At 57.3% G+C, this 120055-nt stretch overlaps 9 protein-coding genes across 15 annotated transcripts in view; 7 read left to right on the plus strand and 2 right to left on the minus strand.

The window, feature by feature from the left end:
* Nucleotides 1-4987: 4987 nt before the first annotated feature.
* On the minus strand, nt 4988-21887 carry LOC128850014 (uncharacterized). Its single transcript, XM_054052819.1, has 5 exons — nt 20834-21887; nt 19327-20668; nt 18093-18350; nt 5632-5884; nt 4988-5351 (listed from the first exon to the last, which is right to left on the minus strand). The coding sequence occupies exons 2-4, from the start codon at nt 20112-20114 to the stop codon at nt 5857-5859; spliced, it is 1074 nt and encodes a 357-aa protein (XP_053908794.1). The 5' UTR covers nt 20115-20668; nt 20834-21887; the 3' UTR covers nt 4988-5351; nt 5632-5856.
* A 2583-nt stretch (nt 21888-24470) lies between these two features.
* Nucleotides 24471-50344, plus strand: LOC104065985 (leucine-rich repeat and fibronectin type III domain-containing protein 1-like protein). 2 transcript variants are annotated; one of them, XM_054052813.1, is made up of 3 exons: nt 24471-24656; nt 39909-41300; nt 49432-50344. In XM_054052813.1, the coding sequence occupies exons 2-3, from the start codon at nt 39928-39930 to the stop codon at nt 49940-49942; spliced, it is 1884 nt and encodes a 627-aa protein (XP_053908788.1). In that variant the 5' UTR covers nt 24471-24656; nt 39909-39927; the 3' UTR covers nt 49943-50344. The 2 variants fall into 2 exon arrangements, with proteins under 2 accessions (XP_053908788.1, XP_053908790.1); XM_054052815.1 differs by having other exon boundaries at nt 24521-24656; nt 49482-49670.
* A 1017-nt stretch (nt 50345-51361) lies between these two features.
* NOP53 (NOP53 ribosome biogenesis factor) lies at nt 51362-58448 on the plus strand. Its single transcript, XM_054052816.1, has 13 exons — nt 51362-51590; nt 52504-52568; nt 52658-52742; nt 52820-53028; nt 53138-53208; nt 53285-53380; nt 53857-53961; nt 55079-55249; nt 55804-55979; nt 57483-57549; nt 57869-57945; nt 58266-58322; nt 58408-58448. Exons 1-13 carry the CDS (start codon nt 51391-51393, stop codon nt 58412-58414), a joined length of 1386 nt encoding a protein of 461 aa, XP_053908791.1. The 5' UTR covers nt 51362-51390; the 3' UTR covers nt 58415-58448.
* A 1162-nt stretch (nt 58449-59610) lies between these two features.
* Nucleotides 59611-62933, minus strand: LOC104066005 (gap junction delta-2 protein-like). 3 transcript variants are annotated; one of them, XM_054052820.1, is made up of 3 exons: nt 62821-62933; nt 61278-61397; nt 59611-60607 (listed from the first exon to the last, which is right to left on the minus strand). In XM_054052820.1, the coding sequence occupies exons 1-3, from the start codon at nt 62889-62891 to the stop codon at nt 59785-59787; spliced, it is 1014 nt and encodes a 337-aa protein (XP_053908795.1). In that variant the 5' UTR covers nt 62892-62933; the 3' UTR covers nt 59611-59784. The 3 variants fall into 3 exon arrangements, with proteins under 3 accessions (XP_053908795.1, XP_053908796.1, XP_053908797.1); XM_054052821.1 differs by having other exon boundaries at nt 59612-60607; nt 61316-61368; nt 62821-62922; XM_054052822.1 differs by lacking the exon at nt 61278-61397 and having other exon boundaries at nt 59613-60607; nt 62821-62931.
* Nucleotides 62934-65168: 2235 nt separating this feature from the next.
* SELENOW (selenoprotein W) lies at nt 65169-68420 on the plus strand. Its single transcript, XM_054052831.1, has 5 exons — nt 65169-65255; nt 66082-66106; nt 66203-66256; nt 66343-66417; nt 67210-68420. The coding sequence occupies exons 1-5, from the start codon at nt 65221-65223 to the stop codon at nt 67282-67284; spliced, it is 264 nt and encodes an 87-aa protein (XP_053908806.1). The 5' UTR covers nt 65169-65220; the 3' UTR covers nt 67285-68420.
* A 1604-nt stretch (nt 68421-70024) lies between these two features.
* Nucleotides 70025-73107, plus strand: LOC104065914 (histone H3.3A). 3 transcript variants are annotated; one of them, XM_054052829.1, is made up of 4 exons: nt 70025-70145; nt 71350-71493; nt 71682-71835; nt 72539-73107. In XM_054052829.1, exons 2-4 carry the CDS (start codon nt 71366-71368, stop codon nt 72665-72667), a joined length of 411 nt encoding a protein of 136 aa, XP_053908804.1. In that variant the 5' UTR covers nt 70025-70145; nt 71350-71365; the 3' UTR covers nt 72668-73107. The 3 variants fall into 3 exon arrangements, with proteins under 3 accessions (XP_053908804.1, XP_053908805.1, XP_053908803.1); XM_054052830.1 differs by having other exon boundaries at nt 70035-70149; XM_054052828.1 differs by having other exon boundaries at nt 70081-70141.
* A 2028-nt stretch (nt 73108-75135) lies between these two features.
* Nucleotides 75136-81734, plus strand: LOC128850015 (homeobox protein otx5-like). Of its 2 annotated transcripts, XM_054052826.1 has the most exons (5): nt 75136-75343; nt 77674-77827; nt 79541-79695; nt 80662-80813; nt 80890-81734. In XM_054052826.1, the coding sequence occupies exons 3-5, from the start codon at nt 79599-79601 to the stop codon at nt 81517-81519; spliced, it is 879 nt and encodes a 292-aa protein (XP_053908801.1). In that variant the 5' UTR covers nt 75136-75343; nt 77674-77827; nt 79541-79598; the 3' UTR covers nt 81520-81734. The 2 variants fall into 2 exon arrangements, with proteins under 2 accessions (XP_053908801.1, XP_053908802.1); XM_054052827.1 differs by lacking the exons at nt 75136-75343; nt 77674-77827 and having other exon boundaries at nt 79464-79700; nt 80634-80813.
* Nucleotides 81735-88692: 6958 nt separating this feature from the next.
* Nucleotides 88693-110324, plus strand: BICRA (BRD4 interacting chromatin remodeling complex associated protein). The gene is made up of 13 exons (XM_054052810.1): nt 88693-88915; nt 96348-96393; nt 96673-96715; nt 97003-97068; nt 97651-99588; nt 102417-102594; nt 103275-103396; nt 104427-104543; nt 104659-104717; nt 104950-105098; nt 106206-106300; nt 106563-106665; nt 107756-110324. Exons 2-13 carry the CDS (start codon nt 96353-96355, stop codon nt 108895-108897), a joined length of 4053 nt encoding a protein of 1350 aa, XP_053908785.1. The 5' UTR covers nt 88693-88915; nt 96348-96352; the 3' UTR covers nt 108898-110324.
* Nucleotides 110325-115733: 5409 nt separating this feature from the next.
* EHD2 (EH domain containing 2) overlaps nt 115734-120055 on the plus strand; it is a 10393-nt gene continuing 6071 nt past the window's right edge. Inside the window, exons 1-2 of the mRNA XM_054052812.1 lie at nt 115734-116807; nt 119977-120055. The exon at nt 119977-120055 is cut by the window's right edge and continues 19 nt beyond it. Coding sequence (XP_053908787.1) covers nt 116410-116807; nt 119977-120055 — 477 coding nt within the window. The 5' untranslated portion in view covers nt 115734-116409. The remainder of the gene's footprint in view (nt 116808-119976) is intronic.

Below are 120055 nucleotides of genomic sequence, written 5' to 3' on the forward strand. Positions count from 1 at the left end.
CCGGACCCGAAGCACTCGCTCATACGCTCAATCCCAAAGAAAAAGGTCTTTTGGGGGTCATCCCGGTCAATCTCTTTGATGGAGGCAACTCGGGGCTTTGTGGCTCCTTTGGTGGAGGTTCTGGAGATGTTTCTCCTCATCCATCAGCAGCACTCGATGGTCCAGGATGGGTTTTTTTGTCCCAGAGCAGCTTTTTTCTTCCTTGAAAACAGTCCCATTCCTTCCGTTCGCCTCTCCGAACGCTCTTAATCCAAATTCATGCTGAGTGTAGACATGTCCTCGGGCTCCAGCCTGTCTTCTCCTCTCGTCCTCGATCATCATCGGGGCGACACTAATGGAACGGGACATCCTTGGGGGGGTTAAAAGCCCCCTTCTCAGGATTGGACTCTCTTCTTGTCGAGTGAATGAAACCATTTGGCGTTGAGGTCCTCCTTTTGCCCCAAATACTCCACGAGGGACTCCAAAACCCCACGTCCGCCCCTTCCAAACTCTTCGTATCTCATCTCCCCTTTAGGAGATGACGGAGATGGAGCTTCGACGCCGAAGAGAAACCGACTGGAGGGACACTGAGGCTTTTTAGCGTCTCGTGGGGGTTAAAGAGCTCCACTAATTGGTTTTTAATGGGGGGATGAATTAGAGGTCACGTCGAGGGTGGAGGTCGTGTCAAGGGTGACGCTTCCTTAACGGAGATAAAAGGACTTTGGGGCCAAGTGGAGATGACGATGACGATGGTTATGGTTGTGGTTACGATGATTACATCCTCTGAAGATCAATTGTGGAATCCTTAAGGGTGGGTTGAGGTGGAAGAGACCTCAAAGCTCCTCCAGTTCCACCATAATGGGGACACCTCCCACGGGCTGAGGGGCTCCGAGCCCCATCCAACCTGGACTTGGACACCTCCCACGGGCTGAGGGGCTCCGAGCCCCATCCAACCTGGACTTGGACACCTCCCACGGGCTGAGGGGCTCCGAGCCCCATCCAACCTGGACTTGGACACCTCCCACGGGCTGAGGGGCTCCGAGCACCATCCAACCTGGACTTGGACATCTCCCACGGGCTGAGGGGCTCCGAGCCCCATCCAACCTGGACTTGGACATCTCCCACGGGCTGAGGGGCTCCGAGCCCCATCCAACCTGGACTTGGACATCTCCCACGGGCTGAGGGGCTCCGAGCCCCATCCAACCTGGACTTGGACACCTCCCACGGGCTGAGGGGCTCCGAGCCCCATCCAACCTGGACTTGGACACCTCCAGGGACGGAGTATCCTTGATTTCTCCGGGCAACCTGGTCCAGGGCCTCCTCACCCTCCCAGGAGAACATTTCTTCTGAAGATCTCGCCTCAATCTCTCCTCTTTCGGCTCAAAACCATTGTCCTCGTCCCATCTCTGCCCTCCCCGATCCAGAGTTCCACCTCAGCTCTCCCGGAGGTCCTTTCCAGCCTGGAAGCTGCTCGAAGGGCTCCACGGAGTCACCTTCATCTCCAGGCTGAGGAAGTCTCTCCCAGCTTGTCCTCCTGCGGGAGGTTCTCCAGCCCTCGGATCACCTCCGTGGCCTCCTCTGGACCCGTTCCAACAGCTCCATCTCCTTCCTGTGCTGAGGACTCCACAAGTGGACGCGGAGCTCCAGGTGGGGTCTCACCAGAGTGGACCAGAGGGGCAGAATCTCCTCCTTCTCCGTGTTGGTCCCACTCTTTGGCTGCAGCCCAGGACACGGGTTGGTTTTTGGGCCGTGAGAGGACATTATCAGCTCCTGTGGACCTTCTCTTCCACCAACACCCCAAGTCTGTCCTCCTACGGGAGGTTCTCAGCCCTCACGTCATCCTCGTGGTCTCCTCTGGACCCGTTCCAACAGCTCCATCTCCTTCTTCTGGTGAGGATTCCAGAACTGGAGACAATCCTCCAGGTTGGGTCTCACCAGAGAGGAGCAGAGGGACAGAATCCCCTCCCGGGACCTACTGGTCCCACTCTTTGGGCTGTGAGTGCTCGTTGATGGCTCCTTCTGAGGTTCTCCTCCCCCAGCGCCCCAAGTCCTCCTCAGGGCTGCTCTCCATCATCCCCAGTCTGGATTGGGACCGGGGATTGCCCCCACCCAGGGGTAGGACCTCACCCTGGGCCTGGTGGAACCTCCTGATGTTCTCCAGCCCCACTTCTCCACAATGTCCAGGTCCCTCTTGGCCTGGTGGAACCTCCTGAGGTTCTCCACCTTCGCCTCATTCTTGTGGTCTCCTCTGGACCCGCTCCAACAGCTCCATCTCCTTTCTGACATTGAGGATTCCAGAAGTGGACATAGGACTCCGGGTGAGGTCTCACCAGAGAGGAGCAGAGGGACAGAATCCCCTTCCGACATCGTGGATCCAATCTCTCGGAGCATCAGAACATCTGCAAGGACTTCCCCTGCAGGAACTTGATGGAAATATCTCAAAAGACTTTTCTCCCTCACCTTCAGACGGATCCCGGAGTCCCTCACAAACCCTTGGAGGATCCTCAGGTGGGTTTAGACGTGAGCTGATACCCTGCATTTTTAATATTGGAGGTAATAAACGACGTCTTTAAGTGGAGTTTTGGGTTCTTCTCTGTCTCCCCTGGTGGGTCACGCCATGATGCTTCCTTTCTGCTCGTTGGTGCCTCCTGGAGGTTTGGAGTCCCCATCCCTGGAGGTTTGGAGTCCCCATCCCTGGAGGTTTGGAGTCCCCATCCCTGGGGGTTTGGAGTCTCCATCCCTGGGGGTTTGGAGTCCCCATCCCTGGAGGTTTGGAGTCCCCATCCCTGGAGGTTTGGAGTCTCCATCTCTGGAGGTTTGGAGTCCCCATCCCTGGGGGTTTGGAGTCCCCATCCCTGGGGGTTTGGAGTCCCCATCTCTGGAGGTTTGGAGTCCCCATCCCTGGAGGTTTGGAGTCCCCATCCCTGGGGGTTTGGAGTCCCCATCCCTGGAGGTTTGGAGTCCCCATCCCTGGAGGTTTGGAGTCCCCATCCCTGGGGGTTTGGAGTCCCCATCCCTGGGGGTTTGGAGTCCCCATCCCTGGAGGTTTGGAGTCCCCATCTCTGGGGGTTTGGAGTCCCCATTCCTGGAGGTTTGGAGTCTCCATCTCTGGAGGTTTGGAGTCCCCATCCCTGGGGGTTTGGAGTCCCCATCCCTGGAGGTTTGGAGTCCCCATCTCTGGAGGTTTGGAGTCCCCATCTCTGGGGGTTTGGAGTCCCCATCTCTGGAGGCATTTAAAGGACCGGTAGATGAGGTCCTCAGGGATGTGGCATGGTTGGAGTGGATGATCTCAGAGGTCTTTTCCAACCCGGTGATTCTATGGTTCTATGAAATTAAGGCGTAAATCGAGGCTGCAGAGGTGGGAGGGGAATAAAGAACCCCTTCGGTCATCACTGAGGAGCAGAAGCGCCGGTGGAACGCAACAGCTCCTTTGATTCCGACCTCTGTTTTCCATATCTAACACGGCGATGTCCCCTCAGCCACCGGAGCTTCCGCTGCAGCAGCTGTGGCCGCGTGTGGAGAGGAAAGTGGGTCAGCGGCACTGGAGGCTCTTCCCGAGAGAAGGAGGAGGGATTGATCCTCCTCTTTGCTTTACACATCGGGAGAAGCCCCAATGCCGCTCCTTCCGAGGCGGACGGGCGCTGATCCGACTCGGAAGGAACTCTCCGGTGCGGATCAACCACCGTTTGGTGCCCCGAGTCATTAAAAAGGATACGATGACGTCTCCAAGAACATCATGGAATGGGTTGGGGTGGAAGGGATCTCAAAGCCCATCCGGTTCCACCCTCTGCCACGGGCAGGGACACCTCCCGCTGGATCAGGGGCTCCAAAGCTCCATCCAACCCGGCCTGGAACCCCTCCAGGGATGGGACAACCACCACTTCCCTGGGAGACCTCTTCCAGGGTCTCCTCGTCCTCACGGTGAAGCAATTCCTCCTCATGTCCAGCCTAAATCCCCCCCTGTCCAGTTCGTCCCCGTTCCCCCTCGTCCCATCACTCCATCCCTTTAGGAACAGCCCCTCCACAGCTTTCCTGGAGCCCCTTCAGGCACCAGAAGGTCATTCTAAGGTCTCCTCAGAGCCTTCTCCACGCTGACCAACCCCAACCCTCTCAGCCTGTCCTCCTATGGGAGGTTCTCAGCCCTCACATCATCCTCGTGGTCTCCTCTGGACCCGTTCCAACAGCTCCATCTCCTTCTTCTGGTGAGGATTCCAGAGCTGGAGACAATCCTCCAGGTTGGGTCTCACCAGAGAGGAGCAGAGGGACAGAATCCCCTCTGGGGACCTTCTGGTCCCACACTTTGGGCTGTGAGCGCTCGTTGACGGCTCCTTTTGAGGTTCTCCTCCCCCAGCGCCCCAAGTCCTTCTCCTCAGGGCTGCTCTCCATCATCCCCAGTCTGGATTGGGACCGGGGATTGCCCTCACCCAGGGGTAGAACCTCGCCCTGGGCCTGGTGGAACCTCAGGAGGTTCTCCAGCCCCACTTCTCCACCTCATCCAGGTCCCTCCTGGCCTGGTGGAACCAGCTCTCCTGGAGTTCCTTTCCATACCTCTAAGGTCTCCACGGATCCTTCTCTTCTCAAAGCTGAACAACCCCAACTCAGCCTCCTACAGGAGGTCCTCCAGCCCTCGGATCATCTCCATGGCCTCCTCCGGCCTCGCTCCAACGGCTCCGCGTCCTTCCTGCCCTGAGGACTCCAGGATTGGACGTAGCGCTCCAGGGGAGGTCCCACCAGCGCCATTTGAAGCTCTTCCAGCTCATTTGAACCTCAACTCAGGCTCTGTCCCGGCTGACAATGATCCTTCCACCCCCATTCCATGTTTTCCAGGACACTCGGAGCCAACCTGTTGCGTTCTCCCACTTTTCCTCTATTTATTCTCCGTCCAAGTGCCGCCTTCTACCTTTGACCCTCAAAAAAACGGCATTTTCTGCACTTTGAGGCAGAAAAAGTGGAAAGAGGACCTGAAAGAGGACACACTTTGAGAGCTGGAATTTATGGTTGGGTTTATCAGAGTGGAAGATGCATCCAGGTGGGAAAAAAGAAAGGAAAGCAAAACCGCGCGGAGAAGGAAAGTCCGGAAGTCCTCGTTAACTTCCGAAGCGTGGGGCGAAAGAGAGGAAGGTCTGATTGTGCAGAGCAAAGGGAGGAGAGGCTGAGGGGTGAAGGTGTCCTTGATGCCATTGGGAAGGCTCCAAGGGAGGATTCCAGGTTGTGATCCGGCGCGGAGCTTCGTACGGGGAGGAAATCCCCATACGGATGATCGGAATGCAAAGAACCCAAAGTGAACTCACTCGATCGGCCCAGAAACGGTCTTCTGGAGTGGCATAAACCCAGCAGGAGCTCAGCAGATACGAGGAGTGAAGCGGCGCAGCCTGTGGGAAGAAACCCCACCCTTAAAATCATGGAATTACGGAATGGTTTGGGTTGGGAGGGACCTCGAAGCCCATCCAGGTCCAGAGAAACACCTCCCACTCCATCAGGTTCCTCCAAACCCCATCCAACCCTTCCTTGAAGATCTCCAAGGACGGAGCAGCCACCGCTTCTCGGGGCAACGTGGACCTCCCCACGCTCCCGGGAGAAGGTTTCTCCCCAAGATCTCACCTCCATCTCCCCTCTTCCAACTCAACCCCCTTCTCCTCGTCCCATTCCTACCCGGATACGGCGTAGGCTCTGCCAAGTCCATCCCCCACCATCGTTGGCCGTCGCTCGGCGTCGGCTGTCGCCGTGGGACCTCCCGCCACGCCGGCGCCGTTCCTCACCGCGGCCGAGGCGGCGAATTCCTGCGCTGCCGCTCTTTGTTCATTCAGCAAAGGCTCCTCGGAAGCGGAGCAGATGGTGCCACCTCCATGCCAAGAGCTGTCCTTCGCGGTGGTGACTTCACGTTTGCTCAGAAGGGAGAGTTTGGCTGAAATTCAGGAGATTTAATCACTTTTTTTTGCAGGATTCTGCCCTAAAATGAACAAAAATGACATTAAACCCCCCCCGGTGAGACTCTTCGCTGGAGGAAATCAGATTGTCCACACGCGATGGGCTTCACTCGGGAATGGAGAAGCTCAAAACCAACGCAAATGAACCTCGTGGTCCTGGAGACGCCTCGGAAACGACGGCTTTGTCCTGGCCGGGTTGTTACGCTCAAAGGGAAGAGGAGGAATCCTGGCTTGGATCGGCCGTGCGGTGGCCAAGCAGGACCAGAAGAAGGATTGTCCCTCTGGATTTGGCGCTGGTGAGGCCACAGCTTCAGTCTTGGGTTCGGTTTGGGGCTCCTCACTCCAAGATGGACCGTGAAGGGTCTGGAGAGCATCCGAAGAAGAGGAACAGAGCTGGGAAGGGTCTGGAGAGCATCGGAAGAAGAGGATCAGAGCTGAGAAGGGTCTGGAGAGCATCAGAAGAAGAGGAACAGAGCTGAGAAGGGTCTGGAGAGCATCGAAAGAAGAGGAACAGAGGTGGGAAGGGTCTGGAGAACATTGGAAGAAGAGGAACAGAGCTGAGAAGGGTCTGGAGAGCATCGGAAGAAGAGGAACAGAGGTGAGAAGGGTCTGGAGAACATTGGAAGAAGAGGAACAGAGCTGAGAAGGGTCTGGAGAACATCGGAAGAAGAGGAGCAGAGGTGGGAAGGGTCTGGAGAGCATCAGAAGAAGAGGAACAGAGCTGAGAAGGGTCTGAAGAACATCTGAAGAAGAGGAACAGAGCCGAGAAGGGTCCGGAGAGCATCGTAAGAAGAGGAGCAGAGGTGGGAAGGGTCTGGAGAGCATCGTAAGAAGAGGAGCAGAGGTGGGAAGGGTCTGGAGAGCATCAGAAGAAGAGGAGCAGAGGTGGGAAGGGTCTGGAGAACGCGGGTTCTGGGAGCGGCTGAGGGATCTGGACCCGTTTATTCTTGAGGAGACACAGACGTCCACCCGATGTCGCCCGCGCAGGGGGTTCGTGACGATTGTTCCTCCTGGTTTGGCCCCGAAGCTCCCGAAGGCGACTCGAGGGACAGAGAGTTCAAAGGCGTGGGGTTTGTTTTGAGTGGAAGTCAGGAGTCACCTCCTCCTCTTGGAGGGGTGAGAGAAGGACTGCGCTGTCGGGTCCTCAAAGCCGGTGAGATCTTTGACGGCCACGAGACCAAAGGCTCAGTGGAGGAGGGGTTTTACGCAGGTTTAGAGGTCTCAGGGCTTTATCTGTTTGCTTTCGGGGAGAAGAAACTGCTTCTTTTGTGTCTATACCACATCCTGGACCTCTTTCCAAAGCCACGTTCTGCTCCGTTGGTTCCTTCCTGCTGTCTCTCTCCACCTGACTGCTCTCGGCCCGCGGCGACGCTTTCATCACGAGCTTCGAGAGAAGAAAAAACAAACCCCAAAACACATTATCCGCGGAAAAATGTCGGTCACGTCGTGGAAAGCCATGAAATGCTCACGTTCTCTGCCTCGAGCTGCAGGTGGACACAACCGCGGAGCTTCAGTGTTCCTCCTCTGCCATCCACGCGATGTTTCTGATCCAAAGCCGTGGGGCTTCTTGGCCGCCCGCGTCCTTCTTGGCTCCCCTTCAACCACCGTTGACCTATGCCTCGAGGTTCTTTTCCAGCTTCTCTTCCCCAAACCTCAGAAGATGCCTGGGATGGTGGTGACCAAAGGGCAGGTGCTTCATAGGATCACAGAGGACCTCAAAGCCCATCCAGACCACCCCAGGCCATGGGCGGGGACGCCTCCCACCGGATCCGGTTGCTCCAAGCCTCATCCAACCCGGCCTTCAACACCTCCAGGGATGGGACAACTGCAATGGGGCTGTGGAAGCTCTTCAATACCTTCTTCAAGCGGTAGAATGACACCTCCAGGGATGGGACAACCACAACGGGGCTGTAGAAGCTCTTCAATACCTTCTTCAAGCGGTAGAATGACACCTCCAGGGATGGGACAATAACACCTCCAGGGATGGGACAACCACAACGGGGCTGTAGATGCTCTTCAATACCTTCTTCAAGCGGTAGAATGACACCTCCAGGGATGGGACAACCACAACGGCTTTGGATCCGAGTGCTTCAGGCTTCATCCGACGTGGTCTTGAAGGAGCTCCCGAGCTTTGAGGAACCCATTCCTGGTTTCAGAGCAGCCACTCCTCATCGACGTCAGCGCTGAGATGTTTGCTTGGAGGAGGAAACGAATCCTCTTTAGTGCAGAGAAGCAGTTGGCGCTGAACCAAGCGGAGCTGCCGGGCACCGCCGCGGCCCCGGAGGAGCCACTGCTCAGCGGCGCGGATCCATCTGCTCTCTGTCAGCCCAAAAGCTGCTCCAGGGGAGATTTTCCTTGGCCGGGAAAGGATTTTTCCCTCCCTCTCGGGCTTCGAGGCAGGGGAGGTGGCTGCGACGGAGTCGTCGCAGGGTGGTGGGTTCCGCTCATCTCCATTTGTTCCTCAGGTGATCAGAAGAGAGGGAACAAAGGAAGAAGGTCCCTTCCAACCCAAATCATTCCGTGTTTCTATGACCTTTAAGGTCCCTTCCAACCCAAACCATTCCATGTTTCTATGACCTTTAAGGTCCTTTCCAACCCAAACCATTCCATGTTTCTATGACCTTTAAGGTCCCTTCCAACCCAAACCATTCCGTGTTTCTATGACCTTTAAGGTCCTTTCCAACCAAACCATTCCATGTTTCTATGACCTTTAAGGTCCTTTCCAACCAAACCATTCCATGTTTCTATGACCTTTAAGGTCCTTTCCAACCAAACCATTCCATGTTTCTATGACCTTTAAGGTCCCTTCCAACCAAACCATTCCATGGTTCCGTGCCCTTTGAGGTCCCCATGTTCTCCATCAATAAAGAGGTGGTGATCACAGCATCGTGGAATGGTTTGGGTTGGAAGGGACCCCAAAGCCCATCCAGTCCCACCCCCTGCCACGGGCAGGGACACCTCCCGCTGGATCAGGGGCTCCAAGCCCCATCCAACCTGACCTGGAACACCTCCAGGGATGGGGCAACCATGAAAGCCTTCAGACTCATAGAAGCTACAGTGTAGTCATAGGTTGGAAAAGACTTTTGGGATCATCAAACCCGACCACTGTCCACCACTACCTCATATCCCTCACCAGGTTGGACGAGGCTTTGAGTTTCCACCTTATTGGGTGAGAACTCACCCGAGTTGACTACGGCGAGGCGCAGGAAGGTGGATCCTCCTGGAAGGGCCATAACCCCTCGCATTCGCTTCTCCCCACCGATGCAATTTTAATGGCGCTCTGGGCGAGGGGGAGAGCTGCTCAGCCTCGAGAGGACGGCGTGAAGGCCTCGGTTGGTTTACGGAGAAGACATCAATGTCAAAAAAACCCCTTTTCGCAGCCGCGGAACGGGAGTGAAAAGTAGGGCAGGAATCGCAAGAGCGCAGCAGATCTCCTGGGAGTTGTTTGCTCCAAACACGCGGCGTCGGCTTCTGAGCAGCTTTGAGGCTGTGTGTGAGCTGAATCCTGATCTTCCCGGTGGCTTCGCCCCCTCTCGCGTCTCACAAACACCGGATGATGCGCTCTGCTTTGTAAGGAGACTCTACCGCCACCTGACCTTAACCCCTCTTGGTGGTGGAGCCCAAAGAAGCGAAGCACCCAAATCTGCGTCAAACCATCGAGAAACGGTAAAATTAACCGTCGGTGGTTCGTTCGCTCCGGTAAATATTGGGTTCTTCCGAAACGTAGCCCTGAGCCTCACAAACCATCGTCTGATCTCAGTAGATCACAGAATCAGGAAGGTTAGAGAAGACCTCTACGCTCATCCACCCCAACTCCACTGCTCCTCCTCAACCACCTCCCAGAGTGCCACTCTACACGGCTTTGAACCCCTTCCAGGGGTGGAGACTCCACCACTGAGCAGGAACAGGAAAAAACCCATGGATGTGATCCACCTGGACTTCTGCAAAGCCTTTGAGATGGTCCTCCACGACATCCTTCTTCTCTAAATTGGAGATGGGTTTGATGGGTGGACACAAAATTGGTTGAATGGTCCTATTCAGAGAGTAATGGTCAATGGCTCAAAGTCACGATGGAGATCCGCCATAAGTGGTGTCCCTCAGGGGTCCGTACTGGGACAGTGCTGTTTGATATCTTCATTGAGGACAGAGACAGAGAGATCGAGGGCATCTTCAGGAAGTTTGCAGGTGACACCAAGCTGAGTGGGGCACTTACCACACCGGAAGGGCGGGATAACACCCAGAGGGACCTGGAGAAGCTGGAGAAGTGGGGCTGGAGAACCTCAGGAGGTTCAACAAGGTCAAGAAGGACCTGGATGAGGTGGAGAAATGGGGCTGGAGAACCTCCTGAGGTTCCACCAGGCCAAGAGGGACCTGGATGAGGTGGAGAAATTGGGCTGGAGAACCTCCTGAGGTTCCACCAGGTCAAGAGGGACCTGGATGAGGTGGAGAAGTGGGGCTGGAGAACCTCCTGAGGTTCCACCAGGCCAAGAGGGACCTGGATGAGGTGGAGAAGTGGGGCTGGAGAACCTCCTGAGGTTCCACCAGGCCAAGGGTGAGGTCCTACCCCTGGGTGGGGGCAATCCCCGGTCCCAATCCAGACTGGGGATGATGGAGAGCAACCCTGAGGAGAAGGACTTGGGACGCTGGGGGAGGAGAACCTCAAAAGGAGCCGTCAATGAGCCCTCACAGCCCAAAGAGTGGGACCAGAAGGTCCCAGGAGGGGATTCTGTCCCTCTGCTCCTCTCTGGTGAGACCCAACCTGGAGGATTGTCTCCAGTTCTGGAATCCTCACCAGAAGAAGGAGATGGAGCTGTAGGAACGGGTCCAGAGGAGACCACGAGGATGATGTGAGGGCTGAGAACCTCCCGTAGGAGCACAGGCTGAGAGGGTTGGGGTTGGTCAGCCTGGAGAAGAGAAGGCTCTGAGGAGACCTCAGAGCAGTTTCCAGTGCCTGAAGGGGCTCCAGGAAAGAGGGAAGAGAGGGGGTCCAGAGGGAAGAGAGGGGGTCCAGAGGGAAGAGAGGGGTCCAGAGGGAAGAGAGGGATCCAGAAGGAAGAGAGGGGTCCAGAAGGAAGAGAAGGGGTCCAGAAGGAAGAGAAGGGGTCCAGAAGGAAGAGAAGGGGTCCAGAAGGAAGAGAGGGGTCCAGAGGGAAGAGAGGGATCCAGAGGGAAGAGAGGGGGTCCAGAGGGAAGAGAGGGGTCCAGAGGGAAGAGAGGGGGTCCAGAGGGAAGAGAGGGGGTCCAGAGGGAAGAGAGGGGATCCAGAGGGAAGAGAAGGGGTCCAGAGGGAAGAGAGGGGTCCAGAGGGAAGAGAGGGGTCCGGAGGGAAGAGAGGGGTCCAGAGGGAAGAGAGGGGTCCAGAGGGAAGAGAGGGGTCCAGAAGGAAGAGAGGGGTCCAGAAGGAAGAGAGGGGGTCCAGAAGGAAGAGAGGGGTCCAGAGGGAAGAGAGGGATCCAGAGGGAAGAGAGGGGGTCCAGAGGGAAGAGAGGGGTCCAGAGGGAAGAGAGGGGGTCCAGAGGGAAGAGAGGGGTCCAGAGGGAAGAGAGGGGGTCCAGAGGGAAGAGAGGGGATCCAGAGGGAAGAGAAGGGGTCCAGAGGGAAGAGAGGGGTCCAGAGGGAAGAGAGGGGTCCGGAGGGAAGAGAGGGGTCCAGAGGGAAGAGAGGGGTCCAGAAGGAAGAGAGGGGTCCAGAAGGAAGAGAGGGGTCCGGAGGGAAGAGAGGGGTCCAGAGGGAAGAGAGGGGTCCAGAGGGAAGAGAGGGGATCCAGAAGGAAGAGAGGGATCCGGAGGGAAGAGAGGGGGTCCAGAGGGAAGAGAGGGGGTCCAGAAGGAAGAGAGGGGTCCAGAAGGAAGAGAGGGGTCCGGAGGGAAGAGAGGGGTCCAGAGGGAAGAGAGGGGATCCAGAAGGAAGAGAGGGGTCCGGAGGGAAGAGAGGGGTCCAGAGGGAAGAGAGGGATCCAGAAGGAAGAGAGGGGTCCGGAGGGAAGAGAGGGGTCCAGAGGGAAGAGAGGGGATCCAGAAGGAAGAGAGGGGTCCGGAGGGAAGAGAGGGGTCCAGAGGGAAGAGAGGGATCCAGAAGGAAGAGAGGGGTCCAGAGGGAAGAGAGGGGGTCCAGAACACGGTGGGAGGGCTTCCAGGTCCCTTCCAACTCAACCCATTCCACGTTGTTACGATCGCCCTCTCTGCAGAGTTTCCTTAAGGAGAGACAGAAGACCTCAAAGGTCCCTTCCACCCCACCCCACCCCATTCCATGACTCCACGACGCCGCTGCTCTCCATCGCCTGCACTACACGTTGCGTTGGAAGCCATCGCTTCTGCTGACTCGGCACTTTTGCTGAGCGATGTCATCCCACCCCGGAGCCCTTTTAATCCCACGTGGATAAAGTTCTACAGAGAATCCAAACGGTTAAAAACATAAACCCAAAGAAGGAGCACCGCAATGTTGGGGGTTTTTTTTCCTCCTTTTTTTTTAAGCTGATAAATACGAATTTTGCTCTGAGGGAAATGAGGTTTAAAGGAAAAAAATCGACGTCCCTGGGCTCGACCTCAGCTTTGGGGAGAGATCCCTGAGAATTGGAGCACGCGAAAGGCGGGGTTGAATCTGTCTCCTCTCACTCGATTTGTATGCAGGAGCCGCACGCGCCGATGCTGAAGGTTATTCTATTTTTAACGCTCCGGCGCTGCACTTCTCTCTCTCTCTCTTTTAGTGTTTTTTTTATAAGAGGTGAATTCCAGAAAATACAAAAAGTATTTTCTTCCAGATCGCCATTAAGAAGAGTTTTAATGGGATAAGAAACTTCTAGAAGCGATGCTTGGGATGGTGGGATGGGGTGGGAGGGACCTCTCCAAACCCTCCCGGTGGATCACGGTGCTCAAACCCTTCACCACTTCTCTGGGCTGTGGATGTTCTCCAGTCCTTCAAGGTTGGAAAATCGTAGTTTGGGTTGGAAGGGACCTCAAAGCCCATCCATTCCCACCCCCTGCCATGAGCAGGGGTGACACCTCCCACCGGATCAGGGGCTCTGAGCCCCATCCACCGTGGCCTTGGACACCTCCAGGGATGGGGCAGCACCGCTTCCCTGGACAATCTGTGCCAGGGCCTCCCCACCCTCCCAGGAGAACATTTCTCCCCAAGAGCTCCTCTCAATCTCCCCTCTTTCAGCTCAAAACCGTTCTCCTCCTCCTCTCCCTGATCCAGAGCCCCTTCCCAGCTCTCCTGGAGTTCCTTTCCATACCTCTAAGGTCTCCATGGATCCTTCTCTTCTCGAAGCTGAACAACCCCAACACTCTCAGCCTCCTACAGGAGGTCCTCCAGCCCTCGGATCATCTCCATGGCCTCCTCCGGCCTCGCTCCAACAGCTCCGCGTCCTTCCTGCCCTGAGGACTCCAGGATTGGACGTAGGGCTCCAGGGGAGGTCCCACCAGCGCCGTTTGAAGCTCTTCCAGCTCGTTTGAACCTCAACTCAGGCTCTGTCCCGGCCAACGATGATCCTTCCACCCCCATTCCTTGTTTTTCCAGGACACTCGGAGCCAACCTGTTGTGTTCTCCCACTTTTCCTCTATTTATTCTCCATCCAAGTGCCGCCTTCTACCTTTGACCCTCAAAAAACCAGCATTTTCTGCACTTTGAGACAGAAAAAACCTTTATTATCTGGAGGTTCTCCAGCCCTGGGATCGTTCTCATGGATGGTCCAAGAGCTCCACCTCCTTTTTCTGTTGGGGATTCCAGAATTGGCCACAGAACTCCAGGTGGGTCTCATGAGAACAGAATAGAGGAGGAGATTTACGGTGTAAAAGAGCAGTGAGGAGATTTCTTTCCATCCTGACCTCCGGATCAGACGTTCCCATCCCTGGAGCTCAGTTGGTTGTTGGGTTTCCACTCCACCTCCCAACCGTACATCTGCGCCTCCTTCGCAGACTGCAAACGAAGAGTCCTCGGCCATGAAACGAAGGCAAAGGTCTGCAGAGGGCTTCACGCTCAAAATCACGAGGACCAACACCACCAGCGCCATTCGGGGTCGGTTTGTTGCTATTTCTCCGAAGGGCTTTGAATAAAAGGTTATTTCTTCTACCGCTTCGGGTTCAAAAGGTCAACATCTGATACGGAGGTGGAGCCGTTCTTTCTTTTCGGTCCTCAAAGAAAGGAATTCATTGTGTTTTCAGTGCCGCGTTGCTCCCCTCCCCGGGGTTAACGTCAAAGAAAGGACCTCGTAGGCCTGACAGCCGCCAACCGACGTAGCGACGAGATGGTCTACGGTCCAGAAGAACCTCCAATCAAGGAACTACGTGGGTTGGAAGGGACCTTAAAGCCCATCCAGCTCCAACCTCTCCATGGGCAGGAACACCTCCCACAGGATCAGGGGCTCCAAACCCCACCCACCGTGGCCTTGAACACCTCCAGGGTTGGAGCAGCCTCGATTTCTCCGGGCAATCTCTTCCAGGGCCTCCTCACCCTCACAGGAGGATATTTCTTTCCAAGATCTCACCTCAATCGCTCATCTTTCAGCTCAAAACCGTTCCCCTCGTCCCATCCCTGCACCTCCTGATGAAGAGCCCCTCCCCAGCTTTCCTGGAGGCCCTTCCCACACCGGAAGCTGCTCGAAGGTGTCCATGAGCCTTTTCTTCTCCAGGCTGAGCAACCCCAACTCCCTCAGCCTGTCCTCCTCTAGAAGGTGCTCCAGCCTTTGGATCATTCTCATGGACTCCTCAAGACTCTCTCCAAGAGCTCCATGTCCTTCCAGAACTTCTTCCACCATGAGTTGAGCCTTTCCCTTCTTCCCATACCCATGGGAATACTGCGGACCCCCCAGTGTCTCTGTAGACCATCAACTAAGGTCCAGAGGAGGCTACAAAGACAATCCAAAGGCTGAGCACCTTCCCTACGAGGACAGGCTGAGGGAGTTGGGGTTGTTCAGCCTGGAGAAGAGGCTCCGAGGAGACCTGAGAGCAGCTTCCAGGACCTGAAGGGGCTCCAGGAAAGCTGGAGAGGGGCTGTTCATAAAGGGATGGAATGATGGGATGAGGGGGAACGGGGATGAACTGGACAAGGGTGGATTTAGCCTTGATAGAAGGAGGATTTTCTTCACCACGAGGGTAGTGAAGGTGTTGAAGGCCACGTTGGACGGGGCTGGGAGCAACCTGCTCCAGTGGGACGTCCCTTCCCACAGCAACAGGGTTGGAAGCGGATGATCTTTAAAGTCTCTTCCGACCCAAACTCTTCTATCAACCCGCTCGGATTTCCTTCTCCTCCCGGGGTTATTTTGGAGACATTCGTTTCATTTACCTTCTCAAAGAGGGGCAGAACCTCCTCCCATTGAAGGTGCTCCACTCCCCGCTTTGCATGAGCCGCTATTATACAAATTACTTAAGCGGCAGCTATTAGGCTAAAAATACGAGATGATCCCGGCTCTGATGATAAAAGAGCGAGGAAAATCTCTCCAGGGCATCGCTCGCATGAAAGGAAAGCTCTTACAACTGTATTTTCCGTCGCTTCTTCCACTAATGCGCGTAATTTAGTAAAAAAGAGGGGGGAGAAGTCTTCTCGCTCGGCATTTCTCTCTCCTTCATTAAACTATTTTGTTAATCACGTGGCTTTCAAAGGCAAACGACAACAAACAGCCTTTCCTCGAGGAACGGCAGGAGCCGTTAACTAGTCCTTGAGTTAACTCTACTAACCAGCCGAAGCACGGAATGGGTCGGAAGGGACCTCAAAGCCCATCCAGTTCCACCTCCTGCCACGGGCAGGGACACCTCCCGCTGGATCAGGGGCTCCGACGTGGCCTTGGACACCTCCAGGGATGGAGCAGCCACCACTTCTGTGGACAACGTGGGCCACGGCCTCCCCACTCGCCCAGGAGAACATTTGACCCCAAGATCTCACCTCCATCTCCGTTCTTTCAGCTCAAAACCGTTCCATCTCACCCTGGCCCTGCGCTCCCTGACCAGGAGCTTCCCTGGAGATCCTCTCTTCCCTTGGAGCTGCTCTAAGGTCTCCTTGGAGCCTTCTCTTCTGCAGGTTGAGCAACCCCAGCTCTCAACCTGTCCCCGTACGAGAGGTTCTCCACCCTTTGGACCATCCCTGTGGCCTCTCTGAGTCCCACCCGTAGCACCCACAATGGTTTGGGTTGGAAGGGACCTCAAAGCCCCTCCAGTTCCATCTCCCTAAACCAGAGGCCGGTTTACCTTCCGCTGATTGCCGGGTGGGCCAATCCCTCGACGTCTCCGCCCACTTCAGCAGATCCCAATGCCGGAGCCACCACCACCCTCTCCGTTGTTCTTCTACGGCTCAAAGAACGGCGTCTCCAGCCCAGAGGAACCAAGGCTACGCCATCCCTGGAGGCGGTGAAAGCCGCGTTGGATGGGCCTTGGAGCAACCTGATCCAGCGGAAGGTGTCCCTGATCCAGCGGAAGGTGTCCCTGATCCAGCGGAAGGTGTCCCTGATCCGGCGGAAGGTGTCCCTGATCCGGCGGAAGGTGTCCCTGATCCGGCGGAAGGTGTCCCTGATCCAGCAGAAGGTGTCCCTGATCCAGCAGAAGGTGTCCCTGATCCAGCGGAAGGTGTCCCTGCCCACCGGATGGGCTTTGGAGAGCCCTTCCAACCCAAACCGTGATGCTGCAATTCCAACTCTTCCGGCGCGTTGTTCTTGAGAACACGAACACGCGCAGCAGTTAATGCTTTAAACGCTCCTTTGATTGGAAGAGTCGACACACGCTGTGATCGCAATTACTTTCCCTGAGCGTTACTTAAAACACCGAAGCCACAAAGCGCCACCGCCGGGGCCCCCAACCTCCCTCGCTGAAAGGCAAATTAAACCACCTCCATCGAGAGGGAGGATTATTGCTCGGAAATCCCATCTCAAGACAATTCCGCCCGCTCCGGGGTTGACGCACGAGCTCCTAAATCCTTTCTGACTGCTCCAGGGCTGCAGGAGAGAATAAATTCCACCGCACAACTGGATTTCTCCGGAGCTTCGCATCTGATAATCGAGACAAACGTGGCGATACGGCAAATAAAAGCGCTCAAGAGCATCAAACCAGCGCCGCCCGAGGCATTCCTTCCACCCGCTTCGAAGCGGTGACTCAGATCAAGAGGGCGATGAGGTGGTTCTCTAAGGAACGCAACCAAAGCGGTGGGAGAGGGAGGTTCTGCCCCTCTGCTCCGGTGTGGTGAGACCTCACCTGGAGCCCTGCGTCCAGTTCTGGAGTCCTCAGCGTAAGGAGGACACGGAGCCGTCGGAGTGAGCCCGGAGGAGGCCACAGGGATGATCCGAGGGCTGGAGGACCTCAGCTATGAGGACCTCAGCTGTGAGGACAGGCTGAGAGGGTTGGGGTTGTCCAGCCTGGAGAAGAGAAGGCTCTGGGGAGACCTTAGAGCAGCTTCCAGTATGGAAAGGGGCTCCAGGAATGCTGGGAAGGGCTCTGGATCAGGGAGAGGATGAGGGGAAACAGTTTTGAGCTGAAAGAGGGGAGATTGAGGTGAGATCTTGGGGAGAAATGTTCTCCTGTGAGGGTGGGGAGGCCCTGGCCCAGGGTGCCCAGAGCAGCGGTGGTGCCCCATCCCTGGAGGGGTTCCAGGCCAGGTTGGATGGGGCTCGGAGCCCCTGATCCAGCGGGAGGTGTCCCTGCCCGTGGCAGGAGGTGGAACTGGATGGGCTTTGAGGTCCCTCCCAACCCATTCCATCATTCTAGCACCTGACAATCTCGCCCCACCTTCGTCCCGCGGTCCAAACCGCCACCGCCTTCTCTACAGATGAGCCCCGAATCCATTAAACGGGAGTGGGAATTGCAATTCCGCCATCTCCGCTCTCCTTCAGAGCTTCTAATTTTGAAGCCATCAGTGATGCAAATAAATTCAGAGCTGTAAGAAACACTCTTCTTCCCAATTTCCATCTCCTCCAGCCTCCAGAGCGGAGCAGATCCCTCGTTTCCTGGTCTTATTCCAGGATAACACACGACTGGAGAGGGGGAAAAGCTGGTGGTGACCCCAACAGCAAAGCCAAACCCTGCCTGTCCCGTTCCAGACGAGATCATCTCCTACCACCACAGGGAAGAGGTGCAAAGGGCAAAGCCTGGGCTGGAGAACCTCAAAGCCACTGTCTTCCTTTGCCACCTTCAGCTTCAAAGTCAACCCAACCGCGACCAAACCGAAGCCACCAACCCAAAAAGCCGGATTAGATTGAGACCTCACCTGAAGAGCCGCGTCCTTGAGTCCTCAGGACAGGGAGGATACGGAGATGTTGGAGGGAGTCCAGAGGAGGCCACGGAGATGATCTGAGGGCTGGAGAACCCATAAGAGGACAGGCTGGGAGAGTTGGGGCTGCTCACCCTGGAGAGGAGAAGGCTCCATGGAGACCTTAAAGCAGCTTCCAGTATGGAAAGGGACTCCGGGGAAGCTGCGGAGGGATCACGGAGTGCAGGGAGAAGATGAGCGGAAAGGTTCTTCCAGCTGAAAGAGAGAAGATTGAGATGAGACCTTAGGAAGAAACGTTCTCCTGTGAGGGTGGGGAGGCCCTGGAGGAGGTTGCCCCATCCCTGGAGGTGTCCAAGGCCACGTTGGATGGGTTTGGAGCCCCTGAGCCAGCGGGAGGTGTCCGTGCCCATGGCAAACCGGATGGGCTTTGAGATCCCTTCCATGATTCCACACCAACGGCCCTTCCCCAGCTCGGCAGCGAAGGCGCACGGCCCCTTCCAAAGCAGGAGAAGATGTGTCGGCCCTCAAAGTGGCCCCGTTGAGTCCCTCTGGCTTTATTTCATGGCTGCCGAAGAGCCGAACCCGGCTCGTGCTCCGCCGGGAGGATCTACAGCACGACGTGGCAACGTCTGCCCCCGAGGGTCAGATGCAACCAGGGATGAAATGAGACGCGGGAGCCGTGGAAGCCACTTTCGCCCACTCAAATGCCTTGAAAAAAAAAGGAAAAATGTGAAAAAAAAACCCCCAGCAGTCTCTTGTTTTCATTGCAGGGATTGCGGAGGCAGAAATTTCCCTCTTGGAGCGAGAAAGCTGATGTGCTTTTACCTCCGAAGGGCTTTCCAGCGCGGCATCTGTTTTGTTTGGAGTGTTCCAGCCAGAACTCCAACTCACGGAGTTGTTCCTCCGCCGCAGGATTGGTTCTCAAACCAAAGAGCCGAATTCAGCGTTTGCCACGGGCGAGGACGGAGACAGCAACGGCGGAAGGGTTCGTCTTCATCCAATGGTGGAATGGGTTGGGTTGGAAGGGATCTCAAAGCCCATCCCGTTCCACCCTCTGCCACGGGCGTGGACGTTCTCCATGGATCGGATTGCTCCGAGCCCCATCCGACCTGGCCTTGAACCCCTCCAAGGATTGGGGTGACCTGATCCGATGGGTCGCGTCCCTGCCCATCAACTTGAGGTCCCTCCCCGCTCAAACCGTCCCCTCCTTCTACAACCACCACCTTCTTACCCATCTTCCCCAGGGAAGGGGCCGTCCGGTGGGCAATGCCGTGGTGTCTCTGCCCACTTTAGAAGCTTCTCCACTGCCGCAGCCATTCCCACCCTCTCCATTGTCATTCCACAGCTTCCAGAAGCTTCTACAGCCCCAAGAAGTCGTGGATGCTCCATCCTCAGAGGCGCAGCCCAGGACAGTTTGGCTTTCGGTTCGGAAGCAAACGTTGTCGCCTCCTGTGGAGTTTCTCCTCTATCTCCTCCTCGAGTCCTTCTCCTCAGGGCGGCTCCAAATCCATTCTCCACCCACCCTGGATTTGTCCTTGGGGTGGTGACGCTGGAATACGCGACTTTGCTTTCCCTTCTGGTGACAACGACAAAGAACCAGAGGTGAAACGTTGGGTATCGACGCAACCCTTCATCAATCTCTGAGTATCTCCAGGAAGAAGGAGACTCCTTGCGACGGAAGAGTGGGGATCGATGGACTTTGTGCACTTCCCCTCCTCTCCTTTCAAGGGGAGAAAGGATCATTCGAAGGTTGACGTGGTAACCAACCGCGATGGGGATGACACCGCACAAAGGGACAGTCCCCACCCGAGGAGAAGACGTTCTCCAGTCCACAACGCGGCCCCGGTGCTCCACGAAGAGGCTGCGGGACAGCATCGACTCTTCAGAGCTTGAAAGTTGATTTAAATCCAAGATGAAATGTGGTATTTTGGCGATTGGGAGGAGCCCCGAGGAGAAAGACTCGAGGTGTGGGTGGAGAAGCTCCACCTGAGCTCCAACGTGCGCTCCAACCAACCACATCCCGGGCTGCGTCTAAGAGGGATTCTGACCCTCTGGTCCACTCTTGTGAGACCCCACCTGCGTCCACTTGTGGAGCCCTCAGCACAGGAAGGACGTGGAGCTGCTGGAGGAACCCAGAGGAAGCCACGGAGATGATCCGAGGGCTGGAGAACCTCCCATATGAGACCAGGCTGAGAGTTGAGGTTGTCCAGCCTGGAGAAGAAAAGGCTCCGCGGAGACCGTAGAGCAGCTTCCAGTATGGAAAGGACCTCCAGGAAAGCTGGGACAACGCCTGGTGGGATAGGACAGGGAGTAATGGCTTTGAACTCAGGGAGAGGAGACCGAGAGGAGCTCTTAGGGAGGAATTTGTTCCTGTGAGGATGGGGAGACGGAGGTTGCCCTGAGAAGGGAGGCGGAGGTGTCCCTGGCGGGTGGTGGGACTGGATGGGCTTTGAGATCCCAACCCAACCCCTTCCATGCTCCTATGGCTCCGAGGCAAAGGCGGGCTCCGTATCTCGGAGGGAAGCTCGGCAGCTGGGAAGGATCGCTCCTCAGCCTGTGGTAATCAAAGGCTTCTAAAAATAGAAGAAAAGTAAACAAACAAACAAATAAACCACCCAGAAGCGATAAAACCGCGCTTGGGTGGCAATTTGTCTGTGCCACTCCTACGTCGCATCCCCATCCGCTCTCCGTTGTGGCTGGGAGACGCTTCTGTTCTCCTCCGTTGGCATTTTTCCTACCTGGAGACCTTATCACGAGGGGCTTTGCCTCGCGCTCGCTTTTCATCTCTGAATTTGTGCGGTTTGGCCGTAGCCAAAAGGCAATTGAGGTCCTGGAGGACCTTCCCTCCACCTCTGCTCGGAGACCACCTTCCTTCCTTCTTTCCTTCCTCCCCTCTGCTTGGAGACCACCTTCCTTCCTTCCTTCCTCCCTCTCTCTCTGCCTGGAGACCACCTTCCTTCCATCCTTCCTTCCTCCCCCTCTACCCAGAGGCCACCATCCTTCCTCCCTCTCTTCCTGGAGGCCCACATCCACCTCTGGAGTCCTCAGGACAGGAAGGACACGAGGACGTTGGAGAAAGTCCAGAGGAGACCATGGAGATGATCCAAGGGCTGGAGCACCTCCCGTATGAGGACACGCTGAAAGTGTTGGTGTGGTTCAACCTGGAGAAGCTCCGGGGAGACCTTAGAGGAGCTTCCGGTCCAGAAAGAAGCTCTGAGAAAGCTGAGGAGAGGCTCTGGATTGGGGAGTGCAGGGATGGGACGAGGAGGAATGGGTTGGAGCTGAAAGAAGGGAGATGGAGATGGGATCTTAGGAAGGAATTACTCCCTGGTGGCGCTGTGGTCTTGGTTGCCCGGGGAAGGGGTGGTTGCCCCATCACCTGGAGATGTTCACGGCCACGTTGGATGTGGTTTGGAGGCCCTGATCCGGGGACAGGTGTCCCTGTCCCTGGCAGAGATCAGAACTGGATGGGCTTTGAAGTCCCTTCCAACCCAAACCTATCCGTGATTTTAAAGCTCCTCCGGTACATCTTGAGGCCATTTCCTCTTCTCCTTTCACCTGAGAGAAGACACCGCTCCCAGCAGCCCCACCCGGGCACCACCAGGACCAAAGGAAGGCGATTCCCTTTGCTTTTCCCTTTTATTACCTCTTTTGTTGTTGTTTGTTTGACATCAGCACCTGCGGTGCTTTGTAATTAGTGAGCAATCAGTGGACAACCCCAGTGCCTCAGCTGCCCCACCTGGGGGGCACCAGGTTGTCCATCACTGGGGCAGCCTGGGGGGAAGCTGAGGTGCTCTGGGGACCACCAGGATCAGGGAGCTGAGGTGCCCTGGGGACCACCAGGACCAGGGAGCTGAGGTGCCCTGGGGACCACCAGGACCAGGATGCTGAGGTGCTCTGGGGACCACCAGGATCAGGGAGCTGAGGTGCTATGGACCACCAGGATCAGGGAGCTGAGGTGCTCTGGGGACCACCAGGATCAGGAAGCTGAGGTGCTCTGGGGACCACCAGGACCAGGATGCTGAGGTGCTCTGGGGACCACCAGGATCAGGGAGCTGAGGTGCCCTGGGGACCACCAGGACCAGGATGCTGAGGTGCTCTGGGGACCACCAGGACCAGGATGCTGAGGTGCTATGGACCACCAGGACCAGGAAGCTGAGGTGCTCTGGGGACCACCAGGACCAGGGAGCTGAGGTGCTCTGGGGACCACCAGGACCAGGATGCTGAGGTGCTCTGGGGACCACCAGGACCAGGAAGCTGAGGTGCTCTGGGGACCACCAGGATCAGGGAGCTGAGGTGCTCTGGGGACCACCAGGACCAGGATGCTGAGGTGCTCTGGGGACCACCAGGACCAGGATGCTGAGGTGCTCTGGGGACCACCAGGACCAGGATGTTGAGGTGCTCTGGGGACCACCAGGACCAGGGAGCTGAGATGCTCTGGGGACCACCAGGACCAGGAAGCTGAGGTGCTCTGGGGACCACCAGGATCAGGGAGCTGAGGTGCTCTGGGGACCACCAGGACCAGGATGCTGAGGTGCTCTGGGGACCACCAGGACCAGGATGTTGAGGTGCTCTGGGGACCACCAGGACCAGGATGCTGAGGTGCTCTGGGGACCACCAGGACCAGGAAGCTGAGGTGCTCTGGGGACCACCAGGATCAGGGAGCTGAGGTGCTCTGGGGACCACCAGGATCAGGGAGCTGAGGTGCTCTGGGGACCACCAGGATCAGGGAGCTGAGGTGCTCTGGGGACCACCAGGACCAGGAAGCTGAGGTGCTCTGGGGACCACCAGGACCAGGATGCTGAGGTGCTCTGGGGACCACCAGGATCAGGGAGCTGAGGTGCTCTGGGGACCACCAGGATCAGGGAGCTGAGGTGCTCTGGGGACCACCAGGACCAGGAAGCTGAGGTGCTCTGGGGACCACCAGGACCAGGATGCTGAGGTGCTCTGGACCACCAGGACCAGGAAGCTGAGGTGTTCTGGGGACCACCAGGACCAGGAAGCTGAGGTCCTCTGGACCACTACGAGGAAGATGCAGATGCTCTCTGGACCACTATAAGGAAGATGCTGATGCTGATGTCTTCTGGACCACTGAGCAGGATGCTGCTGTGCTCTGGACCACCAGGACCAGGAAGCTGAGGTGCTCTGGGGACCACCAGGATCAGGATGCTGAGGTGCTCTGCACCACTACGAGGAAGATGCTGATGCTGATGCTCTCTGGACCACTATGACTGAGATGCTGATGCGTCCTGGACCACTGTGAGCAGGATCTGATGCTGATGTGTTCTGGACCAACACAAACAGGATGCTGATGGTCTCTGGATCACTATGAGCAGGATGCTGAGGTACTCTGGACCACTACGAGGAAGATGCTGATGCTCTCTGGACCGCTATGAGTGAGATGCTGATGTGTTCTGGACCCCTGTGAGCTGGATGCTGATGCTGATGCATTCTGGACCAACACGAGCAGGATGCTGCTGCTCTCTGGACCACTGTGAGCAGGATGCTGATGCTGATGTTCTCTGGACCACTATGAGTGAGATGCTGATGTGTTCTGGACCCCTGTGAGCAGGATGCTGATGCTGATGTTCTCTGGACCACTATGAGTGAGATGCTGATGTGTTCCGGACCCCTGTGAGCAGGATGCTGATGGTCTCTGGACCACTATGAGTGAGATGCTGATGTGTTCTGGACCAACACGAGCAGGATGCTGCTGCTGATGTGTTCTGGACCCCTGCGAGCAGGATGCTGATGCTGATATGTTCTGGACCACTACGAGGAAGATGCTGATGCTCTCTGGACCACTATGACTGAGATGCTGATATGTTCCGGACCCCTGTGAGCAGGATGCTGATGGTCTCTGGACCACTACGAGGAAGATGCTGCTGCTCTCTGGACCCCTGCGAGCAGGATGCTGATGCTGATATGTTCTGGACCACTGTGAGCAGGATACTGAGGTGCTCTGGACCACTACGAGGAAGATGCTGCTGCTCTCTGGACCACTACGAGCAGGATGCTGATGCTGATATGTTCTGGACCACTACGAGGAAGATGCTGCTGCTGATATGTTCTGGACCCCTGCGAGCAGGATGCTGCTGCTCTCTGGACCCCTGCGAGCAGGATGCTGATGCTGATATGTTCTGGACCACTACGAGGAAGATGCTGCTGCTCTCTGGACCAACACGAGCAGGATGCTGCTGCTGATATGTTCTGGACCCCTGCGAGCAGGATGCTGCTGCTGATGCTGCTGCTCTCCGCATCCCCGGGATGCAGCCCGGGTACCACTCCTTCCCGAGCGCTCTCGCCCCGCCTCTCCCCGCACCGGGGCCGCATTTGTAAGGCGGGGCAGCTCTCCCTCCTCCCCCTCTCTTCTCCCTCCTCCTCCTCCTCCTCGGAGCGGAGCCGGGGCGGGGCGGCCCCTGCGGCAGCGGCTCAGCCCCGCGGCTCTGCCGGGGCGGCTTCCCCCGCCGTTCCCCGCCCGAGCGGAGCTGCAACCGGGCATGGGCGGCGGGGGAACGGCGGGGAGGGGGCAGCCACCCCTTTAGGGTCGCCACGAGAGAGGTGAGTAACGAGGGAGGGGGGGAAAGAGGCAGGAGAGCCTTTGCCGTTATCCCCGCCGGGATGCGCTGATCCCTCTCCCCCGCCCGAGCATCCCCGGCAGAGCTGCGGCTCTTCCCCTCTCCTCATTTCTTGTGTCCTCTTCCCTTTTCTGGCTTTAAACCTCCTCTCAGGTCAGGATAATGAGGAAGGGAGACGGTCTAAGGGATGGCTCTTTGATTAATTAACCCCCCCCCCCCCCATTTGTCCTCCGCTTTGTGGCATCACCTGAGCTCGGAAAATAAGACGAGGAGTCCCTCCAAGCGATGGTTCGGTGGTTTATGGACCCTCTCAGTGTCCGTTCTCAGCTTTTCTGGCCTTCAGCGTCGCGTAAGGGCGGAAAATAAACCAAGGAGCCCCTCCGAGGGATGGGTTTGAGCTTTATGCACCCCCCCTTGGGCGTCCATCCTCCGCTTCTCTGCCTCTCAGCACCACGTAGGGTTGGGAAAATAAGACGAGGAGCCCCTCCAAGCGATGTTCGGTGGTTTATTGACCCCCTCGATGTCCGTTCTCTGCTTTCCTGGCCTTTAGCATCGCGTAGGGTCGGAAAATAAGCCAAGGAGCCCCTCCGAGGGATGGGTTTGGGACCTATTAACCCTCCTTCAACGTTCATCCTCTGCTTTCCTCGCTTTTAGCGTCGTGCAGGGTCGGAAAATAAAGACGAGGAGCCCCTCCAAGCGATGGTTCGGTGGTTTATTGACCCCCTCAATGTCCCTTCTCCGCTTTTCTGGCTTTTAGCATCACCTAAGGTGGGAAAATAAGCCAAGGAGCCCCTCCAAGGGATGGTTCAGTGGTTTATTAACCCCTCTCGATGTTTGCCCCCCTCTTTTCTGGCTTTAAACATCGCGTCAGGTGAGGAGAATGAGGAAAGGAGCCCTTCTAAGGGATGGGTTTGAGACTTAACCCTCCTTCAACGTTCACCCCCTGCTTTCCTCGCTTTTAGCGTTGGCGTAGGGTCAAAGATAATCCCGGGAGCCCCTGGGAGCGATGGGTTTGGGACTTATTAACCGCCCCCCTCAAGGGTCGTCCTCTTCTTTTGCGGCTTCTGGCGCTGCGTAGGGGGTCAGCAAAGAATCCCGGGAGCCCCTCCGCGCCGTGCGTTTGTGCTTTATTATCCTCCCCTCCGAGAGTTTGGGATAAATTGCAGTGTCATTGTCAGCCGCGTTCGCCTCTTACCTCTTCGCCCCAAAAAGAAGAGGAGAGGGAGGACCCACCCTTTGCATCGCGCCGAGCCCCGAGAATGCGGCGGCGCCGAACGCGCGGCGCAGAGCGCCCGCAGGGGGGGTTTTGGGGGGCAGAAGGGTTCCCACCGGGCAGCTCGGACTCATCGCAACGCCGCTTCGCGATGCTTTCGTTTGGGGTTTCCCCCATTTTTGCCTTTTTTTCCCCCCTCATCTCTTTCGGAAGCGCTATTTTCATGGCAACGGTTACCCGAGCGGTTTATGAGCCGTTTATTTTTAGGGTTTGAAATCCTTTCCGTGAGGGTTGGAGGGGTGTAAAAAGCCACGGGAGCGAAGGCGAAGGACCTTTGCGGCGTGGTCGCTCCCTCGGGGTGGAATCGCCCACGCTTTGGCCGCCGCGGTGAGGCGACAGCGCCGTCATTGAGCCCCGGGTTAAGGTGATGCTCTGCAATCCAAAGAGAGGGGGGTGGGAAAAAAAAGACTGCAGAGACGGCGGAACGTGCTCCGAGAGGAGGAATTCTCCTCCGGCCACACGCTGGGAGCAAAGCGGCAGAAGGATGGAGGGGCCTCGTTGCCTGGAAAACAGCTGGGAAAGCAAAGCGGTTTCGGCCAAGAAGGGTTTAGCGCCAAAAGAGCCCCAAAATCCCCTCTCAGAGCTGAATCGTTTGGTTTTTACTGCAGGTAAAGGAGTGAAAACTCTTCCGAGGAAGGATATAAACCACTCCGTGTATTTTTAAACCCTAAACGCACCTTTTTTCATTCCAAAAGAAGCAGAAATGGAGGGCGGTTGGGATTAATATCGGATTTTTGACGGCCCTACGAGATCATAATTGACCGGAAAGTGGTCGTTATTATTATTCCCACTGTGACCTTCATATAATTGAGGAATTCTATGGTTTTAATCTCTTGGGTGATTTTCTGGGTTGGAAATCCAGGGTTTCCGGGTTGGAATCCGGGTTTATGGGTTGGTAGCCCAATCTTGGCAGGTTGGTAGCCCAGCCTTGGCAGGTTGGTAGCCCAATCTTGGCAGGTTGGTAGCCCAGTCTTGGCAGGTTGGTAGCCCGATCTTGGCAGGTTGGTAGCCCAATCCTGGCAGGTTGGTAGCCCAATCCTGGCAGGTTGGTAGCCCGGTCTTGGCAGGTTGGTAGCCCAGTCTTGGCAGGTTGGTAGCCCAGTCTTGGCAGGTTGGTAGCCCAATCTTGGCAGGTTGGTAGCCCAGTCTTGGCAGGTTGGTAGCCCAGTCTTGGCAGGTTGGTAGCCCGATCTTAGCAGGTTGGTAGCCCAATCTTGGCAGGTTGGTAGCCCGATCTTGGCAGGTTGGTAGCCCAATCTTGGCAGGTTGGTAGCCCAATCCTGGCAGGTTGGTAGCCCAGTCTTGGCAGGTTGGTAGCCCGATCTTGGCAGGTTGGTAGCCCAGTCTTGGCAGGTTGGTAGCCCAGTCTTGGCAGGTTGGTAGCCCAATCTTGGCAGGTTGGTAGCCCGATCTTAGCAGGTTGGTAGCCCAGTCTTGGCAGGTTGGTAGCCCAATCTTAGCAGGTTGGTAGCCCGATCTTGGCAGGTTGGTAGCCCAGTCTTGGCAGGTTGGTAGCCCAGTCTTGGCAGGTTGGTAGCCCAGGTGGCTCCGAGGTTGCCGGCTTTGCAGCACTTTCCCGTTGCTCCCAACAAGCTCCCCTGGTGCCACCACTGAGGGTTTGTCTCCGGTGCAGCGTTTTCTCGCTGTGTTCGCCACGAGAGGGCTCTTTCCGTGTCGGCTTTAGGGGAGGAGAAGGAGTTCGAAGAGATGGAACCTGTGATTTCCCGGTGGGAATTATCTCATTGCTCATCTGGGCTTCGCACGGATGCTCCCAGGGCTGCTGGAACCAGGGATGGGTTTGGAAGGGGATTGAATCGTTGGTGGAACAGAAAGACCTGAGGGCGTTGGTGGATAACGGATGAACGTGAGCCAAACGGTGGCCCAAGTGGCCATGAAGCCCAAGAGCCTCCTGGCTCGGCTCAGCCGTGGTGTGGCCACCAAGAGTAGGGATGGATGGTCCTCATGGATTGGGTGTTGGTGAGGTCACACCTTCAATCCTGGGTTCGGTTCTGGGCCATGGAGGACCTTAAGGGGCTGGAGAACATCTGGAGAAGGGTCTGGAGGACCAGAGAGAGGGCTGAGGGACCCGGGGCGTATTGGTCTGGAGAGAGGAGGCTGAGGGGAGACCTCATCTCTCTCTTCAGCTCCTGGAAAGGAGGTTGGAGCGAGGTGGGTTGCTGGGCTCTTCTCCAGAGGAACGAGGGATAGGATGAGAGGAAATGGCCTCAAGTTGGATTGGACCTTAGGGAGAATTTCACCCCCCAAAGGGTTATCCAGAGGATTCCCGGGGCAGCGGCCGCTGGAATCTCCATCCATGGAGGGGCTTCAGAAACCATATCGACGTGGCACTTTGGGACACGGTGGAGTAGGAGTTGGGCTGATGGTTGGACTGGATGAGCTCAGAGGTCTTCTCCAACCTTCATGATTTTAACTTCAAGCTTTTCCTCTCTTTCTTCAGCCAGCTCTGCTCACCAGCTCTGCTCGGTGGGTGTTTGCAGTGGGTTTTCCTCCAGGCTGTCAATGAAATGGGGCGGTGACAGCTTCTTGGCCCATCGGTGCCATCGAGCGCGGGACCTTCCTCCCTTCTTCGCTCGAATTTGTATGAAATCATAGAGCAGTGGATTAGTTCGGGTCGGAAGGGACCTTAAAGCCCATCCAGGTCCAACCCCTGCCATGGGCAGGGACACCTCCCACCGGCTCTGCTCATGGCCTCATCCAACCTGGCCTTGGCCATCTCCAGGGATGGGGCAGCCACCGCTCCCCGGGGCTGTAGAAGCTCTTCTCCAGCTTCTTCAAGCTGTGGAATAACGATGGAGAGTGTGGGAACGGCTCTGGCACTGAGATCTTCTCAAGCGGGTGGAGCCATCATGGCATTGTCCACCTGGCAGCCCCTTCTCCAGGGGGGAAAAACCAAGAAGGAGGTGGTGATCATCAAGGAATGGGGTGGGTCGGAAGGGACTTCAAAGCCCATCCAGTTCCACCTCCCCTCCCGCTGGATCGGGGACCCCTCCCGCTGGATCAGGGACCCCTCCCGCTGGATCAGGTCCCATCCAACCTGGCCTGGAACACCGTCCAGGGTCGGGTAGCCATGACCTCTCTGTGCAACCCAGGCCAGAAGATCCGGTAGAAGGTCTCCCCTCCCGTGGTAGTGAGTAGGAACTGGAGGGGCTTTGAGGTCCCTTCGAACCCCGATCGTTCCGTGGTTCTCTGATCATCAGGTAGTGCTGGATGTGATTTTTCTCAGCTCCTTTTTGAGCTCCAACCAACAGCCGGGGCAGAGCTTTACGCTGAGAAGGAACCGTTTGAGATACTCCTACGCACAACATTTTGCAGACAGATTGGGGTTCGTATTACGCATCGAAAGGACATGAACCAACGTCCCAGCAGGAGCCACCAGCTGTGGCCGAGTCCCGGCCAACCCCGGGCCTGGCGACGCGGTTTGTCACACCGGGGTGAGCTTACGGGCATGTAGGTCCGTGACCTCCTGCCCAGACTTGGCCCGTGACCAGGACAGACAGGGGAACGTGTGGCAAAAGAGATGGTTTCCATCACTCTTTATTAGGCAGAAACAGAAAAGCCCAGACCAGAGCAGGCGGACGGAATGCCACCATCGATCCGCTGTCGCGTACCATGAATGGTGGAAGGTTTGGGTTGGAATGGACCTCCAATCCCACCCAGTTCCACCCCCTGCCGCGAATCCCACTGGATCAGGTTGCTCCAAACCCCATTCGTAGCGTCCCACCATGGGTTGGAAGGGACCTGAGAGCCCATCCAGGTCCACACCTTCCACTCCGTGTTGCTCCAAGCCCCATCCCACCTGGTCTTGAAGACCTCCATGACTTTGCTGGGCGACCTGGGCCACCGCCCTCACGGGAAAACACGTTTTCCCGGCGAATAATCCCCCGGGAGCCTTGGATCCACTGCCCTGTTGTGCCTGGAAGGTACAAAGGTTGGTCTGGAGGAGAAGACCCTGCGGTGAAAGGCCACCACTTGGCTGGAGGTCTGTGAAGGCTGCAGAGCAGCTGAGAGTCCTTCAGGAGCTGTGACATTCAGGACCAAAAGGGGCAGTGAGGCTCCCTCCGAGGCTTCCGGGTGTTTCTTCGCTGTGGCCGGGGTTGACACACCACCTCTTTCCTTCTCTTTGGGGTTTGAAAACCCTCCTCTGAGCTTTGTTGTAGAATTGAACCTATTTCTTTCTACTCCTCCACCGCAAGAGATTCCTGGCGTGGAATTGCTCTTTGTTTCCAGCTGGAACCAAGCGTGGTTCCTGGCATGGGTTCCATGGGTGACGTTTGGAAGTAGCAGTGCTTGGAGCCGCCGTCTGTGCTCCTCAGCTGCTCCTGAGGATGAACAACACCACGGGCGACCAACCCAACTTCTTCTCCGTGCTGAACGCGCTCGAAGCAACGAGGCGGCTTTGAGTTCTTCTTGGTCCCTTGATGGCTTGTCGAGGTCATGAGGGCTCCCGGAGCTTCTCGGAGCTAAAAAGTTGGATGGGTACCATGAGCGGTCGTTGGGGCGGTCCTTAAAGAGGGCCTCTAGGAGGTCTGGAGAGGGATCTTCATCAGGGAGGACAGGGATCGGAGGAGGAGAAGGGTTTTGAGCTGAAAGAGATTGAGATGAGATCCTGAGGAGAAACGTTCTCCCATGTGGTGGTGAGGTCCGGGTGGCCCAGGGAAGTGGTGGCCGCCCCATCCCCGGAGGTGTTCAGAGCTGGGTTGGATGGGGCTCAGAGCCCCCTGAGCCAGCGGGAGGTGTCCCCACCCATAGCAAAGAGGTGAAACCCAGGTGGGCTTTGAGATCCCTTCCAACCCAACCCATTTCTTGACGTTCCTCACCTCCTTCTCGCTTTTTCCCCCTGGAGAAAGGGCTGCGGCGTAGGCAACGCCGCGATGCCGTGGAGGTCTTTGAGGTGCGCTGATTCCTCCCGGCGCTTTGGAGCTGCAGATTTTGCTGTGACGGCACATTTTCCCCTCTCTTCTGATTTCCTTCCATCCTGAGACGCGATGCGCAGAAGCAGCGCTAAACCGGGTCATCGCCCTTCGGGCATCGTCCGCTGCGCTCCGCGTTTTATTCAACCCCAATTGTACGTTATTAAGGGTTTTTTTCCTTCTCAAAGGTGGGATGGAGGGGGGGAGGAGTTATCCCAAATCGAAGCCGGAGGGAGAATGGATTGGGAGAAGCCCTGAGGGAAAAGGTCTTGAGGTGCTGTGGGAGGAGAAGCTCCACGTGGATCATGGAATAGTTTGGGTTGGAAGGGACCTTAAAGATCATCTCGTTCCAACCCCCGTGCCGCGGGCGGGGACGTCGCGCTGGATCGGAGCCGGCAACAGGCGCTCAGAGGAACCCAACCGTGTCCTGGGTGCATCCAAAGGACCATCAGCGAGGGAGGAGATTTTGCCTCTCGGCCCTGGTGAGACGTCACCTGGACCACTTCTGGAGTCCTCAGCCCAGGAAGGACACGGAGGTGTTGGAGTGAGGCCAAGAGGAGGCCACGGAGATGATCCAAGGGCTGAGAACCTCCCATGTGAGGACAGGCTGAGAGAGTTGGGGTTGTTCAGCCTGGAGAAGAGAAGGTGCCGTGGAGACCTCAGAGCAGCTTCCAGTGGAGAAAGGGGCTCCAGGAAAGCTGGGGAGGGGCTCCTGACCAAAGAGGACAAGGGGAACGGCTTTGAGATGACAGACGGGAGATTGAGATGGGAGAGATGTTCTCCTGCGAGGGTTCTCCTGGCCCAGGTTGCCCTGAGAGGTGGTGGCGCAGCCACCCTGGAGGTGTCCAAGGCCAGGTTGGATGGGGCTCGGAGCCCCTGATCCAGTGGGAGACGTCCCTGCCCACGGCACGGGGTGGAACTGGATGGGTTTTGACCAACCCTTCCAACCCAACCCATTCCGCCGTTCCAAATCACTCGAATTTAAGGTGGATTTGGGGTGCAGAGGATGAGTTTGAGGAGGTCCCGAGCACCAACGAGCACCTCAGCGCCAAGGTCTGTCCTTCTGGTCCCGATTCTTCCTCAGCTTCTTACTCCTTTGAGTTCCTTTGAGCGGCAGATGCCGGAGGGAGGGCCGGATGTCTCCGCTCGTGGTTCCTCTTGGATTTGTGTCTCTCCGAGGGACATTTGCATAAGAATGAGTCGCAGCAGCGTTTCGTGGGGTGGGAATTCCTGTGCCGAAAGGGATTGGCTTTATTTGCCGGATTAATGAGGAGAAAGAGGAGGTCGGGGCCGCCCCGTGGCCTCTTGACGGAGGTCTTGACCTCCTGTTGGTTGGAATGTGTAGGGAAGGGACCTTTGGCTCCGAGCGCTGTCGCCCTTTCTTGACATTTCGTCACCTTTTGACTTTGTTTTGCTTTACCTGAAGCTGTTGGAGCGCGTCGGGATTCCACAATTCCATGGGTTTTTTATGACCGATTCCGTAACTCCGTGACTTTTATGACCGATTCCGCCATTCCACGATTTTATGACACCTCCCCTACTTCAAAGGAGCTGAAGGATCTCCTCCACCTTCAACTCGTGGCCCTCGCGGAGGTTTTATTCTCATTTTGAAGCCCGGGGTTCGTTTCTTTCCTTTTTTTTTCCGCACGTTCCTCCTTGAGTCACCGCAAACGGAGATCTGAATTGCAAATTAATTTCCCAGCAGAGGAGAAAAGAAGGGAGTTCCCCAACCCCCTGACTGATCATTCCCGAGCCGAGGAAGCCAACGGTGCTATTAAAGGAGCCGGGATGGAGAAACCGAATAAAAACTGCCTTAATGGACCCAAATATCGACGCTCTGAGATAAAATGCCCCTTGTAGGAATATTTTTATCCAAGCGCTGGGCTTTCTGCAGCTCCTCAGCTCCTTCCCGTTGGCTAATTCCATCCTTCCTTCCCTGAACTCCTAATTTAGCCCCCACGCCTCGCTAACGAGCAGCGTCGGGAGCGCCGCTCGGGGAGTTCTTTGGCAGCCGTAGAGGTTTCAGGCGAGTGTTTGGCTTTGTTGGGTGGAAAAGTGGAGGATGAGGAGAAGCGAAGGTGCTGCGAATTGTTCGAATGGCATTTAGGGGTCTTAATCCTCCTCCTGCGCTTCGTTAGAAACGCAATCTGCTCCGGGGCCGCGGATTTCTGTGTTAATTATATCCTTACGCACCAGTGGAACGGTTCCTTCAGTGTAGAAACGTGGGATGGAATGAGGGGGGGGGGAGAGGGGACCTATAAATCCATCCAAGGACAGGATGTCATCCAGAGGGACCTGGATGAGGTGGAGAAGTGGGGCTGGAGAAGCTCCTGAGGTTCCACCAGGCCAAGAGGGACCTGGATGAGGTGGAGAAGTGGGGCTGGAGAACCTCAGGAGGTTCAACCAGGCCAGGAGGGACCTGGATGAGGTGGAGAAGTGGGGCTGGAGAACATCAGGAGGTTCAACCAGGCCAGGAGGGACCTGGATGAGGTGGAGAAGTGGGGCTGGAGAACATCAGGAGGTTCAACCAGGCCAAGAGGGACCTGGATGAGGTGGAGAAGTGGGGCTGGAGAACCTCAAGAGGTTCAACAAAGCCAAGAGAGACCTGGATGAGGTGGAGAATTGGGGCTGGAGAACATCAGGAGGTTCAACCAGGCCAGGAGGGACCTGGATGAGGTGGAGGAGTGGGGCTGGAGAACCTCCGGAGGTTCCACCAGGCCAAGGGTGAGGTCCTACCCCTGGGTGAGGGCAATCCCCGGTCCCAATCCAGACTGGGGATGATGGAGAGCAGCCCTGAGGAGAAGGACTTGGGGCGCTGGGGGAGGGGAACCTCAGAAGGAGCCGTCAATGAGCGCTCACAGCCCAGAAACCAACCTGGGGCAGATCAAGAGAAGCGTGGCCAGCAGGACCAGGGGGGTTTCTAGGTTCTTTTGGTGGTTTCGGTGTATCTTTTCTTCGTAGGGTGGTTTTTGTGTTGTATTTTGGTGGTTTTCTGGGGGTTTTGATGGGTTTTGAGTTGGTTTTTGCCATCTTCTGGGGATTTTGGTGGGTTTTCTGTTGGGTTTTGCCATTTTTGGGGGATTTTGGTGGGTTTCGTGTTGGTTTTTGCCATTTTCAGGACTGCAATGGCTTTTGTGGCTTTTTCCTATTTTCTGGCTGGTTTTGATGGGGATCCTTTTTGCACCTCTGGTGGCCGCAGTGCATTTTCTGGGTTATTTTTGGTGTTTTCTCCATTCCTTTGGTGGTTTCTGCACTTATTTGCTGCGTAGGGTGGGGTTTTATGTTGGTTTTGATGTTCTCTGGTGGTTCTGGTTGGGTTTTTGTGTGTTGGTCGCACGTGGGATGGGGTTTTCCTGTTATTTTTTGGGTTCTTTTGGTGGGTTTCTGCGCGTTTGCTGCGTGGGGTGTATTTTTTGGGGGTTTTTTTTCCCATTTTCTGGGGGTTTTGTGATTTTTTTTGCGTGGCGGCGGTGGTTTTTGAGCTGTCTCTGCAGCTGCCCTACATACGCTGCTCGACTTTGCAGCTCTGGCAACCGGAGGCAAAGCTGAACCTTTCCCCGGAGGGACCTGGAAGCTGCTGATCTCCGGGCACGGATCCTTACTTTTAAGGAGGAACGAGTTCCAATTGGCTCTTACAGCTCCCTAAGAGCCTCCTCACCTCTGGTTCTGCTGCAGAAGCCTCCAAACGACTTCGGCAGCCGCGTTCAGCTGCGTCAGCGCGTGGTGGGAGGTGGATCAGCGCCGACGGAGCCGGGAATAATCAACCTCGGGCGCAGAGCGGCGCTAACGCGGCTGCACTTGGGTGAATTAAAGCAGCTCTGAGCTTGAAGGAGATGTTCTCCAGCTTGCTTGGAGCTGGGTTTCTCTCATCCTGTGCTCCACCGATGAAGAAACCTCCTCCGTTCCCGGCAATAGGAGGGCTCGGAGGAGATCCCCTTTCTCCTCAGGCTTCCCTACCCCGATTAGCAATGAATTAAGGCGGTTCGGATGTCCCCGTGTCCTTCAAGAAGTCTCTGTGCTCCAGAGATAGTTCCTATCTCTGCACTCCCTGATCAAGAGCTCCTCCCCAGCTCTTCTGGAGCCTCTTTCCATACCGGAAGCTTCTCCAAGGGCTCCCTGGAGCCTCCTCTTCTCCACAGCTTCCATGACTGGTCAAGAACTCAGGACTTCATCCCCTTCGTGCTCCTGATCCGGTGGGAGGTGTCCCTACCCAAGGGTGGAACTGGCTTTGAGGTCCCCTCCAACCCGACCCATTCCATGATTCCAAGCGGCGGATGAGGAGCTGGGAAGGTGTGGCAGTGGTGGCGGCGTCTCCATCGCTGGAGGTGTAGGTGTGGCCCTTCAGGACATGGTTTAGTGGGACTGGATGAGCTTAGAGGTCTTCTCCAACCTTAACGACTCTGTGATTCTCGGGTCCAAAGAGCCCCCGGTTTCCCCCCGCCGGCGTCGTTGGGTGCCACAGGGAAGTGAGTGTTGGTCAAAGGCTTTGATGGCTCTCGTGGTGGACTCTCCATCTCTGGAGGGGTCAAAAAACCCCCGTGTAGATGTGGCACTTGGGGACATGGACTCACTAGGTTGGAAAAGACCTCTTAGATCACCGAGTCCAACCATGAACCCAAATGGTTTCGTTGGCGTGGTGGGGTTGGGCTGGAGGAACCTGGAGGTCTTCTCCAGCTTTAATGATTCTATGAGGCTCTCCATCATCGTTATACGTTGATTGGTGACCTGATGCGTTCTTAAAGGATAGAGAAAGGATTTGGTGTCACCTCAAGTCCCGTTCCTCTGCCACGGAGAAGAATTTCACTTCAAGGGTTTCATCGCCGCTTCTCGAGGTCCTCTAATCATTTAGGAGAGAGCAGGAGAACCCCCTAAAGGGCTCTTAACGAGGCCTCTCGGCTGTAACTTCATCGGATCACAGCCTCCGTCGCGCTTTCCGTGTGTAAAACAGCACTTTGGTGCCAATTTAGCTCTCCTTGAGACCCGAGAGGTCATTGTCCACGGCAGGAAGATAGCAGAGGAGCCCCCATCGCCTTCCAGAAGGTGACAACGTGGGGTCCGCTCACCTCCTCGGCGTAGTTACGTGCCGAGGACTTGGGTGTGAATTTGCTACGCTCAGCCGGCGTATCCTGCAGCCTCGTGCCGTGCTCTTCCCGGTTACTGAGCTGTAGGAGCCTCCGTGGTGGCCGGAGCGGTAGCTTTGCCCTCTTCGTGTCCTCAGTTCCTCTCCTTCTTCAGCAGCAATAATTACACGCGGCCGATTGTGACCTCTCTGCTTCGTACAGAGGGGTTGTTTTGCTTTGGTCAGAGGGTGCGTGACCTCTGTTCCTCTGCAAATAGAATGATGAGATGGTGTCAACTGTCCCTCGTCAACCTTTGCGCCGCCCTCGGCTCCCCGAGCGTTAATCCATTAGCGCGTTCCGATGAGTCATTCCAGCGCCGCGGTTTGATGGGACTCTCTCGGAGCTGAGGACGCGTCAGCGTCGCTCAACGGAGAAACGATCGCTTTCTCGTCGCGAGGAAAGCGCGGCTCGCGGGGGGCGGCTTCGGCCATCCGGCCGAACATTGTTTAGAAAGGTTCTGGTGGTGCCTTCAAGCTTGGAGTCACCATCATGGACGTCTACACCACTCCCAGTGCCTCCCAGTGCTCCCAGTATGGAACTGGAGAAGGTTCTGGTGGTGCCTTCAAGCTTGGAGTCACCATCATGGACGTCTACACCACTCCCAGTGCCTCCCAGTGCTCCCAGTATGGAACTGGAGAAGGTTCTGGTGGGGCCTTCAAGCTTGGAGTCACCATCGTGGACATCTACACCCCTCCCAGTGCCTCCCAGTGCTCCCAGTATGGAACTGGAGAAGGTTCTGGTGGTGCCTTCAAGCTTGGAGTCACCATCATGGACATCTACACCCCTCCCAGTGCCTCGGTCCGAGTAACGCCCAACCCAAACGGAGCAAAGCCGCTCTCTGGGAGGGCTCTTTCATAGAATCATGGGATGGGTTGGAAGGGATCTCAAAGCCCATCCAGTTCCACCTCCTGCCATGGGTGGGGACACCTCCCACCGGATCAGGAGCTCCGAGCTCCACCCAACCTGGCCTGGAAGCCCTCCAGGGATGGGGCAGCCAACGCTTCCCTGGACAACCTCTTCCAGGGCCTCTCCGCCCTCGCAGGAGGACATTTCTCTCCAAGATCTCATCTCAACCTCTTCTCTTCCACCTAAAAATACCTTCTGTGACCCCGAGAGGCCTTAGGAGTCGTTTTTAGGGTAGGAACGAAACCTCCGAGACCGCCGAGCATTAAAGATGAATTAATCTGTTGTTTCTTCAGCCAAAACTCTCGACGAGTTAGGAAAAAGCTTTCAAGTTTTGAGGTCACCGCGAGGTCAATCCTACTTGAATGTCTAAAGTAGAGCTTTCTGGAAGAGCGCAACAACCTTTTAAATGGGCAGAGGAGCAAAGGGATGGCGGTTTTGGATGGTTCTCCTTCGGCAGCGTGGATTTCCATCGCGCTTTTCCCCAAGCGGAACATCTCGTGGTGCTTTGCGAAGCATTTAATTACGGGGATGCTGACGAGGCTCTTCTCTGCCGTAGCTTTTAAAGGCCGTAATGGAGACGACAATACTCGTTACGCTCCAAGCAGCGCCGTTTGGAAAGCTTTCAGCTTTCAGGAGCAGCCGTAGCCTTCTGGAAGGTCAAAAATCCCGGAGATCCACGGTTGAGGTCAACGGGATCTTAACGTTCCTCGGGTGGTTGAGGGCGTTTTAATCAGGAGAGGGAGGTTATGGTGCGGTTTGGTTGTGTCGTGTGGGTTTCTTCTGTGGCCTCCAAAGTCGGGATGGTGGCCGTGTCAGTGCAGTTGGTGGTTTGTCCTCCAATCCCCTCCTTGTGTTTGGCTTTAGGACATTGGGAAGAAACTCTTTATGGTGAAGGTGGTGAGGATCTGGCCCGGGTTGGCCGAGAGCCTTCTCCTCTCCAGGCTGAAGAAGCCCAACTCTCTCAGCCTCTCCCCTTATGGGAGGTCCTCCAACCCTCTGATCATCTTTGTGGGCTCCTCTGGACCCGTTCCAACAGCTCCATCTCCTTCTTACGATGAGGATTCCAGAACCGGACGCAGTCCTCCAGATGAGGTCTCTCAGGAGGTTATGATGCAGTTTGGTTGTGTCGCGTGGGTTGTTTCTCTTCCATCCTCTCCAAGGTGAGGATGAAGGTAGTGGTCATCTCAATACAGCAGTTGGTTTGTCCTCCAAACCCCCTCCAAGGTCCATCCAACCCGGCCTGGAACCCCTCCAGGGATGGGACAGCCACCGCTTCCCTGGGAGACCTCTTCCAGGGTCTCCTCATCCTCACGGTGAAGCAATTCCTCCTCATGTCCCGTCTAAATCCCCCCCTCTCCAGTTCATCCCCGTTCCCCCTCGTCCCATCACTCCATCCCTTTAGGAACAGCCCCTCCACAGCTTTCCTGGAGCCCCTTCAGGCACCGGAAGGTCGTTCTAAGGTCTCCTCGGAGCCTTCTCCACGCTGACCAACCCCAACCCTCTCAGCCTGTCCTCCTACGGGAGGTTCTCAGCCCTCACATCATCCTCGTGGTCTCCTCTGGACGCGTTCCAACAGCTCCATCTCCTTCTTCTGCTGAGGATTCCAGAACTGGAGACAATCCTCCAGGTTGGGTCTCACCAGAGAGGAGCAGAGGGATCGAATCCCCTCCCTGGTGGCCACACAGCTTCTGCCGCAGCCGAGGACGCCGTTGGTTTCTGGGCTGTGAGCGCTCGTTGACGGCTCCTTCTGAGGTTCTCCTCCCCCAGCGCCCCAAGTCCTTCTCCTCAGGGCTGCTCTCCATCATCCCCAGTCTGGATTGGGACCGGGGATTGCCCCCACCCAGGGGTAGGACCTCACCCTTGGCCTGGTGGAACCTCCTGATGTTCTCCAGCCCCACTTCTCCACCTCATCCAGGTCCCTCTTGGATTTGTTGAACCTCCTGAGGTTCTCACAGCCCCACTTCTCCACCCTTTCCATCGAATCCTCTCCGTAAGCAATCCATTTCCACCACCTCTCCATCCGAACCCCGCTCGACTCTGATGTCTCCATCGTTTCCCTCCCGCCAGGATTAACAGTTGCCCAATTATTCCAAACGGGGCTTCCGTACGATATCGTAATTCCCTCATTTTTGTCGTTAGGAACTCTTAACGCCGTTTTAATGGATTATCGCCACGTGGGCGATAAGGAATGAGGACGAAACCCCTCTCGCTTGAGCGGCTCTTCTGCTAAAGCGGAATTAAACGCTCCTAACGGGAGAGCGCGGCACTAAAATTAACGAGTGGAGAGGCGGCAACGAGCAATTACTCCTCCAAACGATGTCGCGGTTGTGGGGCGATGGTGGGTTGTAAAGTCGTGGCGATGGACATGAGGATCCAAGAGGTCTTTTCCAACCCGGCGATTCTATGGCTGCGCTCGTTAAAAGCAGTTTTGGCGCCGGCGTCTCAAAACCAGAGCCGGAACGGATGGGGTTGGGGTTCTTCAACCCCGAGAGACCGTAGAGCAGCTTCCGGTATGGAAAGAAGCTCCTCCAGAAAAGCTGGGAGAGGGCTCTTGGTCAGGAAGTGCAGGGGTGGGATGGAGAGGAACGGTTTTGAGTGGAAAGAGGGGAGATTGAGATGAGATCTTGAGGAGAAACGTTCTCCTGTGAGGGTGGGGAGGCCCTGGCCCAGGGTGCCCAGAGCAGTGGTGGCTGCTCCATCCCTGGAGGTGTCCAAGGCCACGTTGGACGGGACTTGGAGCCCCTGATCCGGTGGGAGGTGTCCCCCCTGCCCACGGGGTGGACCTGGATGGGGGCTTTGAGGTCCCTTCCAACCCATTCCACGATTCTACGCTGGTTCATCCTTCGCCTCCTGCCTCGATGCGATCCTCGAGGGGACGGGGAGGTGGGAGGAGAACGCCTTTAGGGTGGAACCGTAGGACTCGTACCCAAAGCCCCGTCGGAAACTGATCCCTGGCGACGGATTTACATGGATTCCTTGCTTGTTTTCTCTTTCCTCCCGCCCAGATCCGGGAATTTCCTTACGATGGAAAGGCTGGTTGTCTCCCTACTGGTTATCAGCACAGCTGTGAAGGCCATGATGTGTCCCAAGCGATGCATGTGTCAAAACCTCTCGCCGTCCTTCACCATCCTCTGCACCAAAACGGGGCTCCTCTTTGTGCCCCCCAGCATCGACCGGAGGACGGCGGAGCTGAGGTTGATGGACAACTTCATCACCACTCTGAGGAGGAAGGATTTCGCCAACATGACCAACCTGATCCACTTGACGCTCTCGAGGAATACCATCAGTCAGATCATGCCTTACGCGTTTTTCGATCTCAAAGGCCTTCACGCCTTACACTTGGACAGTAATCGACTGACGTACATCAACGAGGACCACTTCAAAGGTTTAATTAACCTCCGGCATTTAATACTCAGTAACAACCAATTAAACTATATCTCTCCCGGGTCGTTGGATGACTTTATTGAAACAATCGAGGACCTGGACCTGTCCTACAACAACTTAGTGAACGTCCCGTGGGAAACGATCGCCAAACTGACCAACGTCAATACGGTCAGTTTGGATCATAACCTCATCGAGTTTGTGCCCGAGGGGATCTTCTCCAACCTCCACAAACTCGCCCGGCTGGACATGACCTCCAATAAGTTGAAGAAGATCCCTCCCGACCCTTTGTTTTCCAGAATCCCCGTCTACGCCAAATCCAAAGGATCTCCCATCACGTCTTTGGTGCTCAGCTTCGGAGGGAATCCTCTGCACTGCAACTGCGAACTCGTCTGGTTGAGGCGCCTCACCAGAGAGGACGACCTGGAAACCTGCGCTTCTCCTCCGGAACTGATGGGCAAATACTTTTGGTCCATCAAAGAGGAGGAATTTGTCTGCGAACCCCCGATGATAACTCACCGAACCCCAAAAGTAACGGTGACCGAAGGGCAAAGTGTCTCTTTGAAGTGCAAAGCCGTCGGTGATCCGGAGCCGTACGTCCGCTGGATCTCCCCCGATGGGAAATTGGTCTCCAACACATCCAGGACGGTTTCTTACGAGAATGGGACGCTGGATATTTCGGTGACGACGTTGTCGGACAAAGGGACGTTCACCTGCATCGCCTCCAACGCCGCCGGAGAGTCGACGGCTCCGGTTGAACTCCTCATCAACCCTTACCCCAACCTCGCCAACAGCACCGACTGCGATAAAGACCGGGAGAACAGCCCCTCGGATATCCTTATATCCGCCAAGTCGAGCTTTCCCAACGAAACAAAGGCTCCGCAGGAGAAGGTCGCGGTGGCTGAGTTGACGTCATCTTCTGCTCTTATCCAATGGCCTTCTCAGCACCATCTTCCCGGGATTCGGATGTACCAAATTCAGTACAACAGCTCCGCCGACGACATCCTGGTGTACAGGTAACGCCCCCGCGGCCGCGCCGCCGCAAAGCTGACGGCGGAACTAAAACGTACGGAATACAATGTCCTATGGGGTAGTTTGGAAGAGGTAACGAGAAAGGAGGGGTTGAGGGGGGAACGGCTGCCTCTGATTTTCCTCGGTAAAGCCCTGTGGTTGGACACAGGCGGTTAAACCCCATCCCAGATCCTCTCGAGGGTCTCCAAAGTCTTTACGGCCATAATTAAGCTCCGGTTTAATGGACCGCGTGAAGGCGATGAGGAGTGTGGCGGTTGTAGATGTTCAAAGGAACGGAGTCGGAGGGTTTCAGTTCCCTTTTACGCCGATGGAGTGTCATAATTGGAGTAAAAAAATATGGGGAAGAGGGAAAGAAAATCCCCACCCCAAGATGCCAACGTTGGAAGATGCCCAAAGGCCGTCCGGGTACGACCGTACCGTGGAGCCAAAGGTTCGCCGACGATCTGGGTGAGGGCGTTGGGTTCTCCCTCAGACAGTTCGGAGGCGACACCAAAGGGAGTGGGAGTATGGATCCGCTCAAGGGCAGAGAGCTCTGCCGAGGGACCGGGATCCATGGGTGGATCCATGGATGGATCTCCAGAGGGATCGGGACAGGGGGGATCCATGGGTGGAGGAGCTCCAGAGGGATCGGGACAGGGGGGATCCATGGGTGGAGGATCTCCAGAGGGATCGGGACAGGGGGGATCCATGGATGGAGGATCTCCAGAGGGATCGGGACAGGGGGGATCCATGGGTGGAGGATCTCCAGAGGAATCGGGACAGGGGGGATCCATGGATGGAGGATCTCCAGAGGGACGGGACAGGGGGGATCCATGGATGGAGGATCTCCAGAGGGATCGGGACAGGGGGGATCCATGGATGGAGGATCTCCAGAGGGATCGGGACAGGGGGGATCCATGGATGGAGGATCTCCAGAGGGATCGGGACAGGGGGGATCCATGGATGGAGGATCTCCAGAGGGATCGGGACAGGGGGGATCCATGGGTGGAGGATCTCCAGAGGGATCGGGACAGGGGGGATCCATGGATGGAGGATCTCCAGAGGGATCGGGACAGGGGGGATCCATGGATGGAGGAGATCCAGAGGGATCGGGACAGGGGGGATCCATGGATGGAGGATCTCCAGAGGGATCGGGACAGGGGGGTTCCATGGGTGGAGGATCTCCAGAGGGATCGGGACAGGGGGGATCCATGGATGGAGGATCTCCAGAGGGATCGGGACAGGGGGGATCCATGGATGGAGGAGATCCAGAGGGATCGGGACAGGGGGGATCCACGGATGGAGGATCTCCAGAGGAATTGGGACAGGGGGGATCCATGGATGGAGGAGCTCCAGAGAGATCGGGACAGGGGGGATCCATGGATGGAGGAGCTCCAGAGGGATCGGGACAGGGGGGATCCATGGATGGAGGAGATCCAGAGGGATCGGGACAGGGGGGATCCATGGATGGAGGAGATCCAGAGGGATCGGGACAGGGGGGATCCATGGATGGAGGATCTCCAGAGGGATCGGGACAGGGGGGATCCATGGATGGAGGATCTCCAGAGGGATCGGGACAGGGTGGATCCATGGATGGAGGATCTGCAGAGGGATCGGGACAGGGGGGATCCATGGATGGAGGATCTCCAGAGGGATCGGGACAGGGTGGATCCATGGATGGAGGACAGGAAGGATCTCCAGAGGGATCTGACCAGTCTAGAATCATGGAATGGTTTGGATTGGAAGAGGCCTCAAAGCCCCTCCAGTCCCACCCCCTCCCACGGGCAGGGACACCTCCCACCGGCTCAGGGGCCCTGAGCTCCATCCAACGTGGCCTTGGACACCTCCAGGGATGGCACAGCCACCACTTCTCCTCCTACAGGATGTCCTCCACCCTTTGGATCATCTCCATGGCCTCCTCTGGTCTCACTCCAAGATGTCCACGTCCTCCCTCTGCTGAGGACTCCAGAACCGGACGCGGGGCTCCAGGTGGAGTCTCAGGAGAGCGGAGTAGAGGTGGAGAATTCCCTCCTTCCCTTCTGGTCCCACTCTTTGGGTGCATCCAGGACGCGGCTTTGGTTTTCTGAGCTGCAAGAAGACGTCGCCACGTCTCAAAAAAACCCCAAACCCCCTTAAACCTGAGCGTTTGGGTTCAAATCCATCCCTTTACGGAGCGGCGTTTCCCCGTGGGAAGGGCTGTAGGATGGCTGTTCCGCTGGGGTTCCTCTTCCAAATCCCAACCGTTGCCGATCGAAGCTTCTAAATTACGGAACCGCGCGTGAAAATGGCATCGGAGTCCTTGAAAGGGGCGTTTCGCTTCCATAACGCTCCGGAGGGATTCTCAGCTGCCTCGTGGTTAAAAAACCAAACCAACCCCCATTCCGGGAGGCTCTTTGAGGTAGGATGGCATCCATCCTCCGGTTGCCGTGGTTACGAGCTAGAAAGGAGTCGGTGCGGGCGAGCGAGGGTCTCTGCCGAGTGGGTGGGAGGATGCCGGGTTGGTATCCGACAGGGAAGCGGCGGAGCCGCCTGGAAGACGAAGCGCCTTTAATTGTCATCTGCGAGAACATCGGTGACATCGGTATTGGAAAGAGCCGCGGAAGGAAAGGAAAGGCGGAGATGGATCGGCAGCCGCCGCCGGGGCTCCAAAAGGGGGTTTGTTGGGTGCTCGCGGCTTCGCCTTTGGTTTCCTCCGGTGGGAGAGGCTGTGGGGGAGTTGTAGGCACGGATGGGACTCCGGAAGAGGTCGTTGAATGGGACTTTCCAACCTTTGCTGTACGGCAACTGAGTTCATGGCCACCTTCGGGCTGCGGAAGGTCATTCCGGAGTCCAGAGGAGGCCACGGAGATGATCCAAAGGCTCAGAGGACCTCCCGTAAGGGGACAGCGTCGGTCAGAATGGAGGAGAGAAGGCTCCGAGGAGACCTTCCAGCAGTTGGCAGAGTGGAAAGGGTCCTCCAGGGAAGCTCTTGATGAGGGATAGGACGAGGAGGAGCGGTTTTGAGCTGAAAGAGGGGAGATTGAGATGGGATGTTGGGAAGGAAGCTGTGAGGATGAGGAGGCCCTGGAAGAGGTTCCCCGGAGCCGTGGTGGCGGCCCCATCCCTGGAGGGGTTCCAGGCCAGGTTGGATGGGGCTCGGAGCAACCGGATCCAGTGGGAGGTGTCGCCGCCCGTGGGAACTGGATGGGCTTCGAGGTCCCTTCCGACCCAAACCGAGCTGCACGTGTGTCCCCCCATGTCACACATGGGCTCCCTTGGCCAAAAATTCCTGTTCCCCCATCCCCGCGTGTCGTCTGTCTGTTCCACCATCGCCGCTGGACGCAGGCGCTCCATCCGTCCAATGGGGTTTGCCACTCCTCAGTCTTCTCCGGGTGAAATTTTTGCCCAATTCCGAGGTTCTCCCACCGCCCTGTGCGGAACTAATTCCAGAACTCATGAGCAGACGTCGCGTGGCCGATTCCAACTGCTCTTAACGCAACAGATGTAACCATCGCTCTACGGATCTGCTGAGATGTCACCTTCTCCCCAAGAGCGACAGCTCTGCCCTTTCCCCAACGGCGCCGCGTACGCCACAATCAAAACGAACCCTTTTCTCCGTTTCTGAGGGGTTTTTTTTCCTCTCAAGGGAGAAACCGAGGACACGTTCTCGGCGAGTTTACGCATCGTGGAACCACGGAATGGGTTAGGTGGGAAGGGATCTCAAAGCCCATCCGGTTCTAACCCCCTCCGAGGGCAGGAACACCTCCGAAGGGATGAGGTTGCTCCATCCCACCTGGTCTTGAACGGCTCCAGGTGATGCGGCAACGACCTTTTCCTATGGACAACACCAATATCGAGACCCCGCGATCCGGTGGAAGGTGTCCCCGCCCGTGGCTCGTGGGTGACCTTGAAGGTCCCTTCCAACCCAACCCATTCCATGGTGCTATTCCCAAGCTGCTCGGCTCGGTTTGTTGGTGTTGACGACCTCGTTGGGGAATCTTTCCAACCCCCTGGAACGCTGCTTTGTCAGAAGCTTTGGGAGAGCGGATTTCACAGTTGTCACCGAAGGGTTTTTTACTCATTCCCGGCTGACTGCGGGCGGCAGGAGAAACGCTGGCACGGAATTACGGCTCAGGGAATGAAGCGATGGGATGAGGGGGAACGGTTTTGAGCTGAAAGAGAGGAGATTGAGAGGAGATCTTAGGAAGGAATGTTCTCCTGGGAGGGTGGGAAGGCCCTGGCCCAGGGTGCCCGGAGCAGCGGTGGTGCCCCATCCCGGGAGGGGTTCCAGGCCAGGTTGGATGGGGCTCGGAGCCCCTGATCCAGTGGGAGGTGTCCCTGCCCATGGCAGGAGGTGGGTCTGGATGGCCTTGAAGGTCCCTTCCAACCCAAACCTTCCCCTGCTTTTGAGGATCTGATGTAAACGAAGGTGGTTTTGGGAAAGGACTGACGAGACGTTATCGTGAAATGACATTTCAAAGAATCAGAAAAGACCAAACGTCCCCGAGAAGAGCGGCCAAGGAAAAAGGTTTGCGTTCCCTGGAGAGCTGAGGGTCTCCTGGCAGACGACACAGTTTGGTTTCGCCATTGGGAAACGTCTTTCCCACAAACTAATTAAGGAAACGACTTCAATTGCTGCGAGCTTTGAGTTTGAGAAGGAATAATAATCCCACCGGGAGGTTTTGATAAGCTCAAAACTATGATAGACCTCAAAGCCCATCCGGTTCCACCCCTTGGCCACGGACAGGGACGTGTCCCGGCGGAGCGGGTTGAGTCAAACCCCATCCAACCTGGCCTGGAACTGAGAGTCATAGAGGAGTTTGGGTTGGAAAAGAGCTTAAAGGTCATAGAATCATAGAGGAGTTTGGGTTGGAAAAGAGCTTAAAGGTCATAGAACCATCAAAGAGTTTGGGTTGGAAAAGGCCTTAAAGGTCGTAGAATCATAGAAGATTTTGGGTTGGAAAAGAGCTTAAAGGTCGTAGAATCATAGAAGATTTTGGGTTGGAAAAGAGCTTAAAGGTCGTAGAATCATAGAGGAGTTTGTGTTGGAAAAGACCTTAAAGGTCATAGAATCATCGAAGTGTTTGGGTTGGAAAAGAGCTTAAAGGTCGAAGAATCATAGAGGAGTTTGGGTTGGAAAAGAGCTTAAAGGTCATAGAATCATCGAAGAGTTTGGGTTGGAAAAGACCTTAAAGGTCGTAGAATCATAGAGGAGTTTGGGTTGGAAGAGACCTTAAAGGTCGAAGAATCATAGAGGAGTTTGGGTTGGAAAAGAGCTTAAAGGTCGTAGAATCATAGAGGAGTTTGGGTTGGAAAAGAGCTTAAAGGTCGTAGAATCATAGAGGAGTTTGGGTTGGAAAAGACCTTAAAGGTCATAGAATCATAGAGGAGTTTGGGTTGGAAAAGAGCTTAAAGATCATAGAATCATAGAGGAGTTTGGGTTGGAAAAGACCTTAAAGGTCATAGAATCATAGAGGAGTTTGGGTTGGAAAAGAGCTTAAAGGTCGTAGAATCATAGAGGAGTTTGGGTTGGAAAAGACCTTAAAGGTCATAGAATCATAGAGGAGTTTGGGTTGGAAAAGACCTTAAAGGTCGAAGAATCATAGAGGAGTTTGGGTTGGAAAAGAGCTTAAAGGTCGTAGAATCATAGAGGAGTTTGGGTTGGAAAAGACCTTAAAGGTCGAAGAATCATAGAGGAGTTTGGGTTGGAAAAGAGCTTAAAGGTCGTAGAATCATAGAGGAGTTTGGGTTGGAAAAGAGCTTAAAGATCATAGAATCATAGAAGAGTTTGGGTTGGAAAAGAGCTTAAAGGTCATAGAATCATCGAAGTGTTTGGGTTGGAAAAGAGCTTAAAGGTCGAAGAATCATAGAGGAGTTTGGGTTGGAAAAGAGCTTAAAGGTCATAGAATCATAGAAGAGTTTGGGTTGGAAAAGAGCTTAAAGGTCATAGAATCATCGAAGAGTTTGGGTTGGAAAAGACCTTAAAGGTCGTAGAATCATAGAGGAGTTTGGGTTGGAAAAGAGCTTAAAGGTCGTAGAATCATAGAGGAGTTTGGGTTGGAAAAGAGCTTAAAGGTCGTAGAATCATAGAGGAGTTTGGGTTGGAAAAGACCTTAAAGGTCATAGAATCATAGAGGAGTTTGGGTTGGAAAAGACCTTAAAGGTCGTAGAATCATAGAGGAGTTTGGGTTGGAAAAGACCTTAAAGGTCGAAGAATCATAGAGGAGTTTGGGTTGGAAAAGAGCTTAAAGGTCGTAGAATCATAGAGGAGTTTGGGTTGGAAAAGAGCTTAAAGATCATAGAATCATAGAAGAGTTTGGGTTGGAAAAGAGCTTAAAGGTCGTAGAATCATCGAAGTGTTTGGGTTGGAAGGGACCTTGAAGACCCCCCAGTTCCAACCCCGTGCCTCGGACAGGGCCGTGTCCCCCTGGGCCATGACTCAATCCTGCTCCAAACGTTATTGCCGTCCCCCTCGGCGCTAACGGAGACGTTTGTTTGGGAGATGCCACTCTCTGAGCTGTGATCTGTGGGGTCGGGTGGGACCATCGAGCGTTGTGGTGATAGAATCCCTCCCGACGTTGCCCCAGGTGCCTTCCGGCCCTTCCCACGGGTCAGAGGAGCCTGGAACGAGTTGGCTTGGAAGACATCTCAAAGGCCAAAGCGTTCCAGCTCCGCTGATTGAGTAGAAACGATGACTAAGCCCAAACAGATCGGGTTTCCATCAGCTTTTCCGGTCATTCCGGGCTATTTTCAGCTCCGTGAAGCGTAAAGCTCTGATAACGCGGGAGAGACGGATTCTTCCGTAGTTTAAAGAGGTTATTTGCAGTGGTGCCTGTCGGGAAAAAGAAGTGTTTTGGCAGCTTTGGGAAGTTTGAAGGCAAACGAGGAAGGAGAGGTCAGCAGCGAGTAGGCACCGCGCCTCCGGCACGGCAGCAGTTCACCTCGGTGCCGCCGGAACGTTCCCTCCTGCGGTTGAGTCTTTCCCACAATGGATTTATAGCAGCGATGTCCTAAATGATCCAATAGAGGTTCAATTCTTTGACAAATGAGCTCAACCTCGAGGGCAGAAGAGGGAACGAAGGCAGAGCTTTAGTGCCGGGATGTGGGGAGCGGTGAGGGAAGGGAGAAGGGGGTTGAGCTGAAAGAGGGGAGATGGAGGGGAGATCTGCAGAAGAAGTGTTCTCCTGCAAAGGTGGAGAGGCCCAGGTTGCCCCGAGAAGCCATGGTTGCCCCAAGAAGCCGTGGTTGCCCCAAGAAGCCGTGGTTGCCCCAAGAAGCCGTGGTTGCCCCGAGAAGCCGTGGTTGCCCCGAGAAGCCATGGTTGCCCCGAGAAGCCGTGGTTGCCCCGAGAAGCCGTGGTTGCCCCAAGAAGCCGTGGTTGCCCTGAGAAGCCATGGTTGCCCCGAGAAGCCATGGTTGCCCCGAGAAGCCGTGGTTGCCCCGAGAAGCCATGGTTGCCCTGAGAAGCCATGGTTGCCCCAAGAAGCCATGGTTGCCCCCAGAAGCCATGGTTGCCCCGAGAAGCCATGGTTGCCCCCAGAAGCCATGGTTGCCCCAAGAAGCCATGGTTGCCCCAAGAAGCTGTGGTTGCCCCAAGAAGCCATGGTTGCCCCACCCCTGGAGGTGTCCCAGGCCAGGTTGGATGGGCCTTGCAGCCCCCTGATCCGCTGGAAGGTGTCCCTGCTCATGGCAGGGGGGTTGGAGCCAGGATGGGCTTTGAGATCCTTCCGGCCCAAACCATTCCATGATTCTATGGTCATTGGAACCATCGTCTCATTAAAGCTTAGGGGTCTTCTCCGACCTTAATGGTTTTCTGAGTACGATAATAGAAGGGTTGGGGTTGGAAGGGACCTTAAAGGTCACCCGGTTGACCCCGTGCTGTGGGCAGGGACACCTCCCGCCGGGTCCGGCTGCTCAAGGCCCATCCGAGGTGGCCCGGGACCCCTCCAGGGATGGGGCAAACCCCTCTAGGGTGCCGTGATCCCTCGAGGTGGGATAATCCCTATGGAGTAACGTAAGGAACGGGGGGTGTTTGTTGCCTCTTCTGATTCCTGAGTTCCTCTTCCGCTCCCGTAGTTTCTTCTTTTGACCGCCAGCCGAGATCTCTCCGTCGTTTCCATCCGCCCGGATGTTTACTGTGCTCGTTTTCTCTTCCAGGATGATCCCAGCTCCTAGTAAATCCTTCTTCTTGACTGATCTGGTTGCAGGACGCCAGTACGACCTCTGCGTTCTTGCCGTTTACGATGACGGGTTGACCTCTTTGACGGCAACCAGAGTGCTCGGCTGCGTGGAGTTCACCACCCAAGAGGAGTACAAACAGTGCCGCTCCCTTCACGCCCAGTTTCTCGGCGGCACCATGATCATCATTATCGGGGGGATCATCGTGGCCTCCGTCCTCGTTTTCATCTTCATCCTCCTGGTGAAGTACAAAGTCTACAACCACCACCCCAAAACCAAACCCGCCAAAGTCCACAACGTCTGCTCGCAAACCAACGGCAGCCAAAGCGGCTCCGCGGGGCGCTCCGCCTCCAAACTCGCCGAGCGCCGACAGAGTTTGCGCCACGAGGGTTCCGCTTCGTCCCTCAAAAGCAAAACGGGGGTGGAATTGGACTGCGAGAAAGCGACCCCGACCAACGCCGCCTTTTTAACCACCGAGGCGTTACCTTAACGGGAGGGAACCGAGGGGGCGTTTGCGCTCGAACCATCGGAACGCGAATGGGTGTATTTTAAGCTTCACTACTATCGTCTATTTTTAAGATCAGATGGTTTCAAAGAATATTTTTTTAATCTCTGTACACAGTTCTCGCATTCTTAACTATTTTCTTTCGAGATATTAAATATAAGTGTGTGATTTCCAAGATTTTTTTACCGGTTCTTTTCTAGCCCCGACAGCTCCGGAGCTCAACCGAATGGGTTTGGCTTTGAAAGGCACTCTCTTGCGTTCGTTCGGGTACCGACCGGCAGCAGAACGGACTCTCAGGACCTTCACCTTTGCCCTTTCCTCACTCTCCGCAGCTCAAACGCCTCTTCTCTCCAAGGAATAATTTGTTATTAAACGTTCCCGACTTCTTACGAAGCTCTTTTCCGTCGTGATGGGTTTTGTTGTAGAGGCGCCGATGGGGTCGAGAGGAGGAAAATCAGCAGAAGGTTTCCCCGTGGGGGAAATAAATCCACTTCAAAGCGAAACGGGAGGCGAAACGGAAAGTGTTTCAGCGGATTCGCTCCGTTTATTCGGTGGCACAAAAGTTGGGGGTGGGGGAATGTGGGGTTTGGGGGTGTACGGAGAGGAGAAAACTCTTCTTCGTGGGGGTCAGAGTGCTCCGAGGTTGGGCAGAAGGGAATCGTAGAACCCTGGAGGGGTTCGTGTGGGGAAAGACCTCAGAGATGGTCCAATCCGACCTCGTGCCGCGGGCGGGGACACCTCCACGCCTCGGATCGGGTCCCTCCAAGGCTTTTCCGTAGCATCACGCAGTGGGTTGGGTTGGAAGGGACCTCGGAAGCCGTCCGGTTCCAACCCTGTGCCGTGGGCTGCGACACCTTCCTCGGGATCCGCTCGGTCCAACAGGTTGGGGTGGAAGGGATATCCAAGATCGTGGGATCATGGGATGGGGGGGTTGGAAGGGACCTCAAAGCCCATCCAGTGCCAACCCCTATGGATCCCTGTGTTTCTGAGACCTCCCCAATATGGCGCCCCTCGCCCTTCCATGCCCTTCCCAAGATGGCGTCTGTGACCTTTCCAACATGGCGCTTATGCCCTTTCCAAAATGGCGGTTATACCCGTTCCAAAATGGCGGTTATGCCCTTTCCAAAATGGCGGCTTTGCCCTTTCCAAAATGGCGGCATTGCCCTTTCCAAAATGGCGGCTTTGCCCTTTCCAAGATGGCGGCTATGCCTTTGCAACATGGCGGTTATGCCCTTTCCAAGATGGCGGTTATGCCCTTTCCAAGATGGCTGCACACCCCTTTCCAACATGGCGGCTCAGCCCTCCCCAAGATGGTGCCTTCACCCTTCCCAATATGGCGTCCCCGCCTTTCTCCGCCCACCCCAAGATGGCTACCGGAAGTCGCTTCCCTTTTCTTCCGGCTTCCGCGCGGTCGTGGCCTTTCCTCTGGGGCTATGGCGGCGGCGGTGAGTTCCGCGCCGTTCTTGGCGCTCGGGCCGAGCTGCCGGGACCCCCGCGCCCCCCCGCGCCGCCGCAACCGCGGGCCCCGCAACCGCAAGAAGGGCTGGAAGCGCTGGGCCGGCCCCGAGGCGCGCCTGGGCCGGGAGATCGGCGACTTCCTCGAGGATGTGGGGCTGCAGCAGCGGGCGACGGGGTGAGGGGGGGCCCCTGAGGGGGAGATGGGGGGGCTCTGAGGGGAGAGGGGCGGCCCTGAGGGGAGATGGGGGGGCCCTGAGGGGAGAGGGGGGCCCTGAGGGGGGGGGGGGGCCCTGAGGGAAAAGAGGGGGGCCTGAGGGGGAGATGGGGGGCCCCTGAGGGGAGGGGGGGGCCCTGTGGGGAGAGGGGGGTCCTGAGGGAAAAGAGGGGGGCCCTGAGGGGAGAGGGGGGGGCCCTGAGGGGAAAGAGGGGGCCCTGAGGGGGAGAGGGGGGCCCTGAGGGGAGAGGGGGGGGCCTGTGGGGAGAAGGGGGGCCCTGAGGGGAAAGAGGGGGGCCCTGAGGGAAAAGAGGGGGGGCCCTGAGGGGAAACAGGGGGGGCCCTGAGGGGAGAAGGGGGGGACCTGAGGGGAGAGGGGGGGCCCTGAGGGGAGAAGGGGGGCCCTGAGGGGAAAGAGGGGGGGCCCTGAGGGGAGAAGGGGGGGCCCTGAGGGGGAAGAGGGGGGCCCTGAGGGAAAAGAGGGGGGGCCCTGAGGGGAAACAGGGGGGGCCCTGAGGGGAGGGGGGGGGGCCCTGAGGGGAGAGGGGGGTCCTGAGGGAAAAGAGGGGGGCCCTGAGGGGAGATGGGGGGGCCCTGAGGGGAGATGGGGGGGCCCTGAGGGGGAGAGGGGGGCCCTGAGGGGAGAGGGGGGGCCCTGAGGGGAGAAGGGGGGCCCTGAGGGGAAACAGGGGGGGCCCTGAGGGGAGAAGGGGGGGACCTGAGGGGAAAGGGGGGGTCTGAGGGTAGGGGGGGGTCTGATGGGTTTTTGGGGGGGAACGAGGGGGTCTGCTGGGTTATTTGGGGGGAACGAGGGGCTCTGCTGGGTTTTTGGGGTGCAGCGAGGGGGTCTGAGGAACGAGGGGCGTCTCCATAGGGGCCTCATCGCGGAGCAACCGGATGAAGGGCTTTTCTTTGTGGATACAGGGAATGACGAGAAAGGTGAGTGGAGTTTTGAGGAGAAAGGGGTTGAATTTCTTGGGGTTTTGGGGTAACACCTCAATTATTTTGTTATATGCGTCCCCCCCGAGATCGGAAACAAAACAAAGGAAGAGAAAAGCCTTTACGCGTCGACCTCATCCTGCAACCGGATTCCAAAGTTCCGGCTCCGAAGGAGTGAGTGCGCGATACGGATATTTGAGGGGGAGAGGCAGTGAGATTTGGGGTTAAATCCCTTTTTTTTTGGGGGGCAGTATTTTAGCTCATCAGATTCCCAACGCACGGAAAGAAAAACGCCGCCAGGAATTTTGGGAGAAAAAAGCCGAAAAAGGGATTTTACCGCGTTGCGAACGGCGCCTCCAGGCGAGGTTGAGGCGGGGAGCGATCCCGAAGGAAAAAAAACCTTTGGAAAAGGGGCGTTCGGATCCCGAAAGGAGTTTTTACGACATTTGGGCGGCAGAAAGTAAGGAAAAAATAAACCCACAGGATTTTGGGGTTAATGGGGTGGGGGGGGACGTGGATTTGGTGTCCCGGTGGGAATCGGTGCTGGGATTCATCTGGAATTCCAACAGATCCTTTGGAGCGAGCGCTGGAGGGACAGGACGAGTGGTTCCTGCAGCAGACGAAGAAGCGGAGGGTGAAAGTGAGTTTGGGGTTCAGAAAGGGGGGGTTTGGGAGGGCTGAACCCCCAAATTCCAGCTGCTTTACCCCTCTCCCAGCGTCCCGCCAGGCTCGGAATGAAGCCGTCGGATGCTCCGGCTGTGGAAGTGATCGCACCGGGGGGGTCCTACAACCCCACCTTCGAGGATCACCAGGTTTGGGGGGGATTTGGGGACCCCCCAGGATTGGGAGGGGGGTAATTTAGGGATCCCCTAAGTTTGGGGGCTCCCCAGGGTTTGGAGACTGGGATTTGGGGAACCCCTGGGATTGGGGGGTGTCAGGGATGGGGAGGGGGACTTTGGGGGAACCCCCACCAAGAGTGGAGGGGGGATTTGAGGACCCCCTCAGCTTCACGGACCCCAAAGTTTGGGGGTGTTCTGCATGAGGAGAGGGGATTTGGGGACCTCCTGGATTGGGGGGCAGAGATTTGGGGGTCCCAAAGGTTTGGAGGAGGAGGATTTGGGGATCCCAAAGGTTTGGAGGATGGGATTTGGGGGTCCCAAAGGTTTGGAGAAGAGGTGGATTTGGGGGTCCCAAAGGTTTGGAGGATGGGATTTGGGGTCCCAAAGGTTTGGAGGATGGGGTTTGGGGGTCCCTCCGGATTTGGGGGTGACGGGAGGCGTTGGCGCAGGCGCTGCTGCTTCGGGCGCACGAAGTGGAGCTGCGGAAGAAGAAGGAAGAAGATAAGGTGGAAAAGCAGCTCCGGATTCCATCCGGCACCGAACTCCCCACGGAGGTGAGGGGGGAACCGCGGATGGGTGGGAAACGGCGGCATTTAGGGGTGGATCTGATCCATGGATCCATGGATGGAGGATCTCCAGAGGGATTGGGACAGGGGGGATCCATGGATGGAGGATCTCCAGAAGGATCGGGACAGGGGGGATCCATGGATGGAGGATCTCCAGAGGGATCGGGACAGGGGGGATCCATGGATGGAGGATCTCCAGAGGGATCTCCAGAGGGATCGGGACAGGGGGGATCCATGGATGGAGGATCTCCAGAGGGATCGGGACAGGGGGGATCCATGGATGGAGGATCTCCAGAGGGATCGGGACAGGGGGGATCCACGGATGGAGGATCTCCAGAGGGATCGGGACAGGGGGGATCCATGGATGGAGGATCTCCAGAGGGATCGGGACAGGGGGGATCCATGGATGGAGGATCTCCAGAGGGATCGGGACAGGGGGGATCCACGGATGGAGGATCTCCAGAGGGATCGGGACAGGGGGGATCCGTGGATGGAGGATCTCCAGAGGGATCGGGACAGGGGGGATCCACGGATGGAGGATCTCCAGAGGGATCGGGACAGGGGGGATCCGTGGATGGAGGATCTCCAGAGGGATCGGGACAGGGGGGATCCATGGATGGAGGATCTCCAGAGGGATCGGGACAGGGGGGATCCATGGATGGAGGATCTCCAGGGGGATCGGGACAGGGGGGATCCATGGATGGAGGATCTCCAGAGGGATCGGGACAGGGGGGATCCATGGATGGAGGATCTCCAGAGGGATCGGGACAGGGGGGATCCATGGATGGAGGATCTCCAGAGGGATCGGGACAGGGGGGATCCATGGATGGAGGATCTCCAGAGGGATCGGGACAGGGGGGATCCATGGATGGAGGATCTCCAGAGGGATCGGGACAGGGGGGATCCATGGATGGAGGATCTCCAGAGGGATCGGGATAGGGGGGATCCATGGATGGAGAACAGGAATGTTCCTGTTGGAGTCTCCATTCACGGAGAGCTTCCGAAGGTCTTATGATGAGGCCCTCGGAGCTGCTTCGGCGGCGCTTGGACTCCGTCCTCTCTGTGGTCTTCTCCACCACAAATTCCCGGTGGTGTTGTTCCGCAGGAGTCGCTGCTGCTGGAGCAGTGCCAGGGGCTCATCCCCGAATCCGATGATGATGAGGATGAAGAGCCGGAGCCGACGCCAACGGAGCCCGACGCCATCCGGATAACTGCACCGCGCCGTGAGAAGAAGACGGAGCAGCAGCGGCGCCGGGAGAAGGAAGCGCGGGAGCTGGTGAGGTTGCCGTGACGACGACGCGGTTGGCGTGACGCCGCCATGGTTGGGTTGATGCAGTTGGTGTTACGCCGCCATGGTTGCGTTGACGCCATTGGCGTTACGCCGCCATGGTTGGGTTGACGCCGTTGGCGTTACGCCACCATGGTTGGGTTGATGCAGTTGGCGTTACGCCGCCATGGTTGGGTTGATGCAGTTGGTGTTACGCCGCCATGGTTGCGTTGACGCCATTGGCGTTACGCCGCCATGGTTGGGTTGACGCCGTTGGCGTTACGCCACCATGGTTGGGTTGATGCAGTTGGCGTTACGCCGCCATGGTTGGGTTGATGCAGTTGGCGTTACGCCGCCATGGTTGGGTTGATGCAGTTGGCGTTACGCCGCCATGGTTGGGTTGATGCAGTTGGCGTTACGCCGCCATGGTTGGGTTGATGCAGTTGGCGTGACGCTGCCATGGTTGCGTTGACGCGGTTGGCGTGACGCCGCCATGGTTGCGTTGACCCGGTTGGCGTGACGCCGCGGCGGTAGGGGTGACGCGGTGTCGGTTGCGCCCGTAGGCCACGCGGCAGCGTTTGGCGCGGTTGGCGCGGTGCCGCCGTCAGGAGCTGTTCCGGCTGCGGGCGCTGCGGCTGCAGGTGTCGCAGTGGGAGGCGGAGCTGCGGCGGCGCCGTCAGGCGCGACTGGCGAAGCGCAGAGCCAAAGACGCGCTGCCCCGGCGCCTCGGGAGCCTCAGGTGGGAGACCGGAACCCCCGCATCCGTTCTGGATCCCACGATTCCACCCCCGATCCCTTCAGGATCCCCCAATTCCACCCCCGATCCCTTCAGGATCCCCCAATTCCACCCCCGATCCCTTCAGGATCCCCCAATTCCACCCCCGATCCCTTCAGGATCCCCCAATTTCACCCCCGATCCCTTCGGGATCCCCCAATTTCACCCCCGATCCCTTCAGGATCCCCCAATTTCACCCCCGATCCCTTCAGGATCCCCCAATTTCCACCCCCGATCCCTTTGGGATCCCCCAATTTCACCCCCGATCCCTTCAGGATCCCCCAATTCCACCCCCGATCCCTTCAGGATCCCCCAATTCCACCCCCGATCCCTTCGGGATCCCCCAATTCCACCCCCGATCCCTTCAGGATCCCCCAATTTCCACCCCCGATCCCTTCGGGATCCCCCAATTTCACCCCCGATCCCTTCAGGATCCCCCAATTTCACCCCCGATCCCTTCAGGATCCCCCAATTTCCACCCCCGATCCCTTCGGGATCCCCCAATTTCACCCCCGATCCCTTCAGGATCCCCCAATTCCACCCCCGATCCCTTCAGGATCCCCCAATTCCACCCCCGATCCCTTCGGGATCCCCCAATTCCACCCCCGATCCCTTCGGGATCCCCCAATTCCACCCCCGATCCCTTCAGGATCCCCCAATTTCCACCCCGATCCCTTCAGGATCCCCCAATTTCCACCCCTGATCCCTTCAGGATCCTCCAATTCTTCCCCCGATCCCTTCGGGATCCCCCAATTCCACCCCTGATCCCTTCCTGCCGCTCAAATTCCTCTAAGACACCTCCAATCCCCCCAAATCCCTCTAAGATTCCCCAATTGCCCCCCAAAATCCCTTCCTGCTCCCCAAATCCCTCTACGACCCCCCCACTTTGCCCCCAAAATCACTTCCTGCCCCTCATATCCCACTAAGACACCCCAATTCCCTCAAAAAATCCCTCTAAGACCCCCCAATTCCCCCCCAAATCTCCCTGAGACCCCCCACTTCCCCCCAAAATCCCTTCCTGCCCCCCAAATCCCTCTAAGACCCTCCAATTCCCCCCCAAATCCCTCTAAGACCCCCAATTCCCCTCCAAACTCCCTTCCTGCCCCCCAAATCCCTCTAAGACCCCCCGATTCCCCTCCAAACTCCCTTCCTGCCCCCCAAATCCCTCTAAGATCCCCCAATTCCCCCCCAAACTCCCTTCCTGCCCCCCAAATCTCTCTAAGATCTCCCAATTCCCCCCCAAAATCCCTTCCTGCCCCCCAAATCCTTCTAAGATCCCTCAATTCCCCCCAAAATCCCTTCCTGCCTCCCAAAATCCCTCTAAGACTCCCCCGATTCCCTTCAAAATCCCTTCCTGCCCCCTAAAATCCCTCTAAGACTCCCCCCAATTCCCCCCCAAATCCCTTCCTGCCCCCCAAATCCCTCTAAGCCCCCCCAATTCCCCCCATATCCTCTCGTGCCCCCCAGGTATGAGGATCCCGCTCTGGACGTGCAGCTCAGTGACGAGTTGGCCGATTCCCTCCGCACTCTCAAGGTTGGCGAATCCTTTCCTTTGGGATTTGGGGGTGTCCCATCACTTTTTGGGGGGGGGCAGCAGCACCCCGAGATGAGACCCATCCTTGCGCTACGAGTATTCCCGGAATACTCGGGAATGTGAAGCCATTCCGGGGTCCCGCGGCCGCGTCGCGCAGACGAGGCTGTGGGAGCTGAGGGTGCCGCTGCACCCCCTTCTTTTTTTGGGGTGGGTGGGGGTGGGGGAGCCTCTCTAGGCCCCCCCCAAAACCTTCTGCCCCCCCAAAACCTTCTGCCCCCCTCCGGTTATGCCGGTGTCCCCCAACATTCCCATTTTGCAGCCCGAGGGCAGTGTTCTGCGCGACCGCTTCAAGAGCTTCCAGAGGCGCAACCTGATCGAACCGCGCCAGAGGGCCAAGTGCGGGGGGGCGGCTTGGGGGGCTGGGGGGTGACTTGGGGGGCGGGGGGTGACTTGGGGGGCAACTTAGGGGGCGGGGGGCGACTTAGGGGACCAGGGGGCTGACTTAGGGGGTGGGGGTGGCTTGGGGGGGCAGATTAGGGGGCAGGGGAGCAACTTAGGGGGTGGGGGGTTGACTTGGGGGGCAGGGGGACGGCTTAGGAGGCAACTTGGGGGGCAGCTTATGGGGCTGGGAGGCAACTTAGGGGTCGGGGGGGCCTCTTCCTGCCCCATAGATTTGAGCGGAGACCGATTTAACCCGTTTCCATGTGTTTTTCCAGGTTCAAGAGGAGATATCGGGTGAAATACGTGGAGAAAAGGGCGTTCCGGGAAGTGACGTGAGTTGGGGGGGGGTGAAGGGGGGGCGCTATGGGGCAGCTGTGGGGCAGAGCTCCCCCTGACCCCCCCCTCGCTCTTTTCCAGGCTGTGACCGTGATCCCAATAAACCCTTTGGTTCGGAGCCGTCTCCGCTGGTTCTGTGTTGGGGGGAAAAAGGGGGGGGACAAAGCGGGGGAGGGGGAAAAAGGGGGGGACAAAGTGGGGGTGGAAAAGTGTGTGTTGTCCCCGTCCCCCCCTTCTCTCCGGGGGGGCTCCGGCAGATGGCGTCGGGCTCCGACCCCCCCGCGGCGGGATTAGAGCCGCAAATCCGGGAGGGGGAAGGGGAAAAGGGGGGGGAAGGAAGAAGAGCAAAAGGGAAGGGGGAGAAGGAAGAGAAAAGGGGGGAAGGAAGAGGAAAAGGGGGGAAGGAAGAGGAAAAGGGGGGAAGAAAGAGGAAAGGGGGGGAATGAAGAGCAATGGGAGGAAGAATGAGGGGAAAAGGGGGAGGAAGAGAAGAGAAGAGAAAAGGGAAGAAGGAGGGGAAAAGGAGGGAGGGGGCAAAAAGGAAGAAGGAAAAGGGGGAGGAAGAAGAGAAAAGGGAGGAAGGAAAAGGAATAGGGAGAAAGGGGCAAAAAGGAAGAAGGAAAAGGGGGAGGAAGAAGAGAGAAAAGGGAGGAAGGAGGAAGGAGGAGAGGGAAAGGAGGAGGCAGAAAGGCAAAAAGGAGGAAGGAAAAGGGGGAGGAAGAAATGAGAAAAGGGAGGAAGGAGGAAGGAAAAGGGGGAGGAGAAGGGGAAGGAGGAGAGGGAGAGGGATAAAGGGGCAAAAAGGAGGAAAGAAAAGGGAGAGGAAGGAAAGAAGAAAGGAATTAGAGAAGGGGTGGAAAAGGGGAGGAAGTATGGAAGAGGAGAAAGGAAAAGGGAAGGGAGGATGGAAATGGGGAGGAGGAAAGGGGGAAGGGAGGGACGAGGAAGGGAAAGGGTTGGAGAAGGGGGGGGAAACGGAGAGGTAAAAGGGAGGAAGGGTGGAAAGGGTTTGAAAGGAGGGAAAGGGGGGGTTGGCCCCCCCCGGAGCAGCGTCGCAGAACGCTCCATCCCTTTATTTACACCGGGAGGGGCTCTGGAATAATGGAACAATTCCATTTCTTCCATGGAATAAATACCGCGTCCCGTCCCCCCATCCTCGCACCGGAAAGAGGTTGAGCGACACCAGTCAAGGGCAGAAAAGGGGGGGCTCTGCCCCCCATCTTCCGTGGAATAAATACCATACATTCCCCCAGTTCCCTCCCAGTTCCCTCCCAGTTCCCTCCCAGTTCCCCCCCAGTTCCCCCCCAGTTTCCCCGTCGGGGTGCGGTCGGTGGGCGCAGCCCCACTTCCCGCTTGCACCATGAAGAGGTCGAGCGACGCCCGCCCTTACGGAAGACTCTTTTTTTTGGGGGGGGGACACCCCAAAAACGTGGGGTTTTGGGGGCAGCACCGTTCACCTCAGACGTAGGCGGATTCGCTGGACTGCGTCCGGCCGAGCGGTGGAGCCGGAACGGGTGGAGAAAGGTCTTTTTTGCGAACTTCCACCAAGGATTTGCGTCGCGCTTGAACGCCGCGTACGGCGGCTTTGACTTTGCGCCAACCCAAGTGGTTGAGTTCAGCCAAATTGAGGAGAACGCAAACGCCGCTGACGGCGAACATGAAAACCAAAAAGACCGTCTTCTCCGTAGGCCTCGAGACGTAACATTCCACTTCCTTGACGCAAGGATAACGATCGCACTCAAAAATAGCCGGAACGTTGAATCCGTAAAGGAAATATTGCCCGGCGAGGAAGCCGATCTCCAAGGCATTGCGGAAGACGACTTGGATGACGTAGAAACGGGAGATGCCTTCTTGCCGCTTGGTTTTGGAGCTGCGAGGAGGTCGTGGGGGTGGCCCAGATGGTTCCTTGGCTTCCAAACAATCGGATTCATCCTTGCATCCCGTCTCCGGGCCGGGTGCCAGCACCCCGTTGATGGGTTTGGTCTTCTTGGTTTCGCGGTTGTCCAGGAGGGGGTAGAGGAAGGAGTAACGGCGTTCCCGTTGTTTGGCCGACTGGTGGACGGAGTAGGTGATGAAGCAGAGACTGGGAGTGCAGACCAGGATGATCTGGAAGACCCAGTAACGGATGTGGGAGATGGGGAAGGCTTTGTCGTAGCACGCTTGGTTGCAACCCGGTTGCAACGTGTTGCACATGAACATGGTCTGCTCGTCCTCGTAGACCGTCTCGCCCACGATGGCCACGATGAGGATGCGGAAGATGACCACCACCGTCAGCAGGATCCTGGGAGGGGGGGAGGGAAGCGGAGGAGGAGTGACCGTGGGTTGGACCTGGAGAGTTGGGTCCTACCTGGATCTAAACACGGGGATCCTACCTGGAGACCTCGGTCTGACCTGGACGCGTGGGTTGGACCCGGACACGTGGGTCCTACCTGGAGACGTGAGTTGAACCCGGACACGCAGGTGGTGGAATGGGGATGTGCGCGTCCTGCCCGGATGTGGGGGTCGGACCTCAACACGGGGGTCCTGTTTGGACCTGGATGTGGGGGTCCCACCTCGACGTGTGGGTGGGACATGGACACATGGGTTCTACCCGGACATACAAGTCCAAGCTGGACATGTGGGTTCCACCTGGACATGTGGGTCCTACCTGGATGTGTGGGTCTGACCTGGATGTGTGGGTCCTACCTGGAGATATGGGGCCTACCTGAACATGTGGGTCCTACCTGGAGACGTGGGTCCCACCTGGAGATATGGGGCCTACCTGGACATGTGGGTCTGACCTGGGGATGTGGGTCCTACCCAGACGTAGGAGTCCTACCTGAATGTGTGGGTCTGACCTGAAGACATAGGTCCTACCTGGAGATATGGGGCCTACCTGGACATGTGGGTCCTACCTGGATGTGTGGGTCTGACCCGGATGTGTGGGTCCGACCTGGAAATGTGGGTCCTACCTGGAGATGTGGGTCTGACCCAGATGTGTGGGTCCTACCTGGAGACGTGGGTCCGACCTGGACGTGTGGGTCCGACCCGGATGTGTGGGTCCTGCGTGGATGTGTGGGTCCTCCTTGGCCCTATGGGTCCATGTGGGCCAGGTGGGTCCCCTCAGCCCCCCCCGACCTTGACCTCAGTGCGGCCCCCGGGGCTGGGGGGGGGGTGGGGCGCAGGGCCGGGGGGGACACGGGGTGCAGGGTTGGAGAGGTTTGGGGGGAACATGGGGTGCAGGGTTGGGGCGGTGGGGGGTTCAGGGTGCAGGGTTGGGGGGGTTTGGGGGGGTTTGGGGGGGACACGGGGTGCAGGGTTGGGGGGTGCTGGGTTGGGGATTTGGGGGGGACACGGGGTTGCAGGGTTGGGGGGTGCCGGGCTGTGGGCTTGGGGGGGACAGGGGGTGCAGGGTTGGGGGGTGCCGGGCTGTGGGTTTGGGGGGGACACGGGGTGCAGGGTTGGGGGGTGCCGGGCTGTGGGTTTAGGGGGGACACGGGGTGCAGGGCTGGGGGGTGCCGGGCTGTGGGTTTGGGGGGGACACGGAGTACAGGGTTGGGGGGTGCAGGTGGCAGGAGATCCTCTCTCCTTCCGCCCCCTCCCCAGGAATCCCCCCCGCACTGTCCCCCTCCCCACAGTGTCCCCATTGTCCCTTGGGGGTGACAGCAGTGGTGGTGGGGTACATCTGGGGGGGCAGGGGGGGCTCTGGGGGGGCTCTGGGTGTGCAGGAGGGGACCTGTGGGAACGGGGGTGCCGACACTGGGGGTGCAGTCTGGGGGATGCGGGGGGGGGTGTCTGGGGGTGCAGGAGGGTCTGGGGGGGGGGACAGAAGGGATCTGGGGGGATGCGGGGGGGGGGGGTGACACGGGGGGGACAGAAGGGGTCCTGGGGGGGGTCTGGAGGAGAGAGTGACACAGAGGGGGTGCGGGGGGTGGTCTGGGGGTGCAGGAGGGGTGCAGGGTCCGAGGGTACCCCAGGAGGGGGTTCCTCGGGGGGTGCAGGGTCGGGGGGTGCCCCGGGGGGAGTTTCTCGGGGGATTTCAGGGTCGGGGTCTCCCGGGGGGGGGGGTTCCTGGGGGGGGTGCAGGGTCGGAAGGTGCCCCGAGGGGGGGTTCCTGGGGAAGGGTGCAGGGTCGGGGTCTCCTGGGGGGGTTCAGGGTCGGGGGGTGCCCCAGGGGGGGTTGTTCAGGGTCGGGGTCTCCCGGGGGGGGTTCCTGGGGGGAGGGTGTTCAGGGTCGGGGTCTCCCGGGGGGGTTCTGGGGGTGTTCAGGGTCGAGGGGTGCCGCGGGGGGGGTTCTGGGGGGGGTGTTCAGGGTCGAGGGGTGCCCCGGGGGTGGTTCTGGGGGGGTGTTCAGGGTCGGGGTCTCCCGGGGGGGGTCCTGGGGGGCTGAGGGTCGGGGGGTGCCCCAGGGGGGGTTGTTCAGGGTCGGGGTCTCCCGGGGGTGGTTCCTGGAGGGGTGTTCAGGGTCGGGGTCTCCCGGGGGGGTTCTGGGGGCGCCCCCCCCCCTTTGCTGACCTGCCGATCATGGTGGAATGCTGCTGCACCGCCGCCTCCAGCAGCCGCTCCAGGATGGTCCATTCGCCCATGGCTCCCGGACCGGGGGGCGCCGAGCCCGGGCCCCCCCTCCCCCCCCCACCCCCCGGAGCCCCCCGGGCCCCCCCCGCCCCCCCCCCCGCCCCGCGCTCAGCGCCGCATCCGCCGCTCTCAGCAACGGGAGCGCGCGGAGCGCCGGACGGGAGCGCGCGGGGGGGGGACGGGACCGGGGGAGGGACTGCCGTCACGCTGGGGGGGGACTGGGGGGGACTGGGCAGACTGGGGGAGGCACTGGGGGCACTGGGTGGTACTGGGTTTACTGGGAGAGGCGCTGGGGGTACTGGGGGAGGTACTGAGGTGTTACTGGTTATACTGGGGGAGGTACTGAGGTGTTACTGGTTATACTGGGGGAGGCGCTGGGAGTACTGGGTATACTGGGGGAGGCGCTGGGGGTACTAGGGAAGGTACTGAGGTGTTACTGGTTATACTGGGGGAGGCGCTGGGAGTACTGGGTATACTGGGGGAGGCGCTGGGGGTACTGGGGGAGGTACTGAGGTGTTACTGGTTATACTGGGGGAGGCGCTGGGGGCACTGGGGGAGGTACTGGGGTGGTACTGGTTATACTGGGGGAGGCACTGGGAGCACTGGGTCTACTAGGGGAGGTGCTGGAGGGAACTGGGTATACTGGGGGAGGTACTGGGGTGGTACTGGGTATACTGGGGGAGGCGCTGGGGGTACTGGGGGAGGTACTGAGGTGTTACTGGTTATACTGGGGGAGGCGCTGGGGGCACTGGGGGAGGTACTGGGGTGTTACTGGTTATACTGGGGGAGGCGCTGGGGGCACTGGGGGAGGTACTGGGGTGGTACTGGTTATACTGGGGGAGGCACTGGGAGCACTGGGTCTACTAGGGGAGGTGCTGGAGGGAACTGGGTATACTGGGGGAGGTACTGGGGTGGTACTGGGTATACTGGGGGGACTGGGGTGGTACTGGGTATACTGGGGGAGGCGCTGGGGGTATTGGGGGAGGTACTGGAATGGTACTGGTTATACTGGGGGAGGCACTGGGGTCACTGGGTATACTGGGGAAGGTGCTGGGGTGGTACTGGGTATACTGGGGAAGGTACTGGGGTGTTACTAGTTATACTGGTACTGGTTATACTGGGGGCACTGGGAAGGCAGTGGTTATTCTTGGGGGCACTGGGGGGCACTGGTTACACTGGAGAGACACTGGTTATACTGGGAGGCACTGGTTATACTGAGGGCGCACTGATTGTACTGGGGGTGCACTGGGAGGCACTGCTTATACGGGGGGGCACTGGGAGGGACTGATTATATCGGGGGCACTGTTTATACTGGGGAGGAACTGGTTGTACTGGGGATGCAGTGATTATACTGGCGGGTATTGGGGGACACTGGTTATACTGGGAGGCAGTGGTTATATCGGGGGCACTGTTTATACTGGGGAGGAACTGGTTGTACTGGGGATGCAGTGATTATACTGGCGGGTATTGGGGACACTGGTTATACTGGGGGGGCACTGGGAGGCACTGGTTATATCAGGGGGCACTGGGAGGCACTGGTTATACTGGGAGGCAGTGGTTATATCGGGGGGCACTGGTTATACTGGGGGGGCACTGTTGTACTGGGGGCCGTTGGGAAGCACTGGTTATGTCGGGGGGCACTGGGAGGCACTGCTTATACTGGGGAGGCAGTGGTTATATCGGGGGGCACTGGTTCTACTGGGGGGGCACTGAGAGGCACTGGTTATACTGGGAGGCAGTGATTATATCGGGGGGCACTGGGAGGCACTGGTTATACTGGGGACCATTGGGAGGCACTGGTTATGTCGGGGGGCACTGGGAGGCACTGGTTATACTGGGGAGGCAGTAGTTATATCGGGGGGCACTGGTTATACTGGGGGGACACTGGTTGTACTGGGGGGCACTGGTTATATTGGGGGGGCACTGGTTGTACTGGGGGGGCACTGGTTGTACTGGGGGGCACTGGTTATATTGGGGGGGCACTGGTTGTACTGGGGGGCACTGGTTATATTGGGGGGGCACTGGTTGTACTGGGGGGGCACTGGTTGTACTGGGGGGCACTGGTTATATTGGGGGGCACTGGTTATATTGGGGGGGCACTGGTTGTACTGGGGGGGCACTGGTTGTACTGGGGGGCACTGGTTATATTGGGGGGCACTGGTTGTACTGGGGGCACTGGTTGTACTGGGGGGCACTGGTTATATTGGGGGGGCACTGGTTGTACTGGGGGGCACTGGTTGTACTGGGGGGGCACTGGTTATATCGGGGGACACTGGTTATACTGGGGGGACACTGGTTGTACTGGGGGGCGGTGCCGGTCCCCACCGCGCAGGCGCAGCCATGGCCGAGCCGCTCCGTGTGTCTGTGCTCTATTGGTAGGGGGGGGTTCCTCGGTTTTGGGGGGTCCCTGTTCTTTCGGGGGGTCCCTGTCCATGAGGGGGGGGCTCTGTTTCGGGGGGGACTCTTTGGTTTTGAGGGGGTCCCGGTTTTGGGGGAGGGGTCTTTGGTTTTGGGGAGGGGTGGTTTTGGTTTTGGGGGGTTCCCTGTTGTTTGGGGGTTCCCTGTTTTTTGGGGGGTTCCCTGTCCATGAAGGGGGGGGTATCTCTGTTTTGGGGGGGGTCCCTGTCCATGAAGGGGGGGGTATCTCTGTTTTGGGGGGGTCCCTGTCCATGAAGGGGGGGTATCTCTGTTTTAGGGGGGGTCCCTGTCCATGAAGGGGGGGGTATCTCTGTTTTGGGGGGGATCCCTGTTTATGGGAGGTGTCTCTATTTTTTGGGAGGGTCTTTGTTTTTGGGGGTGAGTCTGTTTTGGGGGTGTCCCTATTTTGGGGGGTTCTTTCTTCTTGGGGAGGAGTTCCTTGTATTTGGGGGGTATCTCTGTTTCTTGGAGCGGGCCCTATTTTTGGGGGGGGGGCTGCTCTTGGGGGAGTTCCTTGTTCTTTGGGGGGTGTTCCTTTTTTTTGGGTGGGGTTCCCTGTTCTTTCGGGGGGTCCCTGTTCTTGCAGGGGTTCTTTGGGGGGGGGTCCTGTTGTCTGAGGGGCTCCCTGTTCTTGGGGGGGTCCCTGTTGTTTGTGGGGTTCCCTAATCTTGAGGGGGGGGTGTCCTTGTTCTTGGGGGGATGTCCCTGGTTTTGGGGGGGTCTCTGTTTTGGGGGGTCCCTTTGCAGGGATCCCCATGTGCTGACACTCCCTCTCCCCATCAGCGGGGCCTGAGGTTACAGCCCCAAGGTGAGCCCTGACCCCCCCCTTTGCCACCCCCAAACGATCTGGGGGTGACCCCCTCAAAACAGACCTTGGGGTGACCCCCCCCCATGTCGTTCCCAGTTCCAACAGCTCAAGCGGGAGCTGGAGAGGCGCTTCCCGGGGCTCCTGGAGGTGGTGAGTTGGGGGGAGGGGGACAGGAGGGACATGGGGAGGACACAGGGGGGGCACAGGGTGAGGTGACCCCCCCGTGTCCCCCCCAGACCGGTGAGGGCACGCGGGAGGTGACGGGATGGTTTGAAGTGACTGTGGGCGGGCGCCTCGTCCACTCCAAAAAGGTGGGTGCCTCCCCCATTCCCAGTGTGCCCCCCCATTCCCAGTGTGTGTGTCCCCATTCCCAGTGCTGTCCCCATTCCCAGTGTGTGTGTCCCCATTCCCAGTGCTGTCCCCATTCCCAGTGTGTGCCCCCCCATTCCCAGTGTGTGTCCCCATTCCCAGTGTGTGCCCCCATTCTCAGTGCGCCCCCCCATTCCCAGTGTGTCCCCCCTCCATTCCCAGTGCTCTCCCCATTCCCAATGCTCCCCCCCATTCCCAGTGCTCTCCCCATTCCCAGTGTGCCCCCCCATTCCCAGTGCTGTCCCCATTCCCAGTGTGCCCCCCCATTCTCAGTGCTGTCCTCATTCCCAGTGTGTCCCCCCATTCCCAGTGTGCCCCCCCATTCCCAGTGCTGTCCCCATTCCCAGTGTGCCCCCCCATTCTCAGTGCTGTCCCCATTCCCAGTGTGTGTCCCCCCATTCCCAGTGCTCTCCCCATTCCCAGTGCTCTCCCCATTCCCAGCTTGCCCCCCCATTCCCAGTGCTGTCCCCATTCCCAGTGTGTCCCCCCATTCCCAGTGCTCTTCCCATTCCCAGTGTGCCCCCCCATTCCCAGTGTGCCCCCCCATTCTCAGTGTGTCCCCCCATTCCCAGTGCTCTTCCCATTCCCAGTGCTCTCCCCATTCCCAGTGTGCCCCCCCATTCTCAGTGCTGTCCCCGTTCCCAGTGTCCCCCCTCCATTCCCAGTGCGCCCCCGTTCCCAGGTCCCCCCCATTCCCGGTGTCCTTGGTCACAACCCTTTGTCCCTCTTGCCAGAATGGCGATGGCTTCGTCGACAGCGACGCCAAACTCCAAAAGATCGTGGCTGCCATTAAATCCCGCCTGGCGTAGCCACCGCCCTCCGCTCCGGCATCCTTAGGGAAGCTGCGGCACCACTTTCCCCCTCCGGCATCTCCGCCGCCATCCGCGTCCCTGGTGCCGGCCAAGTGCTCCATGACGGGATTGGCTGAAACGCCTGTCGGCACGAGGCCATTCCCAGATGCTTCCGCGCGGCGTCGCCGGCACGAGGGCGGCTGATGGCGTCGAGCATCATCTCCCGCCCGGATCCTTTCCCTCCGCACCAAACGCCTTCGCCGATTTCTGGATGCGCCGAGTCTTGTTTGGGGCATTTTCATCCCAGCTGAGAGCGTTCGCTGAGCCTGTGGGGTGAAAAGAGGGAAAAATGGGTGAAAAGAGGGAAAAACGGGTGAAAAGAGGGAAAAACGGGTGAAAAGTAGGGGAAAAACATTAAAAATACGGAGGGGAAAGCTTAAAAAATAGGAGAAAAGCTTAAAGAGAGGGGGGAAGTGTAAAAAAAATAGGGGAAAGGGTCAAAAAGTAGGGGAAAAGGGTTGAAAATAGGGAAAAACGGTTGAAAAATAGAGGGAAAGAGCTAAAAAATTGGGGGCGAAGCTTAAAAAATAGGGGCAAAGGTCAGTAAATAGGGGAGAAATGGTCAAAAAGGGAAATGGTTGGAAATAGGGAAAGCTTGTTGAAAGGGGAAGAAAGTTAAAGTGTTGGGGGGAAGCTCAAAAAGTAGGGAAAAAGCTTAAAAAAATAGGGGAAAAGCTTTAAAAATAGGGGGAAAGTGTAAAAATAGGGAAAAAGCTAAAATAATAGGGGAAATGGTCAAAAAGTAAAGGCAAGCAGTTGAAAAATAGGGGAAAGTGGTTGGAAAATAGGGGGATAAGCTTAAAAAGTAGGGGGAAAAATAGGGGAGAAGGTCAAAAACTGGGGGGAAAAGTCAAAAAAATAAAGGAAAAGGTCAAAAAGTAAAGGAAAGAGGTGGAAAAGTTGGGGGAAAGGGTTGCGAAATAGGGGGAAATGTTGGGAAAGAAGGGAAAAAAGTCTTAAATCTGGAATAATTCTACAGGGATTGAATTGTTTTGCCCTCTCTTCCCTCCAAGTCGCAGCGCTCCGTTGCCTTCTGGAATTTTCGTGGCTCAGTGGTCTTTCTTGGAATAAAGTTATGGGAAATTTGAGCCGTTTGGGGTGGTTTTGGGTGTTTCTGGCAAGGTGGGAGCGGGGCAGCACCGTGGGATGGGGTCGGAGCTGCCCTCCTCCTGCTCTGCTGAGGTACCGGAGGGGATTTGGGGTGAAAGGCTTCGTTTGGGGGCGAAAGTTGCATTTTTGGGGAGATGGTGAAGGGGTTTTGGGGGAAAAAAATCACATTTTGGGGGAGTTTGAGGGGAAATTTGAGAAGAGGTGAGGTGAAAGTCATGGGGTTTGGGTATTTGTGAGGAGCTTTGGGGTGAAAGTCACATTTTTGGGGCATTTGTGAGGGGATTTGGCACGAAGGTTGCATTTTTTTGGGGGGGATTTGTGGTAAAAAAAATCCCATTTGGGGAAATTTGAGAAGATGTGAGGTGAAAGTTGTCCTTTTGTGGGAATTTGTGAGGGTATTTGGGGATGGAGGTGACTTTTTGGAGCATTTGTGAGGGCATTTGGGTTAAAAAAAATCATATTTGTGGAAAATGGAGAGGAAATGTGGGAAGATGTGAGGTGAAAGTCATGCTTTTGAGGGCGTTTGTGAGGGTATTTGGGGTAAAACATCACATTTTTGGTCAGTTTGAAGAGAAACTTGAGAAGATGTGAGGTAAAAGCGCTTTGGAGGGGAATTTGAGAAGGTATTTGGGGTGAAAGTCATGGTCTGGGGGCATTTGTGAGGAGATTCGGTAAAAAAAGTCCCATTTTTTGTAAGTTTGGAGGGAAATCTGAGACGATGTGAGGTAAAAGTCTAATTTCTGGGGTCTAAGAAAGTCCAATACCTGGTGTGAGGGCGTTGAGGGTGAAAGACGCTTTGGGCATTTTTGAGGGAACTTGTGGGGTGATTTCGGTTAAAATATCACATTTTTGGGTCAGTTTGAAGGGAAATTTGAGAAGATATGAGGTAAAAGTGTCGTTTCTGGGGTGTTTGTGAGGGGATTTGGAGTCAAAGTCACTTTTATGGGCATTCGTGATAGGATTTGGGGTAAAAAAATCACATTTGGGGAAATTCAAGGAGAAACGTGAGAAGATATGAGGTAAAAGTGTCGTTTCTGGGGTGTTTGTGAGGGGATTTGGAGTCAAAGTCACTTTTATGGGCATTCGTGATAGGATTTGGTGTAAAAAAAATCACATTTGGGGAAATTCAAGGAGAAACGTGAGAAGATGTGAGGCAAAAGTCTCATTTCTGAGGTGCTTGTGAAGGCAGATGGGGTAAAAGTCACAGTTTGGGGCGTTTATGAGGGGATTTGAAGTTAATGTCACGGTTTGGGGGATTCGTCAAAGGATTTGGAGTAAAATATCACCTTTTTGGTCAGTTTGAAGGGAACTTTGAGGAGATGCGAGGTGAAAGCCGTGCTTTTGGGGGAATTTGTGAGTGTATTTGGGGCGAATGACACGGCTTGGGGGCATTTGGGAGGGGATCTGGGGTAAACGATCACACTTTCGGTCAGTTTAAAGGCAGCTTTGAAAGACGCGAGGGTGAGGGCCGCGCGCAGAGAGCCGGGAGGCGGGGAAGCCCCAAGATGGCGCCGTCCCGCCTCGCCTGAGGCGCCCGCCCGCGCGCGCGGGGCATGACGGGAAGGCAGCCCCCCGCCGCCATTTTCTGCCGGGAAAGGCGGGAAGGGAAAGCGACAGCACCGACAGCTTCGCTGCGGGGATTTTTTTCCCCCCCCAACCCCACCCCCCCCCGCCTTGAACGGCTTCAGCGCCACCACCGAGCCGGGCACGTGGGTAACCGGGGGAGCGGGGTGAACGGGGGGGGGTTGGGCTCTGGGTGCGGTAATGGCGGCTGTTGAGGTTGGAGGGGGGAAACTATGGCGGGGGGGGGGGGGGGTGCGCCGGGGTCGCCTGAGGAGACGCTTCCTCCTCCTCCTTCCCCCCTCCCACTGAATTCCCGCCTTCCGCCTGGCGGTGCGCGCTGATTTGTGGCGGCGGCGCGCGGCGATTGGCTGAGGCGTCTGTCAATCACCAGGAGGGGGCGTGGCCTCAGCGGCAACGGCCAATTGGGCTGTGTAGCGTTGGTCACGTGCTGAGACGCGCAAAGGAGTCTGGGAGTTGTAGTCCAGACGCGCCAAAAGGGAGGGAGGGGGTGAGGAGCGGAGGGAAAAGTGATGGAACATGAAGGGAAAGGGTTGAGAAACGGGGGAGAAGTGATGAAAAACGCGGAGAGGGTTGTGAAATGGGGGGGAAAGTGATGAAAAATGTGGGGAAAGTGGTGTGAGATGGGGAAAAGGTTGAGAAAGGGGGAAAAGTGATGAAAAATGAGGGGAAAGGGTTTGAAATGAGGGAAGGGTTGAGAAATTTGGGGAATGGTTGAGGAATAGGGGGTAAAGTGATGAAAAGTGAGGGGAAAGGGTTGAAAATGGGGAGATAGGGTTGAGAAATGGAGGAAAATGGTTGAGAAATGGGGCAAAAGGGTTGAAAAATGGGGTAAAAGGGTTGAGAAATGGGGCAAAAGGGTTGGAAATGGGAGAAAGGGTTGAAAATGGGGGGAAAGGGTTGAGAAATGGGGGAGAGGGTTCAAAAGTGGGGGGACAGGCCTGAAAATGAGGATATAAGGTTGAGAAATGGAGGGAAATGGTTGAGAAATGGGGGAAAGGGTTGAGATGTAGTGGGAGAGGGTTGAGAAGTAGGGGAAGGGGTTGAAAATGGTGAGATAAGGTTGAGAAATGGAGGAAAATGGTTGAGGAATGGGGAAAAGGGTTGAGATGTAGGGGGAGAGGGTTGAGAATTAGGGGAAAGGGTTGAAAATTGGGTGAAGGGGTTGAGAAATGGGGGAAGAGGTTGAAAAATGGGTGAAATAGGGGGAAAAGGGTTCAGAAGCAGCGGGAAAGGGTTGAGAAATAGGGGGAAAATTGTTGAGAAACGGGAGAAAATGGAATGGCTGCTGTCACCCCCTGCCGACCGTGGCATTGTACCCCTCTCCCGCAGGCCCTGAGCGTCCGGCATGGCCCGCACCAAGCAGACAGCTCGGAAATCTACAGGCGGGAAGGCGCCCCGCAAGCAGCTGGCGACCAAGGCAGCCAGAAAGAGCGCGCCCTCGACGGGAGGCGTGAAAAAGCCCCATCGCTACAGGTAGAGCGGCTGGTGGCACCTGCAGCGCGGCCTGCGTCCTCGTCTCTGGGCAGGAGGGATCTCCAGAGGGATAATGATAATAAATAATTCCAATCTAACTAATTCCCAGATTCCAGCACCGGAAAGGCATGGTTTTACATCCCTAGAGTGACTTTTTACACCCCATTAACCGCTTCAATCTCTCGCAGGCCCGGCACGGTCGCCCTCCGAGAGATCCGACGATACCAGAAATCCACGGAGCTGCTGATCCGTAAACTCCCTTTCCAACGCCTGGTACGGGAGATTGCGCAGGACTTCAAAACCGACCTGCGCTTCCAGAGCGCGGCCATCGGAGCCCTGCAGGTGAGAGCCACGGCTCCAAAACGTGGATTCTCCAAGCTCTGGAGCTTTGGATTTGGCGGGAGCCGCTCCGAGGATGTGGAAAGAGGAGATCTGGGGTGGGAATTGGCCTGGAAAGAGGAGCTTTGGGGCAAGAATGGCTCCAAGGATGTGGAAAGAGGAGCTTTAGAGTGGGAATTGGTGCGGAAAGAGGAGATCCGGAGTGGGAATTGGCCTGGAAAGAGGAGCTTTGGGGCAAGAATGGCTCCAAGGATGTGGAAAGAGGAGCTTTAGAGTGGGAATTGGTGCGGAAAGAGGAGCTTTGGGGCAGAGATGGGTATGGAAAGAGGAGATTGAGGTGGGATGGGTGCAGAAAGAGGAGCTTTGGGGCAAGAATGGCTCCGAAGATGCGGGAAGAGGAGCTTTGGGGCAGGAATGAGTGTGGAAATAAGAACTTTGGGGTGGGAATGGGTGCAGAATGAAGAGCTTTAGTGCAAGAATGGCTCCAAGGATGCGGAAAGAGGAGGTTTTGAGTGGGAATGGCTCCGAGGATGTGGAAAGAAATAGGAGCTTTGGGGTGGGAATGGCTCCAATTCCTGCATTGATTTGGCCTCCGTTTTCACCAGATTCACCACACTGGAGGGGGATCTCAGGCTGACTCCGGTGTCCCAAACTGGAATGAAATCCCCTTTCTTGATCCCAAATCCCATCTCTTTTTCCTGATCAGGAAGCCAGCGAAGCGTACCTCGTGGGCCTCTTCGAGGACACCAACCTGTGCGCCATCCACGCCAAGCGGGTCACCATCATGCCCAAGGACATCCAGCTGGCGCGGCGCATCCGCGGCGAGCGCGCTTAGGGCACGCGGAGCCGGGCGGTAGGAGAGACTCCAGGGTGGGATCGAGAAAATTTGGGGAGGTTTGGGGGGGGAAAACTAGGGGGGGGGTGATGTTTCTCCTGCATAAAGCCGACTCCGATCCCAACAGCCAGGGCAAACCAACACTTCCGAGGGGTTTGTGAAACTTTGGGATTCTTTTTCCCCCCTTTTTGTACACTTCTTGGTTTTTGTTTTTTTTTCCCTCTCCGAGCAGCAAAAAAATATGGAATTTGGGGCTGGGAAGAGGGAGGGCGGGGGCACTTTTTGCAAACCTGGGTTTTCTACACAATCCTCGTGTATTTTTTGGGTGTAGACAGAGGAATTTTAGGGCCTTCGGCTCCCATTCCTGCTCCTGCCGGCTCTTCTCCGTGCGTTCCAGCTTTGTACCCTCCATGATGGAATAAAGGAAACTCATCCATGTGCACCGGATCCTTATTTCCTTCCTAATTAACCCCAGCCCTGCCTTATTCTTATTCTTATTCTTATTCTTATTCTTATTCTTATTCTTATTCTTATTCTTATTCTTATTCTCTTATTCTTCATTCCTTATTCCTTATTCCTTATTCCTTATTCTTATTAATAAACCCCCCTTCCCGTGGCCCCAAATTTGCAGATCTGAGGGTGATTTTGGGGTCTAAAGAGGGTGGGAGGGGGTTCCCCCCTTTCCCTTTCCGGGCTGGATTAACCCGGAGCGCTGACGTGATTGTTCCTGACACCCCGGCGTTAAATTTAGAGCCCCCCACCCTGAGCCACCCTTAATCGGGATTAGGGATCCGAGGGGGGGGGCACCTGAGGACGGGGCAGGAGGGGGTGACACCCCGGGAGAGCGCGGCCCTCGCTCCTCGAAGCGGCGCGGGAGAGGTTTGCGTGGAAAGAGGGGTTTGACGCAAGTGTAGGTGTATTTCTGACAAAAATAGGGACATTTTACCTCAAAGTAGCGATATTTATCCAAATCCAGGGATCTTTTACCTCAAAATTGGGATGTTTTACCCAAATCCAGGTATATTTTACCCAAATCCAGGTATATTTTATCCAAATCCAGGTATATTTTACCCAAATCCAGGTATATTTTGCCCAAATCCAGGTATATTTTATCCAAATCCAGGTATATTTTGCCTCAAAATTGGGATATTTTACTGAAATCCAGGTATGTTTTGCCTTAAACTTGGGATAGTTTACCCAAATCAGGTATGTTTTATCTCAAAATAGGGATGTTGTACCTGAAAATCAGGATATTTTACCTAAAACAGTTATGTTTTACCTCAAAATAGGGACATTTGACCCAAATCCAGGTATGTTTTACCTCAAAATCGGGATGTTCTACCTAAATCCAGGGACATTTACCTCAAAAGAGGGATATTTCACCTAAATCAGGTATGTTTTACCTCAAAATTGGGATATTTTACCTGAAACAGTTATGTTTTACCTCAAAATAGGGACATTTGACCCAAATCCAGGTATGTTTTACCTCAAAATCAGGATGTTTTACCCAAATCCAGGGACATTTACCTCAAAATGGGGATATTTTACCTGAAACAGTTATGTTTTACCTCAAAATCAGGATGTTCTACCCAAATCCAGGGACATTTACCTCAAAATCGGGGCTGTTCTACCCAAATCCGGGTCTATTTTACATGAAAATAGGTGCGTTTCACTACAAATAGATGCGCTTCCGTTAAAAATAGATACATTTCTTACAAAAGTAGTGATGTTTCGCATAAATATAGGTTTGTTCACATCAACCCAGGTTTATTTTAATAAATACAGGTGTATTTTACCTAAATAGATCTATTTTTAACACAAAACCAGATCTATTTTACTAAAATATCGGTATATTTTACATAAACCCAGGAGTACTTTACTCAATGTAGGTATATTTCTGATAAAAATAGATGTATTTTATATAAATATGGGTGTATTTTATAGAAATACACTGCATTTTATGTAAATATAGGTGTATTTCACATAATATAGGTACATTTACCTAAGTATAGGTATATTTTACCGAATAAAGATAATATTTTACCAAAATATAGGCATATTTTATATAAATACAGGCATATATTCCCTAAATAGAGGTATATTTTACTAAATAGGAGTACTTTTCTTATAAAAATGGGTATATTTTATATTAATATTGGTATATATTACTTAATTATAGGTATATTTTACCAAATAGGAGTACCTTTCTTATAAAAACAGGTGTATTTTATATTAATATTGGTATATATTCCCTAAATAGAGGTATATTTTACCAAATATGAGTACTTTTCTTATAAAAACAGGTGTATTTTATACTAATATTGGTATATATTCCCTAAATAGGGGTATATTTTACTAAGTAGGAGTACGTTTCTTATAAAAATGGGTATATTTTATATTACTCTTGGTATATATTCCCTAAATATAGGTGTATTTTAGTATATAGGAGTACCTTTCTTATAAAAGCGTATATATTTTATATTAATATTGGTATATATTCCCTAAATAGAGATATATTTTACGAAGTAGGAGTACGTTTCTGATAAAAATGGGTATATTTTATACTAATATTGGTATATATTCCCTAAATAGAGGTATTTTTATGTAGATGTGGATCTATTTTCGAGGAGTGGGGGTAGATTTGACCTAAGCGCCGTTCTCTTGTCCTGATTCCAGGTAGATTTTACCTAAACTCGGGTCTGTTTCCAACCGCAGGCGTCGGGGCTGCTCTCCCCGTTCGTTAGGCTTTAATTAGGAGTGGGGGGGGGGTCTGGGGGGGCTCTCCCAGCGGCTGCGGCTGCGCTGTGTCCCCCCCGTTCCCCCCCCCCGGATTAGGGTTAATCGGCCCTAAATCCCCACGTCTGGAAAACAACCTAATCAGCGCCGTCCGCGCCCCCCCAGCTGCTCCGGGGAGAGGATCGGGGGGGGCCCTGTGCCATCGCGGGGGGTCCTTGTGACTTTGGGGGGGACTCTGTGGCATTCTGGGGGAGTCCTGCAGGATTGGAGGGGGTCCTGGAGGGTTTGGGGGAGTCCATGTGCGGTTTGGGGGGGAATCCTAGAGGATCTGTGGGGTCCTTATGCCGTTTGGGGGGGGTCCTAGAGGATTTGGGGGGTCCTTGTGCCATTTGGGGGGGGTCCTAGAGGATCTGGGGGGTCCTTATGCCGTTTGGGGGGGGTCCTAGAGGATTTGGGGGGTCCTTGTGCTGTTTGGGGGGGGCCCTAGAGGATCTGGGGAGTCCTTATGCCCTTTTGGGGGGAGTCCTAGAGGATTTGGGGGGTCCTTGTGCCGTTTGGGGGGGGTCCTAGAGGATCTGGGGGGTCCTTATGCCCTTTTGGGGGGAGTCCTAGAGGATTTGGGGGGTCCTTGTGCCGTTTGGGGGGAGTCCTAGAGGATTTGGGGGGTCCTTGTGCCGTTTGGGGGGGTCCTAGAGGATCTGGGGAGTCCTTATGCCCTTTTGGGGGGAGTCCTAGAGGATTTGGGGGGTCCTTGTGCCGTTTGGGGGGGGGTCCTAGAGGATTTGGGGAGTCCTTATGCCATTTGGGGGGGTCCTGGAGGATTTGGGGGGTCCTTGTGCTGTCTGGGGGGGGGTCCTTGATGATTGGGAGGGGTCCTTATGCCATTTCGGGGGGGTCCTGGTGGATTTGGGGGGGGTCCTGGAGGATTTGTGGGGATCCTTGTGCCGTTTGGGGGTGGTCCTGCGTGATTTGGGGGGCTCCTTGTGCCATTTGGGGGGGTTCTGGAGGATTAGGGGGGGTTCTTTCCCCATTTGGGGGGGCCTGAAGGATTTGGAGAGAGTCCTTGTGCCATCTGGGGGAGTCCTGGAGGGTTTGGGGTGCTCCTTGTGCCATTTGGGGGGTCCGTCTGCCTTTGGGGTGTCCCTGCTCCATTTTGGGGAGACCCTGAAGGATTGGGGCGCTCCTTGTGCCCTTTAGGGGGGTCCTTCTGCCTTTGGGGTGTCCCTGCTCCATTTGGGGGTGGTCCTGGAGGATTTGGGGGGGCTCCTTGTGCTTTTGGGGGGGTCCTGGAGAATTTGGGGGGAGTACTCATGCCATGGGGGGGGGGCCTTGTGCTTTTGGGGGAGTCCTGGAGGATTTTGGGGGGGTGTCTTTGTGCCTTTGAGGGGTTCCTCGTGCCATTTTTTGGGGGGGGGAATCCCCCAGGATTTGGGGGGGTCCCTTCTCCATGGGGGGGGTCCCCATTTCCCCCCCCCCCCCCCCCGCGTCCCTGTCCCCAGACGCGGCAGCTGGCGCCGGGATTAACTCGGTGCCCTTCGGAATGGCGGGAAGGGGGGGGGTGTCCCCCCCTCATTCCGTGTCCCCCCCCAGAGTCACCCCCAAATCCAGCTGAGGCTGTTAAGCCCTCGTTGTCCTCCCTTTTCGTTAACGAACCCCAGAGTTGGGGACGTCCCTCTGCTCATTAATTAACCCCAGCGATGGGGGGGGGGGGGGGGTGTGACGATGCCCCCCCCAACCCCTCCATTCAGGTTGGGGGCGTTAATTAAGGCTTTATTGCCCCCCCACTTTGTTAACGAACATTGGGGTTGGAGGGGTGATAATAGAGCCCCCCCCCTTCCAAGCTGGTGGTGTTCATTAAAACCTCGTTGCCCCCCACTTTCATTAATGAACCCCGAGGTTTGGGGGGGAGGGGACAGAAATCCCGGGTGGGGGTGTTAATTAAGACCTCGTCCCCCCATTTCATTAACGAACCCCGAGTTTTGGGGGGGGGAACAGTTTTGCCCTCTCTCCCATCCAGAGTTGGGACATTAATTAAGACCTCACCCCCACCTTTCATTAACGAACATTGAGGTTGGGGGGGGACAATGTTGCCCCCCCGTCCCGGGTGGGGGTGTTAATTAAGACCTCGTCCCCCCGTTTCATTAATGAACCCCGGTGAGAGGGGGGGGTGACAATATTGCCCCCCCCCCAGGACAGAGGCATTAATTAACACCCACCCCCCCCTTCCTTAACGAACCCGGGGTGCCCTCCACCCTCGTTTGCCATCGCAGGGGATGAGCGTTAATTGCCGGCAGCGCTGGATTAGAGCCCCGGGGGGGCCGTGTCCCCGTGTCCCCCCCCTCGGGATTAGTGACATCACGGCGGAGCCTTCTTAAACCTCCCCCCGCCGCGAGGACGCCTTCCCCGCCGCCAGCGCCGCCGCAGGTAGGGACGGGGACCGGGACGGCGGGGGGGGGGACACGGCCACCGGCACGGGGACACGGCCACCGGCACGGGAGAGCTGCCCGTGGACCACAGGGACCAACCGGGGCTCTGTCCCACCTTGGGGACAGGGCCACCAACCCCTGGGGGACATCCAATGGTCATGGAGCCACCAGCTCCATCCCAACCTGGGGACGTGGTCATCAACCCCTTGGGGACATCCCGTGGCTCACAGAGCCACCAGCTCCATCCCAGCCTGGGAAGCCTGGGAAGATGTCTCCTAGCTTGAGGACATGGCCACCAACCCCTTGGGGACATCCCATGGCTCACGGAGCCACCAGCTCCATCCCAGCCTGGGGACATGGCCACCAACCCCTTGGGGACATCCCATGGCTGATGGAGCCACCAGCTCTATCCCAACCTGGGGTTGTGGCCACCAACCCCTTGGGGACATCCTGTGGCTCACGGAGCCACCAGCTCCATCCCAGCCTGGGGATGTGGCCACCAGCCCGTTGGGGACATCCCATGGTCACGGAGAAGCCACCAGCTCCATCCCAGCTTGGGAAGCCAGGGAAGATGTCTCCTAGCTTGAGGATGTGGCCACCAGCTCCTTGGGGACATCCCATGGCTCATGGAGCCACCAGCTCCATCCCAGCTTGGGAAGCCTGGGGAGATGTCTCCTGACTTGGGGACCTGCTCCCCAACCCCGGAGAACATCCGACGGCTCATGGAGAAGCCACGCGGCTCCAGCCCTTGTCCCGGAGCTGAGGTGGCCGACCCTTGGGAGATGCCCCACGGGGACATCCCGTGGCTGAGGGAGAAGCCACCAGCCGCGTCCCCGGCGCAGCCACGTGGCCACCAGCCCCGCCGCGCCCTCGTGACACCCCTTGGCCCGGTGACAACTCGTTGGCCGCGTCCCCGGTGCCGAGGTGACCTTCCCGGGCGCGGGGACAAACCACCGGCCGGGGGGGACACGGTCCATGTCCCCAAGGAGGTCCCTGTCCCCCCTGTTCCCCCCCGGTGCCACCGCGTCGCGCCGGACCTCACTGCGCCGAACCACATTGCATCCCCTGCGGTGCCGCGTTGCGCCGTGCCGTGCCGTGTTGTGTTGTGCCATGCGGTGCTGCGTTGCGCCATGCGGCGCCGTGCCGTGTTGTGCCATGCGGTGCCGAGTTGCACTGTGCCATGCGGTGCTGCATTGCGCCGTGCCGTGCTGCACCATGCCATGCCGCGTGCGATGCCGTGCCACATTGTGCCCTGCGGTGCTCCATTGTGCCATGTGGTGCCGAGTTGCACTGTGCCATGCGGTGCCGCGTTGCGCCGTGCTGTGGCATGCACAATGCCGTGCCATGTTGTGCCACGCGGTGCTCCATTGTGCCATGCGGTGCCGTGTTGCGCTGTGCCATGCAGTGCTGCGTTGCGCCGTGCTGTGCTCTGTTGCGCTGTGCCGCGCACGATGCTGTGCCGCGTTGTGCCATGCGGTGCTCCATTGCGCCACGCCGTGCCGTGCTGTGCCATGCCACACCACATTGTGCCATGCGGTACTGCGCTGCGCCGCGCCACGTTGCGCTGTGCCATGCCACGTGCGATGCCGTGCCGCGTTGTGCCATGCGGTGCCGCGTTGCGCCATGCCGTGCTGCGCTGTGCCATGCGGTGTGTGATGCGGTGCCGTGTGTGACACCGTGCCAGGCGTGACGCCCCGCGTGCCCCCCGCAGTGGGCACCGCAGCCGTCGCCGCCGTCGCCGCCGCAGCGCCGGGGGTCGTGCCCGGAGCATGATGGCGTACATCAAACAGCCCCACTACGGCGTCAACGGGCTCAGCCTGGCGGCGCCCGGCATGGACCTCCTGCACCCCGCCGTCGGCTACCCCGGTACCGCCCGGCGCCCCCACGGGGAACGGGGGGCACAGAGGGGGTTTGGGGGCGCATTCGGGGGCACAGAGGGGGTTTGGGGGCGCATTTGGGGGCACAGAGGGGGTTTTTGGGGCACAGAGGGGGTTTGGGTGTACATATGGGGGCACAGAGGGGGTTTTGGGGGGGCTGGGGGGCACAGAGGAGGAGGTTTGGGAGGTGTTTGGGGGCACAGAGGGGGTTTGGGGGCACATTTGGGGGTACAGAGGGGGTTTTTGGGACATAGAGGGGGTTTTGGGGGACCTTTAGGGGTACAGAGGGGTTTGGGGCACAGAGGGGGTTTTGGGGGTGTTTGGGATGGATGGGATGGGCTGGGTTGGGATGGATGGGATCCATGGGGTCCAAGGGGTTGGGATGGATGGGATCCATGGGGCTGGGATGGATGGGATCCATGGGATCCAAGGGGTTGGGATGGATGGGATCCATGGGGTTGGGATGGATGGGATGGATGGGATCCAAGGGGTTGGGATGGGATGGGCTGGATGGGATCCATGGGGTTGGGATGGATGGGATCCATGGGGTTGGGATGGGATGGGATCCATGGGGTTGGGATGGATGGGATCCATGGGGTTGGGATGGGATGGGGTGGATGGGATCCATGGGGTTGGGATGGATGGGATCCATGGGGTTGGGATGGATGGGATCCATGGGGTTGGGATGGGATGGGATCCATGGGGTTGGGATGGATGGGATCCATGGGGTTGGGATGGGATGGGGTGGATGGGATCCATGGGGTTGGGATGGATGGGATCCGTGGGGTTGGGATGGGATGGGGTGGATGGGATCCAAGGGGTTGGGATGGATGGGATGGATGGGATCCATGGGGTTGGGATGGCTGGGATCCGTGGGGTTGGGCTGGATGGGATCCGTGGGGTTGGGCTGGGCTGGGCTGCGCGGAGGTTCCCTTTGACGCCGTCCCCGGTGCAGCGACGCCGCGGAAGCAGCGCCGGGAGCGCACGACGTTCACGCGGGCGCAGTTGGACATCCTGGAGGCGCTGTTCGCCAAAACGCGCTACCCCGACATCTTCATGCGCGAGGAGGTGGCCCTCAAGATCAACCTCCCCGAGTCCCGCGTCCAGGTGAGCCGCCACGCCGCGTGCCGGGCCGCCGCGCGCTCCCGCCCGCCCTCACCGCACGCGTGCCGCCTTCCCGCAGGTGTGGTTCAAGAACCGCCGCGCCAAGTGCCGGCAGCAGCAGCAGCAGAGCAGCGGCCAGGCCAAGGCTCGCCCCGCCAAGAAGAAGAGCTCGCCGGCACGCGACGCCGCCGCCGAACCGGGGGTCCCCGGCCCTTACAGCCCCCCGCCCTCCGCGCCCGCCGGCACCCCCAGCTCCGCCGCCGCCGCCGCCGCCACCGTCTCCATCTGGAGCCCGGCTTCCATCTCGCCCGTCGCAGACCCGTTGGCGTCTTCGGCTACGCCGGGATTACCGCGTTCGGCGCCTTTTCCCGGCACCTACAGCCAAGGCGGCGGTTACGGGCAGGGCTACGCCGGCTCGGCCGCCTATTTCGGCGGCCTGGACTGCGGCTCGTACCTGTCGCCCATGCACGCGCCGCTCGGCGCGCCCGGCGCGGCGCTCAGCCCTTTGGCCGCCCCGGCCATGGGCGCCCACTTGGCCCCTTCGCCCGCCGGTTTGGCCGCGCAAGGGTACGGCACCGCCGGATTGGGCTTCGGCCCCGTCGACTGCCTGGACTACAAGGATCAGGCGACCGCCTGGAAGCTCAACTTCAACGGCGCCGACTGCCTGGATTACAAGGATCAGAGCTCCTGGAAATTCCAGGTGTTGTGAGGGCGCAGCCGCTGCGGCTCCTCGGAGAAGGGCTGCGGCGCGGGGCGGCTGCGCGGCAACCACCGGCCCTGCGCGGAGCCTCCTCGGGGAATGGAGCGTCCCGGCGTGGAGCAGCTTGGAAGCGTGCTGCATCCCAAGGGCCTGGAGCATCCCGGCATGGAGCATCTCCAAATGGAGCATCTCCACATGGAGCATCTCCGCATGGAGCATCTTGGGAGCATGGAGCATTCCTGCATGAAGCATCCCTGCAGCCTGGACCATTCCCGCATGGACCATCCCTGCATGGATCATCCCTGCATGGACCATTCCCGCATGGAGCTTCCGTGCATGGACCATCCCTGCATGGACCATTCCTGCATGGACCATTCCTGCATGGACCATTCCTGCATGGACCATCCCTGCATGGACCATTCCCACATGGACCATTCCTGCATGGATCATCCCTGCATGGACCATTCCTGCATGGACCATTCCCACATGGACCATTCCTGCATGGATCATCCCTGCATGGACCATTCCTGCATGGACCATTCCTGCATGGAGTATCCCTGCATGGAGCATTCCCGCATGGACCATCCCTGCATGGATCATCCCTGCATGGACCATTCCCACATGGACCATCCCTGCATGGACCATCCCTGCATGGACCATTCCCACATGGACCATCCCTGCATGGATCATCCCTGCATGGACCATTCCCACATGGACCATTCCCACATGGACCATCCCTGCATGGACCATTCCTGTATGGACCATTCCTGTATGGACCGTTCCCGCATGGAGCATTCCCGCCTGGAGCATCCGTGCATGGCGGATTCCCGCCTGGAGCATTCCGGCAGCACGGAGCCTCCTCCCGGGCTGCCTCCCTGCATCCCGGCACATCCGCATGGATGCGGTGCAGCCACGGGGGGAGCATCACCGCTGCCCCCCAACCCCCCCCCATAGCCGCTCCCCCCAATTCCTGCGCGGAGCTGAGCCGGAATCTGCCGCACCCCCTGGAATTCCAATTAAAGAAGTGGGAAAAGAAGGGGGCGCGGCCTCTGCTTCTCCTTAACAGGGGAAAAATGGGGGGACCCTCACGAAGGGGGGAGGGGGGGGCGCGAGGGACCCCTGTCTTGGATCCATTGCTCTGGGGAGTCCTGCCCCCCCCAAACCCCCCCTGCACCCCCAAAGGCCCCCTCTGCACCCCCAAACCCCCCCCTGCACCCACAAAGGCCCCCTCTGCCCCCCCAAACCCCCCTCTGCACCCCCAAAGGCCCCCTCTGCCCCCCCAAAGCCCCCTCTGCACCCCCAAAGGCCCCCTCTGCACCCCCAAACCCCCCCTGCACCCCCAAAGGCCCCCCACACCCCCAAAGAACCCCTTTGCACCCCCAAAGCCCCCCTCTGCACCCCCAGGATCCCCCAAGACCCCCAAAGCCCCCCCTGCACCCCCATATGGCCCTGGCTTTGCTGGGGGGGTCTCTGCCCATGGAGGGGCTCTGGGGGGGTGTCTGTGCCCATGGGGGTCCCTGGGGGTGTTTGGGGGGGGTGTCTGTGCCCATGGGGGTCCCTGGAGGTTTATGGGGGGGTCTCTGCCCATGGGGGGGCTCTGGGGGGGTCCTGGAGGGGGGTCTGTGCCCATGGGGGTCCCTGGGGGTGTTTGGGGGGGTCTCTGCCCATGGAGGGGCTCTAGGGGTTCCCTGGGGGTGTTTGGGGGGGTCCCTGCCCATGGGGTTCCTTGGGGTGTCTTGGGGGGGGTCCCCGCAGGTGGGAGTCTCTGTTTCCCCCCCCCCAGGGTTACCCCAGGCCCTGCCAGTGGGCAGATGGGACTTAATCCGGATTGAGCCCGGGAGGGGGCAGGTGGGGGGGACACAGGAGGGTTAATCCGGTTTAAGGGCCCTAATGAAGGGGATTAAGGGGGGGAAGAGGGGGGGCTGAGTGTCCCCTTTGGGTCGGTCATGTGACACATCCAAGATGGCGGCTCTGAGGGCCTCTCCAAAGGGGGGGGGGGGGGTTGCAATTTGCCCTCAGGGGGTTATTTCCTCCTCCAAAGGGCTCAATCCCCCCCTTTAAGGGGCTCAATCCCCCCCTTTAAGGGGTTTAATCCACACTCCAAGGGGTTTAATCCCCACTCCAAGGGGTTCAATCCCCCCTTTAAGGGGTTTAATCCCACCCCAAAGGGTTCAATCCCCCTTTCAAGGGGTTTAATCTCACCTCAAGGGGTTCAAACCTAAATCCAAGGGGTTAAAGCCCTCCCAAAAGGGCTCAATCCCTTTAAGGGGTTCGATCTCCTCCTTTAAAGGGCTCAATCCCCCCTCCAAGGGGTTCAATCACTCCTCCAAGGGGCTCAATCCCCCCCTTTAAGGGGTTTAATCCCTACTCCAAGGGGTTCAATCCCCCCTTTAAGGGGTTTAATCCCACCTCAAGGGGTTCAATCCCCAATCCAAGGGGTAAATTCTCCCTCCAAGGGATTCAATCCCCCCTTTAAGTGTTTTAATCCCACCCCAAAGGGCTCAATCCCCCTTTTAAGGGGTTTAATCTCACCTCAAGGAGTTCAAACCTAAATCCAAGGGGTTAAATCCCTCCCAAAAGGGCTCAATCCCCCTCACAGGGGTTAATTCTCCCTCCAAGGGGCTCAATCCCCCCCTTTAAGGGGTTTAATCCCACCTCAAGGGGTTCAATCCCCAATCCAAGGGGGTAATTCCCCCCTCTAAGGGGCTCAATCCCCCCCTTTAAGGGGTTTAATCCCACCTCAAGGGGTCCAAACCCCAATCCAAGGGGTTTAATCCCACCTCCCGGGAGTTTCAATCCCAAATCCAAGGGGCTCAATCCATTCTCAAGGGGTCAATTCCCCTTTTAAGAGGTTTAATCCCCCCCTCCAAGCGATGCTCAGGGCTGGATTTGGGGGTGAAGGGGCTCTTTCCTGAGGGAATCGCTGCTCCCCAGTTTCCAGGGTTTGGATTTGGGGAGGAAGGGGGCTTTTTTTTGAGGGAATTACTGCACCCCAACTTCCAGAGGCTGCTCAGGTCCGGGTTTGGGATGAGGGGGGGCTGTTTCCTGAGGGAAAAGAGGATCCCATTGCCCGTTTGGAGCTGCAATGGCGCCTGAGGTGATTTGGGGGGGGGGGGGGGGGGGGTTTCTCTCCCGCGCGTTTTCGCACCTCCCGCCTTTCCCGCCCTTTTGTCACGTGACACGAAGGGGGCGGGAAAAGGCGGGCGGGGAGGGAAGGGGGCGCCGCCATTTTGTGATGGGGGGGTGGTGGGGGTGGCAATAGTGAGAGGGGTGCGTGGGGCTGGGAAAGGGATGTGTGGGGCTGGGAAAGGGCAAGGAGGAGAGAGGGAAGGTGGAAAGAGGGGGAAATGGTGGAATGGCGGGTGAGGGGTGTGAAGGGAATGAGTAAGTGAAGGGGTTTGAGAGGTCTGTGAGGGAGCAGCCCCCAAAGGGAGGGGATTGGAAAGGGTTATGTGGGGAAACCAAAGCTTTGAGGAGGTTGAGGTTGGGGCAAAAAGGGGGAGGTTTGGCTGGGGAAGAGGGTGGGCGTGAAGGAGGTGTGGGAAATGCTGGAGGGGGGGTTGAAAACATGAGGTTTGGGGCAAAACTGAGGAAAAGGAGGAAAGGATTCACCTGGGGATGGACATTTAAGTGAGATTTGAGGGGAAAAAAATGAGTAAATCTTGCGGGCTGGTGTGGGATAAAGCGTTTATTGTGGGATGTGGGGATATTGCTGTTCCCTGGGGTGTGAAACACCCAGAAACGCTGTGTTTTGCATGAAAAAATGGACGGCGTCCCCATCCAACCTATTTTTAGAGCTGCTGGATCCTAGAAAAACAACTTAAGAGACGTGGAAAGGGGGAAAAAACCCCACCTGAAATGAAATAATTGGTGTTTTAACTCAGAAAAGTGCTGGTGGCAGAGGTGGCAGTCGGCGGTTAAAGCAGGGATTGCCTGGAAGAAAGAGAAGAAACGCGGGGTTTGGAGTGTTATTCCATAAAACCAGTATGGAATTCCCTGTTCTCCACGTAAACAAACCCTAAACCCAGCAGAATTGGGGTGGTTTTATTTGTCGCTGCTCTGAGCTCCTGTCCGGAGCGTTCATGTCCCGATGAGTATTGCAGTAATTAATGATTAAAGATGAACGATCTGAGACTTTATTGCTCACAAAGAGGGACCTTTGGCTCAATCTGATCGCTGCGAGGGGGTCATTTTGCTCTGCTAAAGGGTTTTCCCAGTGGGAAAAGCATCCCAGGGAGGATTTTTGGCACGAGGAGGCACTGAGCTGGGATATCTGGTGGGGGAAAAGCAGAATTCCACTTGGCTCCCCTCATCCTTTGCCGTAACAATGAGGTTGGATGGGGTTTTTTTCCACTTTATTTGATGGAAAAGTTGCCAAAAAGTCTTCTAATTGGAAATCAACCCCGGTAGTTTTGCCGGCACTGTAGATAGCGACATCCATCAAGGGGAGAAGGATGTTTTATCCAGTGGGATACTCAAATTATTGAATTATTCCGAATTATCCCTCCCGGTGGCTTTATACCAGGTGTGTTTTTTCCACCTGGCAGACCGCACTGGCTTTTTGGGGTGGAAAACAAGGAACGAAGCGATCGTGAGGGTGAGACACGGAGTTGAAATGTCGTTTGGAAGCGCTGACATTCATCTGGTTTATTCCCAGATAAACCCAGCTTGGAATTGTGATCCTCTTCCAGCACCGGGGACCGGCGGAGAGGAAGAGCGATGTTGGAGAGGAAAAGCAGCGTTGATGGAGAAGAAAAACAATGTTGGAGAGGAAAAGCGGCGTTGGTGGAGAGGAAAAGCGAAGTTGGAGAGGAAGAGCGGTGTTGGGAGATGCTGGAGAGGAAGAGCAGCGGATGACAGAGAGGAAGAGCGGCGTTGATGGATGACAGCGAGGAAGAGCGGCGTTGTCGGACGCCGGAGAGGAAGAGCGGGCAACGGCGCCACAGTTTTACAGCGTAATGCACCAAAATAAACCCCGGCGAGGTCCCACCCAGGTAGAAATGGAACGTAAATCCAATTCAAATCCAGCCAATCCTGGGATATAAACAAAGCCTCAAGCCCAGCCTCTCCTGGATTAATTACTCGCACTGGTCAATCACTGCTAACCCGCCTCATTGGGGTGCAGTCCAAGCCGCTGGCCCTGCCTACCCTTGCTTGCACCTCGCCAATCGCCAGCGGAGCCTCCGCGCCGGCTCAACCAGTTTGGAACTGGGACGCTGAGGACCCTGGGATGGGCTGGGAGCCGGGCTGCCCGCGCTGCCGGCTGCGAAGCCGTATCCCAACGGCATCCCCGCCTAAAGGGAAGGGACTTCCCAGCTTGACTGGAGCCGAAAGCGCTTCTTAAGGATTCCTTTCCGTCCCTGACGCTCTGTAAATGCTGTTTTGTTGGGATAAGAGAGAAAACCCACCCGGCACGGTGTTTTAATCGGAGTTAAATCTCTGCCGAACACCGGAGAGGTTTTCACTGGGAGTGAAATCGGGAGCAGCCCCACAGGCCTGTGGCAAGGAAGGAACGTAACCCCCCTCCCTCGCTGCTTTGTTTCAGCCAGGATTCCAGAATCCGCGGAATGAACTTGTTTTATCGACACCGGTGGGACCCAAACAGCAAATTTGATCGGAGAAAGTGGCGTTCGGATGGAAACCGGCTCCGCTCCAGCCTCTGTCTCCTACTTTTCCTCCGTCAAAAAGGCTTTCTTTGCCTGTACGACCAGGTCTCGGTTTAAACCTCACCTTTTAGCCCGTTAGTTATCCATCCCGGCTACCAAAATCCCCTCGGTGACCATAATTAAGCGTGGGGCTCGTTACCAGCATGGTTTTCTCTCCTGGATTTGCCATATCCGTGCCTGTGCCGGGCTTTCCCTCTAAGGATGCCTGTGCTAGCCCAACTCGCACCCTTGCTAGCCCCACCGAGGCCCTTGCTAGCCACATTGAGGCCATTGGTAGCCGGACAGCCATGCTAGCCCAACTCACACCCTTGCTAGCCCCACCGAGACCCTTGCTAGCCACATTGAGGCCATTGCTAGCCCACCTCACACCCTTGGTAGCCCCAGGGAGGCCGTTGCTAGCCACATTGAGGCCGTTGGTAGCCTGACAGCCATGCTAGCCCACCTCACACCCTTGGTAGCCCCAGGGAGGCCGTTGTTAGCCACATTGAGGCCGTTGGTCGCCCGTTGCTATTCCCTCTCAGCCCCACTGAAGCCTTTCAGCCCTCCAACCCCGGGGGGGGCAGTGTGTCATATGCAAATACCACCCTGGGTGGGCGTGGTTTATGCAAATACAGGACAGGGCTGGAAAGTGTATGCAAATAGAGAACCGTGTGGGCGTGGTATGTGCAAATGAGCAACTAGAGCCGCACGGGGGGAGGGGCGTGGCATATACACATATGGTACTATGGGGGCACAGTGTATGCAAATATGTGTAGGTGGGCGTGGCCATGCAAATAGAGCACGAGCCGCGGGATAGGCAAATTGAGCCACGCATGGGGCGTGTCTATGCAAATCGAAACGCACACGGATGCTGAGAATGCAAATAGAGTTTGTGAAGGGGCGTGGCTATGCAAATAGAACAGCGAGTATGCAGTTATGCAAATAGAGATGAGCGTGGGCGGGGCTATGTAAATAGAGATGCGCGGGTGGGTGTGACAACATAACTAGATGGGCGTGGCTATGTAAATAGAAGCGCGTGGAGGCGGGGAATGCAAATACAAGCGTGGAGGGGGTGTGGCTATGCAAATAGAAGCGCGCGCGGAGGCGGGGAATGTAAATACAAGAGCGCGGGTGGGCGTGGCTATGCAAATAGCGCGCGCCAGGCGGTGAATGTACTCATAAGCGCGGGGGGCGTGGCTATGCAAATAGAAGCGCGCGCGGAGGCGGTGAATATACATATAAGCGCTGGTGGGCGTGGCTATGCAAATAGAAGCGCGCGCGGAGGTGGTGAATGTAGGCATAAGAGCGCACGGGGGGCGCGGCTATGCAAATAGAAGCGCGCGGAGGCGGGGAATGCAAATACAAGCGCGGAGGGGGGCGTGCCTATGCAAATAGGACCGCGCGCGGCGTATGCAAATCGAGCCCTGGGTGGAGGGCATGGCTATGCAAATCTCCCTTTGCGTCGCGTCAGCGCCGCGCGGGGCGTGGCTTCGGGGTTCTGGGGTTGGGAGGGGGCGGGGGGGGTGTGTGTGCGTGTCGGTGTTTTTTTTCCCCCCGAAGGCGTTAATTGAAGGTCGAAGGCGCTTTGAGGAGAGCAGCGCCGCGTTTCGGGGCGCGGGGGGGGCGGCGCGGCGGTGCGGCGCTGGGATCAGGCACCGCGCAGACCCGCTATCCGTGTCGGTGCCCGGCGGGGTCCTGGCTCGGCAGCCCGTGCGGGGATGTCTGGGAGACCCCGCGCCGTCCGCTGCTCAAACATTACGGTGAGTTTCGTACAATGCGAACGATTTCGCCTTTAAATCCCTTTCCCGTCTCACCGCCCTCTCCCCACGGGCACTCACCGCGACCCCCTCCGCCCCTCCCCGAGCGCGGCCTTCGCTCCCCCCTCAGCCCTCACCCCGCGCACGGCCCGAGCACCGCCGCCTTTCCTCCCATCCGCCGCCGCCGCCGTTCCCGGGAATACACGGGGGGTGATTCCCAATGATTAAAGAGGTGGATGTGTGGTGTCCCCCTTTTTCCCCGCGGCCCCTCTCGCGGGCTCTGTGGCGGCCGCTCCGCCCCGACGAGGGGGGAGGGAGAGCAGAGCGGAGCAGCGCCCGACGGAGCCGCCGCCGCTTCGGCCTCGACGCTGCCAGAGGGGGGAATGGCCTCGAAGGGCCGGGAAGGGCCGGGAATGGGGAGCACAGGGGGTGTCCACCCTCTTTCTCCCTTCTTCCTCATCTCTGGAAGAGGGTGGGATGCGCTGGAACGGGATGGAAGGGGAGCAGAGGGAATGTCCCCCCTCTCTCTTATCTCTGGAAGAGGCAGAGATGCTGTGGAATGGGATGGAAGGGGAGCAGAGGGGATGTCCCCCTTCTTCCTTGTCTGTGGGGAAGGTTGGGATGCGCTGGAATGGCATGGAAGGGGAGCAGAGGGGTTGTCCCCTCTCTTCTCCCTTCTTCCTCATCTCTGGAAGAGGTTGGGATGCCCTGGAATGGTTTGGAAGGGAAACAGAGGGGTTGTCCACTCTCCTCTTGCTTCTTCCTCATCTCTGGAAGAGGGTGGGATGCTCTGGAATGGTTTGGAAGGGGAGCACAGGGGGTGTCCCCCCTCTCTATTATCTCTGGAATACACTGGGATGCGCTGGAATGGGATGGAAGAGGAACAGAGGGGATGTCCCCCCTCTCTCTTCTCTCTGGAATACACTGGGATGCACTGTAATGGGATGGAAGGGGAGCACAGGGGTTGTCCACTCTCCTCTTGCTTCTTCCTCATCTCTGGAAGAGGCTGGAATGAGATGGAAGGGAAGCAGAGGGGATGTCCACCCCTTTCTCCCTTCTTCCTCATCACTGGAAGAGGCAGAGATGCTCTGGAATGGAATGGAAGGGGAGCAGAGGGGATGTCCCCCCCCCTTTCTCCCTTCTTCCTCATCTCTGGAAGAGGGTGGGATGCCCTGGAGTGGGATGGAAGAGAAACAGAGGGGTTGTCCCCCCTCTTTCTTATCTCTGGAATACACTGGGATGTGCTGGAATGGCGTGGAAGGGGAGCAGAGGGGTTGTCCCCCCTCTCTCTTATCTCTGGAATACACTGGGATGCGCTGGAATGGGATGGAAGGGGAGCAGAGAGGATGTCCCCCCCTTCTCCATTCTTCCTCATCTCTGGAAGAGGTTGGGATGCTCTGGAATGGTTTGGAAGGGAAACAGAGGGATTGTCCACTCTCCTCTTGCTTCTTCCTCATCTCTGGAAGAGGGTGGGATGCTCTGGAATGGTTTGGAAGGGAAACAGAGGGATTGTCCACTCTCCTCTTGCTTCTTCCTCATCTCTGGAAGAGGGTGGGATGCACCGGGATGGGATGGAAGGGAAGCAGAGGGGATGTTCCCCCTCTCTCTTCTCTCTGGAGAGGCTGGGATGCGCTGGAATGGGATGGAAGGGGAGCAGAGGGAATGTCCCCCCCTTTCTCCCTTCTTCTTCATCTTGGGAAGAGGGTGGGATGCTCTGGAATGGTGTGGAAGGGGAGCAGAGGGGTTGTCCCCCCTCTCTCTTATCTCTGGAAGAGACTGGGATGGTGTGGAAGGGGAGCAGAGGGATTGTGTCCCCCCCTTCTTCTTCGTCTCTGGAAGAGGGTGGGATGCTCTGGAATGGGATGGAAGGGGAGCAGAGGCGATGTCCTCCCTCCTCTTGCTTCTTCCTCATCTCTGGAAAAGGGTGGGATGCTCTGGAATGGGATGGAAAGGGAGCAGAGGGGTTGTCCCCCTCTTCCTTATCTCTGGAAGAGGCAGAGATGCTCTGGAATGGGATGGAAGGGGAGCAGAGGGATTGTCCCCTCTCTTCTCGCCTCTTCCTCCTCTCTGGAAGAGGAAGGTTTGTCCGGGAATGGTCTGGAAAGGAAGTGGAGGGGATGTCCCCCTTCTTTCTTACCCCTGGAAGAGGCTGGGATGCACTCGGATGCCTTTGGAAAGGAAGCAGAGGGCTGCCCTTCCCTGGCTGTCTCCCTCCTCTCTTCCTCCTCCTCATCCTGGGAAGAGGCCGAGACATTTTGGGATGGGCCTGGAAACGCAGGAGCGGACGGGAAGCAGTGGGGTTACCCCCCCTCACTTCTTCCTCCTCTCTGGAAGGGGCTGGGATGGACCTGGAAGGGGCTGGGATGGACCTGGAAGGGGCTGGGATGGACCTGGAAAAGGCTGGGATGGACCTGGAAGGCCCTGGGATGCCCTGGGATGGACCTGGAAAAGGCTGGGATGGGCCTGGAAAGGGCTGGGATGGCCTGGGATGGACCTGGAAAGGGCTGGGATGGACCTGGAAAGGTCTGGGATACCCTGGGATGGGCCTGGGAAGGGCTGGGATGGGCCTGGAAAGGGCTGGGATGGACCTGGAAGGGGCTGGGATGGACCTGAAGGTGGCAAGGATGCCCTGGGATGGATCTGGAAGTGTTTGGGATGGACCTGGAAGGGACTGGGATGCCCTGGGATAAACCTGGAAAGGGCTGGGATGGGCCTGGAAGGGGCTGGGATGCCATAGGATGGGTCTAGAAGGGGCAGGGATGCTCTGGGATGGGCCTGGAAGAGGTTGGGATGGACCTGGAAGAGGCAGAGTTGCCCTGGGATGGAGTTGGAAGAGGCAGGGATGGACCTGGAAAGGGTATTGATGTCCTGGGATGGACCTGGAAGGGACTGGGATGGACGTGAAGGTGGCAGGGATGTCCTGGGATGGGTTTGGAAGGGGCAGGGATGGACCTGGAAGAGGCTGGGGTGGCCTGGGATGGGCCTGGACGAGGCTGGGATGGACCTGGAAGAGCATGGGATGGCCTGGGATGGGCCTGGACGAGGCTGAGGGGTCTGGAATGAGCCTGGAAGGGGCTGGGATCACCCTCCGACGCGTTAGTGCTCCTGAATTTCCACTTCGGAGCCATAAATCCCTGTTCCCTGAATAAACTCGGGTGCCTCCAATCCTCCTCTGGTTTTCATTTGCTGCTCGCACTTCCACTCCGGAATGTTTTCACCATTCCTGTTGCGTTTTGCCTTTGCTTTTTCCCCGTGTGGCCTCGCTTTTGGCTCCGGAGTTTTCCTGACGCTCCGATACTTGGACGGCTTCTCTTTTGGGGTGGATTTTTCCTCTTTTTATCCCACTGTCCCTTCTTCCTGGTGGATTCTTGGTGCCATTCGCCCTCGTGACTCTCGTTGCGCCGATGCCGAGCGGTTGAACTGATGGAAGTTGGATTTGTCCGAAGGGAAACTGAGGCTGGAGGGAGCTCTGCTCGCTCCAGAGCGGATCTGCATTGAGCTCTGCTCCGTTTTGGAGCGGATCCGCATTGGGCGGCAGCATCCGGAGCGGATCCTTGTAGGGCTCTGCTCACTCCGAATTGGATCCACATTGGGCTGCAGGATCTGGAGCGGATCCGCATTACGCTCTGCTCCATCTGGAGTGGATCCGCATTGGGCTGCTCCCTCCGGAGCAGATCCGCGTTGGGCTCTGCTCGCTCCAGAGCGGATCCACGTTGGGCTGCAGGATCCGGAGTGGATCCACTTTGAGCTCCGCTCCCTCCGGAGCGGATCCGCGTTGGGCTGCTCACTCCAGGTTGGATCCATATTGGGCTGCAGCATCCGGAGTGAATCCGCATTGGAAGCAGAGCAGTTCCGCGCTGGGCTGGATCCGTGTGGAAGGAAACTCGCTCCGGTTTCCATTCTCTGTGTTTGGGAGCCGTTTCCACTTCCATACGGAGTTGAGCCATCGGGAAGGATCCTGGATGTGGACATGGAGCTTCATCCGCCGGCAGAAGACCTTTGGGATCGGGATTTCGGAGTCTGGTTGGGACTGGAGGGGGCAGAAACCCAATGCTTCCCAACGGATGTAAACCTGGAAGAGACCTTCGGAATCGGCTTCCTGATGTAGGGAATAACTTCTCCGGGAAGGAGGATGCAGATCCTTCGCTCTGGAAGAGCTGGAAAAGCCTTTTCCCTCCCCGTATCATCATTCCAAGCAGGAATTCCAGATGGAATTTGGTTGCCGTCTCCTCCTGTTGGGAATGTCCTGGCTGGAATATCGGGTTGTTGGTGTCTCATCCTGGTGGGATGAGGAGCAAACACGATGTTCTGAATGGAACGGAGCTTCCAGAACCTCCACAACGGTTTTCCTTGGATTTATTCATCGTATCCCTAAGGAACGAGAAGCGGAAAAGCATCCGGAACCCCTCCGGCATGTTTAAAGCTGGAGCTTCTGCCTCTTTCCTCCTGCTCCCAAACCCAACGATCCGCACGGAACGCTTAATTCCTTTAATGCAGTTCCTTAATTCCCTGTAACCAATCCCTCAATTCCCTGAATCCTATCGCTTGTATCCAATCCCTTGATTCCTTTAATCCAGGTCTTTCATTCCCTGTATCCGATCCCTTAATTCCCTTAATCCAACTCTTTGTATCTTATTCCTTAATTCCCTCTATCCTATTCCTTAATTCCCTGTATCCGATCCCGTAGTTCCTCGGATTGAGTTCCTTAATTCCCTGGATCCTATTCCCTGTATCCGATCCCTTAATAATTCCCTTCATCTGATCCCTTAATTCCTTGTATCAATCCCTTCATACCGTGAATCCGGTGCCTTAATTCCCTCTATCCAATCCTTTTAATCCAATCCCTTCATTCCTCGTATCCCATCCCTTAATTCCTCCTGGGGAATTCCCAAATCCAGGGATAGCGGGTGCCGGGCTGATCCCAAGGGACCCCGGATTGCTGATTCTTCTCCGAATCCCACTTGTCTTCCCACCTCTGCTCCGTCTGGACCGCGAGGATCCATCTTTTTGGGATACTTGGGGTGTTCATCCTGTTTTTTTCCCCCCAATCCATTGGGATCAACCCCGTGGAGCAGATTGAGGTTCGATTTGGGTTTTAATTCCATGCGGATCCCGTCTGGCAGCGGAATTCCTGGGATTACGGGTTGGAATTCGATGCTTCTTCCCATTATCGCTCCTCTCGCAAAGAATTCCAGACCATTGGAAGGGTCTTCCTGGTCTTCCCCATCCCATAATACCCCTCCGGTCGCCTTGGCATTGGGATTTATGGAATTATGTGGATGGATTCCGGGAAAATTGGGGTTAAGGACTTGTTGGGAGAGCGGCCAAAGGCGAGAACGTTGGGTTTGGGGTTAAAAATAGGCTCTTGTGGTCGGAATGTTCGGAATCTGGGCCATTCCCTTATTTTAGTGTCCACTGGGGATAAAAAACTCGGATCCTTCTTGTTGTTCCGACCATGCCGGGAAGTTGAAACGCCACCAGGTGGATTTAGGGTGGAATTCTGCCCTTAAATCCCTGTGGAACCATTTGGGAGAGGGTTTGGTGTCCCACCGGATCCACGTGGAGATGGAGATCCTCTCCGTTCCCAACGGGATCCGTGCAGCCTCGTCAAATCCCGCTTGGAAAACAGTGTTTTCCAGCTTTCTCTTCCATGAATCCAATGGATGAATCCCATTCTGGAGAGGTGGGAACATCAGGAAGTTCGATGCGGCTGAGGGTGAGGTCTTGCTCTGAGGTTGGGATGAGCCTAAATCCGGGCCGGATTGGGAATATCCGTGAGGAGAAGGCCTTGGATTGGGTGGAGGAGAAGCTCCGCGTGAGCCCGGAAACCACCTGGATGCGTCCAAAGAGCGGGAAGAGCGCGGAGGGAAGGGATTGTCCACCTCGGCTCTGGTGAGACCCCACCGGGAGCTCCGTGTCCGACTCCGGAGTTTGCGGCACGGGAAGGACACGGAGCTGTTGGAGCGAGGCCAGAGGAGACCACGGAGATGATCCGAGGGCTGGAGAACCTCGGGGAGAGTTGGGGCTGTCCTCTTGGAACAGCTTCCGGGATGGAAAGGGGAGACCTGGGAATGGGCTCCGGATCAGAGGGCAAAGGGATGGGACGAGGAGGACGGATTTGAGTGGAAAGAGGGGAGAGTGAGGTGAGATCTCGGGAAGGAATCTCTTCCCGGGAGGTTCCCAGATTGCCTGGAGCCGCCCCATCCCTGGAGGTGTCCGACGTTGATCCGGTGGGAGGTGTTCCTGCCCACGGAGCGGTGGCACCGGATGGGCTCGGAGATCCCTTCCAACCCACCCATCCCACGGCTCCGTGGTTCTTGAGGTCTCTTCCGTGCCAACCCCCGGATGGCACTCGGAGGAACCTGATCCGCTGGGAGGCGTCCGTGCCAGTGGAGGGCTCGGAAGCGGGAAGCTCATCAGCCGCATCTTATGGATTCGATTCCCTCCCACTCCGGAGTTTATCCCGGAAGGAACGAGAAGACCTCTTTGCTGACAAAACCTCCCGGTGATGCCGCTGAGCTTTTCCCGATGATTCGAAGCTGAAGACCGACCAAATTCCAGGACGGAGAAGCTGGGAGTGATCCCTACAGGAATATTGGTGCTCCCCTTTCTTTTCCATATCCGCTTCCAAGCGCTCGGGATCCGTTCTTGCTCTTCCAACTCTTTTTCCATCCGTTTCCATCCGATTTTCCCAACCGATCCTGGTTTTCTGGAGCTTCTTCCATGTTTTGATCCCTGACCTTGCGCCAAGGCAGCGACGGAATCATGGAATTGTACAATCACAAGGTCGGAATGGAGGGAAGTGTCCCTAAAACCCAAAAATCGGGATGGAAATCCGGGATCGGTGTCGAGGAGGAGAAGCGGGAGAGGAGGAATGGGATCTGTCAGGAATCAGGAGGACGAAGAAGACTTCTGGAAGCACCACCTCCCGAAAAACCTATGGATCCGATAACGGAACTTGGCTACGAAGCCAGATTTAGGGATTCGGAGATGGAGGAGAGGGATTCAAATGGTTCCATTTGAGGAGGGCGGGTGGGGATACGGAAAACACCCGGAGAAGGGACTGGGAATGCCCAACTGGGAAGGCCGGGAGAGGGATCTGGGACAACCTGGGCTGGGAATGCTGGGCTGAAGTTCTGGGAATGTCCGGAGAGCGGACTGGGAATGTTGGGAGAGGGAGGTGGGAATGCTGAGGTTGGGAATGAGTTGGATCCCTCGGCCAACTCCGATTCCCACAGTGGTGAGGGTGGGTACTTCTTGGAATTCCCGCGATTCCCAGTAGCGTGTGGAGCTGCCGGGATGATCCCGGCTCCGATTCCTGGTCTCTCGGTGTCCCTCCTCCTCATCCCAAGGTCTGGGGAGGGTCCACGTGGCCTTGGAGATGGTGGGAACGTGCTTTTCCAAGGATAACGTCATCTCTCTCCGCTCTTTCCAGTTGACATGGATGATGAAGACGGCCGGTGCCTGCTAGATGTAATCTGGTGAGTCCGGCATTCCCGGGAATCCCAGGGGGCGGAAAGGCCGTTCCCACTTTGCTCCATCCAAGGGAAGGGGTTGGGAAGGGATTGGGAAGCTGGTGGGAAGCTCTTGGGAATCGGGGCTTTCTGGAATGACCAGGGAAGGGGGAAGCAGCACCGGCGGCGCCGTGGGAGAGGGATATTTCCCTTCTCCGGGGATTCCATCCCATAAAAGCCAGCCAGGGCGGTGCTGGGAATTCCCGGGCGTTCCTCATCCCTAACGGATTCTCCGTCGCTTTCCAGCGATCCCCAGGCCTTGAACGACTTCCTCCATGGATCCGAGAAGGTGAGCACCGCCTCCATCCTCTCCCTTTTCCTCCTTTCCTTGGTTTTCCGTAACCGAGGGCGGAATAAAAGATTCCCAAATCCACCATCGTTGAGTTTTTAGGGATTCTTGGGAGCTCCGGTTGGGATTTTGGGGTTGTGTTGAGAGCCAAACCAGGTGGAGATGGAGCAAGATGCTCCCCGCCGGAGCTCGGCGCTTCCCTCCGGTGCCTTCCGATGGGTTTGATCCCGTTTTTTTGTTTTTTTTTTAATCCCAAATAAAAGTAAACGGAATCTTTTAAATTCCAGATTGACAGTGAGGATCTCCTGGACAACACGGGAGATGCCGCCAGCGCCTTTTTGGAAGGTGCCGGGGTACGTATGGATTCATTGCTCCACCCCATCGTCTTCCCAGTTCCATCCCAATCCCTTCGGATCGTCTTCCGTTCGTTTTTTCCCCCCTACTCCACTTGATTTTCCCCCAAAACCCTGGGAGAAAAGCTGGTGATGCTTCAGATCCGAAGGAATTCGTCCAGCGAGGTCGGACTCCGCTCGGGGTTTTCTTAAGCTCGTGGTACATCCGGGTTTTCTGGTGGGATCCGAGGTCGGGATGTTGCTCTTCCCGGGTTTTCCTGGCTCGGGGATGTCCATCCTCCGTCCTCTTGGCTTCCCAAGGAGTTTGGAGCGCTCATCAGGGAATTCCCGCTTCCCATCCGGACACCACCAGGATATTTAGGAGCTTGGAAAGATGAGGGGTGGATCCCAAAATCCTGGTGCTGGTGGGAAACGCCGAAGCTTCCCATCCCTTCCTTCCAGCGCGGTTGTCCTCTCGGCTCTGGGAATGCGGAAGCGCTTCCCACCCACCCCCGTCCTCTCGGAAAACCCCTTTGAATCCCTCTTCCCGTCCAGTTGAGCTCAATCCCTTCTCCTTTCTTCTCCCAACTGCTCTTCCCGCAGCTCCACGTCCAGGAATCCTCCGGGAACCACCTGACCACGGAGCAGAACCAACCCACCACCAGCGTGGACCTGGATTTCCTGGAAGATGACATCCTGGGTTCTCCATCCGGCGCCGGAGCGACGCTGCCCAACTCGGATCAGCCGTGCGACATCCTCCAGCAGAGCCTTCAGGAGGCCAACATCACCGAGCAGACCTTGGAAGCGGAAGCCGAGTTGGACCTGGGATCTTTCCAGCTTCCCACCTTACAGCCGGTGGTGCAGGCGGCATCCGACGGCACGCCGCAGATCTTTTCCGGCGGCGCCGACCTGATCGGATTGCAGCCGCCGGCTGTCCTGACCCACCAAGCTCTGGTCCAGCAGCCGGTGGGAGCCGACGTGGTCAACAAAGCCATCAGCGTCCAACCTTTCCTCCAACAAGTGGGCCTGGGGAACGTCACCATCCAACCCATCTCCAACATCCAGGGTTTGCCCAACGGCAGCCCTGGCGGAACGCTGGGAATCGGCCCCATCCAAGTGGTGGGACAACAAGTGATGGCCATCAACCAATCGGCACAACCCATCATCGCCAAGCAGGTTCCGCCTTCCCAGGTGGCCACCATGCCGGTCGGAAGCTACATCACCCAACCGGCGCCGGAGCAGCAGCAGGTGACGCTGGCTTCTGCCGGTGTCTCTCCGCAAAGCGCCGGCCTCGTTATCCAGAAGAACCTTCCGACGGTGGCCACCACCACCTTGAACGGCAATTCCATGTTCGGGAACGTCTCCGGGACTCAAGGTTCTCAACCGCTCACCGTCACCTCCAACCTGAGCAGCCCTTTAGTCCAGGCCCAGAACGTCATCATCCATCGGACTCCGACTCCGATCCAGCCCAAACCGGCCGGAGTTCTCCAGCAGAAGCTCTACCAGATCACTCCGAAGCCGTTCTCCTCCAACAACGCCACTCTCACCATCCAGAACGAAGCCACCATCCAACAGCCCAAAACCCAACAGAACTTGACCTTCATGGCCGGAAAACCCGCTCAAAACGTGGTCTTATCCGGCTTTCCGCAAGGAATTCCGGCCAACGTCTTCAAGCAGCCGGCACCGCAGCAGCAGGCGTTGAGCAAACCCATGAGCGTCCACCTCCTCAACCAGGGCAGCAGCATCGTTATTCCCGCTCAGCACGTTCCGCAGGCCATGCTCCAAGGGCAGAACCAATTCCTTCTTCCCGGAGCTTCCGCCGTGCAGATCCCGCAGCAGCTCTCGGCTCTCCAAACCAACATGGGAGGTCAAATCCTGACGGCGTCGCACCCCGGCGGCCAAGCGCACATCATCACCAGCCAAGGAGCCGCCGGGCAGCTCATCGCCAACCAAGCTTTGCCGGCGCAAATCCTCACCAACCAGAATATCGCCGGACAGCTCAACCTCGGCCAAGTCCTGGCTTCCCAGAACGCCCACGGCACCGCTCACATCCTCTCGGCTCCCATCCAGCTCCAGCCGGGGCAGGTGGGACAGCCGGCGCTTTTCCAGATGCCCGTTTCCTTGGCCGGAAGCTTGACCACGCAAAGCCAAGCTTCCGTAGGCGCTTCCTTGAGCCAACCGGGCCAGACGGTCATCCAAGGGGTGACTCTTCCCAACCAAGTGGCCATGCTCAACGCTCCCGAGAACCTCGGCCAAGCCGTGAGCATCCAAACGTCCGGAAGCAGCCAAAGCCTGGGCCTCGTCCAAGCTCAGCAGCCAACGTCCGGAGCCAACCTCCTTCCCAACGCCGACCAATCCTCCATCCTCACCGTCCAAACGGCTTCCCAGCAGCCGGCTCCGCTCCAGCTCAACGTTCCGGCTCCTCCTTCCGCCCAGCAGCCCGTCACTTCCCAAGCCAGTCCCAGCTTGGCTTCCAGCCCGGAGAAGATCATCGCCGGAGCCGTCATCAACCAGGATTCCATGCAGATGTTCCTCCAGCAGGTGAGTCGAACCGTTCCGGGTGGCGGTTGTGGAGCTCCGAGACCATTCCGAGCGCGGCGACTTTGGTTGAGCCTCGCTTTCCGTTCGCTTCCCGCTTCCTGGGAGTCTCCGTGCGTCGTCTTCCCACCGTAGGGATTTCCTTTCCTTGGGAAGGATTGACCGTCTCCTTCGGGAGGAGGAGATGGTGACGGATCCATCCAACTCATCCCGGTTCTCCGGGTCGAGCTCATCCCGCTCTCCCACCTGAGGTTCCCCACCTTCGTTAGCGGAGTCGGAGCTTTCATCGCGCAGCTCTGGAAGCTCAGTTCCCGCTTCCGGAGGGTGGGATCCTCTTCCACTCTTCCCAACGCCGGGAAAAGGCTCTCGGACGCCCCATTTTGAGCCGTTTCGGGGGTTCCTTATCCCTAAAATCCCATTCCGGGTGGTGAGGCGGCTCCGGAAGCTCCTGACACCCTTGGATCGTCGGAGAAAGGGCTGAGTTTCCACTTCCAGGGGCTTTAATGAGCTCGCCGCCCTCCCCGGGATTTGGGAATAGTGGGAATCCTTCCGGATAAGCGGAAACGCTTGGGTTTTGTCCCTATTTCCTGGGATTTGCCCTATTTCCTGGCCTTTATCCCTATTTTTCCCGGCCTGCTCCGGCCTCTCCGGGGTTATTCGAGACAGGTTATTCCCAACTATCCCCACGGATGCCTTCTCCAATGGGAAAATGCCGAGCACAGCCGAGTTGGGATTCTCTTCCGATGGATTTGTGTCGTGGAGATGGGATGCGGGAAGCGGGCGAAGCTCAGGAAGTCCAAGGATTCGGGAGACCCCGGATGCTTCCCGGGTTTCTGAGCTTTTCCTCGGCTCCTGTTTCTTCCATCGGATCCATTCGGAGCCGAGGGATTTGCTGCCAGGGAAAGGGAGCGGGATGCTCCCTCCTGCCCAAGGCGGGTTCTCTGGCTCCGGCATTCCGGAGTTTCCGGCCCTTCCATCCCAAATTCCCAGCTGGCGGCTCCAGAGCTGCTCCCTCCCCATCCCACCCTTTCCCCATCCGAGCTCCGGCTGCTCCCGCTCGCTTGCCACTAACCCGGAATGCTGCTTCGCCTTCTCCTCTCCTGCTCCCAGGCCGCTGTCTCCGATGGTTTTATCCCTTTCTTCCTCCTTTTTCCATCACAATTCCTTACTTTTCCGTAAGGATCGGGGCTTAACGGACCGGAATGTGTCCCGAGATGAGTCCGGGAGCGGTGCCGTGTTCCCAAATCCCCGCTGCATCCAGGATTGATGCTGTATTCCCTGAATCCCTGGATGAGTTTGGAAGTGGTGCCGTGTCCCTAAATCCCTGGATGAATCCGGGAACGCTCCCATCTTCCCAACCCCCCTGGATTAACGCGGGATTGATGCCGTATTCCCTGACTCTTTGCTTGATTCTGGAAGCGATGCCTCCCTCCCGAATCCCTGGATGAATCCGGGGATGCTCCCATGTTCCCGAATCCCTGGATGAATCCAGGATTGATGCCGTGTTCCCGAATCCCTGGGTGAATCCAGGATTGATGCCGTGTTCCCGAATCCCTGGATGAATCCAGGGCTGCTCCCGTATTCCCTCCCTTCCCCGCTTGATTCTGGAATCCCCGGCCGAGTCCGGCGGCGGCGCCGTCTCCCCAAACTCTGCGTCCAGGGATTCTGGGTCGGCGCCATTCCCGACCCTCGGGCTCTCCGGGCGTTTTCCAAGGCCTCTTCCCGCTCCGGCACTAACTCCTGCCTCTTTCCTTCTCTGTTGCAGTTCCCCGCAGGGCAGCAGAAGCTCCCTGGAGCCTCCCCGTCCCCTTCGCTTCCGCATCCTCCTTCCCTGGCGGAGAATCCGCCGCTCCCGCCCGCCCACCTTTCCCAAATCCCATCTCCCCACCCTTCCCGACCCCCTTCCCAACCGCAGCCCCTTTCCCGGCCTCCTTCCCGGCCCCATTCCCGGCCTCCTTCCCAACCGCAGAGCCTTTCCCGGCCTCCTTCCGAGCCGCTTTCCCGCTCCTGCACCCCTCAGGCTCCCCTTCCCGGCCTTTTCGTCCTTCCCTCTTCCCAATCCCAGCCGCCATTCCAACCGGCACAGGGAGAACCGGCTCCAGCGTCGCTCCAGGTCCAACTCCCGGCACCGGCTGAGCTCCAGCATTCCCAGTCTCCCCATTTCCAGCTCCAATTCCCAGCCAAAGCTCCCGCTCTCCACCTGCCTTCGGAACCGCAGCGGAGCTTTCCCATCATCCCGAGCCAATTCCCATCCCTCCCGGCCATTCCCAATCCCGCTCCGCAGCCGAAGCCAATTCTGGACAGGTTCCAGCAGGTAAATACGGAGTACGATGCTCCCGACGTCGGGAATAAAACCCGGGAACGAAGGCCATCCGGAGGGAAAACCCATCCGGTTCCATCCCAAAGCGATCCCGAGGAGCCGAAGCGGCTGCCGCTTCCCGTTGGGAATTTGGGATGGCGAAGGGAGGGGCTCTTCTGCCTGGCTTTGCCGCTCGTCATCACGGGATTGCTCCCGGAGAAGCGTCTTCCTTGGATTTTGGGGTTGGGATTGAGGAGGAATGAAGGCAAATCCAAGCCTGGTTGGAATTCCCGAGGCCGGATCCTGCGGGATGCAGGTGATCCTGATGGATCGGGGTGGGAATTGTGGATAAACTCGGATCACAGACCCGGTGTTGCCTTCTCTCATGCCCGTTCCCGTGGGAAAGATCCCAACGGGTGCCTTTTTCCCGGATCCGGCACCGCGAGCATCCCCATCCCTCATCCCGCAGTCGGAAGCAGAGGATTCCGGCTGTATCCTCACCTCCCGGACGATGTTTTCCCTCTGGAAACAGGTTCCGCACGGGATCATCCTCCAGCCCAAGCCGCCCCCCACCAGCCAGGCCCCTCCGGGCCTCGGACCCTTCGGAGCCACTGGATCCTCGGGATTGGGAAGCGCCCAAGGACAAGCGGGAGCCGCTGCCACCACGTCGGGAGCCTCCGCGCCCGCCACCCTCCCGGCCGCATCCGCAGGTCGGTCCCCACCGCTCCGGCTCCGCTCCGGCATGGGAAGACCCAGGAAGGGCGTTGGGATCCCCTCCGTGTTCCCAAAATTCCCCCAATTCCCTGTTTTGGGTGATCTCATTCCCAAATGCCCCCCAATTCCCATTGTTTGGGGTCCCTCTCATTCCCAAACCCTCCCCAATTCCCATTTTTTTGGGATCTCATTCCCAAACTCTCCCCAATTCCCTTTGTTTGGGGTCCCTCTCATTCCCAAACCCTCCCCAATTCCCATTTTTTTGGGATCTCATTCCCAAACCCTCCCCAATTCCCTTTGTTTGGGGTCCCTCTCATTCCCAAACCCTCCCCAATTCCCATTTTTTTGGGATCTCATTCCCAAACCCTCCCCAATTCCTATTTTTCTGGGATCTCATTCCCAAACCCTCCCCAATTCCTATTTTTTCTGGGATCTCAATCCCCAAACTCCCCTCAATTCCCATTTTTTGGGCTCCCCTCTCATTCCCCCGTTCCCCTTTTTTGGGGATCTCAATCCCAACTCCCCCGCAATTCCCATATTTTTTGGATGTCATTCCCAAACTCCCCCCAATTCCCATGTTTTGGGGTCTCCCCCATTCCCAAACTCCCCCCAGCTCCCGTTTCTTTGGGATCTGATTCCCGGAGTCCCCCCCAATCCCGTCTCTTCCCGTTCCCAGGCGTCACCGCCGCGGTTCCTCCGGACACCAAAGCCTTTCCCAATGCTCCGACGCCAGGATCCGCCGGGAAGGGAGCGTCATCCCAAGGCCCAGCGGGAGCAGCGAGGCCGCAGCCGCTCCAGGTGGGGGAGAGTCGCGGTGCTGAGGTGTTTGTGAGGGGATTTGGGGCGAAAGTCGCGTTTTTGAGGTCTCTGTGAGGGGATTTGGGGCGAAAGTCGCGTTTTTGAGGTGTTTGTGAGGAGAAATTTGAGGTAAAAATCCCATTTTTGGGAGACCGTGAGGAGATTTGGGGGAAAAAAATCACATTTTTGCAGAGTTTGAGGGGAAATTTGAGAAAGTTTGGTGTGAAAGTCGCGTTTTTGAGGTGTTTGTGAGGGGATTTGGGGTGAAAGTTGCGTTTTTTGAGGTGTTTGTGAGGGGATTTGGGGTGAAAGTCGCATTTCTGAGGTGTTTGAGAGGAAAAATTTGAGGTAAAAATCACATTTTTGGGAGACCGTGAGGGGATTTGGGGGAAAAATGACATTTTTGCGGAGTTTGAAGGGAAATTTCAGAAGATTTGAGGTGAAAGTTGTGGTTGTGGGGAGTCTGTGAGGGGATTTGGGGTGAAAGTCGCATTTTTGGAGTATTTGTGAGGGGATTTGGGGTGAAAGTCGCGTTTTTGAGGTCTCTGTGAGGGGATTTGGGGTGAAAGTCGCGTTTTTGAGGTCTCTGTGAGGGCATTTGGGGCGAAAGTCGCGATTTTGGGAGACCGTGAGGGGAATTCGGATAAAAATCACGGTTTCTCCCAGGGCGGTGGTGGTGCCCCATCCCTGGAGGGGTTCCGGGCGGGGTTGGATGGGGCTCGGAGCCCCTGATCCCGCGGGAGGTGTCCGTGCCCGTGGAAGGGGTGGGACCCGATGGGCTTTGAGGTCCTTCCAACCCAAACCCTTCCATGATTCCATCATCTTTGATGTCCCTTCCAACCCAAACCATTGAGGGAGGCAATGGATGAGGCTTGGAGCAACCTGATCCGGTGGGAGGGCCGTTCCATTCCATTCCATTCCATTCCATTCCATTCCATTCCATTCCATTCCATTCCATTCCATTCCATTCCATTCCTTGTGGTTACTGGAGAATCGGAATAAAATCCCACTTTTCCCGTCTTTCCCGCAGCCCAAACCCGGCGTCATCAGCTCCGTCTCGGGCCTGAACCTCGGGAAGGGCTCCTTGCAGCTCCAAGCCGTCGGGAAGGCGTTCCCAACGCTGGTCCCGGGGCAGAGCCAACATCTGGTGAGCTCCCTGGGATGCATCCGTCGGGATCGCTCGGGAAGAGCCTTCGGAGAGCTCTTCCCAGCGAAGGCAAATCCCAATGACATTCCCCTTTCTCCTTTTCTTCTCCGTGCAGTACGACAACCAGCTCGCTTCCAAGAAAACCCCGGCGCTCCAGCCCACCAAGGAAGCCTGGTGAGTCCTCGGGAACGCCGGGAACCATCGGAAAACCCATTCCCGCTGTGGATCGGGCAGGATCTATGCCGGGGCAGCGCCCGTTCCGGGCTGTCCTCCTCCACCTGGAAGCATCGAGATGCCTTCACGGAGCGCTAGATGTTCTCCTGACCGTCTCGGCTGCGATTCCTGGTGGGATTCCAGGCTGGAATGGTATTTATCCGGGATTTTTCCCTCTTTTTCTTCCCCGCAGTTGCCTGGAGCAGCTGCACAAACACCAGGGTGCGGTGTTGCATCCCGACTACAAGACGCCGTTCCGCTCGGTGGAGGATGCCGTCCAGCGCCTCCTGCCCTACCACGTCTACCAGGGAATGCTCCCGTCGGCACAGGATTGCCGGAAGGGTACGGAAAAGGGGGATTTCGGGGGGAGTTTGGTGCTCCCGGAAGCGCAGGAGCCGTCTCGGCCTTTGCCCTCGTTCCCAAAGCGAGTTTTCCGGCTGTCCGTGTGCTCGGGGCAATCCCTGCCCCGGCGTTGCTCACCATCCCGGAGCTTCCCGCTTCCCATTTTCCCCCCCAGGGTGACTCTTCCCTTCCCTCGGGATCCAAACCCCTTTTCCCACTTCTCTTGGCATCCAAACCTTTTTTCCCCCTTTTCCCATGGGATCCAAACCCCTCTTCCCTCAGGATCCAAACCTCTTTCCCCTTTTCCCTCGGGATCCAAACCCCTTTTCCCTCAGGATCCAGACCTCTCTTCCCTCGGGATCCAAACCTCTCTTCCCTCGGGATCCAAACCTCTCTTCCCTCGGGATCCAAACCTCTCTTCCCTCGAGATCCAAACCCTTTTCCCTCAGGATCCAAACCCCTTTTCCCTCTTCCTTCAGGATCCAAACCTCTCTTCCCTCGGGATCCAAACCTCTCTTCCCTTGGGATCCAAACCTCTTTTCCCTCTTCCCATGGGATCCAAACCTCTTTTCCCTCGGGATCCAAACCCCTTTTCCCTCTGGATCCAAAACTCTTTTCCCTCTTCCTGTGGGATCCAAACCTCTCTTCCCTCAAGATCCAAATGTCTCTTCCCTCTGGATCCAAACCTCTCTTCCCTTGGGATCCAAACCTCTTTTCCCTCTTCCTGTGGGATCCAAACCTCTCTTCCCTCGGTATCCAAACCCCTTTTCCCCCAGGATCCAAACCCCTTTTCCCTCGGGATCCAAACCTCTTTCCCTCTCTTCCCTCGGGATCCAAACCGCTCTTCCCTCGGGATCCAAACCTCTTTCCCTCTCTTCCCTCGGGATCCAAACCCCTTTTCCCTCGGGATCCAAACCGCTCTTCCCTTGGGATCCAAACCTCTTTCCCTCTCTTCCCTCAGGATTCAAATCCCTTTTCCCCCGGCATCCAAACCACTCTTCCCTCGGGATCCAAACCTCTTTCCCTCTCTTCCCTCGGGATCCAAACCCCTTTTCCCTCGGGATCTAAACCCCTTTTCCCTCTTCCCTCTTTTCTCCCTCCCGGCAGTGGATGAGGAATTCGAGGCGGTGTCGGCGCAGCTCCTCAAGCGGACGCAAGCCATGCTCAACAAATACCGCCTTCTGCTCCTCGAGGAATCCCGGGTGAGTCCCATCCGGCCTTTTCCAGAGGTTGGAAACACACCTTTTCCCCTCAGATCCATCCAGGGGTGAAGGATCCATCCTGGCGGGCGCTCAGCCTTGGGATTTTAGCCGGAACAGGGAAGTTTTCACTCCCTGCCGTCACCTCGCTCCCATCTCTTGCCACGAATCTGGCAAAGAGCGGCTTTTTATGAGCGGGAATGGGAATAATCTGGGAATCGAATGGATTCCCGCTGCGTAACCGCCGCTCTCCCTCTTCCGGCAGCGAGTCCGGCCTTCCGCGGAGATGGTGATGATCGATCGGATGTTTATCCAGGAGGAAAAGACCACGTTGGCCTTGGACAAGCAGTTGGCCAGGGAGAAACCAGGTGGGAGATGGGATATTCCCGACGCTCCTCCGCTTTTTCTGTCTCCACACTTGGAATTGGAGATTGTCGAATGGGGTCCTGGGGGTCCCTAAAGGGCTCCTGAGGGGGTCTGAAGGGGTTCGGGGGGCTCCAAGAGGGGTCCGGGGGGTCCCCAGAGGGGTCCTGTGGGCCCTAAAAGGGTCTTCGGTGTCCCCAGAGAGGTCCTGAGGGCCCCTAAAGGGGTTCTCGGGGGCTCTGGAGGGGTCCTGGGGGTCCCCAGAGGGCTTCAGGGGTCCCTAAAGGGGTCCTGAGGGGCTCTGGAGGGGTCCTGGGGGTCCCCAGGGGGCTCCAGGGGTCCCTAAAAGGGTCCTGGGGGTCCCTAAAGGGGTGCTGAGAGGCTCTAGAGGGGTCTTGGGTGTCCCCAAAGGGGTTTTAGTGTCCCTAAAGGGGTTCTGAGGGTCCCTAAAAGGGGTTCTGGAGGAGTCCTGGGGATCCCTAAAAGGGTCCTGGGGGGCTCTGGAGGGGTCCGGGGGGATCCATAGAGAGGTCTTAGGGGTCCAAGAGGGGTCCAAGGTGTCCCCAGAGGGGTTCTGGGGTCCCTAAAAGGGTCCTGAGAGGCTCTGGAGGGGTCCGGGGGGTCCCTAAAAGGGTCCTGAGGGGCTCCGGAGGGGTCCTGAGTGGTCCAAGAGGGGTCCTGAGGTCCCTAAAAGGGTCCCTGGAGGGGTTCTGGGGGTCCCTCGGAGGCCCCTGAGATGCTCCGGGTGGGATGGAGTCGTCCTTTTCCGACACGGAAGAGCAGAGGGAGAGTTACCGTCTGCGTCGTGAGCTCCTTTGTGTTTGGCTCTCGGAGCCAAAACATCGGAGTGCCGGCAAATCCCGGCCCCTCCGGAGCCTCTTGGAAGGAAGAGGTTGTGTTTGGTTGATCCAAAGTGGGACGAACACGGTGAAAAGTGGGAATTCTGGCTGGGAAGAGGGGGAAAAAGGGAGGCAAACAACCCTGGCGTGTTGGCAACGTTGGGATTTTGGGATCCAGTTGGAATAACAAGAGGTTCTGGGGATGGGAAGGGTGGTTTTAAGGGACCGGCGCTGATTCCCGACTTTCCCTTTTCAGAGGAATACGTCTCGGCTTCATCCCGCCCGCAGAGCCTTTTGTCCTCGTCCTCCTCGTCTTCATCCCAACCTTCCAGTGCCGCTCCGGCTCCGGAGATCCCGAAGGTGCCTCCGGCACAAGCGCCGCCTCCTTCCAATCCCCCCAAACTGGTGATCAAGCACAGCGGCGGTTCCCCTTCCGTCTCCTGGGCCAAAACTTCCCATTCCTTGGATGGGGATGAAGACGCTTTGCCGTCCCGGAGCAAACCTCCCATCAAAACCTACGAAGCCCGGAGTCGGATCGGCCTCAAGCTGAAGATCAAGCAGGAAGCGGGATTGAGCAAAGTGATCCATAACACGGCGTTGGATCCCGTCCACCAACCCATTCCCGCTTCCCGCGCCGTTCCCAGCTCCGATGGAGCCGCCCCCACCGCCGCGGGACAGATGAACGGAACTTTGGATCACGTGGCTGCGGTTGAGAAGAAACCCATCGTTACTTATTGTCGCCTTCCGCTTCGGAAAACCTACCGGGAGAACGTGGATGCCTTCGGAAGCGAGAAACCCACCAAGGGGAGCGTCCCCAAAGGCGACAAACAGCCCGGAGCCAAGCAGGACGAGGGATCTCGGAGCGTCATCACTTCCCACAAAAGCCAGGTGGGTTCCGCGGAGAAAAGCCGGCCGGAAGAGAGCTCGAAGCTCTTGTTCTTCAACCGGAGCGATTCCCGTTCCGTCATCCGGCAGGACAGTCCCGCGCCTCCCAAACCCGAGGACTCCACCGGTGGCCTTATGAAGGAGTTGGCGGAAGCGGAGGATGAGTTTTATCGGGGTATAATCAAACCGGAACCGCCCGATCCCAGTGCCGAACTGCCTTGGGAAGTGCCGTTACCTCCGGCTAAACGGCGGAAGTCGGAATCCTTCGAGGTGGACAACGCCAGCTTCTCCAGCGACAGCCCCCAGGACGATTCCTTGACGGAACACCTCCAGAGCGCCATCGACAGTATCCTCAACCTCCAACAACCGCAGCCCGGAGGCCCGAGCGTCCGGACGCCTTCCTCATCCTACAATTCCTCCTCTTCCCCTTTCTCCTCCCCGCTCCATCGTCCGGAATCCTTCCTCGCCCCCAACCACAACGGCGGCCTTGGAGCGAGGACGTTGAACAGATAACGATGACCCAACGACGCCGGGCGACGAGGGAGGAGACGCCGGAGCCGACGCTCCGCTCGGATGCGCTTGAGCCGCCCTCTCTTTCTTCCAAGAGACGGGATCGGAGGAGGAGAAGAATCCGGTTTTCCAAGCCCGAAAAGGGAGGCTGAAATCTGGGGCGAGGAAGGAAACGCCGGAGCCGGCGCTCCGGTGGGATGCGGTGGAGCGTTCCCGACAGAGACGGGATGGGAAGAGCAGCAGAAACCACCTCATCCCGTTGTTTTCCGAGCCGGCACGGCGGGATACGGGGCGAGGAAGGCGACGCCGGTGCTCCGCTTGGATGTGGTGGAGCGTTCCCAACAGAGACGGGATGGGAAGAGCGGGAAAACCGCTTCATCCCCATGGATTCCAAGCCCGACGGGCGAGTTTGGGATGTAGAACGCCATCGGAAAGGCCGGAATTCCCATCGGCATCACCCTCACGGCAAGTGCGACGGGAGCGATGGTCGGCTTTGTAATGTAGATCCTGTAAGAAATTCCTAATCCGAATTATCCCAGCGGTCTCTTCTCTCTTTCCCGACCCCCCCCTTTCCTTCTCGTTCCCGTTCCGGCCGCTCGGAGCGGGACACGGAGCCCGGATGGCGCCAGCCAAAGAGGACTCCGCAGGCGTTATCCCGGCGGGGAAAACCAAATCCATCCCTTTTCTAAGTTATTCCCGCTCTCCCGCCGGCTTCCGGAGCCTCCGGTTGGAAAACGAGGTGGGAAAATCGGGAAAGCAAACACTAACGGAAGCGCCGAGTTTAGAGGGAGTTCTGGGCTTGGAGGAGAAGCGGATCCGGCGGGATTTGGTGAGAGAGGGCGGGATCTGGCAGGGAATTTGGGATTGGGAAGGGAGGGAGGTGCTTTTCCCTGCTGGAATTGCCAGGAAAGAGGAGTTTATGAAGGGAAAAGGGGGGGGGAAAAAGCAGGAATTCCCTTTTCCCAACGATTCCGCCTCGTCCCAGGCGGATCGCGCCCTTCCCGCTCTGCCTTGGCGGCGATTCCGGCTGCTTTCCTGTTTTCCCATCCCGTTTTTTCCTCTCTCCCTTTCTTTTTATCCCCCTTTCGGAGGCAATAATTTACCCTGGAATTCCAAGTGCCATGGGGGAGGGGCTCATTTGCATATCATTATGTATGCGGGGCTGGGGGGGGCAGCTCCCGCCCTTCGGAGAAGGGGGAAAAATGGGCCAAAAGCCTCCGTGCATCCCAAATTCCATGTGGGAGCCCAAATCCAAGTGGAAGAGCCCGAATCCAAGTGGGAAACCCTAAATCCGAGCGGGAGACCCCGAATTCCAAGCGGGAACCCTCAGATCTGAGTGGGGGACCCTAAATTCCAAGCAGGAACCGAACCCCCCCCCCCAAATCCAAGCGGGAGACCCCGAATTCCAAGCAGGAAACCCCAAAATCCAAGTGGGAAACCCCCAAATCCAAGCGGGAGCCCCCAAAATCTAAGAAGGAGACTCCAAGTCCAAGCGGGAAACCCCAAATTCCATGCAGGAACCCCCGAATTCCAAGCAGGAGACCTCAAAATCTAAGTAGGAACCCCCAAATTCCAAGCGGGACGCCCCGAAATCCCAGCAGGAGACCCTAAATCTGAGCGGGAAACCCTCAATTCCAAGCGAGGAACCCCAAATTCCACGCAGGAATCCCCTAAATCCAACCGAGAGACCCCGAATTCCCAGCGGGACACCCCAAAATCCAAGGGGAAACTCCCCAAATCCCCCCCCTTTCCTGCCGGGATCCATTTTTAAGGTGGAAAAAGCTTGGGAAGGGCGAGCGAGGCCGGAGTTTTTCTCCGGAATGCCGGGGCTGGAGCGGAGCCAGGGGCGCGGCCGCTGCCTTCGGAGCCTCCCGGGAGCTGCGATTCCTTCGCTTTTCCTTCCCTTTATCCCCAAAAAGGAGCCCTAAATCCATTATTTTTTTCCCCTCGCGGCTTCAGGAATGGGCGGCGTTCCCGGCGCTCCGCATTCCCACTCCGGAACCTCCCAAATTCCCAATGCTTTTGGTTTCCCCCCCCCATTCTCTTGGGGCTCCTCGTATCCCACCCGGAATTTCAGGAATGCCGGGAGCCGCCCCCCCCCCCCCTTCCCGCTTTCTCCGCACCCCAAAACCCGAAGCCTTAGCGCCTCCGACTGCTCCGAGTGGGATTTATTCTGTGGGAAGAGGCTCGGGAGGGTGGGATCCGGCGTTCCCAGGGTTCTGGTGTCTCCTGGGATCCATCATTCCCAGGATTCTGCTGTTCCCGGGGGGCCTGGAGTTCCCTGGGATCCATCATTCCCAGGATTCCGGTGTTCCCAAGGCTCTGATGTCTCCTGGGATCCGGAGTTCCCTGGGATCTGGTGCCAGGTGGAATCCAGGGTTTCCTGGGATCCATCATTCCCAGGATTCTGGTGTTCCCAAGGTTCTCGTGTCCCCTGGGATCCATCATCATTCCCAGGATTCTGGTGTTCCCAGGGTTCTCGTGTCCCCTGGGATCTGGCTGCTTGGTGGAATTCCAGCATTCCTAAGGTTCTGTTGTCTCCTGGGATCCAATATTCCCAGGATTCTGATGTTCCCAGGGTTCCAGCGTTCCCTGGGATCCGTCATTCCCAGGAAAAAAAACCAAACCCACAGGATCCGGTGGAACCAAATCCCACCTCCTTCCTTAATCCCCACTCTAATTCCCTTGGGATTTTGCCCTCGGAGCTGCGTGGGCGGACGCCTCTGGAGCAGCTTCCCGGGCTCCGGAATCCGGCATTCTCTTTTCCTTTCCGTGTATCGTATCCGTATAAACCCCCTCCCCGTATTAAATCCTTCAGTTTGGAGTCGGAGTGTTTGGTTTGAGCGGGAAGGAAGCCTTGGATTCGGGATTGGCGTCTCCTCCTTCGCCCTTTCCCTGCGACGGATCCATCGGAAAACCCCCAAATTCCGCTTCCCGAGGGGATTAATCCTCATTTTGGGGCGGAATTCTGCTTCCCGAGGGGATTAATCCTCCTTTTTTGGGTGGAATTCCACTTCCCAGAGGGAATAATCCTCCTTTTTTTTGGGTGACATTCTGCTTCCTGGGAGGATTAATCCTCCTTTTTGGGGTGGAATTCCGCTCCCCGGGAGGGGTTAATCCTCATTTTCTTGGGAATTCCGCTCCCCGGGAGGGGTTAATCCTCATTTTCTTGGGAATTCCGCTCCCCACCAGGGGTTAATCCTCATTTTTTGGGGCGGGAGAAGGCAAAATCTGGATGGATCCCCCCCCGAATCCCTTCCCGAATCCCTTCCCGCCGCTCCCAGGGAATGCCGGAGAGTCCGATCCGAGACTTTTGTACTGTATTTATTGTGCATACCGGGTTTTTTAAGGAATTCTGTACATTTAGTACTTCCGTGTAAATTAAAAATCGCTCTTCTTTGTACCAACGGCTCCGCCTCAGCGCCGCCTCCGCCCGGAAAAGGGAAAAGGGAGGGAATGGCGGCGGATTTGGGGTCCGGATCCTCAGCGGGGGATGGGGATGGGATTGGGGACCTGGATCCAGATCGGGGGATGGGATTTGGGATCCGGATCCGGATCTGGGAAAGGGATTTGGGGATCTGGATCCGGATCTGGGAAAGGGATTTGGGATCCGGATCTGGGGGATGGGGATGGGATTTGGGATCCGGATCCTCATCTGAGGGATGGGATTTGGGATTGGGGATCTACATCCGGATCTGGGGATGAGATTTGGGATCCGGATCCTCATCTGGGGGCTTGGGAGGGGATTTGGGATCTGGGGATGGGATTTGGGATCTGGATCCTGATCTGGGGGATGGGATTTGGGATTGGGGATCTACATCCGGATCTGGAGGATGAGATTTGGGATCTGGATCCGGATCTGGGGAATGGGATTTGGGATCCGGATCCTCATCTGAGGGATGGGATTTGGGATCTGGATCCTGATCTGGGGGCTTGGGATGGGATTTGGGATCCGGATCTTGGGCTGGAGATGGGAATTGGGATCCGGATCCTGACGTGGGCGCAGGGATGGGGGCTCAGGGGGCTGAGCGGGACCGGATCCTAACCTGGAATCTCAGGAACGAACGCGAGTTGTGTCCTGGATCCCAACCCCGGAGCGAGCCGGGAGCTCACGGATTCCACGAGGAACGCGGATCCCAACCCGGGAGAGGGGCTGGGAGGGAGATCTGTGATCCGGATCCCGACCCGGGGGTCAGGGATGGGATCTGGGACCAGGAGGGGGTCTGGGGGCTTCAGAATGGGATCAGGAATCCGGATCCCGACTCCGGAGTGGGTCTGGGGGCTTCAGAATGGGATCAGGAATCCGGATCCTGACTCCGGAGTGGGTCTGGGGGCTTCAGAATGGGATCAGGAATCCGGATCCCGACTCCGGAGTGGGTCTGGGGGCTTCAGGACGGGATCAGGAATCCGGATCCCGACTCCGGAGTGGGTCTGGGGCTCGAGGATGGGATCAGGAATCCGGATCCCGACTCCAGAGGGGGTCTGGGGGCTTCAGGACGGGATCAGGAATCCGGATCCCGACTCCGGAGTGGGTCTGGGGGTTGAGGATGGGATCAGGAATCCGGATCCCAACTCCGGAGTGGGTCTGGGGGCTTCAGGACGGGATCAGGAATGCGGATCCCGACTCCAGAGTGGGTCTGGGGGCTTCAGAACGGGATCAGGAATGCGGATCCCAACTCCGGAGTGGGTCTGGGGGCTCGAAGATGGGATCAGGAATCCGGATCCCAACTCCGGAGTGGGTCTGGGGGGTTGAGGATGGGATCAGGAATCCGGATCCCAACTCCGGAGTGGGTCTGGGGGCTTCAGAACGGGATCAGGAATCCGGATCCCGACTCCGGAGTGGGTCTGGGGGCTCGAGGATGGGATCAGGAATCCGGATCCTGACTCCGGAGGGGGTCTGGGGGGGTTGAGGATGGGATAAGGAATCCGGATCCTGACTCCGGAGTGGGTCTGGGGGCTTCAGGACGGGATCAGGAATCCGGATCCCGACTCCAGAGTGGGTCTGGGGGTTGAGGATGGGATCAGGAATCCGGATCCCAACTCCGGAGTGGGTCTGGGGGCTCGAGGATGGGATCAGGAATCCGGATCCCAACTCCGGAGTGGGTCTGGGGGGTTGAGGATGGGATCAGGAATCCGGATCCCAACTCCGGAGTGGGTCTGGGGGCTTCAGAACGGGATCAGGAATCCGGATCCCGACTCCGGAGTGGGTCTGGGGGCTCGAGGATGGGATCAGGAATCCGGATCCTGACTCCGGAGGGGGTCTGGGGGGGTTGAGGATGGGATAAGGAATCCGGATCCTGACTCCGGAGTGGGTCTGGGGGCTTCAGGACGGGATCAGGAATCCGGATCCCGACTCTAGAGTGGGTCTGGGGGTTGAGGATGGGATCAGGAATCCGGATCCCAACTCCGGAGTGGGTCTGGGGGCTCGAGGATGGGATCAGGAATCCGGATCCCAACTCCGGAGTGGGTCTGGGGGCTTCAGGACGGGATCAGGAATCCGGATCCCGACTCCGGAGTGGGTCTGGGGGCTCGAGGATGGGATCAGGAATCCGGATCCTGACTCCGGAGGGGGTCTGGGGGGGTTGAGGATGGGATAAGGAATCCGGATCCTGACTCCGGAGTGGGTCTGGGGGCTTCAGGACGGGATCAGGAATCCGGATCCCGACTCTAGAGTGGGTCTGGGGGTTGAGGATGGGATCAGGAATCCGGATCCCGACTCCGGAGTGGGTCTGGGGGCTCGAGGATGGGATCAGGAATCCGGATCCCAACTCTGGAGTGGGTCTGGGGGTTGAGGATGGGATCAGGAATCCGGATCCCAACTCCGGAGTGGGTCTGGGGCCTTGGCGGGAGATCCAGGTCCTGCCCCCCCCCCCCCCCCCCCCCCAGATCCCATCTGGGATCCCGGACGCCCTCCACTCCCTTCTTGGGAATGGGGAGAGAGCGAAGCCGAGTGCGCTCCTTCCAGAATCCGGAGCGAATCCGAATTGAAGCGACTCTTGGGAGAGGGGTGGGTTTGTCTCAGCCCACCCTGACCCAATTCGGATCCACTCTGCATTCGATCCGGATTCCCTCCGGAGCCGATCCGGCGTTTCGCCGCTCCTCCCCTCTCCCGCGGAGGGATTTATGGATCCCTGACTTTTATGGTCCCCTCCCGCTCCCCTTTATGACGATTTCTTCCCCTCCCAACCCTTCCAATCCAACCTTTTTCTCCCCCGGACGCCTCCGCCCGCAGCTCGGAGCCTCCGCAGCGCCGCGAAGGAGAGTTCTTCTCCCTCTCCTCAGAACTCCAAACCAAAACAGGAAAAAAGGGGGAAAAAAAATCAGAAGGAAAACCAAACGCTCCTTCCAGAGCTGCGGCTCCGCTCCCGGGAGCGGAATTGGGGGAAAAGGGCCTCTTTGGGGGGAAAAGGACTGTTTTTGGGGAAAAGGGACCTCTATTTTGGGGAAAAGGACCTTTTTTTGGAGGAAAGGGCCTTTTTTGGGGGGAAAAAGGACCTTTTTTGGGGGGAAAAAGGACTTTTTTTGGGGGGAAAAGTACCTTTTTTTTTGGAAAAAGTACCTTTTTGGGGGAAAAAGTACCTTTTTTGGGGAAAAAGTACTTTTTTGGGGGGGGAATTACATTTTTTGTGGGGGAAGTACCTTTTTTTGGGGGGAAAAGGACCTTTTTTGAGGGAAAAGGACCTTTTTTGGGGGGAAAAGGACCTCTTTTTGGGGGAAAAGGACCTCTTTTTTGGGGAAAAGGACCTCTTTTTGGGGGAAAAGGACCTTTTTTTGGGAAAAAGGATTTTTTTTGGGGGGAAAAGGACCTCTTTTTTAGGGAAAAGGACCTTTTTTGGGGGAAAAGGACCTTTTTTTGGGGGGGAAAGGACTTTTTTTGGGAAAAGGACCTCTATTTTGGGGAAAAGGACCTTTTTTGGGGGGAAAAGGACCTTTTTTTGAGGGAAAAGGATCTTTTTTTGGGGGAAAAGGACCTTTTCCGGGGGGGAAAGGATCTCTTTTTTGGGGAAAAACGTCGATTCCCACCACCAGGAACGTCGATTCCCACCAGGAACGTCGGTTCCAACCAACCAAGAACATTAATTCCCACCAGGAACCGCCCATCCCATTGGGAATGTTGATTCCCACCACCAGGAACACCGATTCCCAACAAGAACATTGATCGATTCCAACCAGGAACATCGATTCCCACCAGGAACGTCGATTCCTTACCAGGAACATCGATTGATTCCCATCGGAAACGTCGATTCCCACCAGGAACGTTGATTGATTCCTATCAGGAACATCGATTCCCACCAGGAACGTCGATTCCCACCAGGAACGTTGATCGATTCCCACCAGGAACGTCGATTCCCACCAGGAACGTCGATTGATTCCCACCAGGAACGTCGATCGATTGGTTCCCAGCAGGAACGTTGGTTGATTGGTTCCCACCAGGACCACCCCATCCCACCGGGACCACCCAATTCCAAGCGAGAAGGTTGATTCCCAGCGGGAACGCCGCTTCCCAGCACCGGGATGTTCAGCTGGCTGCGGAAGCAGGAGAAGAAGAACCCCGAGGTGGTCCACACGGTGACCGAGGGGCTGAAGAACCTCTACAAGAAGAAGCTTCTCCCGGTGGAGGAGTTCTACCGCTTCCATGAGTTCCACTCTCCGGCGCTGGAAGAGGCGGATTTCGACACGAAGCCCATGGTGTTGGTGGTGGGACAGTACTCCACCGGGAAGACCACCTTCATCCGGTATCTCCTGGAGCAGGACATCCCCGGGAGCCGCATCGGGCCCGAACCCACCACCGACTCCTTCGTGGCCATCATGTACGGAGAGAGCGAAGGAATCACACCCGGCAACGCCCTCATCGTCGACCCCAACAAACCCTTCCGCAAACTCAACCCCTTCGGGAATGCCTTCCTCAACCGGTGAGACGCAGGGTGGATCCCACCCCAGCAAAGCCCCGGGTCCACCTGAAGCCCCCCCAGATCCACCTAAAGCCCATCCGAATCCACCAAAGCCCCCCCAGATCCACCTAAAGCCCCCCCAGATCCATCAAAGCCCCCTCAGATCCACCTAAAGCCCATCCAGATCCACCTAAAGCCCCCCCGGATCCATCAAAGCCCCCCCAGATCCACCTAAAGCCCCCCCAGATCCACCTAAAGCCCTTCCGGATCCATCAAAGCCCCCCCAGATCCACCTAAAGCCCATCCAGATCCACCAAAGCCCCCCCAGATCCACCTAAAGCCCCTCTGGATCCATCAAAGCCCCCCCCAGATCCACCTAAAGCCCATCCGGATCCATCAAAGCCCCCTCAGATCCATCAAAGCCCCCCCAGATCCACCTAAAGGCCATCCGGATCCATCAAAGCCCCCCCAGATCCATCAAAGCCCCCCCAGATCCACCTAAAGCCCATCCAGATCCATCAAAGCCCCCTCAGATCCATCAAAGCCCCCCCAGATCCACCTAAAGCCCCCCCAGATCCACCAAAGCCCCCCCAGATCCACCTAAAGCCCATCGGGATCCACCAAAGCCCCCCCAGATCCACCTAAAGCCCTTCCGGATCCACCAAAGCCCCCTCAGATCCATCAAAGCCCCCCCAGATCCACCTAAAGCCCATACGGATCCACCAAAGCCCCCCCAGATCCATCAAAGCCCCCCCAGATCCACCTAAAGCCCATCGGGATCCATCAAAGCCCCCCCAGATCCACCTAAAGCCCCCCCAGATCCACCTAAAGCCCATCCGGATCCATCAAAGCCCCCCCAGATCCACCTAAAGCCCCTCTGGATCCATCAAAGCCCCCCCAGATCCACCTAAAGCCCCTCTGGAACCATCAAAGCCCCTCCAGATCCACCTAAAGCCCCTCTGGATCCATCAAAGCCCCCTCAGATCCACCTAAAGCCCCTCTGGAACCATCAAAGCCCCCCCCAGATCCACCTAAAGCCCATCCGGATCCATCAAAGCCCCCCCAGATCCATCAAAGCCCCCCCAGATCCACCTAAAGCCCCTCTGGATCCATCAAAGCCCCCTCAGATCCACCTAAAGCCCCTCTGGATCCATCAAAGCCCCCCCAGATCCACCTAAAGCCCATCCGGATCCATCAAAGCCCCCCCAGATCCACCTAAAGCCCCTCTGGATCCACCTAAAGCCCCCCCAGATCCACCTAAAGCCCATCTGGATCCATCAAAGCCCCCTCAGATCCACCTAAAGCCCATCCGGATCCATCAAAGCCCCCCCAGATCCACCTAAAGCTCCTCTGGATCCATCAAAGCCCCCCCAGATCCACCTAAAGCCCCTCCAGGTCCTCCAACCCCCCCAAAATCGACCCAACTCCCCCCCCAAATTGACCAAATCAACCAAATTTCCCTCCCAATCGACCAAAGTCCCCCCCAAAATCGACCAACCCCCCCCAAATTAACAGAACCCCCCCCAAATCGACAAACTTCCCCCTCAAATCGTCCAACCCACCCCCCAAATTGACAGAACCCCCCAAAATCGACCCAAATCCCCCCAAAATTGACCAAAATCCCCCCTGAATCAACCAAAATGTCCCCAAATTGACCAAAATCCCTCCCAAATGGACCCAAATCCCCCCAAATCGACCCAAATCCCCCCAAATCGACCAAAATCCCCCCAAAATTGACCAAAATGCTCCCAAACGGACCAAAATCCCCCCCAAATGGACCAAAATCTCCCCCAAATCGACCCAAATCCCCCCAAATTGACCAAAATGTCCCCCAAATTGACCAAAATCCCCCCTAAATTGACCAAACCCCCCCCAAATGGACCAAAATCTGCCCCAAATGGACCAAAATCCCCCCAAATAAACCAAAATCCCCCCAAATTGACCAAACCCCCCCCAAATTGTTCACCCCCCCCCAATCCACCCCCCCCAAACTGACTCCAATCCCCCAATAATGAACTCTCCCCCCCCCCCCCCAAATCTCCCCCTTTCTTCCCCATTTTTGGGGCTCCGGGGGAAGGGGGGGGTGGGGTCAGCGGGAGATTTTGGGGTGTCCCCCCCCCTCCTTTGGGAAGTGGGGAGGGGTTCCCTGTTTCCCTTCTTTGTCTTCCCGGGGGGGGGAAAGGGGGGGGCGATGAGCCAGACTTTAGGAATGCGGAGCCGCCCTGGAAAGACTCGGTCATGGCCATGGGGGGGGCACGGGAGGGGCCCCCCCTCTTTAGGACACCCCCCTTTGCCCTAAAAATATCCATTTTTACCCTTAACAACACCACCCCCCCAAAAAACGCCCCTTTTTTACCCTTAAAATACGCCGGGGGGGGGTCGAGGGGGGTTTGGGGGGGGCTGGGGGGGCTGAAAGGGGGGCTCAGGGGGGTTTGGGGGGGTCAAAGAGGGGGTCGAGGGGGGGTTTGGGGGGTCTGGGGGGGGAACAAAGTGGAGAGGGGGGATTTGGGGGGGTTTGGGAGGGGCTGAAAGGGGGGGTCGGGGGGGTTGGGGGGGGCCAAAGGGGGGGTTTGGAGGGGTCAAAGGGAAGGGGTCAGGGGGGGTTGGGGGGTCTAGGGGGGTCAAAGGGGGGTTTGGGGAGTCAAAGGGGGGGACCAGGGGCTTTGGGGGGGTCAAAGGGAGGGGTCAGGGGGGTTTGGGGAGTCTGGGGGGGTCAAAGGGGGGGTTGGGGGGTCAAAGGGGGGGTCAGGGGGGTTTGGGGGGTTTGGGGGGGTCAAAGGGGGTTTGGAGGGTCAAAGGGGGGGACCAGGGGCTTTGGGGGGGTCAAAGGGAGGGGTCAGGGGGGTTTGGGGAGTCTGGGGGGGTCAAAGGGGGGTTTGGGGGGTCAAAGGGGGGGGTCAGGGGGGTTTGGGGGGTCTAGGGGGTCAAAGGGGGGTTTGGGGGGGTCAAAGGGGGGTTTGGGGGGTCAAAGAGGGGGTCAGGGGGGTTTGGGGGGTTTGGGGGGGTCAAAGGGGGTTTGGAGGGTCAAAGGGGGGGTCAGGGGGTTTTGGGGGGTTTGGGGGGTCAAAGGGGGGTTTGGGGGGGTCAAAGAGGGGGACCAGGGGGGTTTGGGGGGGTTTAGGGGGTCAAAGGGGGGGTCAGGGTGTTCCGGTTTGTGTGTGACCCCCCAAACCCCCCCCCCCCCGCGCAGGTTACAGTGCGCGACGCTCCCCAATCAGGTGCTGCAGAGCATCAGCATCATCGACACCCCCGGAATCCTCGCGGGGGAG

The sequence above is a fragment of the Cuculus canorus genome, chromosome 37 (genome assembly GCF_017976375.1).
Source record: "Cuculus canorus isolate bCucCan1 chromosome 37, bCucCan1.pri, whole genome shotgun sequence".
NCBI classification, from domain to species: Eukaryota; Metazoa; Chordata; class Aves; order Cuculiformes; family Cuculidae; genus Cuculus; species Cuculus canorus.

Bases quoted from the DNA above. Each gene is read 5' to 3' on its own strand.
- LOC104066005 (XM_054052820.1), bottom strand. From the start codon at position 62,891: ATGGGCGAATGGACCATCCTGGAGCGGCTGCTGGAGGCGGCGGTGCAG. The intron at 61,398-62,820 runs GTCAGCAAAGGG...ATGGACCCATAG, and splicing joins CATTCCACCATGATCGGCAG to GGCCAAGGAGGACCCACACA. The intron at 60,608-61,277 runs GTAGGACCCACA...CCCCCCTCCCAG, and splicing joins GGTCAGACCCACATCTCCAG to GATCCTGCTGACGGTGGTGG.
- NOP53 (XM_054052816.1), top strand. From the start codon at position 51,391: ATGGCGGCGGCGGTGAGTTCCGCGCCGTTCTTGGCGCTCGGGCCGAGC. The intron at 53,029-53,137 runs GTAAGGAAAAAA...GAATTCCAACAG, and splicing joins CGACATTTGGGCGGCAGAAA to ATCCTTTGGAGCGAGCGCTG. The intron at 55,250-55,803 runs GTGAGGTTGCCG...TTGCGCCCGTAG, and splicing joins AGAAGGAAGCGCGGGAGCTG to GCCACGCGGCAGCGTTTGGC.
- LOC128850014 (XM_054052819.1), bottom strand. From the start codon at position 20,114: ATGTGGTTGGTTGGAGCGCACGTTGGAGCTCAGGTGGAGCTTCTCCAC. The intron at 18,351-19,326 runs GTAAGAAGGTGG...TCTCTCTTTCAG, and splicing joins CCCTTCCCTGGGGAAGATGG to CTGGAAGAACCTTTCCGCTC. The intron at 5,885-18,092 runs GTGAGGTCTCAA...CCTGAATTTCAG, and splicing joins TCAAGGACGCGGCTCTTCAG to CCAAACTCTCCCTTCTGAGC.
- LOC104065914 (XM_054052829.1), top strand. From the start codon at position 71,366: ATGGCCCGCACCAAGCAGACAGCTCGGAAATCTACAGGCGGGAAGGCG. The intron at 71,494-71,681 runs GTAGAGCGGCTG...AATCTCTCGCAG, and splicing joins AAAAAGCCCCATCGCTACAG to GCCCGGCACGGTCGCCCTCC. The intron at 71,836-72,538 runs GTGAGAGCCACG...TTTCCTGATCAG, and splicing joins CGGCCATCGGAGCCCTGCAG to GAAGCCAGCGAAGCGTACCT.
- BICRA (XM_054052810.1), top strand. From the start codon at position 96,353: ATGGATGATGAAGACGGCCGGTGCCTGCTAGATGTAATCTG. The intron at 96,716-97,002 runs GTGAGCACCGCC...TTTAAATTCCAG, and splicing joins TCCTCCATGGATCCGAGAAG to ATTGACAGTGAGGATCTCCT. The intron at 106,301-106,562 runs GTGAGTCCCATC...CTCTTCCGGCAG, and splicing joins TGCTCCTCGAGGAATCCCGG to CGAGTCCGGCCTTCCGCGGA.
- LOC128850015 (XM_054052827.1), top strand. From the start codon at position 79,599: ATGATGGCGTACATCAAACAGCCCCACTACGGCGTCAACGGGCTCAGC. The intron at 79,701-80,633 runs GCCCGGCGCCCC...GGCTGCGCGGAG, and splicing joins CCGTCGGCTACCCCGGTACC to GTTCCCTTTGACGCCGTCCC. The intron at 80,814-80,889 runs GTGAGCCGCCAC...GCCTTCCCGCAG, and splicing joins TCCCCGAGTCCCGCGTCCAG to GTGTGGTTCAAGAACCGCCG.
- LOC104065985 (XM_054052813.1), top strand. From the start codon at position 39,928: ATGGAAAGGCTGGTTGTCTCCCTACTGGTTATCAGCACAGCTGTGAAG. The intron at 41,301-49,431 runs GTAACGCCCCCG...TTTCTCTTCCAG, and splicing joins GACGACATCCTGGTGTACAG to GATGATCCCAGCTCCTAGTA.